The sequence below is a fragment of the Lygodium microphyllum genome, chromosome 8 (genome assembly GCF_053477565.2).
Source record: "Lygodium microphyllum isolate KBCC chromosome 8, Lygodium_microphyllum_v1.1.10, whole genome shotgun sequence".
Lineage (NCBI taxonomy): Eukaryota > Viridiplantae > Streptophyta > Polypodiopsida > Schizaeales > Lygodiaceae > Lygodium > Lygodium microphyllum.
In genome coordinates, this window is record NC_141142.1 from 1,819,733 (window position 1) to 1,963,911 (window position 144,179).

At 40.3% G+C, this 144,179-nt stretch overlaps 1 protein-coding gene across 1 annotated transcript; it reads left to right on the top strand.

Moving 5' to 3' along the window:
- The first annotated feature begins 6,191 nt into the window (after nucleotides 1-6,191).
- On the top strand, nucleotides 6,192-8,758 carry LOC148031895 (stem-specific protein TSJT1-like). Its single transcript, XM_087682468.1, has 4 exons — nucleotides 6,192-6,626; nucleotides 6,843-7,083; nucleotides 7,733-7,853; nucleotides 8,342-8,758. The coding sequence occupies exons 1-4, from the start codon at nucleotides 6,412-6,414 to the stop codon at nucleotides 8,494-8,496; spliced, it is 732 nt and encodes a 243-aa protein (XP_087538594.1). The 5' UTR covers nucleotides 6,192-6,411; the 3' UTR covers nucleotides 8,497-8,758.
- The last annotated feature ends 135,421 nt before the right edge of the window (nucleotides 8,759-144,179 follow it).

Below are 144,179 nucleotides of genomic sequence, written 5' to 3' on the forward strand. Positions count from 1 at the left end.
TTCTTAGAGGTCCAATTCTCAGAGTCCGATTATCAGAATCGAACGTTTGATTTTGGGTTGGTCTGTTGGGCCGATCGGACAGTCCGAGTCCGAGTGGTCCAATTATGAGTTGGTCTAATTATGGTGGTCCAATTATGGGTTGGTCTGATTATGGTGGTCCAATTATGGGTTAGTTCAATTTTGTGTGTTCAATTTTCGCGCATCCGATTGTCAGAATCGGACGAGTCCCATGTGTCCGATTGGATGAGTTTTTAGGGTATCCGAGTCCAAAAATGGACCCTCCGATTCTAGGGAATTAGGTCGTCCGATTTTGGGAATTGGATCGTTCGAGTTCAAGGAATTGGACTTTGATAACAATGTTCGATTCCTGTGGACAAGTTGATGAAAATCAACTCGATTCTAATGATTTTGGTGATGAGGGCTCACACAAACTTCTAGAATGCAAGAATAGACCCTAATGAAGTATATACTTGGAATAGCCAATAAACTCCAAAATACGATTCGTCAAACAAATCAAACCCTCTTGTCCTGTCTGCCCTTGCGCTTTTGGCAATTTCCCTTCCTGCTTCTTCTGTTGTGTTCAATTTTCTTTTGGGCCGCCTGTTTTAGCTCCCAACTTGCACTTCTTCACTTTTTCCGATTTCTTCTTGTTTTGAGGTTAACAGCTACATTCAAAGATGGCTATCTCACCTAGTGCTAAGGCCATGTGTAAAATGGTAATTCTTTGCATAGTAGATCCTAGCTTCGGCTACATGGCAAACCATATTGCTTGAGATCTATTTGGAGCCCACTTTGATTAGCTTGAAGTTGAGTTTGGTTATCCACTTTGGGGGTCATGAAAAGCATAAGAATAAGATTTTTGTCTTGGTTGAACATAATTTGTATTTTGAAACTAATGGAAATTGATTTTTGCCTTGGTTGAACTAAATATGGATTTTGAAACTAGTGGAAATTGATTGTAAGTGTCAACAATGAGATTGCCTACATATTGCTGCTCCACTTAAATGGGTTTGGAGTTGTCATTCACAAAAAATTGGGTGCAAAGCTACATGTTACCACCCATCCTTGTCTCGTGCTCTATTATCCTTAGCAAAGTGACAATCATAATGGAAAATAAGAGTGGCACCAATGGGCACCCCTATTATATAGATCTTTTCACTTGGAAAAGGTGGGACACCATGCCATTAACATAGACAATTTCTGAGATATTATTGAATAATGCATTGAACATTTTACATAATTGTAGTTGAAATCTTAGCTTCCTAATTACAACAAGGACATAGTCCATCCTTACATCATTACATGCCCTTTTCAAATCCATGTTTAGGATGAGGACAAATTCTCCATTCCTTTCAAATGCACATTCCATGGATGCATCAAGTTCAACATAACATAGAACCATATTGATCATGGTAAAGAATCTTTAAGAAATTAATCCTAAGTGCGGGAGCTCTAGCTACTGTGTTATAGCATTTGTTAAGAATAGTTAGTAGCCTCAATTAGACTAGTTTTCATCTCTGAATAGAGTTCGACAATAGTAACTTAATACATGCATATGCTAGGAGCTCCTTTGTGAGTTTGCACTCACATAAGTCCCTTGCACAAGAAACCCATATGACATCATATAATTGAATTTTCCCTATTTGGGCTTGGTCCTTTCCATTTTCCCATTTTTAAACCACAAAGGGAATTTCATCATTTGAAAATGGCCCAACGTGTAGAAGAATCTCTTCTTAGATGACCCAACTCAAAGGCCCTAGAAATTGGTTGAGGAGATCTTCATACTTGATGTCCTTTTTTGGCTCTACCCACACAATGGAGATAGGTGCCAAATGAATACCCCCCTAGAATGGAGTGATCATCCACTTTGGTGACTCCCTACTCATCATTTATTCTAGCAATCATCTCCCTTCTCTATTTGTATTGAAGCTCTAAAGAAGAGGTGGGTGGGGAATCACCCTCAGTTAACATTTCCCAACTAATTGAACCTTTGCACTTTCATCCCTACTCCTCTCATGAGCTAGAATGAAATCTTTAGTGTCCCACCACACAAGAGTATTATCATTAGGATTGTAAAAAATGGTGTTCATAATAAGTTCTCTACATATTGTAGTGACAACCATGACTCTCTTCCTACTATCAGCCTTAGCACCATATTATTTTGTTGTTTTGGATACAATTTTAATACACTCCTATATATTATCAAAGGGGTTTTGTTTCCTTCTACTAGAGATATCTTTGATATGTTTCATGCAGTGAGGATACTTGACAAAGGGGGTGTTCATCCTAAAGGGTGGTGGCCTATGATTAGGCTAAAAGGAGGTGATAACACATAGAACAACCTTCATAAGGTAGTTATTAGAAGTTGCCCAATCTATGATGACCTAGAATTTGGGCTATAGGGCTATCCACCAAGCCCTCTAGCTAGCATATACATGGTAATCACACCATGTGCCACATTGTGCTATGTGAACACTTGCATGATTAAAAAATATACATCATGCATCAAATCAATCAAATCATGCTTCAAAAAAAGATGAATCTCTCTCTCTCTCTCTCTTTTAGAATCATTGTGGAGGTATTGTGTAATCTCTCATTGCTCAAGTGTGCCACACACTAGTCAACTAAGAGGATAACACTTTCTCTACTACAGAGCTTCTATATGCAATTTCCTTCCACTTCTTGACCTAATTGGCTAAAACTAGGGGGCGCCCATAGACTAAGGCCATCAGAATTATCAATCATAATGGTGGATGTTGACAATTTTCCTTTTTTATGCTTCCACTTTAGCCTTAGACTCAAAGGTTCCTTGAATAGGATCATGAAGCCCCTTTTTCCTTTGCTTTTGAGAGAGAGAGAGAGAGAGAGAGAGAGAGAGAGAGAGAGAGAGAGAGAGAGAGAGAGAGAGAGAGAGAGAGAGAGAGAGAGAGAGAGAGAGAGAGAGAGAGAGAGAGAGAGAGAGAGAGAGAGAGAGAGAGAGAGAGAGAGAGAGAGAGAGAGAGAGAGAGAGAGAGAGAGAGAGAGAGAGAGAGCATATGTAGTGGGTTATCACCTCGGGTAAGTTACTCATGAATATATGTGTGCATCACGTGGGTTCAAAATAAGGTATTTTTAATATACCATTGTTATACATTTTTTACATATAGAAGGGTGTAATATGAAGGGATTATTTACAGATTGAATAGAAAAGGGTTATGTTTTATTTAGGAAAAATTCACAGATAAGGATATTTACAAATAGGCCTTGACCGCACGTGATGTAGAGGATATATATATATAGTAACTTCCCCAAGGTTATCACAAAGCCCTCATAATCAATAATAAGTTTAACATCCTATACTATTACACCATTAGGTTTCTTACTTTTCATGAACCACTTGTATTGGAGGTGAAGGATAAGCCTTATGGCTTTCTATTGTAGAGACTCCAAACTAGCTCCACCTTCACTTTTAGGAGAGGTCATGTTTTCCCAAGAAATTGGAGTCCAAGACTAGAATTAACATGTGACCACAAAAACCTTCTAAATAGGTTTTCAAGTTGGCATTGATTAGAATTTTAGAATGGGGACAATGAAATAGGAAAGTATTCCCTTAAGAAATAAGTTCACTAGAAAGTGAAGATTTCATGCCAACATCTTGTCTCAATTTTAGCTCAAACTTCTCATAGGGGCCACATGGACCTTTGATGCATACTAACTTCCAACCTTGTGAGGAAACCTAAATACCCAAAAAATGATTTGTTTTTCATTCTTTGAATCCAAAATCCTCCACCCATACTAGAGTGCTAGTCCATCCAATAAAGAGGATCTCAATTTTATGAGTGTTGTTTTGGGAAATTGGCAAGTAAGGAAATCCATCATATATGTTACAATATTTTGTAATAAAGAATGTTGCTCAATTGCAATGATATGTTTATAATCATTGGCAAAAATTTGGCCTTATAAGACTTCTTGTTTGGAAGGGGGATCCCTTTAATGAGACATTGTTGAACTTTTCTCTCCATTTTCCTTAAAAGAGAGGCCGAGTAAATGAGGAAAACATGAGCATCTTTGCCTCACTCACCTCTTGGGGTCAAAGGAATTAGTAAAATACCCATTGATGAAAAGAACCATAGAAGCATTGGAAAATAAAGCATCTATGTAGGAACCAAAAATAAAGAATTGCAATACATTAAGGATGAAATCCCAACCTTTCCTTTCATAGGCTTTATCCAAATCCATCTTTAGAAGTGAATAGTCTCGCTCATTTGCCAAGGCATTGTCCATTCCAAATAAAATATTCGAAGCAACATCCTTAATCCTCCTAATTCACAAATTTGGACATGGATCTAGTTTCAAGTAGCTTAATTGGCATCCAATAAGATCCTCTCCACATGTTCTCCAAAGTTTAATGTAGGATTCTAGTGGGAATCCATTAGAACTAGGAGCTCATCTTCTTCAAGGAAAATTCTACCTCTTCTAGATTGAAATGCCTTTGCATTAGCATTGCCACATCCTTGTCAAATTGCATGCATAAACCACTTAGAAACTGCAATAGCCTCTCTTGGTAATCCCTATTGACTTGAAAGTCCTTGCCACTAATTAATGCAGCAACCATCTTCTCCTTAGAGTCTTCATGGTTAGCAACTCCTTTTCTTCCAGTCGAAGGAGAGCAAAATAATGTTTATTGGGTGCTTCACCTTCCACATCCCATTTGACAATCAACATCATTTTAGCATTTGAATTTCTGGTATTCCCCACATTTTAAAGGTATACTTCAATGTCCTACAATGAATGAAGTAGAAATACATTGCTAGGACATCCACAAAGAGCATGTTATTTCTAGATGTTGAAACACTATATAGCCTTCCTTTGCCCCCCATGTGAGCTTTATGGCACCCATATTTCTTCGATATTGTTGTGATTTCTTGAAGGCAATGCTCCTAGTTCACAACAAGATTCTTAGTAGGCTTTGCAAGACCCTTCAAGCCACCTTAACTTGACTTATGAAATCTTGCAGCTCCAAAAAAGTAAGGTTGGGCTTAAAGGGTGAGGGCCCTTTATTAGCCCTCTTCACACTTTTCAATCTACATGTAATAGGCACACGATTAGAGTAAGAAACTACCTCCATAGCTTTGTATCTTGGATTGGGGAGGATCCACCATCCATCACCATATGCATTACAACACGCAAGTTGAGCATCCAAGTACTTATTATGCCAAGTGAACAAAGGATTATCTTTGCTCTCACCATCCAATCCTTTGGTTAACTTAGAAAACACAACCCTGTGACCTCAGATATCTACAACCTAAGTAGAGAAGAGGTCCACCAAGAGGTGTGAGTTTTGGTTCCTTTGACCACCATTGAAAATGATTCTAGTTTTTGATGCAAATAAAGACTTACATATTTGTTATTTGTCTCTAGATATCTCAAGCTTCATACGATTTTGCTATAGGTTTGAACAGGTCCTCCTTTTGAAAAGAAAATGATATCAAAATTTGAGTCTTTAAACCATAAAATATTGGCATAACTAGGCAATCTTAATCGGTCAATTTGGGCAGCTTGGAGGGCTCTCTTTCATCCCTCTATACAACACACACTAGCTTGTGTGTGTGTGTGTAGCTAGGTAGGGTCTAGCATGAATGGTTGTAACTTATAGGGGACCTTGGACTATTGTCTTATTATTGGAGAAAGAAAGAAAAGGATTGACAAAATGGGAATCTCCACCACTCACCATTTTATTATCTTCTCTCGCTCTTAAATTTCCAATGCGTTTCCGACATTTCCCTATTGGGGGGAATAGACGAGACGTTATATTAATATGCATATTCTATAACCTTAAAACCTTTATCGGAACCTTGCAAGTTGCCTTTGTCGTGTCACCAAGCACTTTCTGCGACAATCAGCATCTCCATCCAGAAACGATCCCATCAAAATGTGGACGACATTTAAAAAAAAAAAGGATAAAAGGAAAAGAAAAGAAAGGAGGGAAGTTGAAGGATATCGTATTATCTGGCAGAATAATATAAGGATATATAAATTATATTTCAAGAAATAAACTACAATTTCCAGGACATAATATATATGGATAAATAATGGGAAGCCATAATATTATCCGCAAATTAAAAGGCTTTTGGATGTCTGAAAGCTACTTCCAAGTCACTGGGAGCCGTCTGTACTCTTGAGATTTTTTTAAGGCGCCATTTTTTCAATCGATGCACTGTAATTTTAATGCCGGAGCTCCCATCTCGTCGTCGTCGTCGTCGTCGTCGTCTTCTTCTTCTTCTTAATCCTCCTTTCCTGTCCCTGCATGTTGTTTTCCTGCCTCGTCCATTATCGAGTTTGTATGCTCCCTTCTGTGTGGCGCTGCGCTCATAACTAACCTTCAAGCCCAAGCCTTTGATTAAGGCGCATATCAGGAGGAATCATTCCAACATGTTGGCGATCTTCCACAAGAAAATTGCCCACGGGCCTGCCAGTGTATTCATTGATCGCCATGATGCTTATACCATGCAATCCGGCTGCAAGAGCAACCATGATCTACTGCAGGAGTTCCTCTCCAGCTTCCCTCAAGCTGTCCACCTGCGATTTGATGAAGTCTCTTGCATGGCTTACAGCCACGAGAGAGAGAAAACCCTCCTTACGCCCAGGTAGACTAATTATGATCATTAATCATCCTGCTTTCGGCCATTAAGCTTCGATTAATTCAATACTTTCGGTTGACATCAAGATTTCAACAATTCACCCGAGATTATCCAGTTTCACAGTAATTTCACAAATTGATAAGATGACTAGGGACGTCCAATTTCACAAGTTGATATAATGAGAGATTACTTCAGATGATTCATTGGCCTTTTGCTTTACAGGTCTTTTGCGGCCTCGGATGATATATTTTGCCTTTTCCAAGGTGGGTTGGACAACTTGGGAGTGGTGAGGCAAAGATATGGGCTCTCCAAGGGTGTGAAGGAGCCCTTACTCGTGATTGAGGCTTATAGGGCTCTGCGTGACCGGGCGCCCTACCCTGCCCACCAGGTGGTGGGCGACCTTAGTGGCCCCTTTGCCTTCCTCCTCTATGATCTAAACACTCGCAAGATCTTCGTTGCCGTGGTAATTTCTTAAACATTTGCCAGAGCAATGGCTTCTAGTGGGCGGGGGCCCACTAGATGCCATGGGTAGGCCCTTCACATCACTTATAAGGACCATGCAATTAAAAAGAGTTTTATAATTCAAGAAGATGTTGTTGGAAAGTCTTCCAAGTCTAAAGCATCCATTAAACCTTGGGCTTCACTTATAAAAAACTCTTAATATATGTCTCATCTAGAGTAGGCACCCTCTTTAGAGAGCACTAGGGCAACTCTTCATCCCAACATAGTTCATAGAATCATAGTCGTCCCTTCATTCTTCTTTTTGGGCCCACTTTAAGAGGAGATATGTGCTTCATATTCATAAAGGGATAGTTGGACACCCTTCTTGAAACACGGTTAATGTGAATATTCACTCCTTTCATGCATCAATGAACATCAAAGTCTTGATCACTTTAAATAGATTAAAAAGGTCATAAGCAACACCCACATGGATGGCTACCCTTTCCTTTCTCCAAATCAATAAGCATTCAGCACATTGATGATACTATTGGCAAGCTACACGCACAACTAAGTTTCTCTTGCCTTGATTCAATTTAAGCTTCCTTTAGACATTGATTTACTAAATAACTTATTTTACTGATATTTGGTGGTAACTATGTTTGGAGGATTAGGATTCGCATGGTAAGGTGCCCTTGTTTTGGGGATCCACATCCAACGGCTCCATTGCATTTTCAGATGATGAAGAGCTCATCAAGGCTAGTTGTGGAACATCCTTTGCAATTTTCCCACAAGGTATCATCAATCAACATTTTAGCTAATCATGCATTGCTATGAGCTTAAGGGACATGGAAGGATTATGATCAAAAGTGTCTTTTGATGCAAAAAAATTCATCCTTTTGAATGTCCACATAAATAATTTCGAAGAGAAATGTGCTAAGTGCAAACATACAAATTCCTATTGAAAGAAAACCCCAAATCATACACTATTAAAGAAAATATGGTTCTAGTCATTTGCTCTAAGTCAAAAAATTCCCCTTTCATTTGAACCTAGTTTGTACAAACTAATCGAAGCCAAGAGAAGAGCTCAAATTATATACACCATACCCGAGCAATGCTTGCAAGCAAAGCTCACAGAGCTCAGAGTATGCATAGTAATCATTAAACTTATTTCCATTCAACTCTTGCAAGAGCATTCTTATCTTTGCTTTAGTAGGATTTTTTTTTGGGTTCATTCAAGCCATACAAACATAACATGCATGTGTGCTTGTGTGTTGGACTAGGGTGTTACTTCTCGAGTGATGAAGGCCTTCGAAGCTTTGAGCATCCCCTCAGGCCCTTGAAAGTAGTGCCCCATATTGACAAGGAAGGACAAGCTTATGGATCCATCTTCATTGTGGACCATACTCAACGAGTAGCCGGTACAAGAGTTGTTTAGTTACTCAATCAAAGTTGTCTTGTTACGCAATATTTTACATAATCGACATCTACAACATTTGGTCATAGCTACAAAGCATTTTTCACTTTTTGAACCTTGTAGTAGATAACAACATATCCCTTTGACATGAAATCATTGTTGGATAACCACAGTGTACACATAGCTTATATATAAGTACAAGTTGTAAATGCTCTATATGCTCTTGAACTAGACCAAGGCCAATTGTGCACATATATTATATGCTTTCAATGTCTCTATGATTTTTTTTTTGGGATGGTTATACTAGTATAAGAAACAAACCTAGAAGTGTACATGTGTTATGATTTTATACGAAAATGGCACTCCATTTCCCAATCATCACATGTGATGAATTGAATCTATCGACTTGTAACCTATGATCCATACCAATCCAATCAAAATTTCTAATGTTATGTACAAAAGGTCCCTCATTGAAGCTTATAATTGGGGGTAGATAATAAAGAAAAAGAACATAACAATATCAAATTTGTAAGTGAAGAAAGCGAGAAGGATGGATGTTTCAAGTTGTGAGGTGTCAATAGAGACTAGTTGGAAAAGTGACATGGCAAATAGAGCTAGTCCCGATGCGAGATAGAATTGTTGTGCCTTGAGACAAGGTGGCTGGAGAATTCAAAGCTTTTTGATAGTGATGTACTACAAAAGAATACATGGGTATGCATGATGCTCAAAATTTCTATCATGAGGTCAAACTTATGAAGAAATTGGGGAAATACCCATTTAACCAACACAATGTGATAAGGCTTACCCATAAAATTTTGGTGGGGCCTAATTGCCTTGTATACTTTTTTGGGGATGCCTTATCATGTTGTGTTGGTTAACATAGGTATTTTCTCAAATTCTTCATTTGACACTACCCACCCACGCGCCCCCCCCCCCCCCCCCCCCCCCCCCCCCCCCCCCCCCACCAACCCCCTGCCTCTAAGACATTTTAAGTGGTTTTGAACCCATATTGAGGGTAGACACATCACACCATCAAATTTCCCAGTTTCCACAAAAAAAGTGCACTTTGTTAATTTTTACACAATTTTATGCAATATTAAGGCACAACTAAGGTCTTCATTGGCAAGTTTTTAATTTATTAAGAATTTCATAATATGTAAAAGCTACCTCCAAGCAATGTAAAAACATTGGTACTAGTGGGTCCGCATTTGTAAGCCATTGCCTTCATTAAAATTTTTTGGAAAGGTTGAGAAACGATTCAATTCTTAATTTAATGAATACTTCTTCTAAGGTCAAAAGTGTGCTAATGTACTTCAAAAAGAACTTAATATTGAAAAAAGGGAGGAGAGGTGTGCGACTTGGGTGGTTGGGAGAGGTGGTTTTAAGTTCCTTTTTCTCCTTCTTTATTCTCTCTTACATGGCTCGTTGGTTTCCCTTTCTCCTCTTGGCATAGCTCTTACCTCTTCTCTCTTATGCTTTCCTTATTGCATCTATGGAGGAAGAAGAGGGAGAGTGTGAGGATGATGGTGAGGAAATATCTCTATAGCTTGTGTGTGAGGCAATGGTCCTTTGTGAGAGCATTTCTTGTAGGTTTTGAATTGCACATGCAATTTGTAGATGCCATCATGAGACCTATTCTTTTAGATGATTTGGTGTATTCCTTGGGCTCTTTAATCTAGATACCATCAATATTCATACTATAATAACTACAACACTTTGAATTAGTACAACATGATAAGAGAAGATCACATGAGCATCCCAAAATCACTCACCGCATTCTATTCTTCAAGGCACATGATAGATTGACATAATGTAGTTAGTCACCACAATCCAAAAATCCCTTATTTTGTTGTCTTGGTCTAGCCTCAACTTCAACCAACATAGTGTGATTAGGAGCCATGGGAACATCCCACACTCCATCATTGCATTGTATTGGTCTATGCTATGACTAGACAAGCAAAACATGATAAGAGATTGTGAGATATCCTCATGGTTACTTGGTTTAGGTTCACATCTTGGTTTAGGATTCAAACAACTTGATACGAAGGCCTTGTCACTCTTGAGAAACCCGAATTGCATTATTTTGACTCTAATATGGTTTAGGGTTGCTTCTCGATTTAGGACCAACAGAATGCAATATGGGGATATCATCACCATAAAAAAACCCTAATTGTATTGTGTTGGTTCTAGGTATGGCTTAGTCTTACAACTAATTTAGGGCTAATACAATGCAATGTGGGGGCCTCATCACTGTGAGTAATTTGTAATCACATTGTGTTGGATCTAGCCATGGTTTAGTATCACGAATGAATTTAGGACTAAAAAAATGTGAGATGGGAACATCCTCTCTATTAGGAACCTCTAATCTCTTTGTGCTTGGTTTAGGAGTAGCACAATATGATAAGGGCCCTTGGCTAATTGTGGGGAACCTTTATCACATTGTGTTGGCTTGGGATTTAAGTTTCTATGAAGACCACCATAATGTGATAAGAGATTTTAGGCATCATTAGTGACCCATTATCATGTTGTATTGGTCTCATGTTAAATACATTCGTGATTTGATTCCAAGGCTCTTGCATATGACATTTCATACAAGTATATGCAAGAATTAACTTGTTGAATGCATACACTACTCATCATCAATTTCATGAGATACATAATGATCACAATTGTAGTGTAGACATCAACAATACCATTTAACTTGTTGAATGCATACACTACTCATCATCAATTTCATGAGATACATAATGATCACAACTGTAGTGTAGACATCAACAATACCATTTAGAAGAAGAGAAGAGACCTAGTTGCTATAATATCTTGCAAGAACAAGACTAGCATAGGAGTTATATAAATAGATAAATTGAGAGGCACCATTGCCTTGGCCACACAATTACTAACCAAAAGCTTACTGAGAGGGGAAACCACCTCACCGGCCCTCACAAGTTCCAACTTCTCGCAACAAGTAGTAAGCACTCAATCCTCAAGCAAGTCACCTTTTCTCTATTAATGCAACTCATCACAGTAGCCCTCTTGTTTGATCTCCCTTTATCCACCTTGCTTGATTGAGCCTCTTCTTGTAGTTGCTCCAACTTTCTTGTTGTGCTTCCAAAAGGGAATGGCTTTGATATCACTCTTCCTCTTCTCAGCCATGAGCTCTTCTTGGCATAAATAGAATTTTCTTTTCCTTGATCCATCTTGCTTGCCTTAGCCTCTTCTTATAGTTGCTCCAACTTTCTTGCTGTGCATCCATGGAGTGGCTTTGATATCGCTGCTCTTGTTCTCAACCCCATGAGCTCTTCTTGGCATAAATAGAATTTTTTGATTATTTTAATCCACAAAAAAATATAAGACCTATTTTAATCCACATTAAGACCCCTCATTTATTTCTAACCACTTGATAATCCTAAAGTCTTACGTTCTAAACAATTCTAACTTCTTGGCATGCTCGCGCGATAAGTTTTAGCTTTTCTTTCAGATTGGGCATCGACTACTAGGGGTTTGATCTTTCCTCACACATCATAGCTATGATTGGAGGAGTGATGGAGTAGCCATTTGTATCTCTTTGGCATCACCAATTAGGTCAGATGTATGTGAAAAGATGAGTACCATTTCTCATTTGTAGTATGTCCCTTTGTTTTATTTTCAGATCTTACTATATGTGAGCATTGCATGTATGGTAAGTAGTCTAGATTGTCACATAAGAAGAACCTTGGTAAGAAGATGTCTGAACAATTGGACTTGATTCTTAGTGATATGTGTCAACCTATGCTTACCATGTTGGGAAGAGCATCATAGTTTATCACATTTATTGATGATGGTACACAGAAAGTATAGGTCTATCCAATTTGGAATAGGTAGGCTACCTTTGATGCAGTTCAAAAGCCCTCGACTTATGCAAAGAATCACTTGGGAAATAATCTATGTTGTTAATGGTGGAGAGTACATTTATCACACCTTTCAAAACTTTTGTGAAACACAAGGTATCAAGAGCAAGTTTACTACTCCAAATAACCCAACTTAAAAACCTAGTCCTAGAATCAATACACTACATTGAGCCTACAAGCAAGACACAATACAATACATTGATTCTAACACTTAGTCCTAGACTCAATGCTACATGACTAAGTCCTATACTCAACACGTTGACTCCAAGGCAGTACCAAGATTTTCCTACACTCAATGTATCATTGTAGAGTTTAGGACTAAGACAAAACTCACTACATTCTATCAAGGAAAATCCTAGACTTAATGTGTCACATTGAGCCTAGATTTAATATATTATCTGACATAAAGTCTAGGAGTTGGTCCTAGGACTTAGACTCAATATTGTACACAATCTCTCTCTATAATGACTCTCTCTCTCTCTCTCTCTCTCTCTCTCTCTCTCTCTCTCTCTCTCTCTCCCTCCACATACATCACATCTCTCTACCATATACATACACCGAGAGAAAGAAAGAGAGGGAGGGTGCTTACCTCAACCCTAAACCCACAATTGAAGAGAGTAACAACAAAGGTTGATGGATAGATTGATATTGGAAATTGTGCATCAAATTGGTAGTAACAAGGAACAAGCGAGGAAAAAATCTCATGAAGAGTTGGCAAGCTAGATGGAGGCAAACAACTTGCAAGAAATTTTGAACAATCATCCCTTAAGCCATATATATTGTTTAAGCAAACATCTCTTAAGCCAAATACATCACACTTCAATCACATTCATTTTGCCAATGTTGCTATGATTGTTGCACAATAGCATTGCTAAAAAGATGAATCTAGTAGTTCCTTAAAAATATTGCTTAAAATATAGTATTAATCCATGAAAATGACAATTATTTGTTTCCATAATTATTAGACAAACCCATAGCTTAATTGGTGGAGGCCTTCATCACATAAGCGATGCCTATTATTTTTCCTTAATGATTTTGTATCTAATGTCTTAGTAAATCAACAAACAAAACTTCTTGAATTATCATGTAGATGGTAGTATAGAAGAGCATAAATATAAATGTTAAGATGACACAAAAGATTTGTCTATGTTATTTCCTCTTTCATAGGAATATGAATACATAACAATGTATAAAATATTTACTTGTATTGATTTAGGGTTGTAGGAATTGAGCCCTAAGAATGCCAAAAAGTATAGATACACACACATAGGGAAATAATTCATCAAAGGGATGTAAATAATGAAGATAAATGAAAGTTGTGAGACGAGCCTTCTAAGAAACTCGATCTTAGCATAGAGAGAGTTAATACTTGAGTTTTAAAAATAGTATGAAATTGAATTTTTTGTTTCTCTCTTTTTCATTAAGTGCACATAGTGGCAGACTGCTATTTAACTTATTAATTACATCTAATCAAGAGTAGAGTGGCTAGAATACAAAATTTGATGGATCATATTTGTACTATAATCATTTTTTAAAATGAATGTTAAAAAAAAAAATCAAAGAGAAGGGTATACATAAAGTAAAGGAGATGGTTGGATCAACGTAAAAGAGGCATAGGAGGGATGTATAACACCTCTACATCAAGCTTATTCATGGGTATAAACCACCCTTAAATAGGAAAAATAAACATTATCTTTTGTTTTCTACTTCTAAATAAATATAAGAGGTTTGTAAACATAATAAAAAGCTTTCGGATGTGCATGATATGAAGTTGTGATGCAATGGTGTAAAGAAGAGAATACAAGTAGCCAAGTAAGATATTTTCTAAACATTGATTGGCATTCATTATTTCTCTATATGTAGGATATGAAGTTAGATGTGATGATATAAAGAAGAGAATACATGTATCCAATTAAGATATTTTCTAAACATCCCTTGCAATTCATTAAAAATTTTTAAATTCTAGCCTATCAAGAGGCGATCAAGATGACTTTTGTTTGAAACTCCTTAGAATAATTAGACTCTATAACCTAGAATTGCTTGATCCTACCTTGCAAGGGAACCTCTACCTCAACCCCACAAGTATCGACATAAAGCGGAGTCTAAATTACTGCTACTATCTCCTATAAGCATTATCTAGTGTCAGTTTGAGGTGACTACTTTGCTATCATCCTCAAATTGAAGTGGACCATTGTCACACTTGGTTCAAAGAGAGAGAAATAAGGGGGAGTGATATGTGCCAACCCCTCTATCAATAAGGTATAATCTTGATTTGAACTCCCTAAAATAACATGGTTTGAGGTCTAGGATGACACACAAGGATAGTCAACATTTAGCCCTTTTCGGACTTGTCCTAGTCTAGAGTTTCGATTTTTTTGTGAAAGCCGTTTGGCAAAATCGAAACCACCTTATTGTAGAAAAAATCTATCGAGGATATTACCTCTTGTTTCCCTTAAGGAGTAGTTTTAGTTTTCTAATTATCCTACACATTTTAGTTTGACATAGAAAACTAGCTTCATTAATTAGCCTATTAAACAATGTTACACAAGGGAAAATAGTCTTTTTGGAAAACAAAATATTTGTTCAAATTATTGTCTTTATTCTTATTACAATAATTGTTCTAGTCCTTATCAGGACTTTGCCAAAGGAAAAAAAAGAAGCCCCCACCAAGTTTGCCCTAGCATTGGGATCTTTAAGGAGATCCATCCTAAGCGAAATAGGGGGCAAGCTAGTCCTAAAACACTTAACGAATTGTAGCCAGAGCCCCCCTAGCTCCTTGGCACCTCCTAGCTAACAAAAAGTCCATATAGAGAGACCTCTCATATTCGATCCCGGTCCTAAAATTTGCAATGCTTATCTAGCTCCTTGGTTAAGAGTTACTGTAACTAACCTTGGGAGAGATCTAGTGTGCACATCCACGAGTTAACTTATGTTGGATAAATTATTTTTTAGAATCCAAAACTAGTTCATTAAATATTCCTTTCAATGTGACAATAAGTATAATAATAAGTATACTTGTAATGCATAAGTATTTTTAATACTTGTAATGCATATGCATTTTTTTCAAACCTAAACCTAGAAGCATAAGTTCTGCTTGATTTAAGTCATGGTTTTGATCTTGAGTCTTAGGCTTGCCAATGAGACACCTTTCTTTGGTCTATTTCATTTCCAATCTAAATAAGAATGAGATGATAATTCTATTCAAATAATTGAAGAAATTACTTTTTTGGAAGATCTAAGCATAACTAAATTAATCTTTTGCTTCAATTTCATAGTCTTTAATCAATATTTACTTTTCAATCCAAGAATGAAATTCTCATCAAGGCACTCTGTTAGATAACTTTCTAGCAAATAATTGCTAACCTCCTTACTAGTTAAATTTATGAGATAATTAGGATAATACCTAACCATCATCCCTAGTTATATTCACTTTCTTTGAGTTATTATCTTTCAAACAATAGAAAACTTCAATTTATTACACATCAACCATTTCATTATCACATTATAAAAATCCAATTTTTTAGAAAGTTCTAAGGATGGAGTAGGTACCATCACAAGAGGGGATTATATCCCTATTGGAATTTCCCTCTTAAATGTCTATGTTTTGTCTACCTACTTGACTTTTAAGGTGTCCACAAGGATCTTCAGACTCAAGTAGTTGTGATCTATATTGTTATCATTCTTCAACTAATAATTCTAATTTTTGTGTATCAAAATTACTTTTTAAAACACAAGAGGACACTTGGACTTGAGTTGGTATAACAAGACTATTATTTGTATGTGTTATTCCTCACCCACCTCCAATGTTCCTTTATTATGGGGCTATCTTGCATACTCAAATTATCCTAGCACATCCCTTGTCTCACTTTTTGTTTGGGTCTTTGTTGATACTTCTAGAGATCATGTATCCTCAAGTCAAGGCTTGCAAAGGCAAAATGATAAGTAGAAAGGAAGCAGAGAGTTTGGTTGAGCAAGAAGAAAGTATCAGCTTATGAAGAGTGAGTCTAAGTAGTGAGATAAAGAGGAGATATTACAGATTTGGAGGCTTTTGCTATATTCTTGGATAGGATTAGGAATGGAGAGTAGGAGATATGTTAAGAAGTAAAGATAGTAATAGATAGAATAGTGATAAGAAATGGAGAAGGGATTGATATTGATAGGTTGATTTGGAAGTAGATAGATGGAGCAAGGAGAGTGACTGGTAGAGGGTGAGGAGATTTGTGACGAGTGGCTTGATCTTACGAGACTTGGGTATGATCCTTTTCTCTTTCAATGTAAGAAGCTGGGAAGAAGATATAATTTACTGTAAAATTATTAATACTACCTTGTTACACGTTGACATAGGTATAAAAGGGGTGAGATATGTAAAATTTCATATCTTTTGAACATTAATACATTTATTGTCTACTATCTCACCTTGTTGTTCATGGATTCTATGGCTTCTCTCTCTTCTTTCCTAACTTTCTAGTCTTTCTGTCTCCTCGTGACTCTTTTCTCTCTCCTTTGCTTTTCTTTCTCTCATCTCTCCGTTCTCTCCTTGATAAGAACCTTTCTTGCCATTTATCTCTTACACAAGTCCCGTGAGTGGAGAATTGAAGTTTCAAGAACTCTCAAAGAATCAAGTATCTTGAAGATCAAAATAGGGTGAACCAGGATTTTTATAGGACATTGCATGGTATAAACAAGTCACTATAGGTATTAATTTCATCATTAGAGTACATGTGCAGGTATTATAGGTTTCCCATAGGTCCTATCTAGCTCCCCATAGGGTTTGTAAGCCCTTAGGTACAATCATTTTTCTCTCACAATAGGTGGAAACACGACACTTACAGGTCAAAACAAGATGCATGCTTGGTGGAAAGTTCAGCATTAGAGATTGGGTTACTGTTTTTTTCCTTTAACTTGTTATAATGTGCTATATCTCATATTAAAGAGGGCATCATTGGCTTCACTTTGAATATTTTTTTTTGGGAATCTGAGTTTCCTAGCTCAAGTTATAGCCAACTTTCTGACATGGATATTGCAGGATTGCACTACTATGGCAAGTCATAAAGGGAAGAGTAAGGCCCAGGATGAATTTGCCCAACAAATTAGAGATACTTTGTTGGAAAGTAAACCTCAAGAGAGCCCTGAAGTGCCTCAAATGCAAGGAAACTTAGTATCCTTAATAATACAATGTGTGAATATGAGAATAAACATATTGAAAGGCACATGGAGCTACTATCCAAAGTTGAACAGACGGTGTTGTCTAGTCATCAAACAAAGTCTTCTATTGAGAAGTTGGTGGTTTCCACTACCCAAATGAAGGCTTCGATTGAGAAATTAGTAGAATCCAATGCCCAAATAATGGCTTAATTCTTTCAATGAATGCAAATGCAAATGGGATCCAAGGATGCTAGGGAGAAAGCACAATCAAATAGTGATCTGTTAGTCCCACTTTAGCCACCTAATTGAAATGGTCAAAGTCAAGGAATTATTGGATGAAGGTGCATTCCCAATAGTCAATATGAAGTAGAAGAGACTTCACAAAGGTATGATGATTGTTTGGGTGAATAGTACTAATTCCCAAGTTTATGGACTGAATCCTTAAGTTTCTAGAGGTCCTCTACCATCAGAAAGGTTTCACACTAACTATCAACCACCTTATGGAAGAGTACCATCTCATTTTAGAGGTTTAATACTCATTAATCATGATTAGTCTATTTTGGGACAACAACCTTTTCGTAAAAGGGAATTGAAAGACAAAATCATTTTGGCAAAGTACAATGGGCAGTCATATTCACAATCTGACCTAGAGAAATGGATTTCAAAATTAGAGTCCTATTTTGATATATTTCGTAGAACTGATGATATGAAGATTCATTTTTCCTCAATACATTTGGAAGGTTTTGCACATATTTGGTGGAGATACATCAAGAAATAGAACATACTAGTAAAGAGTTGGGATGCATTCAAGACACTTATTGCTGAAGTCTTTGTCTCTCCTCTTGAAAAAGAAAAATTGGCATGAAGATGGTATGGATTAGAGAAAAGAGGCCTAAGTGTATGGGATTATACAAACCAATTCCTCAAACTCACTATGTATGTAAAGAGTATAAGTGATGAAGCCAAACTCCACAAGTATATGCATAGTTTACAACCTTCTTTATTAGTTGATGTTATGGTGCCAACTTACGCATCATTTAATGCTTCAAGAACTCAAGGCAATTTTAGGATAGCAAACAGTCCAAGAGTGGATTTTAAGCAATGGGACAACAAGTTTGGATCTACTTCACCAATGTTAATCCAAAGTCTATTATTATGGACCTCTACAAAGAAAGGAAAGAAAAAGGCTTATGTTTCAAATGTGGGGAGAAGTATACAACTGATCATGCAACAAAGTGTGTATACATGAATGAAAAAGCCAAGGTCCATAGTATGTTCATCTTTGAAGACTCAGATGATGATAATGATGAGGCCAATGAATTTGTGACTACCATTGAAAATGAGGATGTTGAAGAGGAAGCTAGGCAAGAATAGTTTTATGATCATGCCTTGATCATGTTGACACCTTCCCTTTTGATTCGGATGGTGGTAGTATTTCTTTTGATCTAGTAGGAATTCTTGATGAGCCACATGCTGCCACTAATTGTTCCATCACCATGGATGCTTGGACAGGTTCTAAGATCCCTAATATACTTTGTATGAAGGGTATCGTTCATGGAAAGGAAGTGTTTATCTTGATAAACACACAGTGGAAATACACATAATTTTGTCAATAAGTCATTTATAGACAAATTGAATTGTCTTTCCACTGATTTATAGCAGTCATAAGAGTCCAAGTAGCAAATGGTGAAGAAGAACTCAACATTCAAATATATCCATAGTTTTCTTTATAGTTGGTTGAAATTATGTAGCAAATGTAAACCTGATTACTTTGGAAATGGGACCCATAGATATTGTACTCGGATGTGATTGACTGATGACCTTAGGAAAGATTACTATGGATTTCTCAGAGTTGTATATGGATTTTATTTTTGATGGACAACTATTCATTTAGAGGGAATCTCTAGTAAATCTAATTTTTAGCTTATCACCATTCAAAAAATCAAGGAGTGCAAGAGGCTTTCACAAAATTTTGCCTTGCACACTTGAATAAAGAGGTTGAAGATCAGTCCAAAAATTCAGTACATCATCCAACTTTGCAACAAGCTCTTCTTGAGGATTACATGGATTTGTTTGAAGTACCTACTTCATTATCTCCTATTAAGAGAGCAATAGATCACTCTATCAATTTGGAGCCAAAATCAAAGCCAATCAATAAGCCACCCTATAGATTGTCTAAATGTGAGGACAAAGAAGTAGCCAAGCAAATCAAGGAGGTTCTAGAGATGGGGTTCATTGAACCTAGTTCTTCACCTTATGCATCTTTGGTCTTGTTAGTGAAGAAAGATGGATCCTTCAGGATGTGTATTAACTACAAGGGTCTAAACAAGATCACAATGAAAAATATGTATCCAATACCTAGAGTTGATGATTTTGTTGAGGAGATCAAGGGGGCTAGATTCTTTACTAAGATTGATTTGAGATCAGGATATCATCAAATTTGTATGTGAGAGGGTGATGTAATCTTTAGGACTAATTGTAGGCTATACCATTTTCTAATTATGCCATTTGGACTTACTAATGTTCTAGCTACTTTTCAAAGTTAGATGAATAAGATTTTGTAGCATATCCTCTTCAAGTTTGTCATAGCCTTCTTTGATGACATATTGATTTACAACAACAAGAGACTATAGCACTATTTATCACATATGAGGAAGGTTTTTGATGTATTGAGGCATCACAAACTCTTGCTAAGGAGAAGAAGTGCTATTTTATGAAGATTGAGGTGGAGTACTTGGACAATATTGTTAGTGAAAAAGGGATACATGCTGACCCTAAGAAGGTGCAGTGCATTAAAGATTGGCCAACACCTACTACCACTACTTTACTTAGAGGGTTTCTTGGTCTATCGTCATTTTATCATTGATTCATTAATGATTATGGGGCTATTTCAACTTCTTTCAGTGTGATGAGTTGAAGAAGGAAGATTTATTTTGGGATGCACTTGTAGATAGTAGCTTCAACCAGTTAAAGGAACTCCTCACTTCTACTCCTATTCTACTATGTCCTGATTTTTTGAAAGAGTTTACCATACAGTGTAATGCTAGTTGCCATGGCATAGAGGCTATTTTGTTAGGAGCATGGAGTTATTGCCTTTTTGAATTTTGTAAGCTTATAGATAAGGAAAGGGCTATGAATGTCTATGACCAAGAGATGTTGGCTATCTTACATGCTATAAAGAAATGGCACCATTACTTTTATGGCATCTGGTTTAGAGTTTAAAGTGATCATACAATCCTAAAGTATTTCCTCACTCAGTCCAATCTCACTTCTAAGCAGTAGAGAATAGGTGTATAGCTACTATGCAAAATTATGATTTTGACATCACTCATATGAGGGGCAAAGACAATGTGGTAGCTACTTCTCTTTCCCGCATGTGGGCATGTAAAGCTTTAGTTATGACTGAGTTACATAGTGATTGGATTGAAGAATTACATGAAGCCTATCTTTTGGATGATGAGCTCAACAATATTTTTAAAGAAATATAGCAAGGTCTCATGGAGAAAAACTCACATTATCAGTTAAAAAATGGCATAATATGGTTAAATGGCAACATTGTTATTTCCTCTACTTCTTTTTTCACATGAAAAATTATAGAGGAGTTGCATTCTTCGCCTTTAGCTAGATATTTTGGAGTTTTTAAAACCTATAATAAGATTAGCAGAAGATTTTATTGGAAAGGACTATGAAAAGATGTTCAGGATTTTCTTACGAAGTGTATACCTTGTTAGGAGAATAAGGACAACACCCATAAGCTAGGTGGTTTGTTGTAGCCACTACCTATTCCTAAGGGCACGTAGATGCACATTACCATGGACTTCATTATTGGTAAAATTACTACCAAAAGGGGATGTAATAGTATCTATGTGGTAGTGGATAGACTCACCAAGGCAGCCCACTTTATTTCTACCAAGACACAGTTGATTGCCTCACATGTGGTTACTAAGTTTATGGAGCATATCTTTAGATTACATGGATTATTTGAGGTGATTGTACATGATAGGGATTCAAAGTTTGTGAGTAACTTTTAGTAGGATATATTTAGCTCCATGCACTAAATTGGCTCCTTCTACAGCCTATCATCCACAAATTGATGGCCATATGTGGTTGGTGACTTACCTTTTCCATTTCTCTCATGATATGCATAATGCGTAGGATTCTTGTTGCATTTGGCTAAGTTTGCCTATAATAACTCCACTCATGCTAGTATTGGAGTTTCACCCTTTGAGGCTATGTATGGTTATAAGGTGCCCTTACGCACAATCATTTTCAATGAGAAAATCAATCCTCATGGAAAATAAAAATCAGAAAGAATGCAGATCCTTCTACAATAGTATAAGATGAATCTTAGGAAGGTCCAAGATCAGATGAAGATGTATGCAGATGAGAAGGGGTGACCTTTAGAGTTTCAAGAAGGATAATTAGTTTTGTTGAAAGTGGACAAATATCATTACTCTACCTTGAAGGATGGATCTAGTAACAAGCTTGCTCACAGGTTTTATGGACCCTACAGGATCTTGAATCGCATTGGAGACTTGGCATATAGATTGGAACTACCCTCTTCCACTAAGATTCATAAAGTATTCCATGTTAGTCAGCTCAAGCCCTTCTATGGTATTCTTGTGGATATAGTTGATGAGCTGCCACCTATAGATGAAGAAGATCTTATTCAATATATCCCTCAGATTATAGGGGTCAGTGTGAGAAGAAGCTTTACTCTCGTTCTATCATTGAATAGTTGATTATATGGAGAGGTTTACTACCTAAAGAAGCTTCTAGGAGGCTTGAATCTTTATTAGATGAGTTTTCTTATCTATGGGATGCATTAGTGGGCTGAAGCATGACTATAGTGGATGTAATTATGGAGTAGACAGGGTCCTAATAGTAGTATGTTTTAGAACAATTTTTATTTTTACAAATTTTTAAAAATATGTCACCTACATAAGATCAAATTAATATTCAAAAGCTACATTTTGATATGTAGTATGCTTCATTTGGATACTTCTATAAGAAGTTATGGTAGATTTTGTTCAACATGATTTGAGCAAGCTATCCTCTTATTTTTTAGTTTATTTCTTGAAGACTTAAAGGCTCCAAACTCTTTTGAAGACATCAGGATCATGTATACAATTGAGGCTTATCTTCACCTCATCATTTCAGCCAATATATATATTCAATCTTTCATTCATTTCCATACTTTGTATAGTTAAAAACAGACTAGTACTTTGTTTCATCCATCCTTTTCTAACTATTGTATGTCACATTGACATAGGTATAAAAGGGGTGAGACATGTAAATTTTCATATCTTTTGAACATTAATACATTTATTGTCTCTTACCTCACCTTCTTGTTCATAGCTTCTATGGCTTGTCTTTCTTATTTCCTAACTTTCTAGTATTTCTCTCTCCTCATCACTCATTTCTCTCTCCTTTTCTCTTCTTTCTCTCACCTCTCAGTTCTCTCCTTGACATTCAATCTCTCGCATCACCCTCTTCTTCTTTAGACGCTCTGTGTCTCTCTCTTCTCGCTTACTCTCTCTCTCCTTAGTGCAATAGAAAATTACATGTGTAGCCTCAAGCCTTAGTGGCTAAGGCTTATATAGACTTTCTAGCTCCCTCTCTCACTGTATTTTTAGACTATCGTGTCCCTACTTTGTGTAGTTAGACAACTGATCATAATCCTTAGCCCTTGCCTTTTTTGTATGGATGATCATGAGAGTTGGAGCTTTTTGTTGATGACATTGATAGTGATGATGGGGATGATGACAATGATGGGAGATGACTAAGTTGATGTCGAGAGCCAACTTTAAGCTTTTTTCTTTCAATTACTAAGACTAAGGTTCATGAATTTTGGGCTTAGCCCCCTTTCACATGTAGTTTTTGCTCTAAGATATTACATTACATAAGTTTATGTGCACATTGATTTGCTATCACAATGGGTGCTCTCTCATAGTGGTGGCTCCTTGTCTCCCCAAACTCAACCACGTGAGGTTTATATCAATTAACCATGTGAGGTTTGTATCACTCAACCATATTATTTTTGTGGTGCTTGCACACGTCCACCTTCATTATAGCCTCAAGTGGTGGTTTGACTTGCTTAGTTAGCAGCATTTTCTTTTTGCTTGATCATGTGGCCATCTTGTAGCCATTTGGTCACTTAATGCACAAGACCACATGATGGTTCAAGTTTCAATTATTTATTTTTGGATTTTGTAATCAAATCATATTATAGCATGTGATTGAGTGAGTCATTGTGCACTTAGATTGTCAACCTGTCTTGTGTGCTCATGTCATCAAGTCATCATCTCCATAATAGCCAATTAGACACCCTCCAAGAAATAAGAGTCATCAGCTAGTACTCGAGTTGCAGTCACTTTGATGAGTCATTGAGTCAACTCAAGATCATGATGGTGAGTACTCCCACTCCAATGTGACTAAATCATTACAGTTGTGGGTTGCCATGATCTCACATAGATGAGTCAAGAGGATTTATCTTCATCAACTCAATGTATTCAAATCACATGATTATTTTTTAGCCCAAGATATTGAATGGAATTTTAGATATTTCTTAGATATTAGAGATAGGGGAGTTGTTCACAAAAAGAGAGTAAAGCATGGATGCAATGTGCTATTTTGGGCACAAGATTAGCGAATTCTCTTTTGCTTGAAACAAGTATGAAGTATGTTCATTTTCGAGTGAAAGATAATTGGCATCTAGAGAATGTGGCCTCATCATGTTGGGGGTAAAGGCGCCTCCGCCGTGCCGCCCCGTGTATTACTACACTGACAGTACCCGCCACTGCACACTGCAGGTGGCGGGCGCCCGTCACGTCACTTTATTCTTTATTCGTTTAGTGACAGTTTGAATAAAGGAAGGCCCGGTCACACATTGTGACTGTTGGAGTTCCCATTTCTTGTCTCTCTCTTTCTTGCTCTTGCTCTCCCGCCATAGCTCGCGTGCAAGCTTCGATCCTTCTCACCTTTCAACTGGTATCAGAGCTTGGCATTCTCTTGCTCGAGCTCGACTCGGTGCTTCCCGACTTTCGCATCGACTCGCTTCACGCATTGGGTCTCCATCCCGGCAGCCATAGCCGACCTCTTGAGCTCCCGACTCTCCTCGGCTTCCCGAGCTCCATCCTGGCCTTCTTGAGCTTCATCAGGGCCTTGCCCTTGAGGTATTGCTTCAGCATTTGCAGGCATTTGAGTGTATTCTCAGATTGAAATAGGGCAGGAACAAAGGGCAGCCACTCTTCTTGAGCTCCATAGCTCATATCTTCCCTCCCCTTTGCATTGGGCCTTCATGGCTTGGTATGTGCCTACCTTGGGCCATCATTGAGCCCCCCATTACCCCCTTTTCAGCCCATGTGGAGCAGCAGCAAGTTCAGCACTAACAGGGCAGATTGCATCATTTTTTCCAGGCTGTGAGCACTCATCTACTTCAGCTCCACACTTGGCCATTGCTTCTTGCTCTCTACCTTGATCAAGAGGGCTATAGACTTCATGTTTGATGTCATTCAAGCTTTGGGTATTGGTCTTGATCTTTCGGGGCTGATTTCTTCAGATTTGGGACTGTCATAAACTGTCATAACAGGCTGAAAACAGGGTAGCACCATTGGCATTAGCATTTTTTGCTTATACTCCATTCCGGTTGTGCTATTTGATGCCCGTATGCGGTCTACATGATGCCTAGTGCCTTGGGAATGTATGCACATGATTATGCCATGATTTTGGCTTGAAATATTGGCTGATTTGGGACTGTTATTTACTGTTATACAGTGCTGGAAACAGGGCAGCCACACTTGGCATTGGCATTTGATGCTTATACCCTACTCCGGTTACCTTGTTTGATGCCCATATGCGGTCTATTTCCTACCCGGATGTATTGGGGATGTATGCATTTGGTTTGACCATGATTTTGGCTTGAATTTGGGGCTGAAATCTACTGTTTAGAACAGTAAATACATGCTGGAATAACAGTGGGCTGAAGGTACTTTACATGCTTTGGCACTTACCTACCGATACCGGATGTATGCTTTGAGCTTTGGCATGATATCTCTGACATTTGGGGACGACTTGGAGCATATGTATGAGATTATGGGATGCTTTTGAGCTTCGCATTAGCTCCGTCTTCACTGGCATTTGGACCGACTCGGCATGCTCGTGGACCGCCTATGCCTCATGTCTCTGCTTGACAGTTAGGCTTTTGCATTACATGCTTTGGTTCGTGACATATGCTATTTGGTTCGTGTATGCCATACCGACATTTGGAGCTTGGATTTGGATGTATTTGAGCATTCCCGGCTTACTTGATCACTGATCTTGGTTGCTATTTGGATGTCATTGAGTTGACCGAGAGCTTATTTGGGCTTATGTATTGCTTCATGGTTAATACGACCGGTGCTTCATGTATGTCATGCTCTCTCGGATGCGCTTGATGCATTGACAGGGTCACTTATCACTGGTGCTTTCTCTTGGGTTATTTGACCTTCTGAGCTCGCTTTGTACGCCTTTTGTGCCAGTGGGAGCATTTTACATGCTTTCTTGACCTTTGACAGTTGCATGCTATTGGAGCACTTACATGTATTTGAAGCAGTTTATGTCTTGAGCAGCTACATACACATTGAGACTTTGGGATCATACTCCGATCTTTATGGATATGCATTGATGTACTCTTGGTTCACAGGATGCTTATGAGCTGAGTCTCATATTTGGATCTTTCTCTTTGAGCAGATACCTATTTGTGTCAGGTTTTGGCAGTTACAGGAACACTTTGCCTAGAGTGTCTGGGGGTGTGCCTTTCACTGGCAGATGTTATTTTGACATGCTTGGTGTTGAGCTCATGTTCTTTTCACTGTCATTGGCCTTGCTTATGTCCATTTCATGCCGGCTTTGGACCTAGCATTGTTTGCTTGACATTGGATCCTATTTTGGGACAGTTTGCTCTCTAGACTGCATACCTGCAATTTATTACAGCAAGCAGTTATTGGTGAACTGAGGTGTACTTTTCATGCTGAAATATCCTGATTTGGTGTACCGCACCTAGTACTAAGTGGGCAGCCACTTTTGGCACACTTTGCTCGCCCTTTGGACCCCGTTTTGGTCATTTTTGGGCAGTTTCTGCAGTAAAACAGCAAGCAGTTTTGGACTGTTTGGGCATTTCCAGCCTGCATAATGGCGTCATCTTCGCATGATAGTGCCATCTTTAACATTACAAAGTTGGATGGTACCAACTACTCTTACTGGAAGAGTCAAATATGGCAAGTTTTGGTGCAGAAATCTTAGATTAAGCCACTTCGGTTGAGTGGGGAGCAGCCTGAAACTATGGACAATGACGACTGGCTTGAACTTGATGAGCTATGCAAGTCCACGATTGTATTGTCTCTCACTGAACAGGTACATTATAATGTATTTGAGGAAGCACAGAGTGCATGGGATCTATGGAATAAGATCAAGAATCTTTATGATAAGAAAAGTCCGGCGAGTCAGATGTACTGGTTGAAGCAGCTTATGGATCTGCGCATGAAGGATAATGCGACTATGTCTGCTCACTTGAGCCAGTTCCATGCTATACTGAAGAACCTGACTTCGCAGGATATCACCTTTGGAGAGGAAGTAACTCCTCTTTTCTTGCTTGGAACTCTGAATGAGTCATGGGATGTATTCCGCACTGCTCTTTGTGCCTCTAGTGCTACTCTAAAATTGGCAGATGTTGAGAGTGCTCTTCTTCAGGAAGAGGTGAATCGCAAAAACTTGGATGCCTCTCGTGGTAGTCATGCTTTGACAGTTAGAGGCAGGAATGACAGGTATGACCGTGGTAATGGCCGAGGCCGTGACTCGCAGAAGGGTCGGTCTAAATCTCGTGGTGGCAAGTCGCGTAGTAAGTTGCGTGGACGCAATGCAAATGTCACTTGTCATCATTGTGGGAAAAAGGGCCATATTAGACCACAGTGTCATGAGTTGCGCAATGAGAAGCGCAAGGATAAGGGGAAAGATAAAGTGCAGGAGAAGTCCTCTGATCGCAGCATAGTACCTGCGAAGTCCAACGTCAAGATTGAGGAAATTAATGTCACGCAGAATGAAGAGTCCGATGGTGGTGATGAGTTTATACTTGCAGCTAGTTCTTCTGATGCTTCACACTTGACTGAGACACCTAGTATGTATGCACAGTGCTGGTTATTGGATTCAGGTGCGTCCTTCCATGTGACACCTTACCGTGAGTGGTTTCACTCTTACCGTACTGTATCTGGATCAGTCAAACTTGGAGATGACAGGTCTCTTGATATTGTGGGCTGTGGAGATATTCAGTTGCAGTTTTCCACTGGCAGTTCCTTTTTGCTCAGAAATGTACGTCATGTACCTGCGCTTACGCGTAGTCTTATGTCTGCAGGACAGTTGGATGATGCAGGATTTCATGTCTGTTTTGGGGATTCTACCTGGAAGATTACCAAAGGCAGACTTGTGCTTGCTAGAGGTGCCAAGGCTGGCAGCCTCTATCCTCTTGTTGTATCTGGGTCTTCTGTAGACCATGTTTTGGCAGTGGGCTCTATCCCACATGTATCACTTTGGCATGCCCGTTTGGGGCATATGTCTTTGAAAGGAATGAAAATGTTATCTGGTTTGCAGTATCTTCCGCCTTTGGATTATGCATGTTTTGACTTGTGTGATCATTGTCTTTATGGTAAGCAGAATAGGTCTACGCATAAGAAATCGGGTAGGCCACGCATGAGTGAGCCCTTGGCATTGGTGCGTTCCGATGTTTGTGGGCCTATGCCTTGCATGTCTATGGGTGGCGCGAAGTACTTCGTTACCTTCATTGATGATTTTTCTAGGAAAGTGTGGGCTTATCCCATAAAGCAGAAGTCCGATGTCTTGGCAGTTTTTCAGAGATGGCTTGCTCTTGTTGAGAACCAGACTGGGTATAGGCTGAAATGCCTTAGGACAGATAATGGGGGAGAATATGTCTCGCATGCTTTTGAGCAGTTTTGTGATGATAGGGGTATTAAGCGTCAGTTGACCGCCCCTTACACCCCACCCCAGAATGGTTTGGCTGAGCGCATGAACAGGACTATTCAGGAGCGTGTGCGCTCTATGCTTAGCCATGCAGGCCTACCCCCGAGTTTTTGGGCTGAGGCAGTTAGTACGTCAGTGCATGTCATAAACCGATCGCCTTCCAGTGGATTGGATTTCCAGGTTGCAGAGGAAGTTTGGGCTGGTAAGCCACCCTCTTATGCGCATCTCCGTGTCTTTGGATGTGAGGCATTCTGCCATGTGCCCAAGGACAAGAGGAGTAAATTGGATCCAAAGAGCATTAAATGCATATTCCTTGGCTATGGTGAGTCAGGAGAGATGGGCTATCGCCTATGGGATCCGCAGGCGCGGAAAATAGTACGCAGCCATGATGTCGTCTTCCATGAAGACAAAATGCACAGGCAGCCTGAGAAGGTGGTTGAGATCCGCAGAGTGATCTTTCAGGAGGAGCCTAAAGCTCCAGCACAGCCAGTAGTACAGCCTGCAGCAGTTCCTCCACAGGGCCAGGATGTTGGACAGGTAGTTAGACAGGCAGTAGAGCCTGCGGTGAGACGGTCTGCTAGAGATAGACGTCCACCTGACAGATTTCAGCCCTCTATGCATTATGTTTTGGTTACAGATGCAGGAGAGCCTTTCACTTATGATGAGGCTATGCGCAGGGGTGACAGTCACTCCTGGGAGAGGGCTATGCAGTCTGAGATAGACTCCCTGCATAAGAATGAGACTTGGGATTTGGTTGCCTTGCCTAAGGGCAAGAAGGCTTTGCCATGCAAGTGGGTGTACAAGCTGAAAAGTACCCCTGGACACCCCAAGCCGGCATACAAGGCTAGATTGGTAGCAAAGGGTTTTAAGCAGGAACATGGTGTGGACTTTGATGAGGTCTTCTCTCCTGTGGTTAAGATGACCACCCTGCGCTTAGTCTTGGCTTTGGTTGCACAGCTTGACTTAGATCTATATCAGATGGATGTCAAGACGGCTTTTCTACATGGGGACTTGCATGATGAGATCTATATGGATTAGCCTAAGGGCTTTGCAGAACCTGGCAGGGAGCACCTAGTGTGCAAGTTGAAGAAGAGCTTGTATGGCTTGAAGCAGGCACCTAGGGAATGGTATCATAAGTTTGATGCCTTTATGCAGTCACAGGGCTACAGCAGGAGTACTATGGATCCGTGTCTTTACACGAAGAAAGCCCGTGATGGCAGTTTGCTTATCTTGGTACTCTATGTTGATGATATGCTGATAGTAGGGAAAGCTCATGATGAGCTAGATGCTCTTAAATCTCAGCTAAAGAAGAGCTTTGAGATGAAGGATTTGGGACAGGCCTCACATATACTTGGGATGCGCATTAAGCGCGATAGGCATCAGGGACTTTTGTATCTCTCACAGCGGGAGTACATTCATAAAGTCCTTGAGCGCTTCCGCATGCAGGACGTAAAGCCTATTGGCTGTCCATTACCTTCTTATGTGAAGGTATCACAGGCCGATTGTCCGCAGACAGATGAGCAGAGGGCCGAGATGGCCAAGATCCCTTATGCATCAGCCGTGGGCAGTTTGATGTATGCCATGATAGCCACTCGTCCAGATATTGCACATGCAGTTGGTGTTGTGGCACGCTATATGGCTACACCTGGCAGCAGACATTGGGATGCCGTGAAGGGTATCATGAGGTACCTGAAGGGCACAACAGATATGTGTATTTGCTATGGCAGCCAGGATACAGGGGTCGTGGGGTACACTGACTCCGATTATGCAGGACATGCAGATAGTAGGAAGTCCACTTCTGGCTATGTATTCACCTATGCTGGAGGGGCTATCTCTTGGATGTCCAGGGTTCAGAAGTGTACGGCTTTGTCTACCACTGAGGCCGAGTATGTTGCAACCACTGAGGCTTGCAAGGAGGCCATATGGCTAGGCCGTCTAGTTGCTGACCTTGGGATTGATGCTACACCTACACTGCATTCGGATTCTATGAGTGCCATTCAGTTGGCTAAGAATCCGGTCTTCCATGCGAAGACGAAACACATTGAGGTGAGGTATCACTTCATACGTGGTGTCGTGGAGGACAAGTCTATTGACCTTGTCAAGATCTCCACTGACGAGAATCCTGCAGATTTGCTCACGAAGAGCCTCACTACTGAGCGCTTTGCCTTCCTCAGGAGGTTGATGGGCGTTGGATGAGATGTCACCTTTCCTCATCCCTTGTACCTATGTACATTTGTACTGTCTTTTCTTTTTCTTTTCTCTCTCACTAGGGTAGATTCGCCTTTAAGTGGGAGGTTGTTGGGGGTAAAGGCGCCTCCGCCGTGCCGCCCCGTGTATTACTACACTGACAGTACCCGCCACTGCACACTGCAGGTGGCGGGCGCCCGTCACGTCACTTTATTCTTTATTCGTTTAGTGACAGTTTGAATAAAGGAAGGCCCGGTCACACATTGTGACTGTTGGAGTTCCCATTTCTTGTCTCTCTCTTTCTTGCTCTTGCTCTCCCGCCATAGCTCGCGTGCAAGCTTCGATCCTTCTCACCTTTCACATCATGTAAATTTTTTCATTAGAATCCACATAGTTGAATGGTTCGACATGATCTAGCATCATCATCACTATTCCAAGCATGATTGTGGAAAGCAAGATGTTCAGACTCAAAAGAGCTTGGTGGATCATAGTTCAATTTTTTACGAGTAGGGCATTCCATTGTGCGAGGATGATATGGAATATAGTCAAGAACATACTCTTTGACATTAGTCATGACATTATGAGCGAGGCATCCCATTGTGCGAGGTGATATGGGATATAGTCACTCGAGAACATACTCTTTGACCTTAGTCATGTTGAGGATAGTTTTTTAAAATTTACTTATTTGATTATAATATGGATTATATGGATATTGATATTGATATTCATCATCATCATGGTAATCCCACCAAACTAATTATTCCATTGATCCTATTGAATGATTTTACAACTTGCACAATCATTAACAAGCATATTCTTCTTCAATTTGAAACCATTCGGAGTTTGGTGGCTATCCATCACTGGGATCCATTCATGGACTTTTCTTTGTTGATAGTGTAGCACTAATCGAGGTTAGAGATTTATGGATCTGATTGGGCCTAAGGGGGATCACCTCTATTGGTATATTCTTGAAAATTTTCCCAATCTATATGTTGCCAATGGAGAATATCTATTTTATGTACTTCCTCTTGACTGTTAGTCTAATCTTCATAGAAAAATCCTTTTGCATCCTCTCTTAAAGTGGGTTTTCTAACCCAAATTGGATGTAAGGGATTTGAATAAGGAAAGTAAGGATGGGATAGGATCTCATCATCTATTCTTGATATTTCATAGTGATATATTTTCTTCTTTCCTTCTTTGGTTTGGCCTTTAAGGACTGGTTCATCTATGTGGAGAGAGTCCAAAGTTACTTTGATATAGTCTTCAATCCCAGGCACAGAGTCGTCTAGTTTGTAGGCTTTGAGATATTGATACTAGGTTGTGGATAGATGTGCTCCCATGGGCATGCTTCATCATCATCTTCATATAACGTCTCTTTAGTTTTTGGATCAGGTAGGAGACCATTGACCTATCAATTAGCAAATTGGCCTTGGCCTCTTCCTCCTTGAGATACAAAAACTTCATGACATGCTTCTTAAGAGTCCATTTGCTCTAGGATGTTGAGGCCCTTCCTCGAGCTAGCTCATAGACTTCTTTGTGAGGGAGACTCAAGAGTCCTTAGGACAATTACAACCCCATTCCACATAGAAGACTCTCTTACTACCATAGTTTACACACCATGGGATATTGATTGATCAAGCCATTCATCTTAGCTGATCCAAATAGCCTAGGCCTCGATATAAATGTCAATGACATCTTCATAGGTAGATACATGAGATTATTGCTTAGGCTAGAACTAGACCCTCCATATCCACATGAGCTTGGATTATGGAGCTTAGTATTACTAGACAGAGTTCTATGTGTTTTATACATAGTCTTAGTTAGTTTCCTTCTTATTTGCTTTGTGCTACATGTTTTTCTCAGATAGTTGTACCATCATACACATGATTATAAATCATTGCCTCATAGGTCATTTTGGCCTTTTGCATATGTTAATATATCATTTCATATTTGGTAGAAAATCCCACAATTTCTAGAACCTCTATTCTACCATCGATCTCTTCCTCTAGAGCTCCCCCTACCTCTAGAATTACCATGGTCTCCCAAAATCCACATGTCATTAAACTATTAATTTAACATGTTTTGCTAGTTACCACTAGCACAACCCATACCATGACCTCTTGAAGAGCATCTGCCACATTCCCTTTCTGAACTTGAGCAAAATGCTTAGACATATTTACCACTTCTTTCAAATGATTCACCCTACATGTTGATCTCTCCAATGATTATGCGAGAGAGAGACCAACTCATCAAAATCTGAAAACGGCTTCCAAAGATATACATAATTCATAAAAGATTTCTAGGATTTGTCATTGCCACACAAAGTAGATGAGATCAAATTATCATCAATCATCATACATTGCAATAATAGCTGCTAAGACACCTTCAATGTTTATCACCTTCAAAACATACTCATTTATAGAATATTCCTTTCTTCAAGGTATTTAACTTTTGCTTGAGTTGAATCTTCATTGCCTTTGTATTTATTAAAAACATACTCTCAAAGGTTTTCTAAGCTACATGTGAAGTTTTCACATTTTTGGTATGCCCCAACATAGTGTTATTAATAATAGAAGGAGAAAAAATTTCACTATTGCAAATAGGTAGATTGTTATATTAAAGAATACAAAAAAGTCTTGCGAAAAAAAGAAAGAGGACTATGGCATAGCTGTCTAAGAAATGTTAGCTACTTGCATGATTGATGGGTGATATTTTAGCTAACCTCAAGGACTATGCTTTTCTTACATGGATTTATGATTCTTATCTGGGTGGGTTAGTCTTTAATGTAAGAGAAACTTGGCACATTTGGTATTTTGATAGTGATGTATCACATCATATCACTTCTAGAAAGTGTGTCACTAAATTGATTGCTTATTACGCATTCTCTATTTAATAAATTCATGTCAATAAATTAATGACTCACTTTTTTTTAAGTGTTGATGATGATCTAGCATGGCCATGAGACCATTTAGAGACTAGTATTCCTAGTGCATCACTTAATGGGGTGATCAGAGCACTGTGATGGGGATATCTGGTACAAGTAGTACAAGTTATGAAGGGGGAAAGAAGTGTCTGCCAAGTGTAAGAGTGTACACAAGAACCAAGGTGTTACACATAAATGAAGATGGATTGAGTTCTAAGAAGAGGAAGTGCATTAGCATTGTGTATAGGTATTTATGTGTGCATCCAAGGATGCCTCGAAATGTTTACTTGTGTGTAATGAGCATTGCATTCATTTGGGGTCATCCTCTCCCCTACAAGTCAACGTTTAAGGTCTTTTCTTTCATTAAGAAAGACGAGAGAGGGAATTCTCTCACTAAGAAAGACACGAGACGTGATCCTTTGGAAGTGAGGAGAGAAGCGATTTTCTCTTTCTAAGGTCTAAAATGATACAAGCTTTTGTGTGGAATTCAATCTTAAGATTGAGGCCCAAGGCAATCTAATGAACTCTCCTTATCTATGACTCAAGGTGGTTGCATGGACCACAAGTTAAGAGTACAGTTTAAAAAGCCATTTTTTGGAAAATCCATTTTTAAAATATCTCGCAATATAAAAGTGATCTCTAAAAACGGACCATGAGGGTTATCAAAAGCAACGAGATCTACAACTTTCATATTGGACGTTTTTTCATCCAAACAATACACAAAGAGATATCTTGAAATTAGCGATGCAGAGTGGAACAACCACATCTTGGATGAAGATCAACTCAACTCTCTCTCCAAGAAGAGAAGCTCTTGAAAGCCTATAAAAGAGGAGGCTCTCCTTGGGTGTAAGAGAGAGGTGAAGGAAGCATCACTTTGCATGTATCCAAGAGGAGAAGAGAAGGTGCAATCAAGTGCTGCGGAAGCTCTGCTGAAATCAAGTTCTAAGAGAAGAAGAGAAGGTGCAAGTGCTGCGGAAGCTCTATTGAAATCAAGTTCTAAGAGGAGAAGAGAAGGTGCAAGTGCTGTGGAAGCTCTGCTGAAATCAAGCGCCAAGAGGAGAGCCCTACACATATTGTGTAGGAGAGAAGGAGACTCAAGAAGGATCAAAAGGTGCCAACTTCCAAGTTGCGTAAGTGTTAGCTGGTTGTATACCGTGCAAGGAACCATGATCTTGTTTCCAAGATCTATAAGTAAGAATTGACTTATGTGTAATGGAGGAACTTGCTCCTTGTCAATAATATAACTTCACAAGGGGGGGGACTGGCCCATCTTCCAGTCCCTAGTGTATTGCCAATTTCTCTACCTCTCTCTCTTTCTTTTCTCTCATCTATTCTCCCTCTGTGCCAACATAATATTCACCATATATGTTTTAAGTATATAAGAAAGTCGAGAGTGTATCTCGGATTTTATAACAGTGGTATCATAGCAGGTCTCTTTGCTTTTCTCAAAGTAAAGGCGATCCTTGCAAGAAGAAGGTAAAGATGGCAACTGACGAAGCACCTACAAGTGAGAAATTACAGGCTCAATTGACAGAGTATCGTAGCTTGTTGGAGATTCCCGAAGTACGTCAATTGATTGACAGCTTAAGGGCAAGGGAAGAAGCTACTTATGAAGGACCGAATCCTCCAAAAGATGGTGATATTGGAGGAAACACCATTGCACCAATTGATGGTGAAGATGCAAAGCATCCAATTGCTGAGAAGCTTCCTAGAAGAAAGAAGGATTCTTGAGTCAAGGAGAGTAAAAAGACCTCACCTCGAGTGAGGCGGATAAGGAGGGAGTCATCTCCCTTAGAACCAACTACTCCCCTGATTACTCAAGTTCCTCCTCCTTCTCCTCCTCATCTTGTAGTTTCTACTCTCTTGGTTCTAAGTCTCGTGCAATCCGCAAACGGACAAGGAGGGACCATAAGAGGAGCAAGCTTAAGAAGACTAAGACTTTCAAGTCTGGGAATAAGGACATAAAGTTTGACTCTTACTTCGGTAAGAGAGATCTTACTAAGGCGTTAGCCTTTGTCGGGAAATTTGAAGTTTGTTTTTTTAATGGTAATTTCTCAAAAAAGTCCAAGCTAAGGCATGTAGGCATGCACTTGAAAGATACCGCTAGCAATTGGTGGTTGACTCTCATTTTGGAGGGAAGGAAACCTACGACTTGGGAAAAGTTGAAGAAGAAGTTTTATGCTCAGTTCTTGCCTCCTGATTTTGAGAATGATGTCAAGAAGGAGTGGGATTGGCTAGGCCAGAAAGAGCATGAAAAGGTCACTAGTTATGTGGACAAGTTTTGGTCTACTCTTCTCAAGGTTACTCCTTTCATGGAGATTAGAGATGAAGAGAAGAAAAGGAAGTTTGAAGCTGGCCTACTCCCTCATTTACACAGAACCATGAAGATGTATCCACATGAAACCCTATCTCACATGATGGAGTCTACCATCATAGCTGAAAGTTTGCATACACCTGGTACATCTCAAAAGTTGGAGATGAGTTCTTATAGAGCTAGATAGGAGCAGCTCTATGATCAACCAAGAGACATGACTAATCGAAGAAGACCTACCTTTACCCATGTCCAATATTCAAAGCGAGAGGGTAACAAGAAGAAGTGCAAGTATCTCTCACCCTCTGAGATACAAAAGTACAAAGAGGAAGGAAGGTGCTTTCTTTGTGGTCAGTTAGGGCATATGAAGCCTGTCTGTCCTCACAAAAGGAAGGAAGAAAATGTGGTTAAAGATCCTTCTCCGCCATCCTCAAATTCTATTCCGGATGTGCAAGCTAACACTCATTCAAATGAGAAGAAAAGACAATTCTTAAAGGGTTGGGGGACACTCAACAATCAATGAGTTTTGATAATCTTTGATTTAGGGTCCACATGTAATTTTATGTCAGCAGATACTGTTGAAAGGCTACAAATTCCACCGGATTGATTGGGAACACTAATTGGATCATGTTTGGCATTTGAAGGACTTATAATGAATTCTACTCCCATTCAAAGGAAGTTGAATCTTAGAATTGGGGATTACCGTGACCAAGAATCTTTTCTACTTACACCCATAGGTAACTGTGATGTACTCTTAGGCATGCCTTGGCATTACAAGATTAGACCTCTTCCCGATTTTGTTAAGAAGACCCTTGCATTTCAATTCAAGGGTCGGAACATAGTATGCATTGCTGATGCTGGAGATTGGCCTATGCTAATGGTTAGTCATGTCAGCATTTCTAAAGAAATGAAGAAAGCTATTTCTGCGTACATGATTTTTGTGAGAGAGTAAAAAGAAACTAATGATTCAAGGGCACTTGGTGCCTCTAATGAACACACAATACCAACTAATGCTTCAAAGTCTCAGACTTTAAAAGAACCCCTCTCTTTAATTGATCAAGCTAGACATGATTTTGTTAAACAATACGAAGATTGTTTTAGTGATTCACTCCTAGGAGAGTTACCTCCTAAGCACCGGGAAGATTGCACAATTGATCTTATCTGAGGCAGTTCACCACCTAACCAACCGCCTTATCGAGTAAGTGCAAGTCAACAAGAAGAGATCCTAACACAAGTAAACGAATTGTTAGAAAAATGGTTAGTTCAACCTAGCTCTTCTCCATACTGCTCTCCAGTCTTACTTGTTCAAAAGAAAGATAGTTCTTTCCGTATGTGCATAAACTACAGATCTTTGAAGAAGATCACAATCAAGAATCGTTTTCCTATCCCAAGGATAGATGATATCTTGGATAAGTTGCAAGGGGCTAGTATCTTTAGTCACATTGATCTCAAGAGCGGCTATCTCTAGATACACATAGCACTTGAATATGTTCATAAAACAGCTTTTTGTATGACATTTGGACTATAGGAGTTCTTAGTCATGCCATTTGGTTTGACTAATGCACTCGCCACATTCAATCGAATGATGGAGAGAATTTTTAGACCTTACCCAAAGTTCACATGTGTCTTCTTTGATGATATTCTAATATTTTTACAATTTGAAGAGAGCATAGAAAACATATATCTATTGTTTTTAAAGAGCTTCGCAAGCATAGACCACATGTCAATGCTAAGAAGAGTGAATTTTTCCTTTTGGAAATTCATTACTTAGGCCGTATTGTTTCTCACAATTTGGTGAGAATGGATCATGAGAAGATTCAAGCCATTGTTGAATGGCCTACACCTACTTCTGTACATGAAATTAGAAGTTTCTTGGGTGTATGTTCATACTATAGGAGGTTCATACGAGGTTTTGCGTATGTTGCATCTCCTCTACATGACCTTACTAAGAAACGAATTCCTTTTTGTTGGGGGTCAAGGCAACTAAAAGTCTTTGAAATAATTAAGTTTCTTGTGACTCAAGAACCAATTCTCATAGTTCCGGATCTTCAAGAACCTTTTGAAGTTCACTGCGATGCTTTTGGGGATTGCATTGGAGCTGTGCTTAACGAAGAGCATCATGCAATAGCATTTGAGAGCCGATGCCTCAAGGACCATGAGCTACATGCTCCAGTATATGAGAAAGAGCTTATGGCGGTAGTACATGCTCTTCAAGTATAGAAACACTATTTACTTGGTGCAGATTTTGTTATTAAAACAGATCACCAAAGTCTAAGATACTTCCTCACTCAGAAGAAGCTCTCAGAGAAACAAATGCGTTGGGAAAATTTCTTATCTATGTTTCATTTTCAAATAGGTTTAATATGGTTGATGCTAATCCTCTTGGTGTGCCTTTACTGCCACATACAAAGCATAGCAAAGCTTATTGTCCTTCACACATCTGGAACTAAGAATGTGATAGCAGAAGCTCTATCACGGTGACCTCGAGTGAATGCAATCACAACTATTTACCATAACGAGTTCATGGATTTACCCAAAATGTATGCAACTAATTCCGACTTCTCAACCGTATGGGATCAGCTTAACTCATGTCAGTCGATTGCACCTTACTCGATTTCGAGATGGTTATTTGTATCATCATCAAGCAATTTGTGTAGCATTACCATTGCGACACAAGGTAATGGATGAAGCACATGCATCTCCATATGTTGGACATAGGGGTATTCTACCCATCACTCAAGTATTGGAAAGATATTTCTTTTAGCCCACTCTTAGAGCTGACATTGAAAGATATGTCCGTGAGTGCAAGATATGCCAAAAAGTAAAGTATGACAGGCATAAACCACCTGGTCTCCTGAAACCATTACCTATTCCCAATGAGCCTTGGAAAAGTATAGCCATGGACTTTATCATGGAGCTTCCTCGTACACAAGCAGGCAATGATGCAATCTGGACTATCATTGATAAATTCAGTAAGCAAGCTCACTTTATACATGTGCAAAAGACAATCAAAGCCGATCATATGGCTAAGCTATTCATTGCTCATATTTTCAAGCATCATGGGATGCCTAAGTCCATTATAAGTGATCGAGATCCCTGCATGACCAGCCTCTTTTGGCAAGCTCTCTTGGAGAATCTTGGGACAAAGTTAAAGTTTTAATCCTCTTATCATCCTCAAATGGATGGGCAGAGTGAAAGCGCTAATTCTACTATTTTGGACCTTTTGAAATCCTATGTCTCTGATAATCAAAGAGAATGGGAAAAGTATTTACCTTTAGTAGAGTTTGCATACAATAATACGGTGCACTCTAGTACTGGTAAGGAAACCTTTGAGATCATCTATGGTAAGCCTCATTTACCACCCATTCTTCTTACGAAGGATAAGATCTTTGCAGCAGATGAGTTTGTTAGAGACATTGATACAGCTTTCACTCAAGTAAAAGCTGCTATCCAAAGGACATAAGAGAAGCATAAATGCAAAGCAGATAAGCATCGTCGTAAGTTAGATCTCAAGTTGGGACAATATATTCTGCTTAAGTTTGAGAAGGCTCGCTTGAAGAAGCAGAAATGTCAAAAGGGTAAAGTGGTTAAGCTTTCTAATTGCTATTATGGCCCTTTCAAGATCACAAATAAGATAAACGATGTGACTTTTTGTTTGGATCTACCAAGTCATTGGAGCATTCATAATGCTTTCCATATAAGTTTGTTACGTCCCTATATTGGAGAACCTCCAATGGAACTAATCGAGGAAGATTTACTTGACATAGAAGAAACAGAAGAGTTCCTTGTGCCTGAAAGAATTTTGCACCATCAAGACAATACTCTAAAGTCAGGTAAGGTATTACGGAAATATCTTTCTAAGGTCTAAAATGACACAAGATTTTGTGTGGAATTCAATCTTAAGGTTGAGGTCCAAGGCAATCTAATGAACTCTCCTTATCTATGACTCAAGGTGGTTGCATGGACCACAAGTTAAGAGTATAGTTTAAAAAGCCATTTTTTGGAAAATTCATTTTTAAAATATCTCGCAATAGAAAAATGATATCTGAAAATGGGCCACGAGGATTATCGGAAACAATGAGATCTACAACTTTTGTGATGGACATTTTTTCATCCAAACAACGCACAACGAGATATCTCGAAATTAGCTCTGTAGAGTGGAACAACCACATCTTGCATGAAGATCAACTCAACTCTCTCTCCAAGAAGAGAAGCTCTTGAAAGCCTATAAAAGAGGAGGCTCTCCTTGGGTGTAAGGGAGAGATGAAGGAAGCATCACTTTGCATGTATCCAAGAGGAGAAGAGAAGGTGCAAGTGCTGCGGAAGCCCTGCTGAAATCAAGTGCTACGGAAGCTCTGCTGAAATCAAGTTCCAAGAGAAGAAGAGAAGGTGCAAGTGTTGCGGAAGCTCTACTGAAATCAAGTTCCAAGAGGAGAAGAGAAGGTGCAAGTGCTGCGGAAGCTCTACTAAAATCAAGCGCCAAGAGGAGAGCCCTACACATATTGTGTAGGAGAGAAGGAGGCTCAAGGAGGATCAAAAGGTGCCAACTTCCAAGTTGTGCAAGTGTTAGCCGGTTGTATACCATGCAAGGAACTGTGATCTTGTTTCCAAGATCTACAAGTAAGAACTGGCTTATGTGTAATGGAGGAGCTTGCTCCTTATCAATAATATAACTCCACAAGGGGAGGGACTGGCCCATCTTCCAATCCCTAGTGTGTTGCCAATTTCTCTACCTCTCTCTCTACATCTTTCTTTTCTCTCATCTATTCTCCCTCTATGCCAACATTCTATTCGCCATATACATTTTAAGTATATAAGAAAGTCGAGCGTGTATCTTGGATTTTATAATAAAGTATTTGTTCTTCTATGAATTCAACCCCTTCTTATAAGAAGATATATTGTGCCAACAATACCTCATGTAGTTTGGGCTACTAGAAATGTTAATTATAGTTGAGGATGGCACACCTTTTCATCTTTTGAATGCTTTTTATGTTCCTGGAATTACTAAGAACTTTCTTTCAATGTTTGCTTTTAACAAGATTGGATTTCACGTCATCTTTGAGGATGACAAATGCATTGTTTGTGACAAAAAGCATGATTATGTAGCCTTTTGAGACTTTATATGTCTATCTCTTTTGGATGAATATGTGAAGAGATCTGACAGTGCATCTTTAGATGATAAATTCACTCTTGCATTGAAAAATGTAGAGTTATGGCATGATAGATATGGGCACATGAATTTTGATAGTCTCATGACTCTTTAGAGGTTAGCTAGTTGATGATTTGCCTACTTTCGATACTCCTAGTTAATATTTTGCCTACTTTGAATACTCCACCTTCTCATGCTTATGAGGGTTCCATTCTTGGAAAAATACATAGGTTTTCCTTTAAGAAGGATGGTGTAGTGCATGCTATTCAGAAGTCACCTTACACACAATCATCTATATGGTCCATGTGAACTTGTGCCTTGAGGGTCATCTTTATTTTATCACACTTATCAATGACTAGTCTAGGTACAATTGGATGGATGGTTTGAAGGTTAAATCAGATGTATTTATGTACTTCAAAAAATTTGGTTTCAAAATCGAAAATTGAAACTAGTTTGAAAGTGCAAATATAGAGGGGGAGAGTACATGTCTAAAGCCTTTGGGACTCATTTGTTAGACCATGGCATTGCATGTCAATTAATAGTGAGGATGACTTCTCAATAGAACATAATGACAGAACACAGGATGCATGTTGAAGAGCAAAGGTGTACCTCATTGATTTTGGCTTTAAGGCCTTATGTATGTAAATCATGTTTTGAATCGTGCTCCTACAAAAGGATTGAAGACCATTACGCCATATCAGGCATGATATGGCATGACACTGTAACATTTTCGAATAAAAAACACGTATTCCACATACGAATCTCCTCTGAGGAGGCTAAAAGGTAAAAAAAGGAAAAAATTTTTAATTTATTATCCCCATTTCCTCCAGCCAACTGTCGTGCTGGAGGAAGAGGGGAATAGCATGTATGAGCAAGCTCCTTGCTAGAGCTTACTGAGGGAAGGAGGCCATGCACTATGGCCGTGTGGGGGTGGGAAGAATCCCCTCCCTTAGTTATAAAGGCATGAGAGGGGCTGACGAGGGAGGGGGATATATACATAGATACTGTTGTTGATGAGTGAGGGAGGGAGAATTGAGAATTCTAAACGCTGCGTTGATCGCTGCTGTGGAGTGAGAGGGTTGATGCTGGCCGTCGAGAGGGAGGAGACAAGGCGTCGGGCTGCCGTGGAGCCAGAAGAGGTTGCCGCTAGACTACTGAGAGGAAGAGGAGGAGTGGAGGCACTGATCGCTATCGTGAAGGAGGAGAATCTGTCACTACCGTGGAGAAGAAGGGGAGGTGCTACCGTGAAGTCGCCGAACTACCGTCTGTCGTCGCTACCAGCTCATAGTCAAACCCCACGTGCTTCTTTAGAAGCTTTAGAAGCTTCTAAGGGGGGGGGATTTATAAGCCCCCCCCCCCCCCCCCCCCCCCAAAATTCTTTTTTTGGGCTCCCTCTTAGCCCGGGTTCATGTGCCTCTTTTAAGCCTTTTTTTCCCCCCCACCTAAAACCCCCTCTTCAAGGTTATACACCCTTCCTTTTCCCCCTTTTTTCCCCTTCATTTTTCATGTTTGTATATATAGGGGCCCAGAGCAACCAGCAAGGTCATCCTAAAAACTACCCCCGGGATCAAATGAAAAAGCCCATTTCCGTGGCTTTAATAAGCCTTACCGTCATCGAAGGACTTTAAACCCCCCTCCCCGGGATCTAAAGGCCTTTTCGTGAGCCTTCTTATTGCCCTCACAAGTGGGGTTTAAAAGCCAAGTTACCCTGTTGAAATCAAGCCTTTTGCCCACTTTAGGCCAGGGTTTAAAAACCCTTTCCATGGGCATTCCCCACTCATATTCATAGGAGGAAACCTTCTACAAAAACCGTTTTCGAAAGACAGTGCAAGCTCTCACAAAGGGGGGTACGCGTGCAAAAGGAGACGGCTAAGGTCATAAATCTGCATCCAAGATGGAAAGGCCGCATTCACGATGGCTCCTAAGAAAGCCCAAGGCGCAACCGCAGGAGGATCGTCTCCTAGCATCCACGTGGACATCTCACCACAAGTCCAGGTTTTCTTCCCTAATTTTTATTTTACGTCGTTATAATTCAATCGTGCGTGGATGATTTTTTTGAGATAAGATGCATTTTTGTCGTAAATACTTTGGTTAATTTAAAAGAATTAGCTCACAATGGAAGAGTTCGGCCATTACTATTTTTTTTTAAAGCAAACAAAATAAAGGGAGCATAAATGCATTTCTAGCAAATAGTTTTTATGCATTGCAATGAATGAAAATTAGATTAATGTCCATTTTTACAAAACAGAATTAAGATAGTGCATTTCATTTAGGCATGGGAGTATAAATTGCATGTCGCATTATTAGGACATATCTTCTTCGCAATGAGTCATTATGGAAAGTGCTAACAGTCCATAGGAAATTGCTAGGATTACATGAAGAAGATTTAACTAGGCAAGTGGTCTAAAAACTTAATTTAATGGAAGGGTGTGTAAGTTCTGCATACGAAAAATTCATTCGAAAATGAAATTAGTAAAAGACTGCATGTTTTAGCATGAATCTTGTTTGCATGTTATAAAATGATTAATTGGAATTAGGCTATAACCTAACCTATGCTTGATCTTAAACCGAAAAGTTAGGATTTGAAAATCAACTTACGCGTAGACAATAAGTCATGTGGTTATGGAAATGATAGCGTAATTATCTTCAAGAATAGATAGGTTAAATTGGCATAAATCTAAACACCTAAAACCGCGGAGTACTCGTTTAGAAAAAGGGTTAATTCAATGCAAAGTATCCCAAGGAACTGACTAGGGTTAGAACGGTAAAGACATTTACTTAGTCGCAAGTATTGCCAAAAATGAAACCCCTATACCCTAAATACTTGCCCACATTCACCGAATGTAGGGACAATAGGACATACTTGCGAGAAAAGATCTAGGATTTTCCTAAGGATCTCTCGCTAAAAAGATGAAACTCGGAACCCTAGGGCCGATAATGTCGGCCTAATGCAGTCAGAAACGGATTGTTATATCTAATCATGACACCGTGATTAGAAGACACCGTTGATGGATAGAATAGTTCCATAGTTTGATGTGACACTTGTGCAACAAGTTGCAGAGTCGCATGATCTTGTGATTAGATCACAAGGGAATGGCCAATTCCTCCGAATGAGATTGGCAGATTCTTACGCAAGTTATCTTGCGGGAGGATGAATAATCATCATAAAATAGTATCTTTCTTGGGTAAAGATAATTGCTTGGAAGCAAAAGACCAACCAATAAATTGGAATAACATATGAACTTAAGGTATTAATCAAGTCGGGTTAATAGGGTACGCCCTAAACCAGGATATAGGGTTAACAAACAAACCCTTGGGGATCTTGCCAAGTCGCAATTGATGGCGGATCGAGTGCTGGATGCATTCGGAAAGAAGGATTCACTCCTTAGCAGTTGGCCAACAATAACGACCAATGGAAATGATTGTGCTTGTTACAGATTTAAGAGCACTGTTTTGCTTTGTTTGATCAAAGAATTAAAGGATAAATGGATATCTAATGCTTTAGGTTGAAGGCCTGAAGGGAGAGGTAGCTTCAGTTACCCCCGACTACCTGCCTGACCCTAACCAAGGGGGTTGTTAATCGCGCTGGGAAAGTGAACCGAACCCACCGCGAGAGGTCTCTCCATTGAGCGCTACTTGGAGCAGGAGGACGCTTCGGTGCGAGGGGGGCTCTGGCCGTAAATCCCTCGCCTTCTGAGCCCTGCACAAGAGGCTAACGTGACTCGGGATTGGATCTTGAGGCCCGCATACTAGTCTATGGGCAGAATCTTGGATTAGTAATCCTTATGGATTGCTCGATAGCCTTCGGGCAGATTGTGGATAAGCCTACGGGCTGGACTTTATGTATTTCAAAGATAAATATGATAACCTGTTAACAAGGAACTTGTTTGACATTGCTTTTCTATGTCAAGTGCTATGATTACGTGAAGGAACCCGTGCCTAACGAGCTAATTAAGGAAGCTGATTGATACATGTCCAACTAAATGTGTTAGGTAATTAAATAACTAAAACAACCAGAGGAAAGTGCGGTGGATGTGGCCATAGGTCCATCCTATGGATGGGTGGTCCCGGTTGGCCGGGAACTTTTCTCAAATCATGATGGACAGCAGGAAGGTCGTTCAAAGGATTCGAATAGCAAGAGCGTTGACCTAGAGTCTAAGTTATAAATGATCTCGATTTACGTTGTTTTAGGGGAACAGAATGGGACTATGCTTTATGGCAGAGAGGTTGAGCTTCGCATCCCTCTCGTTTCCCATTCTCCTTGAACCAAGTGCAACATGAATCGGCTTCGGACCTGGCGTTTCTGCGTAAAGTAGTTCGCTCGGGTTCGACACTAGTTTCCATTAGGAAATGACCAATAGGGAAAACCCTAATTCAGGTCGGTCCTAAGTGGGAATGGTCGGAATACTTTCACTATGTGGCAGACGCGGAAAGTCCTAGATCGCAAACCCTAGAGCAAATCTATAATCCATTGCCTTTGTACATGTAACGAAGATGGACGGGTGCCTTAGGAATCTACTATATAGTTGCCCACCGGTTTGCATATCTACAAACCAACCTAAAGAGGATCAAGTGGTTGGAAGACCTGAAAGTCGTGAAGCTGTTCATTTTTGTGGAGGCTCACGTAAACTCAACTTTACATATTCGAGGTCGAAAAGTTAAGTGGTTAGATTGCTTGATTGATAGCTAAAACCGAAATGAAATATAAATCGTAACGATTATCGATTAATAAAGAAACCTTTGTCCAAGCACAACCCCAGGTATAGAATCCCAGTTCGCCTCCCACATCAAGTACTGCTGTAATCCAGAAGAAGAAGTTTCTTCTCAAGCAGATTAAGCTGCCCAAATTTGACGGGAGAGGTAGGTCCGTCCAAGTAGATGCTGAAATTTGGATTGAATCCATGGAGGATTACTTTGAAGCAGCCAGGACTGCACCCGCCAATCAGGCTATGCTCGCTAAGCTGAAGCTCACCGGACAAACCAAGCTTTGGTGGAAGAAATGGTGCAGAGATCAAGGGATCGCGGAAGGATCCGTTACCTGGGAGAAGCTGTAGAAAGCCGTGTAGGGAAGATACTTACCACCTGTGTATCGCATGCAAAAAATGAATGAGTTCTACGAGCTAAAACAGCTGGGACTCACTCTTGATGCATACTACTCCAAATTTGTCTCACTTCTTAAGTATGCGCCACAGATGGACATGACAGAGCAGGTGTCAAAATTTTGTGCTGGTTTAAATCCACCAATAAAAACCGTCTCGAATCGATGCGCCCATTAGATCTTCAGGACGCACTCATTCGAGCTGCCCCTATACTTCAGGAGGTGCAGGCTAGACCAAGAGGTAACAAAACTTGGTCTTATAATGACCCGAACAGAGGAGCATTCAGGCCTCAGATGAAGAGAGTTCAAGGTCAGAATCAGGGACAAAGAAAGAAAGCAAGAACTAACAACGAGCCCAGTCATTTCAAGAGGCAATGTCCCAAGCTTGGAGGAGGACATCGCCAAGCACCTTTCCAAGGAACGGGCCGTGGTCAGGGAGCCGCTACCCGAGGCAGAGGAAGAACCGCTTGCATTGCCAATAGGCAAAGGTGCAAAGAAGAAGAAGATCCGACCATGGAAGCAGAATTTGAAAGGGCGACAGTCCATGCCGCTCTACACAAGAAAGACCCGAATCACCAGTTCTCGATGATTTAGACACCGTCAAACTATCAAGGTAAAAGTTTCAAGACCTTGATTGATTGTGGCAGTACACATTCCTTTATCTCACCAAGTTATGCAAAAAGACTAGGAATAGCCATAGTAGATGCACCTATCTTACTTGTGGAATTGGCAAATGGTCACGAGGTTACCTGTACCAGGCAAACTGCTAAGGTGGAATTCTTTCTGGGAGGAAAGACGACTTCGGTCAAATTCAGAGTCATGAATTTAGGTATCCATGAGTGTCTACTCGGAATGGATTGGCTTAAGCCTAATGACACCCACATTCATTGTGGGAAGGGCCGAATTTCCTTTCGAAACTTTGAAGGGGAATTAGTCACAACTCAAGGAGAAGCAGGGAAGCCAAAAATTCAATTGGTCAAAGCATATCAGATTATAAAGGGAGTCAGAAAAGGAATATCTCTCTACTTAATTAAGCTCAACAAGTTAGATAAGAAGCAAGAGTCTAGTGAAGGACCTTCTTGGCTAAAGGAATACATGGATGTATTTCCTGAAGAGTTGACAGAACTCCCGCCTCAAAGAGAAGTGGATCATGAGATCAAGTTAGTACCAGGAGTTGCGCCAATTGCAAAGAGACCTTATAGAATGTCCATACTAGAAGCAATTGAGCTGAAGGAACAACTCAAGAAACTGCTAGATCAAGGCTACATCCGTCCTAGCAGTTCACCATGGGGAGCTCCAGTACTGTTCCAGAAAAAGAAAGATGGAACACTTTGACTATGTATTGATTACATAGGGTTGAATCAATCAACTGTCAAAAACAAGTACCCTATTCCTAGAATAGATGAGCTTCTTGATCGTCTTCAGGGTGCAAAGATCTTCTCCAAGATTAATCTAAGGTCTGGTTACTATCAGATAAGGATCAAGGAAGAAGAAATCCCAAAGACGGCCCTCAACATAAGATATGGGCACTTTGAGTTCCTAGTTATGTCATTCGGGCTTACGAATGCACCTGCCACCTTCAACAGGTTAATGCAAGATATCTTTAGGCCATATCTTGATGATTTCATGCTCGTCTTCTTCGATGACACTCTAGTTTATTCTAAACAGGAAGAAGATCATGAACCCCAACTTCGGATTGTCCTTGAGACAATGAGGTCACATAAGCTGTATGCTAAGATGAAGAAGTGTGCATTCTTCAGATGTCAGATTGAATATCTGGGATTTATAGTATCAGCGGAAGGAATCTTAGTGGACCCAGCCAAGGTCAGAGATGTGCTAGAATGGCCACTACCAACAATTGTCAAAGAAATACACAGCCTTCTTGGATTGACAGGATGGTATAGAGTCTTCATCAAAAACTATGCTTTGATTGCAACACCTCTGATGGACTTACCGAAGAAGCAAACATCCATTGCATGGTCAACACCCGAACAAACCAGCTTTGATAGACTGAAGCAAAGTTTGGTATTAGCACCTATCCTAAAACTTCCAGACCTCAGTAAGGAGTTTGAGGTAGTAACTGATGCTAGCGCACTTGCCTTAGGATGTGTGCTCATGCAGGAAAGTCATCCTGTAGCATACTCTTCAAGGAAGCTGAAGAGTCATGAGAAGAATTATGCTACCCATGATCTAGAATTATTAGCTGTCATCCATGCTCTAAGCTTTGGAGACACTATCTGTTGGGTAACAAGTTTACTCTAGTGAGACTGATCATAATAATCTCAAGTGGATCTTTACTCAGAACGAGCTCAACATGAGACAACGCCGGTGGATTGAAGTGCTGGAGGAGTATGACTTTGAAATCAAGTATCGACCTGGAAAAGAGAATGTAGTTGCCGATGCACTCAGTCGCAAGGCATTCCTAAATTCTCTAATCTTGCAAAATCCATCAACAGCTAGATTTCTAGCTACAAAGGTATCTAGGCCAAACAATCCAATACTTGAGTTAGCTAGAGAGGAAGCATGCCATAATCCAGCCTATCAAAAGATGCTAAGGGAAATCTCTATCAAGGATCAGGACCAAAAGCTGCATGCTAAGTATCATGAATTCTCTATCAATAGTGGATTTGTCTACTATAGAACGAGGTTGTGTATGCCAACAAGTCAGTCACTTAAGCAGAAGATATTGTGGGAAGCTCATGATTCCCCTTTCTTAGGACATCCTGGCAATGACAAGACTCTCAATGCAGTTAGGAAGAGCTACCATTGGGAGAGGCTTACCGAGTGTTTGTCTTGTCAACGTATCAAAGCCGAACATGTCAAAATGCCAGGGAAGTTGAAACTGCTTGACATTCCCAAAATGAAATGGGAATTCATCAGTATGGATTTTGTTGTTGGCCTACCTCAAGTCCAGGGAGGATACAACTCCATCATGGTTGTGGTTGACATGCTTACTAAGGTTGCACACCTTATTCCAATAAAGACAAACTATAGAGTATCAGGCATTGCAAGATTGTTTATCAAGGAGATATTCAAGCTACATGGGCTACCCAGAAGAATCATTAGTGATCATGATTCTCTCTTCACATCGCACTTCTGGAGAGCTATCTTTGAAGCCATTGGCACTCAACTCTATTTTAGCACAGCTTACCATCCCCAAACAGATGGCCAAACGGAGTGAGTCAATCAGATAATTGAGGATATGCTTAGGGCATACTGCGGTCGTGAACCAAAAAGGTGGATTCAATACTTACCTTTGGTTGAATTTGCCTACAACGCTTCTTACCAACAAAGCATTCAGATGACCCCTTTCCAAGCATTGTACGGTCATGACTGTCGAAGTCCCCTAAACTTCTCAGATCCAACCTTGAGGGTTGAAGCTTCAAGGCAGATGTTGGAAGCGATGGATGACCAAATAAAGTCAATAAGACAGGACATCCAAGCCGCCAAGGATAGACAGAAGGCATAAGCAGATTTGAAGCGTCAAGATAGAATCTTCGAGGAGGGAGACATGGTCTTCATTTGCGTATGCCCACAGAAGAGTTCCCTATCCTTAGGAGATTGCAAGAAGCTAAGTCCAAGGTATTGTGGACCATACAAGATCCTCAAGTGCCTAGGACCTAATGCTTATAGACTGCAACTCCTGGAGAACCTAAAGGTTCATAATGTATTCCATATCAGCCTATTGAAGAAGTATGTACCTAATCCTAACCATGTACTTGATGACCAACAAATTGTAATGCCTAGTCAGGGAGTCCTTGAACTAAGGCCTGACAGGATCTTAGATGTTAGGGAGAGACAATTGAGATCTAGAACCTTGAGAGAATGCCTTGTCTAGTGGAAAGATTATCCCGATGAGGATGCCACTTGGATAGATGAAATCACTCTCAACCATCAATATCCCCAGTTTATCTCGAGATGAGGACATCTCGATTCCTCCAAGGGGGAGAGAATGTAACATTTTTGAATAAAAAAACACGTATTCCGCATATGAATCTCCTCTTAGGAGGCTAAAAGGTTAGAAAAAGGGCAAAATTTTTAATTTATTATCCCCCTCTCCTCCAGCCGACTGTCGTGCTGGAGGAAGAGGGGAATAGCATGTATGAGCAAGCTCCTTGCTGGAGCTTGCTGAGGGAAGGAGGCCATGCACTATGGCCGCATGGGGGCGGGAAGAATCCCCTCCCTCAGCTATAAAGCCATGAGAGGGGCCGGCGAGGGAGGGGGATATATACATAGATACTGCTGTTGATGAGTGAGGGAGGGAGAATCAAGAATTCTAAATGCTGCGTTGATCGCTGCCGTGGAGTGAGAGGGTTGATGCTGGCCGTCGAGAGGGAGGAGACAAGGCACTGGGCTGCCGTGGACCCAGAAGAGGTCGCCGATAGACTGCTGAGAGGGAGAGGAGGAGTGGAGGCGGTGATCGTTGTCGTGAAGGAGGAGAATCTGTCGTGCTGCTGTGGAGAAGAAGGGGAGGCGCTGCCGTGAAGCCACCGAACTGCCGTCTGTCACCGCCACTCGCTCATAGTCAAACCCCACGTGCTTCTTTAGAAGCTTTAGAAGCCTCTAGGGGGGGGGGGGGGGGGGGGCGCTCTATAAGCCCCCTCCCCCCCTCACGCCCCCCAAATTCTTTTTTTGGGCTCCCTCCTAGCCTGGGTTCATGTGCCTCTTTTAAGCCTTCTCCCCCCCCCCCCCCCCCCTAAAATGCCCTCTTCAAGGTTATATACCCTTCCTTTTTCCCCTTTTTCCCCCTTCATTTTTCACCCCTAGGTCCTCCTAGAAACTACCCCCAGGATCAAATGAAAAAGCCCATTTCCGTGGCTTTAATAAGCCTTACCCTCGAAGGACTTTAAACCCCCCTCCCCGGGATCTAAAGGCCTTTTTGTCAGCCTTCTTATTGCCCTCACAAGTGGGGTTTAAAAGCCCAGTTACCTTGTTGAAATCAAGCCTTTTGCCCACTTTAGGCTGGGGTTTAAAAACCCTTTCCGTGGGCATTCCCCACTCAAATTCATAGGAGGAAACCTTCTACAAAAACCATTTTTGAAAGACGGTGCAAGCTCTCACAAAGGGGAGCTAGGCGTGCAAAAGGAGACGGCTAAGGTCATAAATCTGCATCCAAGACGGAAAGGCTACATTTGCGATGGCTCCTAAGAAAGCCCAAGGTGCAACCACAGGAGGATCGTCTCCTAGCATCCACGTGGACATCTCACCACAAATCCAGGTTTTCTTCCCTAATTTTTATTTTACGTCGTTATAATTCAATCGTGCGTGGATGATTTTTTTGAGATAAGATGCATTTTCGTTGTAAATATTTTGGTTAATTTAAAGGAATTAGCTCACGACGGAAGAGTTCGGCCATTAGTATTTTTTTTGTAAAATGAAAAAAATAAAGGGAGCATAAATGCATTTCTAGCAAATAGTTTTTATGCATTGCAATGAATTAAAATTAGATTAATGTCCATTTTTACAAAACGGAATTAAGATAGTGTATTACGTTTAGGCATGGGAGTATAAATTGCATGTCGCATTATTAGGGCATATCTTCTTCGCAATGAGTCATTATGGAAAGTGCTAACAGTCCATAGGAAATTGCTAGGATTACATGAAGAAGATTTAACTAGGCAAGTGGTCTAAAAACTTAATTTAACGGAAGGGTGTGTAAGTTTTGCATATGACAAATTCATTCGAAAATGAAATTAGTAAAAGACTACATGTTTTAGCATGAATCTTGTTCGCATGTTATAAAATGATTAATTGAAATTAGGCTATAACCTAACCTATGCTTGATCTTAAATTGAAAAGTTAGGATTTGAAAATCAATTTACGTGTAGACAATAAGTCATGTGGTTATGGAAATGATAGCGTAATTGTCTTCAAGAATAGATAGGTTAAATTGGCATAAATCTAAACACCTAAAACCACAGAGTACTCATTTAGAAAAAGGGTTAATTCAATGCAACGTATCCCAAGGAACTGACTAGGGTTAGAACGGTAAAGACATTTACCTAGTCGCACGTATTGCCAAAAATGAAACCCCTATACCCTAAATACTTGCCCACATTCACGGAATGTAGGGACAGTAGGACATACTTGCGAGAAAAGATCTAGGATTTCCCTAAGGATCTCTTGCTAAAAAGATGAAACTCAGAACCCTAGGGCCGACAATGTCGACCTAATGCAGTCAGGAACGGATTGTTATATCTAATCATGACACCGTGATTAGAAGACACTGTTGATGGATAGAATAGTCCCATAGTTTGATGTGACACTTGTGCAACAAGTTGCAGAGTCGCATAATCTTGTGATTAGATCACAAGGGAATGGCCAATTCCTCGGAATGAGATTGGCAGATTCTTACGCAAGTTATCTTGCGGGAGGATGAATAATCGTCCTAAAATAGTATCTTTCTTGGGTAAAGATAATTGCTTGGAAGCAAAAGACCAACCAATAAATTGGAATAACATATGAACTTAAGGTATTAATCAAGTCGGGTTAATAGGGTACGCCCTAAACCAGGATATAGGGTTAACAAACAAACCCTTAGGGATCTTGCCAAGTCGCAATTGATGGCGGATCGAGTGCTGGATGCATTCGGAAAGAAGGATTCACTCCTTAGCAGTTGGCCAACAATAACGACCAATGGAAATGATTGTGTTTGTTACAGATTTAAGAGCACTGTTTTGCTTTGTTTGATCAAAGAATTAAAGCATAAATGGATATCTAATGCTTTAGGTTGAAGGCCTGAAGGGAGAGGTAGCTTCAGTTACCCCCAACTACCTGCTTGACCCTATCCAAGGGGGTTGTTAACCGCGCTGGGAAAGTGGACCGAACTCACCGTGAGAGGTCTCTCTGTTGAGCGCTACTTGGAGCAGGAGGATGCTTGGGTGCGAGTGGGGCTCTGGCCGTAAATCCCTCACCTTCTGGGCCCTGCACAAGAGGCTAACGTGACTCGGGATTGGATCTCAAGGCCTGCATACTAGTCTACGGGCGAAATCTTGGATTAGTAATCCTTGTGTATTGCTGGATAGCCTTTGAGCGGATTGTGGATAAGCCTACGGGATGGAATTTATGTATTTCAAAGATAAATATGATAACCTGTTAACAAGGAACTTGTTTGACATTGCTTTTCTATGTCAAGTGCTATGATTACGTGAAGGAACCCGTGCCTAACGGGCTAATTAAGGAAGCTGATTGATACATGTCCAACTAAATGTGTTAGGTAATTAAATAACTAAAACAACCAGAGGAAAGTGCAGTGGATGTGGCCATAGGTCCGTCCTATGGATGGGTGGTCCCAGTTGGCCGGGAACTTTTCTCAAATCATGATGGACAGTAGGAAGGTCGTTCAAAGGATTGGAACAACAAGAGCGTTGACCTAGAGTTTAAGTTATAAATGATCTCGATTTAGATTGTTTTAGGGGAATGGAATGGGACTATGCTTTATGGCAGAGAGGTTGAGCTTCGCATCCCTCTCGTTTCCCATTCTCCTTGAACCAAGTGCAACATGAATCCGCTTTCTATGTAAAGTAGTTTGCTCAGGTTCGACGCTAGTTGCTGTTAGGAAATGATCAATAGGGAAAACCCTAATTCAGGTCGGTCCTAAGTGGGAACGGCCGGAATACTTCCGCTATGTGGCAGACACGAAAAGTCCTAGATCGCAAATCCTGTAACATTCCATGGGAGTGCCAGGCAGAGCTTTCTAGATATCCTTTTCGATGGACTGCTAAGAGGTGTCCTGAAGATAACAGGTGGACACGTTATAGACACCTAGTGTGGATTACTTTTGTATTTTTGGTTGTGTTGCATATCCAAATGTACCCAAAGAGCTTCATGGAAAGTGTGATGACATGGTAGTAAAACACATTTTCATTGGGTATAGTATGGAAAGCATTTTTGTTGGGTATAACATGGAAAGTAAATGGTGTAGGCTATATGACCCTTCCATAGGCAAGGTTTTTGTGAGTAGAGATATCATACTGTCTAAAAATTCATCACATACACATGTTGAATTTAAAATGCTAACCACATCACACTCTTTGGATTTATTTGAGGGTCTCCTTCCATATGCATTTTGGGGGATGATTTTGATGTAGAGAATTAACTATTATAACATCTTGAACATGCTCCACTTACCCCAAATCAACCTCTAATCGATCTAGTTTCTCCTAGGGTAGTGGATGATACTGTTGTGCAAGAAAGGGCTACTATATATATGGCCAAAACAATCCCTAGATGGCTATTACAGAGTCTTTAAGAGAGTCATATGGATCCTCCTTTGCCTCAACTTACATATTTGTATGCTAGAAATGCAAGAGGAGCATATTTTGTTCATACATGCCATCTTATTAATGAGAAGGAAGCATAGCACCTTATTGTGGCAATCTCATCTTGTGAAGCTGAGTCATAATAGCTTTCACAATGACAACTGAATGTGTTAGTTTACGCCATGTACAGGGATGATCTTTATATTCATTTGGAGGGATTCGACACATGAGGATATGAACTTTTGATGTTTTGCTTATGATTGGATTAAAAGCTCATCAAATGTGCAAATGTGACCTGCACATGTGAGGTCTAAGTTAATTATTTTGCAACGTGGAACTTAGGGCCCTAAGATATCAATTGGTGCCAAAAGAAAAAGTTATAATGAGTTATGTTTGACATGTATTCAGTGTTAGAACTTGGCTTAGAACATTTAATTAGCCATTTGTGTCAATGGTGATGCTAGGAAATTGGCATTAATTAATTAATTAAAGCTTGTTCTTGGTTGATAAGTATTGAGGATCACTTTGATGATAAATTAGCCTAGCCAATTTAATTGTTGGCCAATCACATTATTTTTCTTAGCCATAAATAGTAATTAAATTATATTTATGAGTTAATATTATAAAAATTACTTTAATAAAGCTAGATAATACTGAGAATTGTTTTGCAAGGTTGCTACTTGGCAAAAATTGCCCATGCAAGTGGGAAAAACGTTTTAGAGAGAGAGAGAGAGAGAGAGAGAGAGAGAGAGAGAGAGAGAGAGAGAGAGAGAGAGAGAGAGAGAGAGAGAGAGAGAGAGAGAGAGTCAGTCGTTCTAGCCTTATACAAGCTATGAGAGAGAGAGAGAAGGTAGCCATTGTTGCCGTAATAGTTGACATGTCATTTCTAGCTAGCAAGAGACCATCTAAGAGCTAGTGGCATACCCATAAGAGACTATAGTAGTAGGTGATAGCAATTTGAGGATTATTCAGCCAAGCAACATCATATTTGTTTACTACAACACCAGTAATAGGAAAAAAGCGGGAAAATAGAAAAATCTGAGAAGCAAGAAAAGGCGTAGGGCAGGCATGGAGAAGGCACCCTGAAGAATAATGAGTCCTAAAAAATTCAAAGCATGGGAACAACCGCCAAAAGTCCAAGGTGCAACCGCCGAAGCCTGGAGGAGTTAAAAGTAAGAAAGCACACCTTTAAATGCAAATGCGCTCTCAAATCCTTGTAAAAGAGCGCCAGGCTCCCTCCTGTGAAAATTGTAAACTTAGAAGGGTGGTAGGACTAGCTAGGAAGTGAAAGAATGGAGAAAAAGGGCCTAGGCCATGGCTGGCCATGTAAAAATTGAGGATGACTGCTCGTGGAAAGTAGGGCATGTATATAAACTTGAAAAGTGAATGAGAAGCTCATTCTTGTGTGTGGCAAAAAGCTTCTTCTTCTTCTTCTCTTCTTCTTGCCTTCTTGCTTGTGCTTGAGAGAGGGAGAGAGGGAGTGAGTGTGAGGGAGTGAGGGAGTGAGTGTGTGAGAGTGAGGGATCAAGGAGAAGAAGCTCCCCATCTCCTCTCTTCATCTTCTTCTCTTCTATACTCTTCTCTTGTCTCGCGCGGCTATGGAGGATGGAGCTTGTTGGAGAGGGATTGAGGTTGCTTGAGCTTGCCTCAAGGATCATGGAGCTACTAGTGTGCACGAGCGAGGAGGGTACTCGATCGGGCATCAAGATAAGCTCACTACACCCCATAGGTAGGGAGGGTGCATCATCTATGTGAGAGGTAGCCATGGCCGCTCGACTTGAAATGCCTGACCAATAAGCGGTCCGTAGGTCTCGGGGGTTGAGCTTGTAGCTCCCTTAAATATTTAGGGTGGTCCATTAATGGAGATATCTTTCATGGCTCTCTAGATAGGGCACCAATTAATCTCTCCCATTTTCTCATGATGAAAGTTTGAAATTTCTCTCTCCTCAGCATTCTCTCATCCTCCAGCCTATTCTCATCCTTTAAAATCAACCACTAAAGGTCGAGATTTTGATTAGCAATTGATGTAAATCTTGATTTTCACGAAAAATTAGGGTTTAAAGTCATCTCAAGAAGTGCACTAAAAAGGTTGAAGGCCTAGAGACTTGAATTTTAGTTCTTGAAATTGGGGTGATTTTGGGAGATTCAAGTGGCCATTTAGCCAACAAACATTTGGGTTGAATTTGTTACCCAAGTGAAAGGTGAGAAGGATCAAAGCTTTCTTGGAAGCGAGCTATGGCGGAGAGCAAGAGCAAGAAGAGAGAGAGACACAAATGGGAACTCCAACAATCACAATGTGTGACCGGGCCTTCCTTTATTCAAACTGTCACTAAAATAATAAAGAATAAAGTGATGGTGATGGCCCCCCGCCATCTGCAGTGTGTGGTGGCAGGTACTGTCAGTGTCGTAATACACAGGCGGCTAGGCAGAGGTGCCTTTACCCCCATAACCTCCCACTTAAAGGAGAATCCGCCCCAGTGAGGAGTTAAAAAAAAAAGAAAAGACGATACAATGTACACATGTACAAGAGGATGAGGAAAAATGTCATCTCATCCAACGCCCATCAATCTTGTGAGGAAGAACAAGCGCTCAGTACTGAGGCTTTTCGTGAGTAGATTTATAGGATTTTCATCAGTGGAGATCTTGCCAAGGTCAACAGACTTGTCCTCCATGACCCTACGTATGAAGTGATACCTCATCTCAATGTGTCTTGTCTTCGCGGTAGGAGTGGAACCACTCACGGCATAGTGTAACATGAAATGAAGCACCAGAATCCAAAAGCCAGCACTGCGCATACATAGAGTTAATATTGGTCAATGACATAGCATCACAAGAACTAGCTGCAGGTATGTACTCCCCATCGGAGTCATAAGTCTGCATGATATTTATCTCCTCTATTTTCACACTAGATTTCCCAGGCATAATATTGCGATTAGAGGATTTTTCTTATACTTTGTCTATCCCCTTCTCTTTGTGCTTCTCATGACACTATGGGCATATATGACCCTTCTTGCCGCAATGATGACATGTCACATTAGCATTTCTCCCACGAGACTTGCTACGTGACTTACCATGCAACTTAGACCTAGACTTCTACGAGTCTTTGCCACGGCCATTCCCATGGTCATTCTTTCCATTACCATCTCTGCCTCTAATAGTCAAAGCATGTGACACAAGAGAGGCATCCAAGTTCTTACAGTTGATCTCTTCTTGCAGAAGAGCACTCTCTACATCAGGCAAGTTCAAAATAGTAGCAGGAGCACATAAGGTAGTGCGAAATACATCCCACGACTCACTTAGAGTCCCAAGAAAAACCAATGGAGTAATCTCATCATTAAAGGTAATAGCTTGCGAAGTCAAGTTCTTGAGAATAGCATGGAACTAGCTCAAATGAGCAAACATTGTCATATTCTCATTCATGCGCAGGTCCATAAACTAATTCAGCCAATACATCTGACTTGCTAGACTTTTCTTGTTATAGAGGTCCTTAATTTTATCCCAAAGGTGCCAAGCACTCTGTGCTTCCTCAACCACATTGTAATGCACATATTCAGTGAGAGACAAGAAGGGGGTGGACTTGCATAACTCATCAAGATCATCCCATTCGTCATCAGTCATAGTTTCAGGTTGCTCGCCATGCATCCTTAGTGGCTTTATCTGTGATTTTTGCACCAATACCTGCCAAACTTGTCTTTTCCAATAGGCAAAATTCATACCATCAAGCTTAGTGATGTTGAAGATAGCACTGTCAGTGGAAGAAGATGCCATACTACAATCCAAAATGGTGCAGACAGTTCAAAATTGCTTGTTTTTTTCTTTTGTAAACAACCAAAATACCACCAAAACCAAGGCAAAATGACCACGAATTGATAGCTAATGATGTTGCCCACCAAGTACCATCAAAAGTACATAAAATTAGGATGATTCAACATGAAAATTCCACATCAGTCCATGAATAACTGCTTGCTATAATAAATTAGAGCTAGGTACAATGAGAGCAAACTGTAGGAAAAATAAATGCACCAAGGCAACCACTAACTGTCAAAGCATAACTAGCATCAAGCGGGCATAAATTAGCATGTGACAGTCATACAAACATTGAGCAAACATTCAAGCATGTCAAACAAATCTGTCAGTAAGCTGGCACACCCCCTGTGTAATAGGGCAAAGTGTACACAACATTGGCAAGACCTGACACAAGGAGGTGTATACTCAGGGAGTGCAAAGCCCAAATTAGCCCAAGCACATGTATGCGGACCATGGCATATCAACCATGCAACATCCAAGTGAAGAATATCCCAGTCTTAGAAGACTCAAAGCTCAATAGCATAAACCACCTGCTCAATGTCTGTCAAGCATCCAATGATGCTTCCACTGGCACAAAAGCTCTATGGATCAAGCCAAGAAGCTCAAGAAAGGCGTATGATAGCACCGGTGATGAAAGATCCAAGACCAAGCACCAATAAGACATCATGAGCATATAGGCTCTGTACCCTCCAATTATAATATCCATAGACATCAACTGTATCCCAAATACAACTTTAGCAAGCCAAGAAATATCCCAAGTAAGTTTTGGGAATCCAAACATAAGCCAAGACAAGGCTCTAGTAGCAATCTGCTCCAAACAATGTAACTAGCATGTAGTAGTGGCATAGGCCAAGCATGTCAAGACCGGTTAGACATAGGTAACATATATGCCATATGTACATCCAAGACGGTGCATCAAATGCATTCCAAAACTGAGATCAAGCTCAAATGAAGATCTAGAACCGAAGACAAGCTCAATCTCGTACCTTGAAGGTCAATACTTCATTGCATATCCCAAAGACATAGCTCGAAACCAAGAGACATAACCAAAAGCATGCAGGATAGCTTCAGCTCACTCTATTACAACAAAGATTTACTGTTAAAACAGAGTATTGGAAAATCAATAGGCATACATTCCCCAAACTTTTGGGAACCACTCGGGATCAATTGGGCATAATCGGGCATTAAATGACCATGTAGCATAAGTATAAAGTGTAATGATAGGGGGATACACTATTTTGGGCTACCTATGGACTCTGTAAAACAGTCAATGACTGAGAAAATTCAGCCCCAAAATCATCTCACATCATAGGCATACATTTCCGTAGCATCCGGGGAGCATTCAGGAACCAGCCGATCATCAAATGTCAATGTCAAAGTGATCCATACATAAAATACTAATGTACCACTACTGTGGGCTGCCTGTAAAGTGTGTATAACGATCCCAAACCTGAAGTAAATCACATCAATTCTCAATGCCAAGGCTCTGGATCAAATGCCAAAGCATAAACTAAGTGTATAGTGCCCAAATGAGGCTACGAATGAGTGCCAAGGGAGGGCTGAAGTAAAAAACTCTTTTTTAATGCAGTCCCTTCCTGTTATACCCTGCAAATTGAAATAAACACTCAAAATAATACTTCAATACCTTTGAAGGAATGCCTTAAGGGTGCCCAAATGGACTGGGTAGGTGCTTAGGAAGCCGGGGAGTGACGAGAGCTCGAGAGAGTTGGCTATGGCTACCGGGAAGGAGACCCAATTAGTGTAGGTAATCAATAGGAAGCTGAAGGAGTCATGGACCAAGATCGAATGCTGAAGAAACCATGCTCTGATACCAGTTGAAAGGTAAGAAGGATCGAAGGTTGCTTGGAAGTGAGCTATGGAGAGCAAGAACAAGAAGAGAGAGAGACACATATGGGAACTCCAACAGTCACAATGTGTGACTGGGCCTTCCTTTATTCAAATTGTCACTAAAAGAATAAAGAATAAAGTGTTGGTGACAGGCGCCTACTACCTACAGTGTGTAGTGGTGGGTACTGTCAGTGTAGTAATACATGGGTGGCTATACAGAGGCACCTTTACCCCCAACACCAAGAAGCACGATTGAAGGCCAATCCTTGAGCAAATCCTTGAGAAAACTGAGGCATTTGCAAGTAAAAAATAAAGAATTACTGTGAGGGGTGCCAATTTTTTGGGCCAACATACTATCCATTGTCCAAGATTAAGTGGTAAATTGTGCATTTTAGTTTTTTAAGATTGTTTACTTGTTTTAGTTGATTAATTGGGTCATTAACACCCTCTCTAAGAAGGAAGGTTGGTTATATGGTTACGTCACTACGATCCCATCAACTCCCTTGGATTGTTGGGCTTGATTGAAGGTCAAAAGCTTTGCTTTAGTGCTAACATTGTGTCCATTTAAGCATTAACTACAAGAATGTCTTTAGAACGTGAGATGGGATCAAGCAAGGATGATGCCTCTCAATCTAAAAAAATTCGTTGTGCCATGTATAGAAGAGCTGGAATATTGATCGGCCTATGAACACTCGAGTCATAAAGATGCATAAAATACTTAAACCATGTTGGTAGAACATCACATAGAATTGATGTTAGTGCCACTCTTTATGATGGCCCTTGCCTTAGCACCTACAGCTTTCTAGGGCTATTCTACTCCAATGGATAGGTTTGCATTATGCAGGATTCTTAGTCCTAGTGGTAGCCATGTTTTCTTAATTATGTAGACACAAATTTGACCATCTTCAAAGAATTATTAAAGAGCCTGATATGGCAAAGGACAACTCTACATCAATTTCTATCCGATCTCCATAATGGCCTCTTTGCTGCATTGTTTTGAAGAAGCAAGGTGTAGATGCTAGAGGAAGATGAGTGACTCTGAGTGCCGGTCACTTTAGGATGATGAGAATTGTAATTATAACACAATAGATTACAACACTGATGGCGGGACCATTGTGAAAATCTATATGGACCCCAAGCCCTCTTAGATTGAGAGCTTTCTCATTGATGTGAACATTGTGAGATTGAACTCATAATTGGAATGGCTCGAATATCTCAAGGTACTTGACTACAAAAAAATGGCGAACCATCTCAATGATTGATGTCTAAACCTTGAGGTATTCACAATTGAAGATTAGGAGAATACTACAAGTTCTGACTCTAATACAAATGGAAGTTGTGATTCTGACCCAAAAATTCCCCAACCAATCCAATATGCTAAGTCAAGGACCAAACTTTCATTCCACTTAAGGTGAAAACACTTAGAAAAACATAATATTTAATCCAATATGGTAAGTCTAAGACCAAACTTCCATTCCACTTAAGGCAAAAAAACTTAAAACATAATACTTAAAGTAGTGAAAAAAAGTTAGAAAAAACCACAAGACCTTCCACCACGATTTATAAAGGTCAAAAAGAGTGATTAGGTAATTGTATTACTTGATACAAAATGTGAAGGTGCACATAATGAGCCCATTGAGGGACCAGCAAAGATCAAAGAAGTAAACATTGCTATTGAGGAAATCTCCTAAGCTTGTGTACATTAATGTGGACCTCAATATAGAGGATAAGGAATAATTGATTCACTTGCTACAAGAATACTAAGACTTTTTTGCTTAGAACTACTCTAATCTTAAGGGTAGAATACCACAAGTTCACCGACATGATTCCTATTCAAGATGTGCCTTTGCATCTATTGCTTGGTGCAAAATGCAAAGTCACATCTATTGAACCCCTTGAGGGACTAGCAAAGATCAAAGAAGTAAAGATTACTGTCGAGGGAATATCCTAAGCCTGTGCACATTAATGTGTACCTCAATGCAAAGGATAATGAATAATTGATTAAATTTTTGAAAGAATAGTGGTACCTTTTTGTCTAGAACTACTCTAATCTTAAGGGTAACCCACACAATTCTTGTTAAAGATGATGCCAAGCCTATTAAGCAATGACCCTATCCTACGAATTCTCAATATACAAATCATATTAGAGAAGAAATTCATAAGTTACAAAAAATGGGATTCATCTACTACGAAATTGAGCATACCAATTGGGTATCACTGATCATTGTGGTACTCAAGAAGAACATGAAAATTCATATATGCATCGATCACAAGAAATTGAATGTTGTAACTAAGAGAGATTGCTACTCATTGTCATACACTGATCATATGATCAAATAGGTAGCAAGGAAGGAATCTTACAACTTCTTAGATTGGTTTTTAGGATATAATCAAGTCAACTTCACCTAGATGACAGACTAAAAATTACCTTCGCCACCACTGAATAGGGGGTATTAGCTTATATTGTCATGCCATTTGGGTTGACTAATGAATCACCAACCTTCCAGATGCCCATTATTGCACAATCTTTAAGGACATGTTGCGAAAGTGACTTGAGGTGTCTGTCGATGAATTATGTGTCTACTCTAACTAGGAAGAACATCTTAACAAACTCTCCCTAGTCCTTAAGAGATGTATATAGTTCAACCTCTCCTTGAATCCTCTCAAAAAGCGCTAGTTCTGGGTTAAGTAATATGTAACCTTGGGCCATGCCATGTCTAAAAATGGGATTGCAATTAACACTACAAAAACTAAAGTTATTATGAATTTCTCTCCACTTACCAACCTAAAGGGGATGCAATGCTTCCTTAGCCATAGCAGGTATTACAATCGTTTTGTGCTAAACTACACTGGTATCGCACAACCACTCTATGAGCTACTAGTCACCTGTGCTTAGATAGAGGAATACCAAACTTTCTACAAAGTGTTGAAAAAAGCCATCATGATTGCTCCTATCTTAAGAGCCTTGGATTGGATGATAATGTTCCATCTATGTGTCGATGCCTCCAAAATTACAATTGGAGCCATGTTATGCTAGCATGATGAGCATAATATGGATTTTCTAGTTGTTGGGGGTAAAGGCGCCTCTACCTAGCCGCCCGTGTATTACTACATTGACAGCACCCACCACTACCCACTGGAGGTGGTGGGCACCCGTCACAATCACTTATTCTTTATTCTTTTAGTGACAGTTTGAATAAAGGCCCAGCCACACATTGTGGTTGTTGGAGTTTCCATTTCTTTTCTCTCCCTTTCTTGCTCTTGCTCTCCCGCCATAGCTCTCATGTACAAGCTTCGATCCTTCTCACCTTTCAACTGGTATCAAAGCAGGTCCTTTGCGAGTGCTTCTCGGCCTTCCCCGACATCCACGTGAGGTATGAGAGCTTGCTTCTCACTCAATTCTCAACCATTCTTTGACATGAACAACAGGGTTTCATGAAGAGGCAGCCATAACTTCCATCATTGAAGCTTGTTCTCTTCACCTCTTGCTTGGACTTGCCCTAGGCTTGCGTAGGCCTATTGTAGGCCTTCATTGGGCTCTTGCTTATCCCCTACCCACCCTGATCCTCAAGTACAATAGCATGCTCACGTTTTATTTGTGCCTATTTGCAAAAATGGCTCAAAAATCACTCTTTTTGTCATATCTCGGGCATTCAGAACCCGATTCAAGCAAGGTAAGAGCCTAAGTTGGGGTTTTGGCACGCTTCGGATGCTATGGTAATGTCAGATTTGCCAAATTCTGATGATAAAATATTCTACAACAGATTTCAGGTCTGAGACATCATGTATTTGTATGCCTATGGCTTATGTGATGCTTTTACTGATGTCTATTGATACCGGATCACTTGTGGATGTTATGCCTCTTATGTGAGATGGATTTGGAGCTGATTTAGCTCAACCATTGACTATTTTGAATAGTTCTAAATCTAGCCAAAATAGGGCAGCACTTATCTCTTGAAGTCTATGCTTACCAGGATTGATCACTTGATGCATATTGATGCTTAGATGATGTCTACATGTATGGAGATGCTATGTTAATGGATTGCCATCATTTTGGTACTGATTTGAGGCCCAAAATACTCAGTCTGGAGCAGGTGAATGTTTGCTATAAACAATTGGGCTGAAGCTATTCTACTCATGTATGCTTATGCCTATGCTATTCGGGTCATGTCTTGGAGATGTACATTGATGTATTGACTATCGAGGATTGGAAAAGAGTTTGACATTGCTTCTTAATAATTGCTTGAGCTTGAGCTCCACTTTCCATAGCATTTGGATATTTATCTTGGATGTATCTTGGCACTTATCGGTCTATGCTTGACCGCTTTGGACACACACTTATGGTCATGTCACCTACCTATGTCAGTTACATTGTTTGAGCTTTGATGCTATTGGAGCTTTACTTGGGCTTGACATTCGATTGTCTGGAGCATATTTTGGCTTGCCAGAGTCTATTTTGGGATATTGATGTCTATGGATGCTACATATGGATGTCACACCACCTCCATGTTTGGGATGTCTCATTGATACTTGATATTGGACACTTGTCATTGGTGCTTGTACATGATTTGTTCGAGCTTTGCTGCTTGATATTTACGGCCTTTGTGCCAGTGGGAGTGTCTTTGGATGCTTGACAGACATTGAGCAGGCGGTCTATGCTATTTGAGCTTTTGAGACTATTTGGGATTTCTTACCCTTTGGGATGATGCATGGTTCATATGTCTTGGTTCATTTTTGATGCTTATGAGCTGACTCTCTAACTTGGATCTCTCTCTTTGTGAGCTGACACCTACTTGTGTCAAGTCTTGGCAGTCTGGCAGGAACATTTTGCTTCGTCAACTGGGGGGTGTGTCTACCCCCACTGGCAGATATTTCATGACATGTTTGAGTGTTGGATTCATGCTTATCGACTATCATATGTCTATGTTATGCCCGCATGATGCTGGTTATGGTCTTGGCCAGTATATGATTGACTTGGGATCTGCTTCTGGCACAGTTAGCTCTCATTTACTGAAATCTATCATTTATTACAACAAGCTGAAATCTGCAGATTTTGAGCACTTCTCTTAGGGTAATTCTTACTATTTGATGTTATCCTGGTCATATTTGGTGGATAGGTGCTTCTCTTGGTAAAATCCACTCTTTCAACCAATTATAACAGTGGTTTTAGTGCATTTTTTGCTAATTACAGCAACTTACAATTTTTCCTTTTTGCATTGATTTGGGACAGTATGGCTAGTCATATGAAAGACACAACTCTCTTTAACATTGCCAAGTTGGATGGTACCAACTATGGGTATTGGAAGTCCCAAATATGGCAGGTTTTGGTGCAAAAGTTGCAGATTAAACCCTTGCGTTTCAAGGGTATCAAACCTGAGGATATGGATGATGTTTTTTGGATGGAATTTGATGAGCTATGTAAGTCTACCATTATTTTGTCACTCTCAAAAGAGGTCCATCATAATGTTGTTGAAGATGAGAGTTAGAGTACATGGGACTTATGGGAGAAAATTCAGGAGCTTTATGCACAGCAGAGTCCTCCGTCTCACAGATGTATAGGCTTAAGCAGTTAATGGACCTTCGCATGAAGGAGGGGTCATCCCTATCATCTCATTTCAATCAGTTTCATGCTATCATGAAGAATCTGTTGTCACAGAGTATTGATTTCAATGATAACTTGCACCCGTTATTTCTGCTTGGCACCCTTCCTAAATCATGGGATGTCTTCCGTACTGCCATATGCACGAACAAGCCTAATGGGCTGAAAATCAAAGATGTTGAGAGTGCTCTTTTGATTGAGGAAATCAATAGGAGAAACAATGATGCTTCCCGCTCTTCACATGCATTGACCGTTAGAGGTGGTAGAAATGGGAGGCCTAATAATGATCATAAGGGCAAGGACTCTTAGAAGTCCAGGTCCAAGTCACGTGGTCGCAATAAGTCTCGTGGACGGAAGTCTGATCTTACCTCTCATTATTATGGAAAAGAAAGACATATTAGGCTGTAGTGCCATAAAATGCGCGATGATAAGTGCAAGGAAAAGGGAAAAGATAAAGTGCAGGAAAAGTCCTCTAAGCACATCATAGTACCTGCAAAGTCTAGTGTGAAGATAGAAGAGGTTAATATCACGCATGCCACTAATTCAGATGATGATTATATACTTGTAACTTCTTCATTTGATGCCTCACAGAATTCTAAGATACACTCTATGTATGGACGGTGCTGGCTCTTGGATTTGGGTGCGTCATTTCATGTGACACCCTGTAGAGATTGGTTTCATACCTATCGTACTATGTTTGGTTCTATGCGCCTTGGTGATGACAGGTCTCTTGACATTGTGGGCATTGGAGATGTTAGGCTACAATTTGCTTCCGACAGCTCTTTTCTTTTGCATGATATATGCCATGTACCTGCGTTGACTCACAGCCTTATGTTAGCTGGACAGCTTGATGATGCAGGTTATTTTGTGTATTTTGGAGAATCTGCATGGAAGAATACTCATGGTAGGCTTGTACTTGCAAGAGGTGCCAAGTCTGGCAGTCTCTATCCCTTACTTGTATCTGGAGCTACATTGGATCATGTTTTGTTTGTGGGTTCTATTCCCCATGTATCCCTTTGGCATGCTCATTTGGGGCATATGTCTCTTAAAGGAATGAAAATGCTCCGTGCTTTGTAGTATCTTTCGGCTTTTGGCTCTTCGCATTTTGATTCTTACTATCATTGTTTGTATGGCAGGCAGACTAGAAATATGCATAAAAAGTATGATAAGAAATGGATGGGTGAGCCCTTGGCTCTTGTGCACTCAGAAGTATGTGGGTCCATGCCCTATCAGTCACTTGGTGGGGCAAAGTACTTTGTTACTTTCATAGATGATTACTCACGTAAGGTTTTGGGCTTATCCCATAAAGAGAAAATCCGATGTCTTAGACACATTTCAGCGTTGGCTTGCATTGGTAGAGAACCGGTCTAGGAAAAGGCTCAAATGCCTAAGGTCAGATAATGGGGGTGAGTATGTATCACGTGCTTTTGAGCAGTTTTGTGATGAGCGGGGTATTAAGCGTCAGTTGACCGCCCCTAACACCCCACCCCAGAATGGTATGGCTAAACGCATGAATAGGACATTCAGGAAAGGGTCCGTAGCATGCTTAGCCAGGCTAGCTTACCGCATCACTTTTGGGCTGAGGCAATTACTACTGTAGTGCATCTCATTAATAGGTCACATGGCAATGGCATTGACTTTCAAGTTGCAGAGGAGGTATGGGGAGGCGAACCCCTCTCTTATGATCATTTGCGTGTCTTTGGCTGTGAGGCATTCTGCCATGTGCCCAAGGATAAACACAATAAGCTGGATCCTAAGAGTGTCAAATGCATTTTCATTGGCTATGGAGATGCAAGAGAGATGGATTACCATCTATGGGATCCGCAGATGCGAAAAGTGATCCATAGCCATGATGTCATCTTTCATGAGGACAAAATGCATATGCAGCCTGAGAAAGTGGTTGAGGTATGCAGAGTTATCTTCAGGAGGAGCCACTTGCTCCCATTCAGCCCTCCGCTCCACGGCTAGCTAGACACCGCGCAGCATCACCTGATGCTCATAGCCCAGATGTTAGACAGGCTGATGCTAGACAGGATGTTGGACAGGCAACAGAGCCTGGCTTGAGGCATTCTACTAGAGATAGATGACCTTCTAACCGTTTTGCGTCCTCTATGGATTATGTACTGGTTATAGATGCAGGAGAGCCTCTTACTTATGATGAGGCTATGCATAGGGGTGATTGTCACTCTTGGGAGAGGGCTATGTAGTCCGAGCTTGACTCATTGCATAAGAATAAGACTTGGGATTTGGTTTCCTTGCCTCAGGGTAAGAAGGATTTTCCATGCAAGTGGGTGTACAAGCTGAAAAGTACCCCTGGACACCCCAAGTCGGCATACAAGGCTTGATTAGTTGCTAAGGGTTTTAAGTAGGAGCATGGTGTTAACTTTGATGAAAATTTTTCTCCTATGGTCAAGATGACCACCCTACGCTTAGTCTTGGCCTTGGCTGCACAGCTTGACCTGGACTTGTACAAGATGGATGTTAAGACGACTTTTTTACATGGAGACTTGGATGATGAGATTTACATGGAGCAGCCTAAGGGCTTTGCAGACCTTGGCAGGGAACACCTAGTGTGCAAGCTAAAGAAGAGTCTATATGGCTTGAAGCAAGCACCTAGGGAATGGTACCATAAGTTTGATGCATTCATGCAGTCATAGGGCTACAGTCGCAGTGCTATGGATCCATGCTTGTACATGAAGAAAGCCCGTGACAGTTCTTTACTGATTTTGGTACTCTATGTGGATGACATGCTTTTAGCAGGGACAGCTCATGAGGAGCTCGATGCTCTTAAGGCTCACCTCAAGAAGAGCTTTGAGATGAAAGATCTGGGACATGCCTCTCATATACTTGGTCTGAGCATCATGCACGATAGATCTCAGGGACTCCTCTATCTATCACAGAGGGAGTACGTACATAAAGTCCTTGAGCGCTTCCACATGCAGGATGTTAAGCCTATTGGTTGTCCATTACCTTCTTATGTGAAGGTTTCATAGGTCGATTGTCCACAAACAGATAAGCAGGGGTAGTCTTATGTATGCCATGATAGCCACCCGTCTAGATATTGCTTTTGCAGTTGGGGTTGTGGCACGTTATATGGCTACACTTGGCAAGAAACATTGGGATGCCGTGAAGGGTATCATGAGGTACCTGAAAGGCACATAAGATATGTATCTTTGTTATGGCAACCAGGATACATGAGTCGTGGGGTACACTGACTCTGATTATGTAGGACATGCGGATAGTAGGAAGTCCACTTCTGGCTATGTGTTCACTTATGCTGGAGGGGCTATCTCTTGGATGTCCAGGGCGCAGAAGTGTACGGCCCTTTCTACTACAGAGGCCAAGTATATTGCAGCCACAAAGGCTTGCAAGGAGGCTATTTGGTTAGGCCGTTTGATCAGACCTTGGTATGACAGATGCTATGTCTACACTACATTCAGATTCTATGAGTGCCATTCACTTGGCCAAGAATCTGGTCTTCCATGCGAAGACGAAACATATTGAGGTGAGGTATCACTTCATTCGTGAGGTCTTGAGGACAAGTTTGTTGACCTTGTCAAGATTCCGACTTAGCAAAATCCTGCAGACTTGCACATGAAAAAGCCTCACTACCGAGCGCTTTGCCTTCCTCAGGAGATTGATGGGCATTGGATGAGATGATGTCTTTTTCCTCATCTTGTTGTACATGTATACATGTTGTACTGTCTTTTCTTTTTTCTCCCTCACTGGGGTAGATTTTCCTTTAAGTGGGAGTTTGTTGGGGGTAAAGGTGCCTCCACCTAGCCGCCCGTGTATTACTACACTAACAGTACCCACCACTGCACACTGTAGGTGGCGGGCGCCCGTCACAGTCCCTTATTCTTTATTATTTTAGTGAGAGTTTGAATAAAGGAAGGCCCGGCCACACATTGTGTTTGTTGGAGTTCCCATTTCTTGTCTCTCCCTTTCTTGCTCTTGCTCTCCCGCCATAGCTCTCACGTGCAAGCTTCAATCCTTCTCACCTTTCACTAGTCAACTTTGTTAATTAGTTGCTCACTAATGCAAAAATGAACTATTCTAATACTAAAAGGGAGGGCTTTGCAATGGTTTATGCTATGAAAAAATTTCAACATATCTCCTCACTGTGCCTTTCAAATCCTTTGTTGACCATGAAGCTTTGTTGTACCTTGTAAATAAGTTTTGTGCCATGTGATGCATAACTAGATGGCTCTTTCTACTATTGGAATTTGATTTTTTGTCTGTGTGTGCAAAGGGAAGCATCATCTCATTGCTGATCACTTATCATGAGTAACCAGTGGTGAAAAGGTTATAGGAGTTGATGACCAACTCCCTAATGCTTCACATTAAACTAGGAAGCTTAGATCTTTTAAGTTAGTCTCACACCTCATTGGGTAGATGTGCACATTCTTGAGCAAGGCCTACCAAAATGACTAAATGAAAGAGCTTAATTAACACACCTCCTGATCAAGACCTACCCCTAGCTATTTATTTCTAATCAATTGTATCACCTAGAGTATTTTGAGTTTTGACAAAGTTTTAATGAGATAATTAAGGTTTAATGAGAAATCCTCCCTTTTTACCCCCCAAACCAGTTAGGACATCAATCAATGGGTGCACATGGCTGCCCAAGAACCTAACAAGACTACATAGGAAATGATTATCTTATCCTAGGGTACAAAGGGCCACCTCAAAGTGGCCAAGGGATTATACAAAGAGCGATCTCGTTGGTTTCCGAATGGCCTACTAGGACATGTAAAGGCACTGTATAATAATTTTGAACTTTTTTCTCTCTCTCTTTTTTGCCATGGGAGGAAATAAAGATATGGTCACATCCAATATTACAAAATAGAAGACTTGAAGTGACCCTTGGAATATGTGACAATGTATCATATTAAGAGAATGGATATCCTTACATTTGAGAGGCCAAAGAAATGTGTGGTAGAAATCCATAAGGAGGGGATGGATATTTCTATGTCAAAATACTTGGAGGTCTATGACCAAGGGGAGTGAAAAGGATATCAACAAACCATCCCAAGATAGATAGATAAGCTCACTTCCATGTGTAGGTAAGGTATATGGGATTAGGGGTGGGATTTCCAATAATGGTGTACCAAGGTGTAGAGTGGTAAGATATATGGTTTTATGGGTGAGAGGGGGATACACAACAAACCATACCAAGATAGATGTGCTCACTTGTATGTGTGGGTAAGGTATATGGGTTTATGGGTGGAATTTCCAACAATTGTGTACTAGGGTGTAGAGTGACATTCGCCTATGATGAACTTATGTATGGAAAAGAGAATATGTCATCATATCAAGGCTACATTTTCAACATTCAAATGCAAGTGAGAAGATTGCATATCAAGAAAGTTTGGAATGAGCAAAGACACATGCAAAAGGAGACTAGTTTTTTGTTCTTTGTGTGCTAGTCTAGTCTCAAAGTAGTAGAGGTATTGCATTTTGATCCTTTTGGTGTAAATTTGACTAATTGACTTTGAAAATTCAACTTCTTAGTGGATGGGAAAAGAAAGGCCTTGATCAAAGTCAGCCTGTCTAGTTCATGCAAAACTATCCAAAGGAAAAAAAAGATGCCTTCTGAAGCAAATATGGAATTTTAGGCCGTGATGGACTTTGAGGTCCTTGCCCTACCTCTTTCTTAGGATTAGAAAATTGATGGAGAAAAGTACAACATTTGGTGATTGATGGAAGCGATTTTAGAGTCTACGATATAATAAATATTGCTGTTGAGGCCATTGATTGTTCAGTGAAGCAAGAAGTCTTACAAACCTTTTTAAAATCTATACATTGTAGTTGGAGAAGGCTTAGGCATATTGAGACAAGTTGAATTCCCACATTCACTAGTTCTTCTTCCTCTCATGCACACTAGCCATCATTGTTGATATTAAGCATTTAATAGGTGCTTATGAGATATGGATGGAATTGGCTCAACTATATAACTGGATGATGCTTATGAAGTGGGTCTCTTTTGAAGTGTAGATGTGAAATTTGGACCTAAACAATTTCCCTCCATGAGAGATTACATCAATAAACTTTGGCAATTGTAGAGAGAGATTTTGAATGGTGAATAGAGGATTTGTTTTGAGGATATGGTACTGACCTTGTTGTCATAGTTGCCTCTGTGGTATGGTGGTTTCTAGTCTTCTTTGTGCACCTTAGGGCAACTTGACACTATGAAGTGGAAAGAGCTTGCTCCTATGGTGTTGGATCAAGAGAAGAAACTCAAGATACACAACCCTTCAAAGTCACAGTTGAAGGCTCTTATAGGTTAAAGCTCATAGAAGAAGGGGAAGGATAAGAAGAAGAAGGTTGACAAGACCAAGAAAGAGAAGGAATCTACTTGCCATGTTTGTAGTAAGAAAGTTTATTGGAAGAATGATTGTCTTAAAAAAGATAAGAAGGGTATGCAGGAATCTAGTTTGACATGAGTAGTAGTGCTCCCTCATTGCCAATGTTTTGTCATCTAGAAGTTATTGAGTCTTCTACACTCAATGCACTGCTTATGGCCCCCTCAATCATAGGAGTGAATCATGGACAATGGTGCTTTTTCCTGCCACATGACTCCCTCTTTAAACAATCTTTTCCATTCATGTTTGATGCATGGGTTTCTTTTGATTGGTGATAGTTCTTTAGTGCCTATTTGGGGCCTTGGTCATATGTAGCTTATTTCAAATGGACGTGGTAGTGTTTCTATATTGCAGGTGCTCTATGTATAGGGACTTGGCTACAACCTCCCATTAGGGCAAAAAATGCTTCAAAAAAGGCACTTGCATGTAATATTTCCGCAACGAAATATTGAAGATCCTAAATCTCATGCAAAAGCGGTTCAAAATAATCTCCCACAACGAAAAAACCCTTGGCTAAGTGCTTACCCTGCGTGCTTCAATAAACACCAGCCCACGTCGTGTATGGAAGACCGTGGCTAAAGACCGCAAGCCCATGTGGGAACACCCTTCACGGGAAAAAAAGGGATAATAGATAAATTTTTGGCAAATTTTTTATGGATAAACTCCCTCCCCTTCAGCCATTGCATGTCGGGTGAGAGGAGTGTGAGAGGGATGCTTGATTTAAGTGGTGGAGGGGCATGGGGGAGGGAATCATGCGCCTGCCACTTGGGTGGCTACCCCCCCCCCCCCCACCTTAGCCTATAAGAACCTCCTCCTTAAGCTTAAGGGAGGAGGGAGGAAGAAGCTGTCGTGCTGTTGTCGCGAGGAGCGCCGCCTGCCCCACGCCGCCTCTACTGCTACGCTACGCCATCGCCATCCTCACCACCATCATCATCATAATCATCATCATCGTCAACATCGTCGTCGTTATCCTCACCTCCATCCTCATCTTCTCTCTCCACGTCATTCTGTCTTGACAGAAGCTTGGAAGCTTCTTTGGAAGTTTCCATTAAAGGCCTCCATAAGCCCTATTCATCCGTGCTTTTCAGGTTCTTCTTAAAACTGTATCTACAAGGGCCAAGTCCTGCGCGGAGGAGAAGACCTCGGATAGAGAGGATTCGAACGTGGAAGTAACCCAAGGGGGGAGCTGCTGCGATGAAATTTACTGCATAAATGGCTCCTCAGCAAAAGTCACGAGGCGCACACGCGGGAGCTTCCACCCCGAGTACACGTGTGGACAATGCTCCCATCCTTAATGCCCAGGTTCTTAAAATTAATTCCGCTTGAAAAGAATGCATTTAAGATTGTCTTTAATTCTCGTAGGCAAGTTTGAATACATTGGAAAATTCATATACTCGCATCGAATTACCAAGTTAAATTTCATGACGAGTACTTGCATGGTCATGGTAGTTGCATTCTTAAACACATATTGCATAAGTTAAAAGGTGGATTTGTCTAAAGGCATCCTTGTTGCCTCATGAAAAGAACAACGCATATAACACATAATACACTTAGGTAATAATTTCCTAGTTGTAACTCGTGCATGAGATAATCTTAGATGCCTATTGAATGTTGTCCAAAATAGTCGCAATGCATGGAAAGGAAATTATGAACTTTGCAAATTGCATGATAGTTCATTTTGGGTTGGGTTAAGTGGTCAAGTGCTAAAAGAAGGATTAAATCAATAATGGTCTCATGGCATTCGCTCATGCATGGAGATCTCTTGTCAAAATTTGAGTGCATCTCCATAAAAAATATTAAAGCTTTGATTTCGTGGCATCAACGTAGGGTTTATACGAGTTAGCTCTGAATTGTCAAATCATTATAGTTTAGGCAAGGAAAAGTAATGATCATTGTAGATCTTATAGCTGCATAGAAGGGAAAAGTCTATGGACTTGAAATCGCATATTTGCATGTAATGTTATATCTTGCAATTATTTACATCTTTTAGGGAAAGAATTTGCATCTCTAAGCAAAGATCATCTCTTGTCGCAAGACAATTAGATCAATTAGGTAAATCGCTTGTAATGGTGTAACTCAAATGATGATCACCTCAATGTGCTAGGTAGAGTTAAACCGCAATAAGATTCTGCCTAGTATCATACTTGGGAAACTGACTTAATATTTCTGACCTCAAAGGTCCTACCCACATTCATGGAATGTTAGGGTTATCTAAATGCCCATGCAAGAATGATTTAGGGTTCTCACCCTAAGGATCAATTGACCAAATACTAGACTTCCGTATGAATTTAGGAACCCTAGGGCCAACATGCCTAGTACGGTTAGGGTTGGATTGGGTCAAGAGGACTCGCAAACCCTACATCTTGACTAAAGGTATTCTTGACCAAGGAATACCGTGTGATGGGAGATATAATCCCACAAGTTAGGTGCGACACTTGTCTCGTGCAACAAGTTGCAATGTCGCATGGTTTTGTGTCTAAATCACAAAATAGTATTGCTGCTCCTTAAAACAATGTTGGCAAGTTCTAAGTACAAGTCTAATTTGCAAGAGGATGAGTAGTCATCCTGCTACATCACCCTTCTTTGAGGCTGATTTTCCAAGTTAGGGTAATTATGAATTGCCTAGCAAGCAATTGACCAATCAAGTTAGGGCGACGAGGTTGTCCAAGATTTATTAACCTTAATATAAGGAAACCTAAGGTATCAATAATTTGGGTTAACAGGATATAAACCCTAACCCAAGGAAAGAGGGTGAACAAGCAACTCAGCTTACAAAACCCTTGGGATCTTGCCAAGTCGCAATTGATCCCGGATCGAATGCTGGATGTATTCGGAGGAAAGGATTCACACCTTAGCAGTTGGCCGTATAAATGACCACTGGAGTGCTTGTGTTTGTATAGTTAGTATCACTGTTTGTTCTTCTTTGCTCAAGGAACTAATGCTTTAGGTTGAAAGCCTGGAGGGAGAGGCAGCATCAATTAGCCCCGAATGTCTGCCTAACCCTATCGAAGGGGGTTGTTAGCTGCGCCAGGTATGTGGACCAAACCCACCACGAGATGTCTCTCCGTGGGTGCTACTTGGAGTAGAAGGATGCTTGGGTGCCAAGGGGGGCTCTGGCCATAAATTCCTTGCCTCCGGGTCCTGCACAAGAGGCTGACGTGACTCGAGATTGGATCTCGAGGCCCGCATACTAGTTAACGGGCGGAAACTTGGAATAGCAATCCTTGAGGATTGCTGGAATAGCCTTCGGGCCGATTATGGATTAGCCTTCGGGCAGATTGTGGAATAGCCTTCGGGCTGGATAATATAATGTATTCCAAAGACTGATAAATAAGATCAAATGTTGAAAAGAAACTTGCTTGACATTGTTTTTCTATGTCAGTGCCTAAGTTACGTGAAGGAATCAGTGATTAATTGGCTAATTAAGAAAGCTATTTTTGCTTGTCAAATTAAATGTGGTAGGTAATTAGATAACTAAAGCAACCTGAGGAAAGTGCGGTGGATGTGAGCATGGGTCCGTCCTACGGAAGGGTGGTCCCAATTGGCTGGGAACTTTTCTCAAAAGAATTGGCAGCAAGGTAAACGATGATCTAGAATCTTTAGAGCTAGAGTCTCGATTTATACTGTTTTAGGGGAGCGGAATGGGACTATGCCTTACAGGCAGAGAGGTCGAGTTTCGCATCCCTCTCAATTCCCATTCTCCTTGAACCAAGTGGAGTATAAATCTGCTTCGACCTTGATGTTTTTGCGAAAAGTAGTTCATCTAGGGTTCGACGCTAGCTACCATTCTAGGAACTTGACCAATAGGAGAACCCTGATTCAGGTTGGTGCTAAGTGGGAACGGCCGGAATGCTTCCGCTTCGTGGCAGACTAGGGAAGACCTAGATCGCAAACCTCGTGACATTCCTTGGGAGTGCAAGGCGGCGCTTTCTAGACTCTCTTTCCGATGGGTTGCTAAGACGTGTCCTGCAAAAGTGGACAGGGGGACACGTTACATTGCAAGATATGATTATGTTGCTATTTAGTTGAGATTCAGGAAGAATGAAACCCCCAAATTTGATTGCTCAAATGTGATTAATGAGAGAATATTTGCTTTGTTGAAGGGGTTTGGCCATTAATTGTCCTCATATTTTAATTTATGTTAGGGTCACCTTTTTTATCGTTTTCATCTTGGAACCTCAGAGATTTTGTATTTTTGAGATATTTACACCAAAATCACATTTGTTTGCTCATGTGTTTTCTTTTCATGTACCATTCTCTTCTTTGCACTTACTTTCTAATATTGTGAGATTCATTTGTGGTTAATTTGCTAAAATGTTTAGCAACATCTCTTTAAGTAATAGAGGCACATGCAAATGCAAGTACAAACGTACCATTTAGTGCTAGATTCGATTTATACATCTTGGAGAAGCATACATCATCGAGTATTGATAGATGAGATGAAGGCTAATAGATTGTGAATACAAGGAAAGAAGCATATAGATTTATGGGTAAATGGAAATATTTATCCCAAGGACCCTTCAATAGGTAAACCTCCTCCTTTTTTCAATATTCATGACTACTTAAGGTATGTTAGAGAACATTACGATGCGATGCTTGGCTATTGTATAAGGTTATACTTTGCATCTTACACACACATGGCTCAAATGCACGAAATAAAAGAAGTGTTATTATCTGCACAAATAAGTATTTTCGAGCTAACAAATAATATTGGAATTTTAAAAAATGCTAATAAGTCATTACAAGAAAATCTAATATGCTTGAAGGAAACTCCAATAAGATATAGAGAGAGGAAGAGACCACTAAAAAATATAACTAACTTTTGTAAGAGAATAAAGGAAAGGAGACTAAATCTTGCAAAGAAATATGGCACTAATATATTAGGCATTAATATCCAAGAAAGTGAGAAGAGAATCAATCTTTTAAAGGAAACTATGAATAAGAAAGATATTTTGAGGATTCTTAAGTCACCTAAAAATATGGATTTGAGAGGCCTAACCCTCAAAGATTTGGTAAAGGACTTAAAAGGCATGGTAAAACCAAATGAAATTGTAGAGACATGTGATACTGTGGGTATTAGCCAAAAAGGTTATGTGCTATCTCTAGATTATGGTTTAAAAGTATTGAATGTAATAGAATAAGTGTATTTGGGTTGTCTTGAGCTCTTGTAGTATTGGTTGCAAGGAATGCTATGAATCATAAGATTTCACATGTTTTTGGGGACTACATTCATATTGAAGGTTCAATGCCATATGAGAAACCAAAAAGAAAATCTATTTTTGAATACAATGTCTTTAACAATATATGGGTTGATATAAGATTGGAATATACAATGGAGTAAATGAAAAATATTCTTGTGTTTATTGCATGGAAAGTATTGGGTCTAAAGATTGGAGTAGTTTGTGCCCAACAAGAAGAGCCCCAACTAGAGACTCTATATATTTAAGTAAAATTAAAAACCTAGAAGACATATGGGATCCCATTCTTTCAATTCCTCTTAGAAATGTTCATATTTGTACTTTGAAGGTAGATATTAGAATAATTGACAAACTTCTCATGTTGCATCTTGACTAGGCATACTTGATTGAGCCATTGTCTTTATCAGATGTGTATTGACAAATGTGACACATTACTCTCAAAAATGGGTTTTCATGGGGTTAGGCTTACTTAAAAAAAGATAATTTTTTTAAAGGAAAAAAAAGAGATGCCTTGGTTGATGTCTCTATGGGAGACTCAAAAGCCAAATGCTTTCTAAGGAACCATACAGAAAAACAAGTGACCATTACTTGGGAGTATTGGAGAGAGCTGTGTGGGATTACGTCAAATATTGCAAGCACATTATTGTGACATGCATTTCTAAGAATGGAGGTTTAGAGACACCTTAATGTCTTTCTAAAGCTCCTCAAGTAACAAAAGACAACATACACATATCTAGAAGAGTTCAAATATTTAATTATAAATCTTATTTAAGCAATAAAGGAGGCATGGAGAGAAAATGATATCATTTATTTGATAAGACAAGTAGTATTTAATGTAAGATTTCTTTGATAAATATTCCAATGGTGTAAAATATTTGTTAGTCTCTTGTATTGAAGCACATCCTTCATATCCATGGGCCTTACTTTGTGGAGGAGCAAGGCCACCTAATAGCTTATCGTGGCCAAGGTTTAGAAAATGTCACTATCAAGCACATACAAGTTTTTTTTGAAGTACAAGACATGGGGGAGGAAACCAATGCTCTACAATGATTATTAAAAAATAATCCTATTTGAGATTAAAGAGCCTTTGTATGTCTGATAGTAGTATACATTCCTTATCCTCGATAGAAAAAGTTCAAAGAAAAGGAACATTATAGCAAGAAGGGAAGTCAAATATAGTATCTACATTTGCATGGCTTTCTTCAATAATGGTCTCAGATTTGAATTGGGCAACATCTAGTTTGTTAGCAATAGATGCTTCTTGTTGAGGGTCCATACATTCTTGTGTATCCTTCTTGTCTACCACCTCATCTAGTAGGCAAAAGCTAGAAGACTTTGCTACCTCCAATTATTATTCATCAGATTTAATAGGGTATTTAATAAGAGCATATCACAAAACACATATGTTGCACAAAACCTATCAAATGAATGAGATCCATACTTCCTTATGAATAGTGACTTCTCTAAATATAAGGTCCCAATAGGTAAATGAACATATTCCTTGGCAACCTTTTCAGCCACATGCAATGCTAGACTTTCACATTTAGCAAAGTCCTCCATACAAATTTTTTTGCAAGAGTTTACCACATGATTAAGATCCCAATCAAGGTTGAAAATATCCTTTGCAATTGCATAATAAAATAAACTCCATGCTATTTTGAAGAAGAAAGTCTAGGAGCCTTTTTAAAGAAGAAACCTCTATGATTTGAGACAATCCAGGAACCCTCAATGGTGACTTACCTTTGCTTGGAGATTTCTTAGGCATTCCCACACTTGCTATTGAGCATGGAGAAGAAGTTAAAGGAATTTCAAGAGCAACCCCTTGATCCTGTAGACAACCTTCTTCTTTTTCTCTTCTATGTGTTAATATCTGGGGAGCATTGAATACTTTTGGAATCAGATATCTCAAGATCCACGATATGGCATGAATAATGATACTTGACCATAAGAAAGTCTGCCCTCACTTTATATCTTCACAAAAAGATATAGCAAATAAAAAACACTACAACAAAATAACAAAAGTAGGGGAGTACATGGTACATTGCAAATATGGTACAAAAACAAATATCCAAGCTTGACAAATGACTCTCCTCACTTCGTACATTGGAATAAAGAGATGAAGGGCCTGAGATAGAGAAACAATGTGAGAAAAGGTAGGAAAACATGAAAATAACACTAAGAGCACATAACAATCAAGATGTAAGATCAGGTTAAAAAGGTATATGAGAAACTTGCAATGGATTTTTGTACACAAATGGGCCGACCTGATACATGGATGACCATAAAAAGCCCTAGCCAATGATAGGATGCCATGTGTCATGGACTATCCCAACTATATAAGATGAGCCTTGTCTTACGTGGATCATTTTAGTTATCATGAAATGGCATGAATGACATTTTTGGCTTCAACCTCCTCCTTCAAATCCTATTATTTCATTCACTTAGTTGCCAAAAGACAAGGAAAAATTGGTTAATTGCTAAAAGATCGATTGTGTATCCTTGCCATATCATTTTTTCCTTGTACTTTGCCTCAAAGTGCCTTCTATATTTAATAATATGGTGCATTGTTTGATTGTGAAGGGATCCATTGTGTGTCCTCACACCATATCATTTTGCCCTCACTCTTTGCTTAAAGTGCCTTTCGTATCTTACAATGGGACATGATTGTTTGATTGTGAAGGGATCCACTATGTGCCCTCGTGCCATATGGTTTTGCCCTCACTTTCTACCTTGAAGCATGTTTTATATCTAACAATATGGTGCGATTCTTTGATCACAAAGGATCCACTATGTGTCCTTGCATTGTATTGCGCTTTATTGCCTTATTGTAATGCATTTTTGTTTTTGAATCAGCTCAAAGTGCTTTCAAGTTAGAGATTTCTGTTTGTGCGGGCTTGTATCTATTGTGCCATATCTTCACTCACTACTTAGACACTCAGACATTCCTTGTTTCTTTGTGCAATCATTTTTTGTCAAGCCAATGGCAAGGACAAAGCAGACAACAAGGAAAGTTTATTTAGATTACAAGAATTGTGAACTAGAGGCTAGGCCATCAGAGGTTCTAGAGGCTTTCACCCCTTGAGATCCATCCTACTCCTAGCTTTGTGAAGTCTCTAGCTATGTAGTCAAAGCAATCTAGTGCAGAGATTGTGTCTTCTCCTCTTGCTCAAGGCAAGATAACAACACCTCCTATGGCTTATGGCCAAACCTTTGATCTTGGTGGATAGTCCTCTTCTCCAATTGGAAAGGTTCCAACCTCCCCCAAGACACCTCATCAGCAAGATGATCAAGCTTGACCCTCTTCAACTCAAGCTAGTGAGCAGTCCAAGCCAATAAAGAGAAAGAGGAAATCTAGGTTCTGTTATATGTAGAAGTGTTTTAATGAGATAAGGAAGGCCCAGAGAGCCACATAGCATGTTATTCCAAAGACTACTTTTATTAGAGTTGTCAAGGATAGACAAATTGTCAAGAGTGTCCATTGAATCTAGCCTTCATAAGAAATGGTAGCTTGCAGCAACGCTTTGTCTTGAGGCAACTGAATATTTTATTATTGACATTATTAATGATACTTACATTGCTGCTGCTCATGCTCATAGGATCACCTTGATGAATAAAGATTTCAACATAGTAAAACAGAATCAGGTATAGATTCGATAAGGTATTGAGGCCCTTATCCACTACTCAACAAAAAGCACATGAGATCCTTAAAATTCACCCAAAATTTTCCAAGAAAGTTAGAGAGCCAAAGGTCAAAGTTGTGACTCACCTATACTCAACAAGGGATGCATCTCAGTAAGATTTTGTCCAAGAAGAAAAATGCAAGAGGTCATAGAAACCAAGGACGAGATTCGCAAAAGCAAAATTGCTTTGCTTGGACCTCTTAATTATGAGAGGATGGGTAGAGTGTATGGTCAAGTGGTCAGTGTTTCTTGCGATTTTGAAGAAGAGGGCTATCTTAGCATATCTCCTGAAGACAAGTCCATGCTAGAGAAAAAAGATATTAAATTATATGATTCTATAGTTTATTATTGCACAAGGTAAGGCATTTTGGTTCTAAAAAATGATCAATATTTAGAATGATTATGCTGTTGATTGCAAATAACTTTCCTTGTTTTTGCCATGGGGGTTATAGGGTGTTGGTTGCTTCTCTTAGCCAAGATATCTCTAAGAGTATATCTATTGTTGATCCATTGCTATCGGTGGAATTGTTTTTGAGATGTGGTTCAAACATAATAGTATACTTAAAATATTTTGATTGCATCATAAACTACTATATTTATTTTCCTTACATCAAAAGATATGCAATTTCTTAAAATGGTTAACTTATATTTCTTTGTTGTCGTATTTATTTCTTACTACTATTTCTTTGGAGAGGGCATTGAAATCTTATATATATCGATGTACTTGCTAGAGAAATTATCCTCATGAACTCTCTAGAGAAATTATCCTCATGAACACTCTAAGTGGTATTCATGGTCGAGCAAAAATGTGAGTTGAATGGAAAGATACTTGCTTTTTTGTTAAGGGTTTATTCTATTTGTTTTTGCTTTTTAGTTACAAGTTTTAATTTGTAGTGTTGACAGGCTCATGACTACCTTTTAGAACACCACCTATGAGGATATTGCTGATACTGGTAAACCATATACCTTTCTCCAACAAGAATATAATTACAAAGTGATGCACACACTTGTGGGTGGAGAGTGATTTCAAATGTCTATAGGTCAATAGATTTAAAGCTATTGAAGATAGATGGGGTGAATGTGAGTCTCCTTCATATTGTTCATTTTTTGAGGGACCCTTATTAGTTCACTGACTTGTTACATTCATCCTTGCAATGTCGGGATTGCCCTGATTCATATATGTGGTGGATAAGAAAGTGATGCATTGAGTTGATTTTGGATATGGCAATCACACTAGTCAATCGTGACTCCCCTCCACAAAAATATTCAGCTAAGGGCAAGGGAAAGGGCAATGGCAATGGCAATGGCAAGGATAAGGGCAAGTCAACCACAAAGACCCATAAGACAAACACCAAAAAGAAAGGAATGCCAACGCTTTCTTCTATGAAGTTTGATCCATCTCCTCTTAAGCTTGAAGAGAAGAGAGTACATGTCATAGTCAAATTCTTCTAGAAACTAAAGAAAAAAAGCCCATGTGAGAAGACTAGAGATCTTTCCAAAAAGTGATGAAGAAGCTACAATGCCAAAGAACGAGAAGATGCCCGAGATATGAGAAACATAGAAGCAAACACAAACTTAGGAGAATGCCTTATTATTTTTCATCCTTGTATATTTGCACTTCAATTTTGTAACTCATGATGTAATGAAAAGCTTTTTATCTTATGTAAATTTGATAATGTCATTTTAAAGAGTCAAAAGGTAACTTGCTTCATAATGGCTTATAAGTTTGTATTAAACAATATCTTTTTAACAATATCACTCAACTAAGATGAGATCTTGCAAAGTTTTCATATTTATGGCTCAAAACTTACAATTGTGGGAGGCAAACAACTCATGTAAGAGAAAGAGCATTTCAACTCTTTTTCCAATTGTTGTACCATTGACTTTGAACTTATATCTAAGAGACGTATTGTCTAGTAGCTCCAAGGTATCCCTTACATACTTTAGACTCCGATTGGAAGTAACATTTACCTTCTTTGCTTCTTCATGTGCTATAACTTGCACCTTAAGTTTAAAAGGCATGCAATCCGTATTAGAATCCAAGCGAACCCAAATACCCAATCTAAGTTTGCATCTCCTAGAATCAAAGCCCAAAGCAAGTGTTTGTTGAGTGATGTTTTAAGACAAAGCCAAGGATTAGGGGCATACATTACACCTCATGACATTTTCCTTATGGTCGTACTCTCTAAATTTTCAAAGTCTTCCTATAATGTTATTCAAATCTTCTTCTGTAACATTTCTACTTAGCCTAGATACCTTTATCATTTGTAAATATACTATTTTGAAGTAAGTCATAAAGATATGTAAGGGTATAAACCATGACAAGCATATTCTTCTTGAGGTCCTTCTAGCTATCATGGACTTTTGAATATCCTGTGATGTTTTGAATTTAAAACTTTGCACCATTGCCTTGTCAGAAATCTCTCAATTTAGAGATGAAAGACTTGGCAATGGCAAATCCCCGATATTTCCATATGTACCCACTCTAGAGGGAACCACATATTGTGTATAATAAACAAAAATCCTATCCTCACTAAAAAAAAACCCACAGTTTAATTAACATAGATAATGTTTGTGAACACCTTAAATGAATTGCATAGAAGGTTTCACTTAGGCTTTCCATAGGTTGCCATTCAATACTTATTAACAAAAATATATTTGTAACCAAGAATTCATTATTAGTACTTGCTTAAATGAGAAAAATATTATATAAGTTATCAACCAAAGACTTACAAAGTGATTGTTGGAAAACACATTCGTTTGGAGGCAACTTCGTATCCTTGGCTATGTAAACATATTGTACTTTGACAAATCACCCTTTAAGCATAATTTTGAAGGTAATGATACATCTCTTCCAATGATATTTTATATCCTCTCATTTTCTTCTTTTCACCTTGTGAGAGTCCTTGTTGCAAAAGGACATCATGGTAACCCAATCATTTATGCTAAAGTTTTTGGGCTCCCAATTTTTGTTTGCTCCTTGGCTATAAACAATGCAAGAGCTTATTCAATGAGAACGGTGCCTTGTGGATACCATAAAAAGAATGAACTCTTAGAGAAAGAAGCTCAAAGAGAAAGGTGAATGAACTAAAAAGAAACATCAAGAAGACTAATGAAAATATATTGGGTACCAAAAAGAATATTGAAAGATCTCTCGACTTTCAAAAAAGTCATTATTAACTTTACCCCATCTTTATCATATCTTTTGTTAGACTTTATAAGTAAATAAAGACTTTGGGACTACCAAAACATGTCATACTTTTGGAGATTTCAGCTAAAAAAGAGGAGAGAATCATGAAATGGACTCTTCTATATCCAAAAGAAGAAGACAAGAATACCATATTCTTGCATATATGGAAAACTCTCTTTGGTCCTTTTCTTAATTCCATGATTAACAAAAGTGCATTTTTAGAAGCGGTTTTGCCCTAATGCTTTCAGCTAGAAGAAATTATAGCTTCACAATGAGATTATATGTTAACTCTTTTCAAGTTCTTGATGACAAAACAAGGTAGATGTTGTGTTGTGCAGGAGGAGAATGATGTTTAGGTGTGGATCCTCCCAAAGTTTGGGTGTTTGCTAATAATGGGACATAGAAACTTTGGTAAAATTTGAGATTTGGGACTATTTTGAGAAGCTAATTAAGATTGAATGAGAAAATCTTCTTTTTTATCTTGAGACTAACATTGTTCACTTGGGATAAGCCCTTGAACCACTAGCTTGCCTAGCAAGACCTATCTATGATAGCCTGCCCACCACAAGCCACTTTAAAGCAATGATAAATGATAGTCTCCTAAGCCACCTTAGGAGGAGAGTCCCTGGATCCATTCTCAATGTCTAGCTTGATCCATTGGATCTTGGCTCGATTGTCCATTGCTTTGCACACAAGCTAGAAGAGTCTGGCTAATTGATTGAAGTATAAACTTCATCACTTCTATCACGGGTACCAATACTGTACTGTAACGAGTGGGATACATGGGAAGTAGGGGTTAGATACCCAATCACATAGATCGGGGTATACAAGGTGTAAGAGACCCAATTTAGGGCATCTAGACATAATCAAGAACTAACTCTTTACCTTCTCCTTCAGCTTCCATGGCTTCCTCTCTCCTCCCCTCTTTCCTATCTTTCTCTCTCCTCATCTAGTCTTTCTCTCTCTTCTTCTTCCTCTCTTTTTCTCTCTTCCGCTATGTCTTCTCTCTCCTCTTAGCCTCATTCATTACAAGTGGTATCAAAGCTTTAGGCTTTTGTCATTTTTAACTTTTCTCTTTCTCTATCTCGTCCTCTTTTCAAATCTCAAAACCCTAGTTGTGTAGGAAGCAAGTACATGTACAACAAGAGGACTACAATTAATGGCAGCTTTCTTGAAGACCACATTGTCTATGGCTAGAGTCTTGCATAAATTTAGGGGCAAAAGGAAAAAATAGATGGTCGTTTTATACTCGTAGTCAAATTTTTGGAGATGAATTACTGAGAAAGACCTCAAAAACTTAGTGAACATTTTGTTTGTGATTACTTTTTCAAGTGATTCTTATTTTTCTCTTTCCAAGCTCCTTTTGGAGAGTTGCCATTGGCTGCTATGCCCAATGATCCTTCCAAATCTTGCTTCCCCTTCCCTTAGATATCAGAGGCTTCAAGCATGGGATGTGAAGTAGTGGGATGGCCAAGGTTGCTAATTTGTAGCTCTAGGACAGCATCTAAAAATTTTGATGCATTTTGGCTTTTGTCCCTAGCCTTCCTACTCCATCCCCAACACTAGTCACCCCCTTTGGTGCTTCCACAAGGCTCTTGCAATCATCCTTCACCTTCTTGACTAGATCTTGGCCCTTGTTCCCCAACATTTGAGCTCTCGTCTCCTGCAAACCCTAGTTCATTGCTATATTTTGTTTTGATTAGCCATTAAAGCTCAATTTAAGCTCCCCAATGTAACGTGTCCACTAGTATCATCCAGGACATGTCTTAGCAGTCCATCGGAAAGGATGTCTAAAAATCTCTGCCCAGCACTCCCATGGAATGTTACGGGGTTTGCGATCTAGGGATTTTCGCGTCTGCCACGTAGCGGAAGTATTCCGGCCGTTCCCACTTAGGATCAACCTAAATTAGGGTTTTCCTAATTGGTCATTTCCTAACAGCAACTAGAGTCGAACCCAAGCGAACTACTTTACACAGAAACGCCAGGTCCGAAGCGGATTCACACTGCACTTGGTTCAAGGAGAATGGAAAACGAGAGGGATGCAAAGCTCAACCTCTCTACCATAAGGCATAGTCCCATTCTGTTCCCCTAAAACAACGTAAATCCGATTAAATCATAACTCTAGGTCAACACTTTTGTTGTTCGTGTCCTTTGACGAGATCATCCCGCTGTTCCTCGTGATTTGAGAAAAGTTCCCGGCCAACCGGGACCACCCATCCGTAGGACAGACCTATGGCCCATCCTCCGCACTTTTCGGGGTTAGTTATTTAATTATGTAACACATTAGTTGGATGTAACAACCAACTTCTTTAATTAACCCATTAGGCATTGGTTCCTTCACGTAATCTTATCACTTGACATAAAAAAACAATATCAGACAAGTTTCTTATTAACAGGTCATCATATTTATCTTTGAAATACAAAGATTCCAGCCCGTAGGCTTATCCACAATCCGCTCGAAGGCTATCCAGTAATCCACAGGGATCACTAATCCAAGTTTCCGCCCGTAGACTAGTATGCGGGCCTCGAGATCCAATCCCGAGTCACGTTAGCCTCTTGTGCAGGACCCAGAAGGCAAGGAATTTACGGCCAGAGCCCCCCTAGCACCCAAACGTCCTCCTGCTCCAAGTAGCGCTCAACGGAGAGACCTCTCACGGCGGGTTCGGTCCACGTTCCTAGCGCGGTCAACAACCCCCTTGGTTAGGGTCAGGCAGGCAGTCGGGGGTAACTGAAGCTGCCTCTCCCTTCAGGCCTTCAACCTGAAGTATAGATATTCATTTATCTTTTAATTCATTGGTCAAACAAAGCCAAACAGTGCTCTAAAATTTGTAGCAAGCACAAACATTTCCATTGATCGTTTTATTGGCAAACTGCTAAGGAATGAATCCTTCCTTTCGAATGCATCCAGCATTCGATCCGGGATGACTTGCAACTTGGCAAGATCCCCTATATCCTGGGTTAGGGCGTACCCTATTAACCCAACTTGGTCAAACCTTAAAGTTCATTGGGTACTTCAGTTTCTGGTTTTTAATCTTCAATTAATCTTCCTTACTCAAGAAGGATATCAAAGTATACATCCTCTTGCAAGATAACTTGCATAAGGATCTGCCATCCTCGTTGCAAGAATTTGGCCTTTCTTCTTGTGATCCAATCACAAGACCATATGACTTCGTACTTGTTGCGCAAGTGCCACATCGTACTATGTGATAATGGAGTCACGAAACAATCTGTTTCAGGTTCTTTAAGCTGACGTCATGAGACCTAGGGTTTCCTAGCTTCATTTTTGTAAGATTCTCAGGGACAACCCTAGATCCTTTTACGATTACAATTCACTGTCCCTACATTCAGTGAATGTGGGCAAGTATTTAAGGTATAGAAGTTTCTTGGAATTTAACTTATTCCCAGCGATTATTTTACAGCATAGGTGCTTTAAGTTTATATCAATTTGGTTAACTCCTAAAGATAATTTCGAGATTACTTCCACATGATTCGTTGACTGTGCGTAAATTGATTTTTCAATCCTAAACTTTATCGATTTGAGGTTAAGTTAATTTCAAATAATCCTCCTACACTTTGCGAACAGAATTCAAGCTAAACAAGCAACATTTTACTTGATAATTTATGCTATTGACAATGATAATTTCATAGAGTTTATGCACCGTAAGAATCGTTTCATGCTTTGCACTTTCCATAATGATTTATTGTGATATGTGTTAATAGTGCGAGACACAGTTTATACTTCAAGGCTTAACCAAAGTATACTATATTAATGGATAATAATCTAGTCTTATAATTTATTTCAATGCATAAGCTATTTACTAGAAATACGTTTATGCTTTCTTCATTTTCATGTTTCATTTAAAAGTATTGATGACTAAGTTCCTTTGTCGTGAACAACTAGGACGAAATATATCCTATTTTTAATAATTAACAATATCAAATAAAAATTAAGAAGGAAAACCTAGGTTTGGGGTGAGATATCCACATGGATACCGGAAGATGACCCTCCCACGACTGCGCCTTGGACTTTCTTAGGAGGCATCACAATTGTAGTTTTTCGAACGTAGAAGCAGCTTTACAACTCCTCATAGGAATTCCACGGTCGCTCCCTTGCACCGCCCGTCGATAGTTTTTTTTTTTTTTGGAAGGCTCCCTCCTTGGAAGTCGGGGAAATTCGAAAGGGTGTTTCAGAGTCTTCTACGACTAAGACCCATTGAAGCCATGGGGAAGGCTTAATGGCCTTTTAATGACTCGTTCAAACGAGGAATGAAAAGGAATGGAAAAAACACAAGGTGCGGAAGAGAACTCTAAGGGGATATAGTAACCATAAAGGTTATAAGTAAGGTCGAAGGACCCTTAAGTCAAACTTGGAGGAAAGGGGGTTTCAATACGCCACAAGGGGAGGGCTAGGGAAGGTTTAAATACAGAGGAAAGGGGTGGTTCCAAAGCCAAGGGATAGGGGTTTAAGGGTTAATACATTGGGGGTGTGGTTGAGGATTTATAAAATATGAAAAAGGGCTTAAGGAAAGGGGGCTAAATGACTTTTAAAAGACACGGGCGGTGTAATAATAGGACCTTTAAGCCCACTCTTCATAGGGGAAAACGGGGCTTATGATCCTTTAAAACACGGGGCGGGGGGGGGGGGGGGGGGGAGGGGAGGGGGGAGTAGGGAGAATTTGGTGAGGCACAAGAAGGGGGGTGAAAGGGGGCTTGAGGGGTTTTAAAAACCGAGGGGGGGGGGGTGAGGGGACCGTCAGACGGCGGAAGGGCAGCGACTTCTCCCTCCCTCAATGGCATCATGATCCTCCGCCCAATCGGCCAGCGCGGCGAGTGCGTCCCCCTCTCCTTCCTTCACAAGCGAAATTCCTCCCTCTCACGGCGATAGGCTGCTCCCCTCATCCTTGTCAAGATTGTGGGAGAGAAGGAAGGAGTCTCACTTGTAGCTTTCTCACTTACACAATGGGGGAATACACACAAAGGTGGAGGCTGAAAACAATTTTCATCTTCTTAGTTGTGTAAGCCAAAAAGAACTCTAGTACAAAGAAATAGAAGAACCCTATATATGGGTCTCAAACCAAACTTAACTAACTAAGGTGGCATACTAACTGAGCCACGAACTAGAGTAGATAAGGATAGCTGTCATCTAGCTATTATTCATGGGCGGTGTACCAATCGCATCTGCAGCTAACAAGTCGGTGACATAAATGCACAACGGTCACCCTGGTATATCACGAGTGGAGCTCAATATCTCAACACTCCCCCTCGAGCTCAATCTCAATCCCTCCACACCAAGTAGGTCTCTGAACTTGTGGAGCTTCTTTATGCCCAATGCCTTCGTGAATATGTCAGCTACCTGATCCTCTGTGCTGACATAAACTAGATCAATAAGACCTAGTAAAACCCTCTCCCGCACATAGTGATAATGCACCTCAATGTGCTTTGTTCTGGCATGATAGACTGGGTTATTTGCCAAGTGTATACTACTCATGTTATCACAATAAATGACAACTGGCCCATCTATAGGTTGATGCATATCATAAAGTAGCTTATGCAACCAAGCTACCTCACATGCAGCCATTGTTGCACCCCTGTACTCAGCCTCTGTGCTCGATAAGGCAACTGTAGGCTGTTTCTTGTTGCTCCAAGTAACTGCAGCACTCCCAAAAGAGAACACATATCCACTGGTAGATCGTCTATCAGAAATACTACCAGCCCAATCAGCATCAGTGTATCCATGCAATTGTATCTGAACCCCAGTCTCATAAAATAGTCCATACTGCAATGTGGACTTCACATACCTGAGTATGCGTCTAGCCGCATCCAAATGCGGTTTCCTTGGAGCTTGCATAAATTGACTTAGCAATCCAACAACATAGCTCAAATCTGGCCTGGTAATAGTCATATAAATCAAACTTCCTACTATGCGTCTGTACATAGTAGGGTCTTCGAGAAGCTCACATGCATCTGAGCTCAGCTTCACATTCTGCTCCAAAGGGACTGAAATAGGCTTACAGCCTATCATCCTATATTTGGACAGTATGTCCAATCCATACTGCCTCTGCAAGAGCCATATCCCACTTGGTGATCTAATCACCTCAATGCCCAAGAAATAACGCAGCTCTCCTAAATCCTTCATCTCAAACTTTTGCTTCAATAGCATTTTCACATGAAGGATATCTTCATCACTATCACATGTCATAATCAAATCATCAACATAAATGACAAGTAGCATAATACATTTCTCTGTTTTTCTCACATAAAGTGAGAAATCTACCCTGGAAATCTGAAAGCCAATAGTGACAAGATATTGTCCTATCTTGTGAGACCATGCTCTAGGTGCTTGCTTCAAGCCATACAAGGCTTTCTTCAACCTGCAAACAAACTCAGGATGAAGAGTATGCACATAACCTGGTGGCTACTCCATATAGACCTCTTCTTGCAAATCACCATGCAAGAAGGCATTCTTTACACCCATCTGATGTAAAGACCATCCCTTTGATGCAGCCATAGCAATGACTGCTCTTACAGTTGCCATCCTTGCAACCGGACTGAATGTTTCTTCATAATCAATGACATATGTTTGTGCATATCCGTTGACTACTAATCTTGCCTTATATCTATTCACAGAACCATCTGCATTGTGTTTCACCTTATAAACCCACTTACAACCAATTGCATTCTTATTTTTAGGCAAAGGTACCAATTCCCATGTAGCATTTTCTTCCAAGGCATCCATTTCTTCATCCATGGCTTTCTCCCATTTTTCTTTTCCCATGGCTTGCTCAAAAGAAGTGGGTTCTGGTTCGTGTATCACTTTGACCATATAGGCATAGTGAATGGCTGTAAATCCATCATATTTCAGCCTACCCATAGGATACCTAGCTCTGGTAGACCTGCGCAAAGTAGATTCACTCCCAGGTGCTCTCAAGACATCCCTGGTCTTCCTGACTCCAGGTGTAACAATAGAAGGAATACCCAACTCATCATCAATGCTCTGTTCTGAGCCACTGGATTCACCATCCACATAAGAGTGACCTGCATTCACATCAAACATGGGCTGATCTACCTTCTCTTTTCCTTTTCATGAAACTTGCATACCACTATCTGCATTGTTTTGAGGAGATTCTCCTGATCTCAATCTGCATGTCCATGGCGAAGAATATGAACCACTGCTAGAGGACACCCCAGGTCCACTAATATTTTGTGATTGCTGCTGTGAATTCTGTGCAACATTACCATTTTGTGCATCTACATCATCAATCACATTTACTGGTTTATACCAGCTACTCATCTCATAAAAAACAACATCTCTGCTCACTGTAAACTTATGAGTAGAAGGGTTATAGCATTTATACCCTTCTGCAGAGAGTAACCAATAAATATGCACTTCTCAGCTTTTGGATCCAACTTGGATCTCAACTCATATGGCACATGAACATAGGCAATGTAATAAAAAATCTTCAAATGAGAAATATCTGGTTTCCTACCAGTATACCTCTCCTTTGGAGTCATCCCATGTATTGATGCACTGGGAGTCCTGTTCATTATGTAGATTGTTGTAGCAACTGCTTCAGCCCAAGTAAAAATCTGGCAAGATTTTTTCGTTGAGCATGGCACGAGATATCTCTCCAATATGCTTGTTTTTCCTTTCTGCAATTCCATTTTGTTGTGGGGTATGACTGCATGAATATTGCTGCTTTATGCCATGCTCCTGCAGGAACCTTGAAAACTCATTTGAGAGGTACTCTCCCCCTCCATCTGACCTTAGGCATTTTATTTGCAAGCCTATTTCTTTTTCAACCATAGCTTTAAAAGTTTTGAAATGCCCAAACACTTCACTTTTCTTTTTCATAAAATACACCCAAACTTTTATGCTATAGTCATCAATAAAAGTGACAAAATAATGACAACCTCCAATAGATGCAGCTTTAGTAGTCCACACATCAGAGTGGATTAATTCCAATAGCTTCTTACTCTCTTGAACATGTCTAGGAAGTGGTTTTCTTGCCTGCTTCCAAATTGACAGGCTTCACATACCTTATGAATTTCTGCAACCTTGAATTTAGGCAATCCTGCAACAATATTTTGGGCTTGCATTGATTTAAGTCACTGTACATTAACATGACCAATGCATTTATGCCAGATATCAATATCTGCAACTACACTGGTCCCATGTGCAAACATTGCTGCACTCAATTCAGGCATGTCTGCATCCAACGTAAACATTCTGTCCTTCTTCTTTCCTTTTGCTATCAAGCGACCTTTAATTTTCATATCCTCAACAAAGCATCCATGAGAATTAAATCTGACCTGCAAGACCTACTCAACCATTTGACTAACAAAAACCAGGTTCTTGGTGATATTCGGGACATGAAATACATCCGACAGGTATTTCTTTTTCCCATCCTGCATAGACAAAGGAATTTTTCCAATCTGCACAATAAGATGTGCAGTATCATTACCAGTCTCCACAAATCCTGATTTTTTCATTTTCCTTGCATCCTGCATCCATTCTGCATGACCTGTCATGTGGTTTGATGCACCTGAGTCAACATACCACACATCATTGCTTTCTTCTGCACTTGTCACAGAATTGGTCATGTGCTGCACCATAAACAAATACTCATTTCTGTCATCACCCTGTCTACTAGAAGATGCATAATTCCCTTGTTGCAATTTTCCATTCATGATGTCATTTTGCTTTTTATAGCAGTCTTTAGCCATATGACCCATTTTACCACAGTAGTAGCATTCAACATTGTTGTTTGCATTTTAGCCTCTTTTCCATCCACCACGACCTCTTTGGCTCCCCCTTTCTCTAGAGTTACCACGTCCTCCTCTATACGACTGGTTTTCTTGAGTTTGCTGCATATTTTGATTTCTACCACAGCCTTCAGATCGGCCTCCTCTACCTCTGCCTCTACCTCTTCCAGCGTTTGAGTAGAAGACAACTTCTTTTGAAGTTCCTCCTGAAGAAGATGCACCACCATTTCTCTGCTCCTCAGAAATTAGAAGAGCAATCAACTCCTCAAAATCAGAAAATCTTTCACGAACGGAAATCGATGTTCGCAACTGTGCATAATCCTTTCCTAGACCATTCAAGGTCACAGAAACTAAATCATCATCTTCCACTGGCAACACAATGGAAGAAAGCGCATTTGTAATCTTCTTCACCTTCATATGGTAGTCATTGATGCTCATACTTTCTCTTTGCATATTGTGCAACTCTTGCTTGAGCTGCATTTTTCTGGCTTGCGTATTTGTGCTATACATTTTTGACAAAGTATCCCATGCCTCCTTTGGTGTACTTGCATCCTGAATATACACAATCATAGAGTCTGAAATACTGATAGACAACCAGTACATAACTTTTCTGGCTCTCTCATGCCATCCTTTAAATGCCTGCATTTATTGTTGATTGGGAACATCAAGAAGAACTGGTTCTTCTTCGTTTCCTGCAAGGAATTCCCAATACCCTTTTCCCATAAGGAAATTCGTCATTCTAAACTTTCATGCTTGGAAGTTGTTCTTGTCAAGCTTTTCAGTGACAATCTGTGAAAGAGAATCAGACGCCATTACAAAACACTGCAAAAAATTCTGTCACTGTAGAACAGTGGTCGCACAGCAAAAAAGTAGGCCTTTTCCTGAGTGCGTGCGGAAAACTTTCGTCTCTAAAACAGGCCCCGAAATAGCCTCAAATCAAAAAAACAAGGCAACCGAGGGCTAAAGCCCTCGCCCACAGCATGTACTGCCCTCTTGCTACACCGTGAAGGACGTCTCAATCTGAGACAATGCACTCTTGCACTTTTCGGCTGTGCTACCTGCAGAGACTTGCTCCCAAAATAGAAAAATGAAAGCAACACTAGTCCTGTTACTAGAACACCGTGAACTTGGTTTGCTTTCTGGAGCTCCTTACCATGAACAAGGCTCTGATACCATGTCAAGATTGTGGGAGAGAAGAAAGGAGTCTCACTTGTAGCTTGCTCACTTACACAATGGGAAAATACACACAAAGGTGGAGGCTGAAAACAGTTTTCCTCTTCTTAGTTATGTAAGCAAAAAAGAACTCTAATACAAAGAAATAGAAGAACCCTATATATGGGTCTCAAACCAAACTCAACTAACTAAGGTGGCATACTAACTAAGCCACGAACTAGAGTAGATAAGGATAGCTGTCATCTAGCTATTATTCATGGGCGGTGTACCAACCGCATCTGCAGCTAACAAGTCAGTGACATAAATGCACAACGGTCACCCTGGCATATCACGAATGGAGCTCGATATCTCAACAGTCCTCATGTATATCAGCCCTCCCTCCTTCCTTATTTTTTATACTCTAGCCTGTGCCCCCCTCTCCTCAATTTTATAGGGAAGGGGATAAGGTTCCTCCTCACCTTACGTGTCAATTGGCATGGCCATGAGGCCAAGCAAGCTCCAGCAATGAGCTTGTTGGCCTTCTATTTCCCTCTCCCCTTCCAGCATGACCGTCACCGAAGGTGAGAAGAGAAAAAAAAAATTCCCATGAATTTTGATATATTACATTCTCTCCCCCTTAAAGGAATCGAGATGTCCTCATCTCAAGATAAAATGGGGATATTGATGGTTGAGTGTGCCTTCATTTATCCAAGTGACATCCTCTTCGGGATAATCTTTCCACTGGAGGAGGCATTCTCTCAGGATTCTGAATCTTAATTGTCTCTCCCTAACATCTAAGATCCTATCAGGCCTTAGTTCAAGGACTCCTTGACTAGGCATTACAACTTGTTGGTCATCAAGTATATGGTTAGGATTAGGTACATATTTCTTCAATAGGTTGATATGGAATACATTGTGAATCTTTAGGTTCTCAGGAAGTTGCAATTTATAAGCATTAGGTCCTAGGCATTTGAGGATCTTGTATGTATTGAGATATTGAGCTCCACTCGTGATACGCCAGGGTGACCATTGTGCATTTATGTCACTGACATGTTAGCTGCAGATGCGGTTGGTACACCGCCCATGAATAATAGCTAGATGACAGCTATCCTTATCTACTCTAGTTTGTGGCTCAATTAGTATGCCACCTTAGTTAGTTGAGTTTGGTTTGAGACCCACTTATAGGGTTCTTCTATTTCTTTTGTACTAGAGTTCTTTTTGGCTTACACAACTAAGAAGAGGAAAACTGTTTTCAGCCTCCACCTGTGTGTGTATTCCCCCGTTGTGCAAGCAAGAAAGCTACAAGTGAGACTCCTTCCTTCTCTCCCACAATCTTGACATGGTATCAGAGCCTTGTTCGTGGTAAGGAGCTCAAGAAATCAAACCAAGTTCGCAGTGTTCTGGTAAGAGGACCAGTGTTGCTTTCATTTTTCTGTTTGGGAGCAAGTCTCTACAGGTAGCACAGCCGGGAAGTGCAAGAGTGCATTGTCTCAGATTGAGACACCCTTCGCGGTGTAGCAAGAGGGCAGTATATGCTGCGCACAAGGGCTTTAGCCCTTAGTTGCCCTGTTTTTTTTTATTTGAGGCCATTTAAGGACCTGTTTTGGAGGCGGAAGTCTTCCGCACGCACTTAGGAAAAGGCCCTGTTTTTTGCTATGCGACCACTAATCTACAGGTCAGTGAAAAGTTACTATAGAAATTGCATCGTATGCCTGTGCGCAGAGACATTGGGTGTTACAGAATCATCCTTGTTGCTTGTTGATGCAAAATCGACACTAGGAAGTGACTGTGTGGTCAAATACCACTTTTGTCAGTTTTGCAGATTTGCCCTTGTGAGGCTGAAGCTATGTTTTTTGCAGTGACAGAATTTTTTGTAGTGTTCTGTAATGGCGTTTGATTCTCTTTCATAGATTGTCACTGAAAAGCTTGACAAGAACAACTTCCAAGCATGGAAGTTTAGAATGACGAATTTCCTTATGGGAAAAGGATATTGGAAATTTGTTACAGGAAATGAAGAAGAACCAGTTCTTCCTGATGTTCCCAATCAATAGCAAATGCAGGCATTTAAAGGATGGTATGAGAGAGCCAAAAAAGTTATGTACTGGCTATCTATCAGTATTTCAAACTCTATGATTGTGCATATTTAGGATGCAAGTACGCCAAAGGAGGCATGGGATACTTTGTCAAAAATGTATAGCACAAATATGCAAGCCAGAAAAATGCAGCTCAAGCAAGAGTTGCACAATGTACAAAGAGAAAGTATAAGCATCAATGACTACCACATGAAGGTGAAGAAGATTGCAGATGCACTTGCTTCTATTGGGTCACCAGTGGAAGATGATGATTTAGTTTCTGTGACCTTGAATGGTCTAGGAAAGGATTATGCACAGTTCCGAATATCAATTTCCGTCCGTGAAAGATTTTCTGATTTTGAGGAGTTGATTGCTCTTCTAATTTCTGAGGAGCAGAGAAATGGTGGTGCATCTTTTTCAGGAGGAACTTCAAAAGAAGCTGTCTTCTACTCAAATGCTAGAAGAGGTAGAGGCAGAGGTAGAGGAGGCCGATCTGGAGGTCGTGGTAGAAATCAGAATATGCAGCAAACTCAAGAAAACCAGTCGTATGGAGGAGGACGTGGTAACTCTAGAGGCAGGGGGAGCCAAAGAGGTCGTGGTGGATGGCAAAGAGGCCAAAATACAAACATCAATGTTGAATGCTACTACTGTGGTAAAATGGGTCATATGGCTAAAGACTGCTATAAAAAGCAGAATGACATCATGAATGAAAAATTGCAACAAGGGAATTATGCATCTTCTAGTAGACAGGGTGATGACGGAAATGAGCATTTGTTTATGGTGCAGCACATGACCAATTCTGTGACAAGTGTAGAAGAAAGCAACGATGTGTGGTATGTTGACTCAGGTGCATCAAACCACGACAGGTCATGCAGAATGGATGCAGGATGCAAGGAAAATGGAAAAACCAGGATTTGTGGAGACTGGTGATGATACTGCACATCCTATTGTGCAGATTGGAAAAATTCCTTTGTCTATGCAGGATGGGAAAAAGAAATACCTGTTGGATGTATTTCATGTCCCGAATATCACCAAGAACCCGGTTTCTGTTAGTCAAATGGTTGAGCAGGTCTTGCAGGTCAGATTTAATTCTCATGGATGCTTTGTTGAGGATATGAAAAATAAAGGTCGCTTGATAGCAAAAGGAAAGATGAAGGGCAGAATGTTTACGTTGGATGCAGACATGCTTGAATTGAGTGCAACAATGTTTGCACATGGGACCGATGTAGTTGCAGATATTGATATCTGGCATAAACACATTGGTCATGTTAATGTACAGCGACTTAAATCAATGCAAGCCCAAAATATTGTTGTAGGATTGCCTAAATTCAAGGTTGCAGAAATGCATAAGGTATGTGAAGCTTGTCACTTTGGAAAACAAGCAAGGAAACCATTTCCTAGACATGCTCAAGAGAGTAAGAAGCTATTGGAATTAATCCACTCTGATGTGTGGACTACTAAAGCTGCATCTCTTGGAGGCTGTCATTATTTTGTCACTTTTATTAATGACTATAGCATAAAAGTTTGGGTGTATTTTATGAAAAAGAAAAGTGAAGTGTTTGGGTATTTCAAAACTCTTAAAGCTATGGTTGAAAAAGAAACAGGCCTGCAAATAAAATGCCTAAGGTCAGATAGAGGGGGAGAGTACCTCTCAAATGAGTTTGCAAGGTTCTTGTAGGAGCATGGCATAAAGCAGCAATATTCATATAGCCATACTCCATAGCAAAATGGAATTGCAGAAAGAAAAAACATGCATATTGGAGAGGTATCTCGTGCCATGCTCAATGAAAAAGACTTGCCAGATTTTTACTAGGCTGAAGCAGTTGCTACAACAGTCTACATAATGAACAGGACTCCCACTGTAGCAATACATGGCATGACTCCAGAGAAGAGGTATATTGGTAGGAAACCAGATATTTCTCATTTGAAAATTTTTGGTTGCATTGCCTATGTTCATGTGCCAGATGAGTTGAGATCCAAGTTGGATCCAAAAGTTGAGAAGTGTATCTTTATTGGTTACTCTATGCAACAAAAAGGGTATAGATGCTATAACCCTTCTACTCGTAAGTTTACAGTGAGTAGAGATGTTGTTTTTTATGAGATGAGTAGATGGTATAAACAAGTAAATGTGATTGATAATGTAGATGCACAAAATGGTAATGCTGGACAGAATTCACAGCAGCAGTCACAAGATATTAGTGGACCTGGAGCGTCCTCTAGCAGTGGTTCACATTCTTCGCCATGGACAGGCAAATTGAGATCAGGAGAATCTTCTCAAAGCAATGCAGATAGTGGTATGTAGGTATCACGAAAAGGAAAAGAGAAGGTAGATCAGTCCATGTTTGATGTGAATGCAGGTCACTCTTATGTGGATGGTGAATCCAGTGGCTCAAAACAGAGCATTGATGATGAGTTGGGTATTCCTTCTATTGTTACACCTAGAGTAAGAAAGACCAGGGATATTTTGAGAGCACTTGGGAGTGAACCTACTTTGCGCAGGTCTACCAGAGCTAGGTATCCTGTGGATAGGCTAAAATATGATGGATTTACAGCCATTCACTATGCATATATGGTCAAAGTGATACAGGAACCAGAACCCACTTCTTTTGAGCAAGCCATGGGAAAGGAAAAATAGGAGAAAGCCATGGATGAAGAAATGGATGCCTTGGAAGCAAATGCTACATGGGAATTGGTACCTTTACCTAAAAATAAGAATGCAATTGGTTGTAAGTGGGTTTATAAGGTGAAGCACAATGCAGATGGTTCTGTGAATAGATACAAGGCAAGATTAGTAGTCAAGGGGTATGCACAAACATATGGCATTGATTATGAAGAAACATTTAATCCGGTTGCAAGGATGGCAACCGTAAGAGCAGTCATTGCTATGGCTGCATCAAAGGGATGGTCTTTACATCAGATGGATGTAAAGAATGCCTTCTTGCATGGTGATTTGTAAGAAGAGGTCTATATGGAGTAGCCACCAGGTTATGTGCATGTTGTTCATCTTGAGTTTGTTTGCAGGTTGAAGAAAGCCTTGTATGGCTTGAAGCAAGCACCTAGAGCATGGTCTGACAAGATAGGACAGTATCTTGTCACTATTGGCTTTCAGATTTTCAAGGCAGATTTCTCACTTTATGTGAGAAAAACAGAGAAATATATTATGCTACTTGTCATTTATGTTGATGATTTGATTATGACAGGTGATAGTGATGAAGATATCCTTCATGTGAAAATGCTATTGAAGCAGAAGTTTGAGATGAAGGATTTGGGAGAGCTACGTTATTTCTTGGGCATTGAAGAGATTAGATCACCAAGTGGGATACGGCTCTTGCAGAGGCAGTATGGATTGGACATGCTATCCAAATATGGGATGACAGGCTGTAAGCGTATTTCAGTCCCTTTGGAGCAGAATGTGAAGCTGACCGCAGATGCAGGTGAGCTTCTCGAAGACCCTACTATGTACAGACGCATAGTAGGAAGTTTGATTTATATGACTATTACCAGGCCAGATTTGAGCTATGCTGTTGGATTGCTAAGTCAATTTATGCAGGCTCCAAGGAAATCGCATTTGGATGCGGCTAGACACATACTCAGGTATGTGAAATCCACATTGCAGTATGGATTATTTTATGAGACTGGGGTTCAGATACAATTGCATGGATACACTGATGTTGATTGGGCTAGTAGTATTTCTGATAGATGATCTACCAGTGGATATGTGTTCTCTTTTGGGATTGTTGCAGTCACTTGGAGCAGCAAGAAACAACCTACAGTTGCCTTGTCGAGCACAAAGGCTGAGTACAGGGGCGCAGCAATGGCTGCATGTGAGGTAGCTTGGTTGCATAAGCTACTTTATGATATGCATCAGCCTATAGATGGGCCAGTTGTCATTTATTGTGACAACATGAGTAGTATACACTTGGCAAATAACCCAGTCTATCATGCTAGAACAAAGCACATTGAGGTGCATTATCACTATGTGCGGGAGAGGGTTTTACTAGGTCTTATTGATCTAGTTTATGTCAGCATAGAGGATCAGGTAGCTGACATATTCACAAAGGCATTGGGCGTAGAGAAGCTGCGCAAGTTCAGAGACCTGCTTGGTGTGCAGGAATTGGGATTGAGCTCGAGGGGGAGTGTTGAGATATCGAGCTCCACTCGTGATACGCCAGGGTGACCGTTGTGCATTTATGTCACCGACATGTTAGCTGCAAATGCGATTGGTACACCGCCCATGAATAATAGCTAGATGACAGCTATCCTTATCTACTCTAGTTCGTGGCTTAGTTAGTATGCCACCTTAGTTAGTTGAGTTTGGTTTGAGACCCACTTATAGGGTTCTTCTATTTCTTTTGTACTAGAGTTCTTTTTGGCTTACACAACTAAGAAGAGGAAAACTGTTTTCAGCCTCCACATGTGTGTGTATTTCCCCATTGTGCAAGTAAGAAAGCTACAAGTGAGACTCCTTCCTTCTCTCCCACAATCTTGACAGTATGGCCCACAATACCTTGGACTTAGCTTCTTGCAATCTCCTAAGGATAGAGAACTCTTTTTAGGGTGTACGCGAATGAAGACCATGTCTCCTTCTTCGAAGACTCTTTCTTGACGCTTCAAATCCGCATATGCCTTCTGTCTATCCTTGGCCGCTTGTATGTCCTGTCTTATTGACTTTATTTGGTCATCCATGTCTTCCAACATTTACCTTGAAGCTTCAACCCTTAGGGTTGGATCAGAAAAGTTTAGGGGACTTCTGCAGTCATGACCATATAATGCTTGGAAAGGGGTCATCTGAATGCTTTGCTGGTAAGAAGCATTATAGGCGAATTCAATCAAAGGCAAGTATTGAATCCACCTCTTTGGCTCTCAACAGTAGTATGCCCTAAGCATATCCTCGATGACTTGATTTACTCGCTCTGTCTGGCCATCCGTTTGGGGATGGTAAGCGATGCTAAAGTAGAGTTGAGTCCCAATAGCTTCAAAGATAGCTCTCCAGAAGTGTGATGTGAAGAGAGAATCACGATCACTAATGATTCTTCTAGGTAAACCATGTAGCTTGAATATCTCCTTGATAAACAATCTTGCAATGTCTTAGGCTTTATAGTTTGTCTTTACTAGAATAAGGTGTGCAACCTTAGTAAGCATGTCAACCACAACCATGATGGAGTTGTATCCTCCATGGACTTGGGGTAGGCCTACAACAAAATCCATACCGATGAATTTTCATTTCATTTGGGGGATGTCAAGCGGTTGCAGTTTCCCTGGCATCATGACATGTTCGGCTTTGATACGTTAGCAAGACAAATACTCGATGACATATTTGAGAACGTCACCTTTGAGCCTCTCCCAATGGTACCTCTTCCTAACTGCATTAAGAGTCTTAGCATAGCCAAGATGTCTTGCAAAAGGAGAATCATGAGCTTCCCACAATATCTTCTGCTTAAGTGACTGGCTTGCTGGTATACACAGCCTTGTTCTATAGTAGACAAGTCCATTATTGATAGAAAATTCATGATACTTAGCATGCAGCTTTTGATTCTGATCCTTGATAGAGATTTCCCTTAGCATTGTTTGGTAGGCCGGATCGTGGCATGCTTCCTCTCTAGCTAACTCAAGTATAGGGTTATTTGGCATCGATACGTTTGTAGCTAGAGATCTAGCTATTGATGGATTCTGCAGGATTAGAGAATTAAGGAATGCCTTGCGACTGAGTGCATCGGCAACTACATTCTCTTTTCCTGGTCAGTACTTGATTTCAAAGTCATACTCCTCCAACACTTCAATCCACCGACGTTGCCTCATGTTGAGCTCGTTCTGGGTAAAGATCCATTTGAGACTCTTATGGTCAGTTACTAGAGTAAACTTATTACCCAACATATAGTGTCTCCAAAGCTTTAGAGCATGGATGACAGCTAGCAATTCCAGATCATGCGTAGCATAATTCTTTTCACGACTCTTCAATTTCCTTGAAGAGTATGCTACTGGATGACCTTCCTGCATAAGTACACACCCCAAGGCAAGAATGCTAGCATCAGTTACCTCGAACTCCTTATTGAGGTCTGGAAGTTTTAGAATAGGTGCTGATACCAAACTTTGCTTCAATCTGTTGAAGCTATTTTGTTCGGGAGTTGACCATGCAATGGAAGTTTGCTTCTTCAATAAGTCCGTTAGAGGTGCTGCAATCAAAGCATAGTTTTTTATGAAGACCCTATACCATCCTGTCAATCCAAGAAAGCTGCGTATCTCTTTGACGGATGTTGGTATTGGCCACTCAAGCATATCTCTGACCTTGGTTGGGTCCACTGAGATTCCTTCTGCTGATACTATGAATCCCAGATATTCAATCTGACGCTTGAAGAATGCACACTTCTTCATTTTAGCATACAGCTTATGTGAACTCATTGTCTCAAGGACAATCCGAAGTTGGGTTTCATGATCTTTTTCCTGTTTAGAATAGACTAAAGTGTCATCGAAGAAGACAAGCACAAAATCATCAAGATATAGCCTAAAGATATCCTACATTAACCTATTGAAGGTGGCAGGTGCATTCGTAAGCCCGAATGACATAACTAGAAACTCAAAGTGCCCATATCTTGTATTGAAGGCTATCTTTGGAATATCTTCTTCCTTGATCCTTATCTGATAGTAACCTGACCTGAGATCAATCTTGGAGAAGATCTTCGCACCCTGAAGACGATCAAGAAGCTCATCTATTCTAGGAATAGGATACTTGTTCTTGACTGTTGATTGATTCAACCCTTGGTAATCAATACATAGTCGAAGTGTCCCATCTTTCTTTTTTTGGAATAGTACTGGAGCTCCCCACGGTGAACTGCTAGGCCGGATGTAGCCCTTCTGATCTAGTAGTTTCTTGAGTTGTTCCTTCAGCTCAATTGCTTCTGGTATGGACATTCTATAAGGTCTCTTTGCAATTGGCGCAGCTCCTGATACTAATTTAATCTCATGATCCACTTCTCTTTGAGGTGGGAGTTCAGTTAACTCTTCAGGGAATACGTCCGCATATTCCTTTAGCCAAGAAGGTCCTTCATTAGACTCTTGCTTCTGATCTAACTTGTTGAGTTTGATCAAGTAAACATGTAATCCTTTTTTGACTCATTTTATGATCCGAGATACTTTGGGCAATTGGATTCTTGGCACTCCAGCCTCACCTTGAGTTGTGACTAATTCCCTTTCAGAGTTTCGAAAGGAAACTTGACCCTTTCCACAGTGAATGTGGGTGTCATTAGGCTTAAGCCAATCCATTCCGAGTAGACACTCATGGATACCTAAATTCATGACTCTGAATTTGAGCGAAGTCTTCTTTCCTCCCAGAAAGAATTCCACCTTAGCAGTTTGCCTGGTACAAGTAACCTCACGATCATTTGCCAATTCCACAAGCAGGGTAGGTGCTTCTATTGTGGCTATTCCTAATCTTTTTGCACATGTTGGTGAGATGAAGGAATGTGTACTACCACAATCAATCAAGGTCTTGAAACTTTTACCTTGATAGTCTGAATCACCGAGAACTGGCGATTCGGTCCTTTCTTGTGAAGAGCGGTATGGACTGTCGCCCTTTCAAACTCTGCTTCCATGGTCGGATCTTCTTCTTCTTCTTCTTTGCACATTTGTTTATTGGCAATGCAGGCAGTTCTTCCTCTGCCTCGGGAAGCGGCTCCTTGACCACGGCCTGTTCCTTGGAAAGGCGCTTGGTGATGTCCTCCACCAAGCTTGGGACATTGCCTTTTGAAGTGATCGGGCTCCTTGCAGTGGAAACAACGGAGGTTTCGACCATTGCTTTAAGTAGGAACAAAGTTGTTGACATTGTTAGTCCTTGCTTTCTTTCTTTGCCCCTGATTATGACCTTGAACTCTCTTCATTTGAGGTCTGAATGCTCCTCTGTTCGGGTCATTATAAGACCAAGTTTTGTTACCCCTTGGTCTATCCTGCACCTCCTGAATTATAGGCGATGCTCGAATGAGTGCGTCCTGAAGATTTGATGGATGCATAGATTCGAGATGGGTATTGACTGGTGGATTTAAACCCGCAAAAAATTTGGACACCTGCTGTGTCATGTCCATCTGCGGTGCATACTTAAGAAGTGAGACAAATCTAGAATAGTATGCACCAAGAGTGAGCCCCAGCTGTTTTAGCTCGTAGAACTCATTCATTTTTTGCGTGCGATAAGTAGGTGGTAAATATCTTCCTTGCACAGCTTTCTTTAGCTTCTCCCACGTAACGGATCCCTCTATGATCCCTTGATCCCTGCACCATTGCTTCCACCAAAGCATGGCTTCACCGGTGAGCTTTAGCTTGGCGAGCATAGCCTAATTGGCAGGTGTAGTACGGGCTGCTTCGAAGTAATCCTCCATGGATTCAATCCAAATTTCAGCATCAGCTTGGATGAATCTGCCTCTCTCGTCAAACTCGGGTGGCTTAATCTGCTTGAGAAGGAACTTCTTCTCCTAGATCACAGTAGTACTTGATGTAGGAGGCAAATTAGGAACCTGTACCTGGGGTTCTGCCTAAATAAAGGTTTTCTTAACGTTATTATACGATAATCGTCGTTGATTTATATTACATCTTTAGTTCAGCTCTCATGTAAACAATGCAGCTACTTAACTTTTTATCAACTCTTATGCACAATTAGACATTGATAAAAAGAAGTCTTTATTTGTATTTATATGGCCATAGCTCTTTTCGAATACAACATTTCTTGCAATGATAAGCCAACTATTACATTTAGTTTGGGGAGAACAACATTGTATTACATATATCTACAGGAACTGTATAATAATAAGGTTTCGGGTCATGGATCTTCAGGAATCGGTAAGCCATTGGAAGTTCAGGATATCCTTTCCGTTCGAATCCATACTTCTCATGGCGGACCAACACTTTAATCCTATCGGTGGGGATTATATGGGTTACTTCCTCATATACATATGAGTTCATCTCAACCCTCCGACCTCGAATATGTAAAGTTGAGTTTACGTGAGCTTCTACAAAAATGAACAGCTTCACCACTTTTAGGTCTTCCAACCACTTGATCCTCTTTAGGTTGGTTTGTAGATAAGCAAACCGGTGGGTGGCTATATAGTAGATTCCTGAAGCACCTGTCCACCTTCATTCCATGTACAAAGGTGATGGATTATAGATCTACTCCAGGATGTTCATCATCCCAACCCTTTGTCTATAAAGCGGAGAATGCATTGCAGTCATAAACATGACTCGAAATACCAAGAACTTGTTCCACGCTTCGTAATTCTGCAAGACAGCATTGAAGGTAAGGAAATGTTTCGACAGTAATATTTGCTTTACTTCATGTTATTAAGATTCAATAAAACAATTCCGTTGTTGGTCGGCTTTGATACCAACTGTAACGTGTCCACTAGTATCATCCATGACACGTCTTAGCAGTCCATCGGAAAGGATGTCTAGAAAGCTCCGCCCGGCACTCCCATGGAATGTTACGAGGTTTGTGATCTAGGGCTTTCCGCATCTGCCATGTAGTGGAAGTATTCCGGCCATTCCCACTTAGGAAGTATTCCGGCCGTTCCCACTTAGGAAGTATTCCGGCCGTTCTCAAATCACGAGGAACACCGAACTACTTTATGCAGAAATGCCAGGTCCAAAGCAGATTCACACTGCACTTGGTTCAAGGAGAATGGGAAACGAGAGGGATGAAAAGCTCAACCTCTCTGCCATAAGGCATAGTCCCATTCCGTTCCCCTAAAATAACGTAAATCGGGTTAAATCATAACTCTAGGTCAACGCTTTTGTTGTTCGTGTCCTTTGACGATCATCCCGTTGTTCCTTGTGATTTGAGAAAAGTTCCCGGCCAACCGGGACCACCCATCCGTAGGACGGACCTATGGCCCATCCTCTGCACTTTCCTCGGGTTGTTTTAGTTATTTAATTATCTAACACATTAGTTGGACATGTAACAACTAGCTTCTTTAATTAACCCGTTAGGCACTGGTTCCTTCACGTAATCTTATCACTTGACATAAAAAAACAATATCAGACAAGTTCCTGATTAACAGGTCATCATATTTATCTTTGAAATATAAATAGTCCAGCCCGTAGACTTATCCACAATCCGCCCGAAGGCTATCCAGTAATCCACAGGGATCACTAATCCAAGTTTTCGCCCGTAGACTAGTATGCGGGCCTCGAGATCCAATCCTGAGTCACGTTAGCCTTTTGTGCAGGACCCGAAAGGTGAGGGATTTACGGCCAGAGCCCCCCTGGAACCCAAGCGTCCTACTCCAAGTAGCGATCAACGGAGAGACCTCTCGTGGCGGGTTCGGTCCACGTTCCCAACGCGGTCAACAACCCCCTTGGTTAGAGTCAGGCAGGCAGTCGGGGGTAACTGAAGCTGCCTCTCCCTTCAGGCCTTCAACCTGAAGTATAGGTATTCATTTATCTTTTAATTCATTGGTCAAACAAAGCCAAACAGTGCTCTAAAATTTATAGCAAGCATAAACATTTCCATTGATCTTTTTATTGGCAAACTGCTAAGGAATGAATCCTTCCTTTCGAATGCATCCAACATTCGATCCAGGATGACTTGCAACTTGGAAAGATCCCCTATATCCTAGGTTAGGGAGTACCCTATTAACCCAACTTGGTCAAACCTTAAAGTTCATTGGGTACTTCAGTTTCTGGTCTTTAATCTTCCTTACTCAAGAAGGATATCAAAGTATACATCCTCTTGCAAGATAACTTGCGTAAGGATCTGCCATCCTTGTTGCGAGAATTTGGCCTTTCTTCTTGTGATCCAATCACAAGACCATATGACTCCATACTTGTTGCACAAGTGCCACATCGTACTATGCGATAATGGAGTCACGAAACAATCTGTTTCAAGTTCTTTAAGCTGACGTTGTTAGACCTAGGGTTTCCTAGCTTCATTTTTGTAAGATTCTCAGGGACAACCCTAGATCCTTTTATGATTACAATTCACTGTCCCTACATTTAGTGAATGTGGGCAAGTATTTAAGGTATAGACGTTTCTTGGAATTTAACTTATTCCCAGCGAGTATTTTACAGCATAGGTGTTTTAAGTTTATATCAATTTGGTTCTCCTGAAGATAATTTCGAGATTACTTCCACATGATTCATTGACTATGCGTAAATTGATTTTTCAATCCTAAACTTTATCGATTTGAGGTTAAGTTAATTCTAAATAATCCTCCTACACTTTGCAAATAGAATTCATGCTAAACAAGCAACCTTTTACTTGATAATTTATGCTATTGACAACGATAATTTCATAGAGTTTATGCACCGTAAGAATCGTTTCATGCTTTGCACTTTCCATAATGATTTATTGCGATAAGTGTTAATAGTGCGAGACACAGTTTATACTTCAAGGCTTAACTGAAGTATACTATATTAATGGATAATAATCTAGTCTTATAATTTATTTCAATGCATAAGCTATTTACTGGAAATGTGTTTATGCTTTCTTCATTTGCATGTTTCATTTAAAAGTATTGATGACTAAGTTCCTTTGTCGTGAACAACTAGGACGAAATATATCCTATTTTTAATAATTAACAATATCAAATAAAAATTAAGAAGGAAAACCTAGGTTTGGGGTGAGATATCCACATGGATACCGGGAGATGACCCTCCCGCAGCTGCGTGTTGGACTTTCTTAGGAGGCATCGCAATTGTAGTTTTTCGGACGTGGAAGCAGCTTTACAACTCCTCCTAGGAATTCCACCGTCGCTCCCTTGCATCGCCCGTCGATAGTAGTTTTTTTTTTTTTTGGAAGGCTCCCTCCTTGGAAGTCGGGGAAATTTGAAAGGGTGTTTCAGAGTCTTCTACGACTAAGACCCATTGAAGCCATGGGGAAGGCTTAATGGCCTTTTAATGACTCGTTCAAATGAGGAACGAAAAGGGATGGAAAAAACACAAGGTGTGGAAGAGAACTCTAAGGGGATATAGTAACCGTAAAGGTTATAAGTAGGGTCGAAGGATCCTTAAGTCAAACTTGTAGGAAAGGGGGTTTCAATAGGACCTTTAAGCCCACTCTTCATAGGGGAAAACGAGGCTTATGATCCTTTAAAACACGGGGGGGGGGGGGGGGGGGGGGGAGTAGGGAGAATTTGGTGAGGCACAAGAAGGGGGGTGAAAGGGGGCTTAAGGGGTTTTAAAACCCAGAGGGTGAAAGGGGGCTTAAGGGGTTTTAAAACCCAAGGGGGGCGTGATAAGAGGTTTAAAGGCCAAGGGGAATGGGGGCTAAGATGACCCCCCCTTTGGAAGCTTCCAAGCTTCCAAAAAGTCAAAGGGGGGGGGATCATCAGTCGACGGGGCGGAACGGCAGCAGCTCCTCCCTCCCTCAATGGCATCGTGATCCTCCGCCCAGTCGGCCAGCGCGGCGAGTGCATCCCCCTCTCCTTCCTTCACAGGCGAAATTCCTCCCTCTCACGGTGGCAGCCTACTCCCCTCGTCCTCACGTATATCAGCCCTCCCTCCTTCCTTATTTTTTATACTCTAGCCTACACCCCCCTCTCCTCAAATTTGTAGGGGAGGGGATAAGGTCCCTCCTCACCTTACGTGTCAATTGGCATGGCCATGAGGCCGAGCAAGCTCTAGCAAGGAGCTTGCTGGCCTTCTATTTCCCTCTCCCCTTCCAGCATGATCGTCGTCAATGGTGAGAAGAGAAAAAAAAATTCCCATGAATTTTGATATTTTACACCCAACCTTTGAGATCTCAATGTTTAAGAGCTCCTTCAACCGTTATTGGCCACACTTACCCGAATTGAAGACATGGAGCTTAGCATGCAAGGATTTCTTATGGGTAGCCACGAAAGCTCCACTTCAAGCTTTTAGTTCTTCAAGAGCAAGCTCAAGATTCATTATTGAAGGCACCACCATCAAAGGAAGCACCAAGCTCATGAATATTGTACCCATTAGAGTGCTTTGCTTACTTAGGCTAACTCAATGGAGAACTTGGATCATTGGATAATGCTTCATCCATCTATTTCAAGCACTAAAGAGGTATATTAATTCTATCTTAATCTCTCATTTTAATCCACTTGTTGAGCTTAGACCTTTTTTTGGAGAGATTAAGCATGTATATTTCATGTTAGATATGTTAAATACCCCACCCTCGTAAGGTGCACCACCAATGATCCATGGTGTTCTAAGTTGTGTGAGGCCCCTAGTAGCATGAGGAGAAGTCATGTGTGAGCACACTCCTGACTTGTATGTCAACAAATGAGGTCTATGTGACTAGATGGCAAAAAGGTGATCTTTGTGGATCAAGCCTTTGGGTTAGATAGAGTAGTTATACTGGTAGCAACTCGAGGCACAATGTGTTGAGTTGCAGGATGTGGGAGTTATTAGGAGCCCCAATTTGGGAATCTGGGGGTCATGGAAGCGACCCTTGGCTGGGGGATTTCAGGGGGTTAGTGGCCCCCTTGTTGAGGGTTTGGGGATAGTACCCCCAATCCAATGGTAAAGTAATATTCCTTGGATGACTAGGGAAGGTTTATAATATGGTTAGACTTGCTGACCAGACTACTTCTCGGGCTATAAAAGGAACACCCCTCTAAAACCGTCAAAAGTCTATCTTTCAGCTACTCAGAGTTCTTTTAGTTACCCTAAGCTCTTTTGGAGCCCCAAGAGAAACACCAAGGAAAAGAGGATTCTACTGCAAGAAAATCTATCTTGTAACATCAATAAGCTTTTATTTCATTCTTTTGATGACCAAAACAAAGAAAACAACAATTCTTCACGCAGTATCATAGTAGATATCTCCCACGGATTTGATAGAATTAACCATAATCTTCAACATCTTCATAGAATCCTTCAATAGAACAAGGAATATAAAATAATACACCATCTTTGAATGGAAATCAATCTCATAGTATTCATCTTCAATGTCTTCATAGTTCTCTCTCAATATCTCATATACAGTTACACTGTTTTGATAGAATTGGCTATCTATGGCTCTCTCTCTCTCTCTCTCTCTCTCTCTCTCTCTCTCTCTCTCTCTCTCTCTCTCTCTCTCTCTCTCTCTCTCTCTCTCTCTCTCTCTCTCTCTCTCTCTCTCTCTCTCTCTCTCTCTCTCTCTCTCTATCAATAGTACATCATCTCCTCACTACAATACTCTCATAATGACTCTCAATAATCCTTCTTAGGCCGTGGATACACCTCCCAAGAGGTATGTCTGATATGAAGAGTCACCAGAGCCACTACAGTGTCTCTTCATAGCTCACTACTGTCAATGTCACTCAGTCTTCAGCAACTATTTCATCCATTTGTTTTAGCTCTTTTGAACTTAGATTAATCATTTCCAAAAGCTAGAAAACTTTTCCAAAGTCACACATACTTTCTACAGAACACTTACATAAGATCTACAGAACAGTACAGTACAGGACCAGAGCAGATACAAAACAGTTAACAGAGCAGAGACAAAGGCTTTATAGAAGGTTTACAAAGGGTTACAGAAGGTCATCAGAACCTCATAACTCATATAAAACCATTCCAAACTATAAAAAACTATTCAATAAGCTTCCAAAATATCTCAATCTTCATCAATCATCAATCCATGCTTCATACAGAAGAAAATCAGAATAAAACAGAAGCTATATAGAAGGTATACATAACCAATCAGAACCTCAACAGAACCTATCAGAACATCACAGAGCTTCATATTTCCATTGAGAATAATCATGAGCTTCCAAAACATAATCAATATCATCCAAAACACTCTCAAACACTTCCTTTAACAACCATACATCACTCTAAATCCATAAAAAATCAATCATTCAGACCTCAAAAACAAAAAAAATCAGTCAAAATTTCAGTCTTTTTCCACTCTCAATATATCTCCACACTTAGAAAGGAAGCGTCCTCGCAACCTAAGGAAAAGAAGAATATAAGTTCACTAAAGAACTTAATACCTCTAATGTGAACTCCAAACCGAGCTTCTTGAGCAGCACCGAAACACCTTCTTTCTTGAGCTTCTTCACCTTGTACACAACATTGGATGTTGGCTTGAAAATTTGGAATAGAGACAGGAGTGTACAAGGAGAAGAATGAGGTGGAATGGGTTTAGAATATGCAAGGAAGAAGGGAATGTTAAGAAGCTATGCTCACTAGCTATCTAGCTCATCCATGGCCTTGATACCATGTTAAGAAAACATGGATCTAGAGCTAGTTAGCCATGGTGGACGCAAATCAAACACACAATATATATCAAAATGAGAGATTGTAACTAAAGTGAATTAGGTTCCAAGATAGATTAGCTTGGACTCATAGAGATAGTCTTGAGTAACTCAAACTGATAGTTCCATGCATTGAAATGAGTGTCAAGTACATGCCTTTATAGTTTTTTGGATAGTACTGCTTTTCTTCACTGTGCTTATGGGATTCTGGGCATCTCTCATAGAGCTTCTAGATCATACATCTTTTCTCTATCTTCCATATAAAGCCTCTTGTGTTGAGAAATGTGCAATCACATCCACCATAGCCTCTTTGTATGGGACAAACAAGGCAAATAAACATATAGAAAATAAAGCCTTAGACTAGGTCATATATACACAATTTATTAAAACCATAGTTGTTGAATACCATGGTCCCTTTCCACCTATCTCCACCTACCAATACCACCTACTGTAAGCCTATAAAAGGCACTCATCCCCACACTCATTCCATCAGACATTATCAATCAGTTGTACTTGCATTATGTTTGAATAATATTAGTTGTTCTTCGTTATCGATGCTTCTGCCTCATTATAATTGTTTATTTGCTCATCAATGAGGCATGCATTCTCAATATTTTAACATGATATCAGAGCAGGTTTTAAGTCAGTGAGTCATCAAGATACTAATTGAGTCATTCCAGTTTGAATTTCTGACTCCCTCCACTTTTCCATGAATCTCTCCCCTACCTCTGTAGCTACCCACCTTCAGTGGAGGGCTTGAATCTCTCAAACCGGGCCATTTCAGCTCTTACTTTCTTCTAGAGAACTCTTTCTTTTCTCTAGGAGCTCCTCCCTATCACTTCAAAGCCCAACATTGCTGCCTCTCTACTCCAGCATTGTGCTTGCAACAACACACTGTCCAGATTGTGCCTTCTGTTGTTCATACGTTGAATTCTGCATGTATATGTCGCGATGATGACAAGCATCATAGGGCTTTGATAGCCTACTTCCTAATCTTCATTTCTATCAAGAAAGTTTTGGAAATGATCAAGTATTCAGTTCACAAGAGGTGAAAAACTAGGTTGCCCCCAGAAACCCTAATGCAGACTCCATAGCCATCAACTTCAAAGCTCGATTTTTTCTTCATTTTGCTACTTCCTTTGGCTCAATAATGTCACTGACCCTTTGATCTACTACAACACTAATTTCCCAACTAAGTCACCACTTTGAATTAGCAACAAGAAGAAGATTCAACATCAAGTGCCAACTACATTGTATCTCTTAATACTAGTGTTGATTAACACTAATCCTCTTGTGTCCTTTGACACACTCAAATTTAACACTTTTGCTAGACCATTCTTAGTTTTTTTTTGCAACTCCAGCATCAAATCAAGGAGGGGAAGACTCAAACTTACAAGATCTTGAAGATTCCAAATTCAAGGGCATCATAGTCACCAAATCACCTAGTATCTCTTGATACTAATCGCCTAGTGCTTCTTAGCACTTGTGTTCAACTAAAATTTCAATTGTTTACTATTCATCTTGCAATCTCAAAATGGGAAAGGACTCACTGACATCCCGATTCAATGGTGTTGGATTCCATACATTGGCAAACTAGGATCAAAATGATCCTAATGAAGAAAGGCTTGTGGTCAATCACAAGTGGTCAAGAGAAGAAACCAAGTGAAGTTGCACTTTTAGTCATACGAAATAAAAATGGTGATAAGGCTCAAGCTATTATCGAACTCGAACTTGATGATAGCTACATTCATCATGTTGATGATTGTGAAACCTCTTACGCGACATGGGATTGATTAGAAACCCTATTTGGAGCTCATTCCAAATCCTCAAAATATGGTTTACTAATTGAATTTTTTAGGCTTGACATGCCAAGTAATATCTCACTTGCAACTCATTTGAATTATATGGAAAGCTTGTTGACACAACTTGCAAGAATCAACTTGAAAATGCATGAAGACATTTGCATTGAAGTGCTTCTTAAAAGTCTGCCACCTAAGTTTGATCATGTGTCTACCACATTAATCAACATGCCAAATCCAAAACTTGTGGACATCAAAGCCTCTCTCCTGGAAGAGGAAAAGAAGATCAAGAACAAAGGAGAAACAAGAATCCCAAGAGGAGACCAACAACTCCTCTATGTGAAAGGGAAGAAGAGCGTAGTCTGTGACTTTTGTAAGAAATCTGGACATATTGAGAAATTTTGCTATGCTAAGAAAAAATCTCAAAGAGCATATCTTGCTATAGTCAAAGAAGATGAAGACAACATTGAAGAAGAAGGAGAAGAAGAACCCCAAGAACAAAAGGATAGGACTCACCAATCCCTCTTTTGTAGCTCATTTTTTTATGATAGACTTTTTTAAAGTTTAACATGTGGACTTGCCTTATGTTCCCACCATAAGCTCCTAAACTCCTCATGTAGCCTCTACACACGCTGCAACCTCTACACACTTAGTGAGGCCTTATAACAGCCTCTAGCTTTGTATGGTTGTTTCTTCTTACATGTCTACACTTAGCAAGGTTCTACTTATGATAGCCTCTATATACTCATTTTTTGGTTGTGATTAAGGAGGGGTGTGAACATAGTAACGGGTGAGGCATGAAGATTGAGACAGTCAATAGTTACGCACAGTGAGGAATAGAGAGAGTGAGAGAGAGCAGAGCAGAGAGTGAGCACATTTTTAGGTACAATGATGAGTGTACCACTTTAGGTTTTTAGATAGATACGTAAGTACAAGTGCTAAGGGTGTGTTCACACCCGAGCACATTTAAAGGCACGAGGCCTTTATTCCCAAAACCCTCCCATCTAAAGGCAATGTGCCTTAAGAGGAGAAAAGAATCAGCTAAGTCTAGGTATGTCATATAAAGCGGAAATACATATATCTATCCAACTCCCATCATCTGTCGACAATGAGAAAACCCCTCTACTGGAAGACCCTTCGTGAGAAGGTCTATAGGGTTATCATCTGTATGCACTTTGAAAACCTCAATGCTCTTAGTGTCAAGTACATCTCTAATGAAGTGATACTTCACCTGTATGTGCTTTGTCTTTGCATGAAAGACAGGATTCTGTGCTAGCATGATAGCACTCTGACTATCACAGTGGAGAACAGTTAACTCTGTGATGCCAAGCTCTCCCACCAGATGTGAAAGCCATAAAGCTTCCTTTCATGCCTCAGGCAGCTCCATACTCTGCCTCTATCGTAGACAATGCAACACACTTTTGTAGTCTAGAGATCCAAGAGACTGCTCCTCCTATGAAAGTAAACACATACCCAGAAGTGGACTTCCTACAATCCGCATGACCAGCATATTTTGCATCCGTAAAGCCAACAACAGATGCCTTCTGCTTCCCAAAGTAGATGCACAACTCCTTTGTGCCTTTGAGGTATCTCATAATACCTTTCACTGCATCTCAATGCTTCTTGCCAAGGGTTGCCATGTATCTGCTAACCACTCCCATTGCAAAGGCAATGTCAGGATGTGTAGCAACCATAGCATACATCAAACTACAAATAGTTGAAGCATAGGGTATCTTGGTCATTTCAGCCTTCTCATCATCAGATGTAGGGTTGTCCTCTGTACTAAGTTTCACATATGGAGGCAATGGAACCCCAATCATTTTCCCCCCCTCCATATTGAAACAATGCAAAACCTTGGAGATATACTCCTGCTAAGATAAATAGAGTAAGCCTTTTGATCTATCTCTAAGTATTCATATTCCAAGAATGCCATTTGCATCACCAAGATCTTTCATGTCAAAGCTGCCATGAAGAATTTGCTTCAGTGAATCCAAGGCATGAGTATCCCTGCTAGCAATCAGCATGTCATAAACATACAAAACTAAGATAATCCGGCTACCATCTATTGCCTTCTTGGTGTACAAGCAGTGATCCACTTGACTTCTATGAAAGCCTTGAGACTGCATGAATGTACCAAACTTATGATTCCATTCTCTTAGTGCTTGTTTCAGCCCATACAAACTACTTTTGAGTTTACATACCATCTTCTCTTTCCCTTTTTCCACAAACCCTTCAGGTTGTTGCATATCTATGTCTTCATGCAGATCACCATGTAAAAATGAAGTCTTTACATCCATCTGTAAGAGTTCCATATCCTCAACTACAACCAAGACCAAAATGGTTCTCAATGTAGTCATCTTGACTACATGAGAGAAAATTTCATCAAAGGCAATTCCATGCTCCTATTGTACCCCTTTGCAACCAATCTTTCTTTGTACTTTGGTGAGGAACTAGAAGTGACCTTCATCTTGTAAATCCATTTGCATGGAAGGGTTTTCTACCCTTTAGGCAATTGCACCAAGTCCCAAGTGCCATTTTTCTCAAGAGATTCCATCTCTGACAACATGGCTTTATACCATTTCTTGTTGTCCTATCTGTCCATTGCTTCCTTGAAGAAAGACGGTTCACCACAGTCTGTCAACATAACATAATCAGCCACATTATTTGCATCAAGAACAAATCTGTCAGGTTTTCTAGTAGCCCTAGATGATCTCCTAGCCCAATGATCATTGTTTGCTAGCTATTCTTGCAAATTTCCATTTTCAGCATGCTGTCCTAGAATTTTAGCCTGCAAATCAGCATTAATAGCTTGTTGTCCAGGCTGTTCCTGCACACATGTAGTGGCTTTATCATGGGAAATAGCTGGCTGATCATTTCCAGCACCATTTTCTGCATTTACAGGTTCATTTACAGCAGGTATTTGCTGATGTACAGTGGGCACATTTTGGTGTCCAAAAGGTATTTCTTCCCACAATACAATCCTACGGACCTCCTCAGTCTTTTCGGGCTATTTATGCATGCGATCTTCCCAGAAGATAATGTCATTGCTGCGTACTAATTTCCTTTCTTGGGATCCCACAATTTATACCCCATTTCACCCTCATCACCATATCCTAGGAAAATGCATTTACAGGACTTTGGCTCAAGTTTTTTGCGTTCTTCTCTACAAATGTGTACAAAATCCACACATCCAAACACTTTCAGGTGAGCATGTGAAGGTGGCTTGCCCAACCACGCTTCTTGGAGAACTCCCCCCACCAAAGACCTATTTGGTGACCGATTAATTAAGTGAACGGTTGTCATAACAACCTCTGCCCAAAAACCATGGGGTAACGTAGTATAAGACAGCATACTATGGACGTTATCCTATATGGTCCGATTCATACGCTCTACAACTCCATTTTGGGATGGATTATGAGGGGCAGTGAGCTTCCTCTTTATCCCTTTCCTATCACAAAATGCCTAAAAGGCATTGGACACATATTCCCCACCATTGTCACAGCGAAGACACTTAAGTGTCTTATCAATCTGATTTTCAACCAATGCCAAGAATATTTTGAACTTGTCAAGCACTTCATCCTTGCTACGAATAGGATAAACCCATACCTTTCGTGTAGCATCATCGACAAAGGTGACAAAATATTTCTTTCCCCCTAAAGTTAATCCTAGCATCTGACATAAATCTTAATGTACTAACTCTAGAGGAGAAGATTTCAAAGAAAGAGACTTTTTATGAGGCGTTTGTGCATGTTTACCATAAAATTAGTATAACAAAGACAAGGCAAGTAACCCAAACGAGAAAGCACTTTCATTCCTGTTTGACTCATGTGTCCCAACCGGCCACGCCACAAAGAAACACTTGGTTGCTCGATCGCGGCAACAACATGGTCACGCACACTAGATACATGAAGTGGATGCAAAGTATCACTCTTGCAACCTTTGGAAATCACCCTAGATCCCTTACAGATCTTCCATTTTCCATCACCAAAGGTGATATGAAAACCATCATCATCTAGCTGCCCTGTGCTATTCAAGTTCTTCTTGAGATGAGGTACATATTATATATGTTGAAGTGTAAAGAGAGAGCCATGCAAACTGTAACTGCACACTGTCAATACGTGCAACCTCACATCCATAGTTGTCCCCAACATGAACAACACCATGCCAACCCCCTGTATAGGTGGAGAACCACTCACAATGAGGGGTGACATGAAAGGAAGTACCTGAATCGAGAATCCAAGTATGCATGTCATCATCTGTATCTGCAAGTAAAGCATGTGCACCAAAGTGTGAAGAGACAAAGAGTACATTCACCTCTTCAATTTTTACACTGCTCCTCTTAGGCTGACTATCCTTCTTCACTTCCTTGCTATCATCTATATTCTTGCCTTTTTCTTTCTCTTTCTTCCATTTGTAGCAGTCATGTTAAAAGTGACCCTTCTTGTCACAATGATGGCATTCAACATCTTTGCCATGTGATTTACTACGTCCCTTACTATCATATTTGTCTTTCTGCTATGATCTACCCCTACTATGCAAAGCACTGGAAGACTTACTGGATGCATTGTTATGTTGATTCATTTCTTCCATGAGTAGTGCAATTTCTACATCAGCATACAAAAGGATCGCATTAGAACTACTCATAGCAGTCCTGAATGTATCCCAACTATCTAATAGAGTGCAAAGCAAGAAAGTAGCCTTAAATTCCTCATCAATCATGAATTTCAAGGCAACCAGCTGGATGAAAATGGAGTTAAACTCACTCAAGTGAGTGGACATTGATGTACCATCTTTCATATGCAAATCCATAAGCTTTTTCAGCCAATAAACTTTGCTTGCAGTACTCTTTTGTGCATACAGTTCTTCCAGTCTAGTCCATAGAGCATATGCAAAATCCAAACCTTCAATGTTGAATAGCAAGGCATCAGAAATCGATAGCTCTATGGTTGAGCATGCAAGCTCATTTAACTCATTCCAATCATCATGTTCCACGTCTGCGGGCTTTGCCCCTTTGGTTTTGATCGGCTTTGCTTGCTTCTTTTGCAACAGGATATTATAGCACTGCTTTTGCCAAACTGCAAAGTTATGTGCACCTTCAAGCTTCTTTATGTGCATCAGATTATTGTGTCATTGTTGCCAGCCATGATTTTTAGTCCAAATGTGACAAAAAAACAATAAATATATGCCCAAAACTGTCACCCAAGTGACCAAGGTACAAACAAGTACCAACCATCAATAAATAACCACGTAGAAGCACAGATTTCAGATCTGTAAATAAATTTTCAGAAGCACCAAATCATGTGCTACAACATTCCACAACTAATTACAGCTGTTCCAAGGGCATATGCATCACATTACATGAGAAATCCCAAATTTTAGCTACAATTTCTGTTGTACATGTACCCACGGGCATAAAATTTGACACACACGATCAAAAGCCCCAAAATTTTTGTGCTCAAATCATCAACCACACATCTACATTTTCTCTGTCATGCATAGGACATGCCAATTTTGCCAAAATAGAGTAATTTCAGCAAAACCCCCAAATATTACCAAGTGCTAATGTCCAAATTGCATGGAATTTAACCTGCATGTACATACACTGACCAAATGCTGCATAAATTTTGCCCAAACTGCAAAAGCCTCAAATTACAAGGGGTCCAATGTGCATCAATGTTGAGAAATTGGGTAAATTTCAGCCCAATTTGTGCATGTACATAAAAAGCCCCAAATATTGGGGACAAAATGTCACAAATTTCTGCAATTTCTAAGACATGTCACTATTGCATCTTGCCCGCACCAAATCCCCAAATTTTCCAAGTCCTTGTGCACTAATTTCAGTAAAATTAAAAGAATTTCACTAAAATGTGAAAAGCCCCAAAATTTTTGAGCAAATGTGCACCGACTTTGCAATTTCTGAGTCAGATTGTCCGATTCTGCATTGAGATCTTCAAATTCAGTAAAAGCCCCAAATTTCTGGCTCAATTTTGCATAGATCTGAGATTTTGTGCTTGGGTGTGCGAACCTTAGTTAGAGGGGGGAAATTTCAAAAGATTTTGAAGAGAAAAAAAAATTGATGACGGGTCCGTTGACTCATCAGTCATGCACCGTGAACCCTGCTGCAATTCCAATCCGTCGCGTATCCGTCGTCCCGTGTTGTCAACGCCCACTCATCCTGCCGCATTGGTCATCAGTTGCTTCCCGTCAGGCACCAGCTGCTGCCTCCGTCGACCCGCGTGGTGGTCGCCAACGACTGTTGTTGGCACTGTTAGTCTTCTACTCGACCTACTCACTTGGCACCGCTTGTCCTCTACACAACTACCTGTTGGTCTTCTGCACGACCTATGCTACACATGTCATTTGCACGTGACCCACTCTGCCTCACTTGTTGTGTGGACTTCTGTCAGTCTTGCGACTTGACACTCCTTGGAAATGTGAACCTTGTAACCACTGCTATGATACTAGTTTGTAGTGATGGGGAAAGGCATGAAGATCGAGATAGTTAGTAGTTACGCACAGCGAGAGACAGAGAGAGTGAGAGAGAGTAGAGGAGAGAGTGAGCACGTTTTTAGGTACAATGACGAGTGTACCACTTTAGGTTTTTAGATAGATATATATGTATAAGTACAAGTGCTAAGGGTGTGTTCACACCTGAGTACATTTAAAGGCACAAGGTCTTTATTCCCAATAGTTGAGAAATGTGCAATCACATCCACCATAGCCTCTTTGTATGGGACAAACAAGGCAAAGAAACATACAGCAAATAAATCCTTAGACTAGGTCATATATGCACGATTCATTAAAACCACGGTTGTTGAATACCATGGTCCCTTTCCACCTATCTCCACCTACCAATACCACCTATTGTAAGCCTATAAAAGGCACTCATCCCCACACTCATTCCATCCAAAATTATCAATCAGTTGTACTTGCATTATGCTTGGATAATATTAGTTGTTCTTCTTTATCAATGCTTCTGCCTCATCATGATTGTCTATTTGCTCATCAGTGATCCTGCATAGCATGCATTCTCAATATTTTAACATCTTGTGGGCAAGCCTCTTTTGGGCACAATCTAGTCTCTACGGGCATTCATGTTAAGCATCGTTTGCTATTCTCAACATAGTTATCGTCAGACTCAGGATGCACTATATTTCTCTATTCATTCTTCACACTAGACTTACTAGGAATGTTGAAACAAATTATCTACTCTCCAAAAGAATGCTGAAAATTGTAAGCATAGTAATGTTGAAACAAAGGCAGTAATATATGTCAATCCAACTATGGAAAAATAGTCATGAATGCAAGCTTGCGCTGCTAGGGATACTTGAGTAGCTTTCTGAGATATATAGAATGCAACTAGTAGTGTAAAAATAGCATGCAAAAGAGCATATACATGAACCAAGAGTCCCACTGTCTCAAAGAACCAAGCTCTATCAAGTACAAGCATGTCCCACTGAAAGCAAATCCAAAATGCAAAGTGAGAAAGAAAAGCTCCAAATATATACATCAAAGCATCTGGGAAGCCCAAGCACATCACAAATGCATCCGCGAGTATAAGTGTCCAGTGAAGCTTCAATATCCATAAATGAGTAAGCATATCAAATTTATCTTAAGTATATCAAATTTATCTTAAGTATACCAAATCCCAAGCATATCAAATTTATCTTAAGTATACCAAATCCCAAGCATATCAAATTTATCTTAAATACAAGTGCCAAAGCATGTCATAATCATTTTTTAGGTCATACATCAATGCTAGACATCAACATAGATATATAACATACCTGAAATACTATGTGAGCATAATAGGCATTCAAAGAATAAAGCTCACTGTTGTATGCTTACTATCAAAACTATTATTACAACAATAAACACTTTGATGAAAGAGCTTATGAATCTCTAATCATCCCAAAAGCCTTTTCAAAGCATCAATGCATCATCTGGGTATTGCAAATATTTCCCCCATAAGCATCAATAGAGCATAACTAATCAAATGTTTGTTATCCAAACCAAAACTATTTTGTTCTATGTAAAATAGAGAACCAAAAATGCATGGAATCAAATCTATGAGTATTTAAATCTATAGCTCTCATTACGCTATTTGTTTCTAGCTATAGAACACCTGAATCTGATATCGTATGCAAAAGTTATTGCCAAAATTAAAATTGCTGTCAAGCTATCATAGTTGTCCTCCACGACTTCTACAACATATTTTGTATCCACCCAAAATGGATAGAATGGCTAGTTGTCAACTCAATAAGCACTCAACAAGGCTTAACTAAGTAGCGGAAAGCTCCTTCACAAGCGAGGAGCAAGTGGGAACAAGTCGAGAGAAGGAAAGACTCAATGCATACCTCGAGAGGAAGAAACAATGGATGCCATAAAACCTTGAGCTAAAACTTTTTCACAAGTTGAAGCAAATGATGGATGAAGTTCCTTGAATTGCCTCTTTGATACTAGTTGAAAGATAGAGCTCGAGTGGAAGCACGCAAGTGGAAGTAAGAGCAAAGCAAGAGCTACTACAAATGGAACAAGAGAGCAAGAAAGAGAGACATCGTATGTGGAAACTCGAACAGTCACAATGTGTGATTGGCCTTCCCTTATGCAATAGTCATTGAAAGAATAAAGAATAAAGTGACAGTGATGGGTACCCACAAATGGCAATGTATAGGTGTAGAGATACAATGTATAATGAACGAGAATAGGTAGGAACATGTACTACCCAAAATGGCTCCCTCCTAGCATGGGTTCATGTGCCTCTTTTAAGCCTTTCCCCCCCCCCCCCCCCCCCCCACCTAAAACCCCCTCTTCAAGGTTATACACCCTTCCTTTTTCCCATTTTTTCCCCTTCATTTTTCACACCTAGGTCATCCTAAAAAGTACCCCCATGATCAAATGAAAAAGCCCATTTTCGTGGCTTTAATAAGCCTTACCCTCGAAGGACTTTAAACCCCCCTCCCCGGGATCTAAAGGCCTTTTTATCAGCCTTCTTATTGCCCTCACAAGTGGGGTTTAAAAGCCCAATTACCTTGTTGAAATCAAGCCTTTTGCCCACTTTAGGCTGGGGTTTAAAAACCCTTTCCGTGGGCATTCCCCACTCAAATTCATAGGAGGAAACCTTCTACAAAAACCATTTTTGAAAGACGGTGCAAGCTCTCACAAAGGGAAGCTAGGCGTGCAAAAGGAGACGGCTAAGGTCATAAATCTGCATCCAAGATGGAAAGGCTGCATTTGCGATGGCTCCTAAGAAAGCCCAAGGTGCAACCGCAGGAGAATCGTCTCCTAGCATCCACGTGGACATCTCACCACAAGTCCAGGTTTTCTTCTTTAATTTTTATTTTACGTCGTTATAATTCAATCGTGCGTGGATGATTTTTTTGAGATAAGATGCATTTTCGTTGTAAATACTTTGGTTAATTTAAAAGAATTAGCTCACGACGGAAGAGTTAGGCCATTAGTTTTTTTTTTTGTAAAATGAAAAAAATAAAGGGAGCATAAATGCATTTCTAGCAAATAGTTTTTATGCATTGCAATGAATTAAAATTAGATCAATGTCCATTTTTACAAAACGGAATTAAGATAGTGCATTTTGTTTAGGCATGGGAGTATAAATTGCATGTCGCATTATTAGGACATATCTTCTTCGCAATGAGTCATTATGGAAAGTGCTAACAGTCCATAGGAAATTGCTAGGATTACATGAAGAAGATTTAACTAGGCAAGTGGTCTAAAAACTTAATTTAACGGAAGGGTGTGTAAGTTTTGCATACGACAAATTCATTTGGAAATGAAATTAGTAAAAGACTGCATGTTTTAGCATGAATCTTGTTCGCATGTTATAAAATGATTAATTGAAATTAGGCTATAACCTAACCTATGCTTGATCTTAAATCGAAAAGTTAGGATTTGAAAATCAACTTACGTGTAGACAATAAGTCATGTGGTTATGGAAATGATAGCGTAATTGTCTTCAAGAATAGATAGGTTAAATTGGCATAAATCTAAACACCTAAAACCGTGGAGTACTCATTTAGAAAAAGGGTTAATTCAATGCAACGTATCCCAAGGAACTGACTAGGGTTAGAACGGTAAAGACATTTACCTAGTCACACGTATTGCCAAAACTGAAACCCCTATACCCTAAATACTTGCCCACATTCACGGAATGTAGGGACAGTAGGACATACTTGCGAGAAAAGATCTAGGATTTCCCTAAGGATCTCTCACTAAAAAGATGAAACTCAGAACCCTAGGGCCGACAATGTCGGCCTAATACAGTCAGGAACGGATTGTTATATCTAATCATGACACCGTGATTAGAAGACACCGTTGATGGATAAAATAGTCCCATAGTTTGATGTGACACTTGTGCAACAAGTTGCAGAGTCGCATGATCTTGTGATTAGATCACAAGGGAATGGCCAATTCTTTGGAATGAGATTGGCAGATTCTTACGCAAGTAATCATGCAGGAGGATGAATAATCGTCCTAAAATAGTATCTTTCTTGGGTAAAGATAATTGCTTGGAAGCAAAAGACCAACCAATAAATTGGAATAACATATGAACTTAAGGTATTAATCAAGTCGGGTTAATAGGGTACGCCCTAAACCAGGATATAGGGTTAACAAACAAACCCTTGGGGATCTTGCCAAGTCGCAATTGATCCCGGATCGAGTGCTGGATGCATTCGAAAAGAAGGATTCACTCCTTAGCAGTTGGCCAACAATAACGACCAATGGAAATGATTGTGCTTGTTACAAATTTAAGAGCATTGTTTTGCTTTGTTTGATCAAAGAATTAAAGGAAAAATGGATATCTAATGCTTTAGGTTGAAGGCCTGAAGGGAGAGGTAGCTTCAGTTACCCCCAACTACCTGCTTGACCCTATCCAAGGGGGTTGTTAACCGCGCTGGGAAAGTGGACCGAACTCGCTGCGAGAGGTCTCTCCGTTGAGTGCTACTTGGAGCAGGAGGACGCTTGGGTGCGAGGGGGGGCTCTGGCCGTAATTCCCTCGCCTTCTGGGCCCTGCACAAGAGGCTAACGTGACTCGGGATTGGATCTTAAGGCCTGCATACTAGTCTACGGGTGAAATCTTGGATTAGTAATCCTTGTGTATTGTTGGATAGCCTTCGGGCGGATTGTGGATAAGCCTACGTGCTGAACTTTTTGTATTTCAAAGATAAATATGATAACCTATTAACAAGGAACTTGTTTGACATTGCTTTTCTATGTCAAGTGCTATGATTACGTGAAGGAACCCGTGCCTAACGGGCTAATTAAGGAAGCTGATTGATACATGTCCAACTAAATGTGTTAGGTAATTAAATAACTAAAACAACCTGAGGAAAGTGCGGTGGATGTGGCCATAGGTCCGTCCTATGGATGGGTGGTCCCGGTTGGCCGGGAACTTTTCTCAAATCATGATGGACAGCAGGAAGGTCGTTCAAAGGATTCGAACAGCAAGAGCGTTGACCTAGAGTCTAAGTTATAAATGATCTCGATTTACGTTGTTTTAGGGGAACGGAATGGGACTATGCTTTATGGCAGAGAGGTTGAGCTTCGCATCCCTCTCGTTTCCCATTCTCCTTGAACCAAGTGTAATGTGAATCCGCTTCGGACTTGGCGTTTCTGTGTAAAGTAGTTCGCTCGGGTTCGACGCTAGTTGCCGTTAGGAAATGACCAATAGGGAAAACCCTAATTCAGGTCGGTCCTAAGTGGGAACGGCCGGAATACTTCCACTACGTGGCAGATGCGAAAAGTCCTAGATCGCAAATCCTGTAACATTCCATGGGAGTGCTAGGCAGGGCTTTCTAGATATCCTTTTCGATGGACTACTAAGAGGTGTCCTGAAGATAACAGGTGGACACGTTATAAACACCTAGTGTGGATTACTTTTGTATTTTTGGTTGTGTTGCATATCCAAATGTACCCAAAGAGCTTCATGGAAAGTGTGATGACATGGCAGGAAAATGCATTTTCATTGGGTATAGTATGGAAAGCATTTTTGTTGGGTATAACATGGAAAGTAAATGGTGTAGGCTATATAACCCTTCCATAGGCAAGGTTTTTATGAGTAGAGATGTCATACTATCTAAAAATTCATCACATACACATGTTGAATTTAAAATGCTAACCACATCACACTCTTTGGATTTTGGGGGATGATTTTGATGTAGAGAATTAACTATTGTAACATCTTGAACATGCTCCACTTACCCCAAATCAACCTCTAATCGATCTAGTTTCTCCTAGGGTAGTGGATGATACTGTTGTGCAAGAAAGGGCTGCTATATATATGGCCAAAACAATCCCTAGATGGCTATTACAGAGTCTTTAAGAGAGTCATATGGATCCTCCTTTGTCTCAACTTACATATTTGTATGCTAGAAATGCAAGAGGAGCATATTTTGTTGATACATGCCATCTTATTAATGAGAAGGAAGCATAGCACCTTATTGTGGCAATCTCATCTTGTGAAGCTAAGTCATAATAGCTTTCACAGTGACGGCTGAATGTGTTTGATTACGCCATGTACAGGGATGATCTTTATATTCATTTGGAGGGATTCGACACATGAGGATATGAACTTTTGATGTTTTGCTTATGATTGGATTAAAAGCTCATCAAATGTGCAAATGTGACCTGCACATGTGAGGTCTAAGTTAATTATTTTGCAACGTGGGACTTAGGGCCCTAACATATCAATTGGTGCCAAAAGAAAAAGTTATGATGAGTTATGTTTGACATGTACTCAGTGTTAGAACTTGGCTTAGAACATTTAATTAGCCATTTGTGTCAATGGTGATGCTAGGAAATTGGCATTAATTAATTAATTAAAGCTTGTTCTTGGTTGATAAGTATTGAGGATCACTTTGATGATAAATTGGCCTAGCCAATTTAATTGTTGGCCAATCACATTATTTTTCTTAGCCATAAATAATAATTAAATTATATTTATGAGTTAATATTATTAAAATTACTTTAATAAAGCTAGATAATACTGATAATTGTTTTGCAAGGTTGCCACTTGGCAAAAATTGCCCATGCAAGTGGGAAAAACGTTTTAGAGAGAGAGAGAGAGAGAGAGAGAGAGAGTCAGTCGTTCTAGCCTTATACAAGCTATGAGAGAGAGAGAGAAGGTAGCCATTGTTGCCGTAATAGTTGACATGTCATTTCTAGCTAGCAAGAGACCATCTAAGAGCTAGTGGCATACCCATAAGAGACTATAGTAGTAGGTGATAGCAATTTGAGGATTATTCAGCCAAGAAACATCATATTTGTTTACTACAACACCAGCAACAGGAAAAAAGCGAGAAAATAGAAAAATCTGAGAAGCAAGAAAAGGCATAGGGCAGGCATGGAGAAGGCACCCAGAAGAATAATGAGTCCTAAAAAATTCAAAGCATGGGAACAACCGCCAAAAGTCCAAGGCGCAACCGCCGAAGCCTGGAGGAGTTAAAAGTAAGAAAGCACACCTTTAAATGCAAATGCGCTCTCAAATCCTTGTAAAAGAGCGCCAGGCTCCCTCCTGTGAAAATTGTAAACTTAGAAGGGTGGTAGGACTAGCTAGGAAGTGAAAGAATGGAGAAAAAGGGCCTGGGCCATGGCCGGCCATGTAAAAATTGAGGATGACCGCTCGTGGAAAGTAGGCCATGTATATAAACTTGAAAAGTGAATGAGAAGCTCATTCTTGTGTGTGGCAAAAAGCTTCTTCTTCTTCTTCTCTTCTTCTTGCATTCTTGCTTGTGCTTGAGAGAGGGAGAGAGGGAGTGAGTGTGAGGGAGTGAGGGAGTGAGTGTGTGAGAGTGAGGGATCAAGGAGAAGAAGCTCCCCATCTCCTCTCTTCATCTTCTTCTCTTCTCTACTCTTCTCTTGTCTTGCGCGGCTATGGAGGATGGAGCTTGTTGGAGAGGGATTGAGGTTGCTTGAGCTTGCCTCAAGGATCATGGAGCTACTAGTCTGCACGAGCGAGGAGGGTACTCGATCGGGCATCAAGATAAGCTCACTACACCCCATAGGTAGGGAGGGTGCATCATCTATGTGAGAGGTAGCCATGGCCGCTCGACTTGAAATGCCTGACCAATAAGCGGTCCGTAGGTCTCGGGGGTTGAGCTTGTAGCTCCCTTAAATATTTAGGGTGGTCCATTAATGGAGATATCTTTCATGGCTCTCTAGATAGGGCATCAATTAATCTCTCCCATTTTCTCATTATGAATGTTTGAAATTTCTCTCTCCTCAACATTCTCTCATCCTCCAGCCTATTCTCATCCTTTAAAATCAACCACTAAAGGTCGAGATTTTGATTAGAAATTGATGTAAATCTTGATTTTCAGCAAAAAATAGGGTTTAAAGTCATCTCAAGAAGTGCACTAAAAAGGTTGAAGGCCTAGAGACTTGAATTTTAGTTCCTGAAATTGGGGTGATTTTGGGAGATTCAAGTGGCCATTTAGTCAACAAACATTTGGGTTGAATTTGTTACCCGAGTGAAAGGTGAGAAGGATCGAAGCTTTCTTGGAAGCGAGCTATGGCGGAGAGCAAGAGCAAGAAGAGAGAGAGACACAAATGGGAACTCCAACAATCACAATGTGTGATCGGGCCTTCCTTTATTCAAACTGTCACTAAAATAATAAAAAATAAAGTGACGGTGACGGCCCCCCGCCATCTGCAGTGTGTGGTGGCGGGTACTGTCAGTGTAGTAATACACAGGCGGCTAGGCATAGGTGCCTTTACCCCCATAACCTCCCACTTAAAGGCGAATCCTCCCCAGTGAGGAGTTAAAAAAAAAAGAAAAGATGACACAATGTACACATGTACAAGAGGATGAGGAAAAATGTCATCTCATCCAATGCCCATCAATCTTGTGAGGAAGGACAAGCGCTCAGTACTGAGGCTTTTTGTGAGCAGATTTATAGGATTTTCATCAGTGGAGATCTTGACAAGGTCAACAGACTTGTCCTCCATGACCCCACGTATGAAGTGATACCTCATCTCAATGTGTTTTATCTTCGCTGCCAGTAGAGAACTGTAGCCATGCATCCCCAATGCCAACAATAGCAAGTGACCTATCATCATCCAAGTGAACTGAACCAGAGACAGTGCGGTAGGAGTGGAACCACTCACGGCATGGTGTAACATGAAATGAAGCACCAAAATCCAAAAGCCAGCATTGCGCATACATAGAGTTAATATTGGTCAATGACATAGCATCACAAGAACTAGCTGCAAGTATGTACCCCCCATCGGAGTCATCAGTCTGCATGACATTTATCTCCTCGATTTTCACACTAGATTTCGCAGGCATAATATTGCGATTAGAGGAATTTTCTTGTACTTTGTCTATCCCCTTCTCTTTGTGCTTCTCATGACACTATGGGCATATATGACCCTTCTTGCCGCAATGATGACATGTCACATTAGCATTTCTCCCACGAGACTTGCTACGTGACTTACCATGCAACTTAGACCTAGACTTCTATGAGTCTTTGCCATGGCCATTCCCACGGTCATTCTTTCCATTACCATCTCTGCCTCTAATAGTCAAAGCATGTGACACAAGAGAGGCATCCAAGTTCTTACGGTTGATCTCTTCTTGCAGAAGAGCACTCTCTACATCAGGCAAGTTCAAAATAGTAGCAGGAGCACTTAAGGTAGTGCGAAATACATCCCACGACTCACTTAGAGTCCCAAGAAAAAACAATGGAGTAATCTCATCATTAAAGGTAATAGCTTGCGAAGTCAAGTTCTTGAGAATAGCATGGAACTAGCTCAAATGAGCAAACATTGTCATATTCTCATTCATGCGCAGGTCCATAAACTAATTCAGCCAATACATCTGACTTGCTAGACTTTTCTTGTTATAGAGGTTCTTAATTTTATCCCAAAGGTGCCAAGCACTCTGTGCTTCCTCAACCGCATTGTAATGCACATATTCAGTGAGAGACAAGAAGGGGGTGGACTTGTATAACTCATCAAGATCATCCCATTCGTCATCAGTCATAGTTTCAGGCTGCTCGCCATGCATCCTTAGTGGCTTTATCTGTGATTTTTGTACCAATACCTGCCAAACTTGGCTTTTCCAATAGGCAAAATTCATACCATCAAGCTTAGTGATATTGAAGATAGCACTGTCAGTGGAAGAAGATGCCATACTACAATCCAAAATGGTGCAGACAGTTCAAAACTGCTTGTTTTTTTCTTTTGTAGACAACCAAAATACCACCAAAACCAAGGCAAAATGACCAGGAATTGATAGCTAATAATGTTGCCCACCAAGTACCATCAAAAGTACATAAAATCAGGATGATTCAGGATGAAAATTCCACATCAGTCCATGAATAACTGCTTGCTATAATAAATTAGAGCTAGGTACAATGAGAGCAAGCTGTAGGAAAAATAAATGCACCAAGGCAACCACTAACTGTCAAAGCATAACTAGCATCAAGCGGGCATAAATTAGCATGTGACAGTCATACAAACATTGAGCAAACATTCAAGCATGTCAAACAAATCTGTCAGTGAGCCGCACACCCCCTGTGTAATAGGGCAAAGTGTACACAACATTGGCAAGACCTGACACAAGGAGGTGTATGCTCAGGGAGTGCAAAGCCCAAATTAGCCCAAGTACATGTATGCGGACCATGGCATATCAACCATGCAACATCCAAGTGAAGAATATCCCAGTCTTAGAAGACTCAAAGCTCAATAGCATAAACCACCTGCTCAATGTCTGTCAAGCATCCAATGATGCTTCCACTGGCACAAAAGCTGTATGGATCAAGCCAAGAAGCTCAAGAAAGGCATATGATAGCACCGGTGATGAAAGATCCAAGACCAAGCACCAATAAGACATCATGAGCATATAGGCTCTGTACCCTCCAATTATAATATCCATAGGCATCAACTGTATCCCAAATACAACTTTAGCAACCAAGAAATATCCCAAGTAAGTTTTGGGAATCCAAACATAAGCCAAGACAAGGCTCTAGTAGCAATCTGCTCCAAACAATGTAACTAGCATGTAGTAGTGGCATAGGCCAAGCATGTCAAGACCGGTTAGACATAGGTAACATATATGCCATATGTACATCCAAGATGGTGCATCAAATGCATTCCAAAACTGAGATCAAGCTCAAATGAAGATCTAGAACCAAAGACAAGCTCAATCTCGTACCTTGAAGGTCAATACTTCATTGCATATCCCAAAGACATAGCTCGAAACCAAGAGACATAACCAAAGGCATGCAGGATAGCTTCAACTCACTCTATTACAACAAAGATTTACTGTTAAAACAGAGTATTGGAAAATCAATAGGCATACATTCCCCAAACTTTTGGGAACCACTCGGGATCAATTGGGCATAATCGGGCATTAAATGACCATGTAGCATAAGTATAAAGTGCAATGATAGGGGGATACACTATTTTGGGCTACTTATGGACGCTGTAAAACAGTCAATGACTGAGAAAATTCAGCCCCAAAATCATCTCACATCATAGGCATACATTTCTGTAGCATGCGGGGAGCATTCAGGAACCAGCCGATCATCAAATGTCAATGTCAAAGTGATCCAGACATAAAATACTAATGTACCACTGCTGTGGGCTGCCTGTAAAGTGTGTATAACGATCCCAAACCTGAAGTAAATCACATCAATTCTCAATGCCAAGGCTCGGGATCAAATGCCAAAGCATAAACCAAGTGTATAGTGCCCAAATGAGGCTACCAATGAGTGCCAAGGGAGGGTTGAAGTAAAAAACTTTTTTTTAAATGCAGTCCCTTCCTATTATACCCTGCAAATTGAAATAAGCACTCAAAATAATACTTCAATACCTTTGAAGGAATGCCTTAAGGGTGCCCAAATGGACTGGGTAGGTGCTTAGAAAGCCGGGGAGTGACGAGAGCTCGAGAGAGTTGGCTATGGCTACCGGGAAGGAGACCCAATTAGTGTAGGTAATCAATAGGAAGCTAAAGGAGTCATGGACCAAGATCGAATGCTCAACAAACCATGCTCTAATACCAGTTGAAAGGTAAGAAGGATCGAAGGTTGCTTGGAAGTGAGCTATGGAGAGCAAGAACAAGAAGAGAGAGAGGCACAAATGGGAACTCCAACAGTCACAATGTGTGACTGGGCCTTCCTTTATTCAAATTGTCACTAAAAGAATAAAGAATAAAGTGACGGTGATAGGCGCCTGCTACCTATAGTGTGTAGTGGTGGGTACTGTCAGTGTAGTAATACATGGGTGGCTATACAAAGGCGCCTTTACCCCCAACACCAAGAAGCACGATTGAAGGCCAATCCTTAAGCAAATCCTTGAGAAAACTGAGGCATTTGCAAGTAAAAAATAAAGAATTACTGTGAGGGGTGCCAATTTTTTGGGCCAACATACTATCCATTGTCCAAGATTAAGTGGTAAATTGTGCATTTTAGTTTTCTAAGATTGTTTACTTGTTTTAGTTGATTAATTGGGTCATTAACACCCTCTCTGAGAAGGAAGGTTGGTTATATGGTTACATCACTACGATCCCATCAATTCCCTTGGATTGTTGGGCTTGATTGAAGGTCAAAAGCTTTGCTTTAGTGCTAACATTGTGTCCATTTAAGCATTAACTACAAGAATGTCTTTAGAACGTGAGATGGGATCAAGCAAGGATGATGCCTCTCAATCTAAAAAAATTCGTTGTGCCATGTATAGAAGAGCTGGAATATTGATCGGCCTATGAACACTCGAGTCATAAAGATGCATAAAATACTTAAACCATGTTGGTAGAACATCACATAGAATTGATGTTAGTGCCACTCTTTATGATGGCCCTTGCCTTAGCACCTACAACTTTCTAGGGCTATTCTACTCCAATGGATAGGTTTGCATTATGCAGGATTCTTAGTCCCAGTGGTAGCCATGTTTTCTTAATTATGTAGACACAAATTTGACCATCTTCAAATAATTATTAAAGAGCCCCATATGGCAAAGGACAACTCTACATCAATTTCTATCCGATCTCCATAATGGCCTCTTTGCTGCATTGTTTTGAAGAAGCAAGGTGTAGATGCTAGAGGAAGATGAGTGACTCTGAGTGCCGGTCACTTTAGGATGATGAGAATTGTAATTATAACACAATAGATTACAACACTGATGGCGGGACCATTGTGAAAATCTATATGGACCCCAAGCCCTCTTAGATTGAGAGCTTTCTCATTGATGTGAACATTGTGAGATTGAACTCATAATTGGAATGGCTTGAATATCTCAAGGTACTTGACTACAAAAAAATGGCGAACCAGCTCAATGATTGATGTCTAAACCTTGAGGTATTCACAATTGAAGATTAGGAGAATACTACAAGTTCTGACTCTAATACAAATGGAAGTTGTGATTCTGACCCAAAAATTCCCCAACCAATCCAATATGCTAAGTCAAGGACCAAACTTTCATTCCAGTTAAGGTGAAAACACTTAGAAAAACATAATATTTAATCCAATATGGTAAGTCTAAGACCAAACTTCCATTCCACTTAAGGCAAAAAAACTTAAAACATAATACTTAAAATAGTGAAAAAAAGTTAGAAAAAACCACAAGACCTTCCACCACGATTCATCAAGGTCAAAAAGAGTGATTAGGTAATTGTATTACTTGATACAAAATGTGAAGGCGCACCTAATTAGCCCATTGAGGGACCAGCAAAGATCAAAGAAGTAAACATTGCTGTTGAGGAAATCTCCTAAGCTTGTGTACATTAATGTGGACCTCAATATAGAGGATAAGGAATAATTGATTCACTTGCTACAAGAATACTAAGACTTTTTTTCTTAGAACTACTCTAATCTTAAGGGTAGAACACCACAAGTTCACCGACATGATTCCTATTCAAGATGTGCCTTTGCATCTATTGCTTGGTGCAAAATGCAAAGGCACATCTACTGAACCCCTTGAGGGACTAGCAAAGATCAAAGAAGTAAAGATTACTGTCGAGGGAATATCCTAAGCCTGTGCACATTAATGTGTACCTCAATGCAAAGGATAATGAATAATTGATTAAATTTTTGAAAGAATAGTGGTACCTTTTCGTCTAGAACTATTCTAATCTTAAGGGTAACCCACACAATTCTTGTTAAAGATGATGCCAAGCCTATTAAGCAATGACCCTGTCCTATGAATTCTCAATATACAAATCATATTAGAGAAGAAATTCATAAGTTACAAAAAATGGGATTCATCTACTACGAAATTGAGCATACCAATTGGGTATCACTGATCATTGTGGTACTCAAGAAGAACATGAAAATTCATATATGCATCGATCACAAGAAATTGAATGTTGTAACTAAGAGAGATTGCTACTCATTGTCATACACTGATCATATGATCAAATAGGTAGCAAGGAAGGAATCTTACAACTTCTTAGATTGGTTTTTAGGATATAATCAAGTCAACTTCACCTAGATGACAGACTAAAAATAACCTTCGCCACCACTGAATAGGGGGTATTAGCTTATATTGTCATGCCATTTGGGTTGACTAATGAACCACCAACATTCTAGAGGCCCATTATTGCACAATCTTTAAGGACATGTTGCGAAAGTGACTTGAGGTGTCTGCCGATGAATTGTGTGTCTACTCTAACTAGGAAGAACATCTTAACAAACTCTCCCTAGTCCTTAAGAGATGTATATAGTTCAACCTCTCCTTGAATCCTCTCAAAAAGCGCTAGTTCTGGGTTAAGTAATATGTAACCTTGGGCCATGCCATGTCTAAAAATGGGATTGCAATTAACACTGCAAAAATTAAAGTTATTATGAATTTCTCTCCACTTACCAACCTAAAGGGGATGCAATGCTTCCTTAGCCATAGCAGGTATTACAATCGTTTTGTGCTAAACTACACTGCTATCGCACAACCACTCTATGAGCTACTAATCACCTGGGCTTAGATAGAGGAATACCAAACTTTCTACAAAGTGTTTAAAAAAGCCATCATGATTGCTCCTATCTTAAGAGCCTTGGATTGGATGATAATGTTCCATCTATGTGTCGATGCCTCCAAAATTACAATTGGAGCCATGTTATGGTAGCATGATGAGCATAATATGGATTTTCTAGTTGTTGGGGGTAAAGGCCCCTCTACCTAGCCGCCCGTGTATTACTATATTGACAGCACCCACCACTACCCACTACAGGTGGTGGACACCCGCCGTCACAATCACTTATTCTTTATTCTTTTAGTGACAGTTTGAATAAAGGCCCGGCCACACATTGTGGTTGTTGGAGTTCCCATTTCTTTTCTCTCCCTTTCTTGCTCTTGCTCTCCCGCCATAGCTCTCACGTACAAGCTTCGATCCTTCTCACCTTTCAACTGGTATCAGAGTAGGTCCTTTGCGAGTGCTTCTCGGCCTTCCCCGGCATCTACATGAGGTATGAGAGCTTGCTTCTCACTCAGTTCTCAGCCATTCTTTGACATGAACAACAGGGTTTCATGGAGGCAGCCATAGCTTCCATCATTGAAGCTTGTTCTCTTCACCTCTTGCTTGGACTTGCCCTAGGCTTGCGTAGGCCTATTGTAGGCCTTCATTGGGCTCTTGCTTATCCCCTACCCACCCTGATCCTCAAGTACAATAGCATGCTCACATTTTATTTGTGCCTATTTGCAAAAATGGCTCAAAAATCACTCTTTTTGTCATATCTCGAGCATTCAGAACCCGATTCAAGCAAGGTAAGAGCCTAAGTTGGGGTTTTGGCACGCTTCAGATGCTATGGTAATGTCGGATTTGCCAAATTCTGATGACAAAATATTCTACAATAGATTTCAGGTTTGAGACATCATGTATTTGTATGCCTATGGCTTATGTGATGCTTTTACTGATGTCTATTGATACCGGATCACTTGTGGATGTTGTGCCTCTTATGTGAGATGGATTTGGAGCTGATTTAGCTCAGCCATTGACTATTTTGAATAGTCCCAGATTTGGCCAAAATAGGGCAGCACTTATCTCTTGAAGTCTATGCTTACCGGGATTGATCACTTGATGCATATTGATGCTCGGATGATGTCTACATGTATGGAGATGCTATGTTAATGGATTGCCATCATTTTGTTACTGATTTGAGGCCCGAAATACTCAGTTTGGAGCAGGTGAATGTTTGATGTAAACAGTTGGGCTGAAGCTATTCTACTCATGTATGCTTATGCCTATGCTATTCGAGTCATGTCTTGGAGATGTACATTGATGTATTGAATATCGAGGTTTGGAAAAGAGTTTGACATTGCTTCTTAATAATTGCTTGAGCTTGAGCTCCACTTTCCATAGCATTTGGATATTTATCTTGGATGTATCTTGGCACTTATCGGTCTATGCTTTGTAAGTAGGAGCATGGTGTTGGCTTTGATGAAAATTTTTCTCCTATGGTCAAGATGACCACCCTACGCTTAGTCTTGGCCTTGGTTGCACAGCTTGACCTGGACTTGTACAAGATGGATGCTAAGACGGCTTTTTTACATGGAGACTTGCATGATGAGATTTACATGGAGCAGCCTAAGGGCTTTGCAGACCCTGGCAGGGAACACCTAGTGTGCAAGCTAAAGAAGAGTCTATATGGCTTGAAGCAAGCACCTAGGGAATGGTACCATAAGTTTGATGCAGTCATGCAGTCATAGGGCTACAGTCACAGTGCTATGGATCCATGCTTGTACATGAAGAAAGCCCGTGACAGTTATTTACTGATTTTGGTACTCTATGTGGATGGCATGCTTTTAGCAGGGACAGCTCATGAGGAGCTCGATGCTCTTAAGGCTCAGCTCAAGAAGAGCTTTGAGATGAAATATCTGGGACATGCCTCTCATATACTTGGTCTGAGCATCACGCACGATAGATCTCAGGGACTCCTCTATCTATCACAGAGGAGTACGTACATAAAGTCCTTGAGCGCTTCCGCATACAGGATGTTAAGCCTATTGGTTGTCCATTACCTTCTCATGTGAAGGTTTCATAGGTTGATTGTCCGCAAACAGATAAGCAGGGGTAGTCTTATGTATGCCATGATAGCCACCCGTCTAGATATTGCTTTTGCAGTTGGGGTTGTGGCACCTTATATGGCTACACCTGGGAAGAAACATTGGGATGCCGTGAAGGGTATCATGAGGTACCTGAAAGGCACATAAGATATGTATCTTTGTTATGGCAACCAGGATACATGAGTCGTGGGGTACACTAACTCTGATTATGTAGGACATGCGGATAGTAGGAAGTCCACTTCTGGCTATGTGTTCACTTATGCTGGAGGGGCTATCTCTTGGATGTCCAGGGCGCAGAAGTGTACGGCCCTTTCTACTACAGAGGCCAAGTATATTGCAGCCACAGAGGCTTGCAAGGAGGCTATTTGGTTAGGCCGTTTGATTGCAAACCTTGGTATGACAGATGCTATGTCTACACTACATTCAGATTCTATGAGTGCCATTCAGTTGGCCAAGAATCCGGTCTTCCATGCGAAGACGAAACATATTGAGGTGAGGTATGACTTCATTCGTGAGGTCTTGAGGACAAGTTTGTTGACCTTGTCAAGATTCCGACTTAGCAAAATCCTGCAGACTTGCACATGAAAAGTTTCACTACCGAGCGCTTTGCCTTCCTCAGGAGATTGATGGGCATTGGATGAGATGACGTCTTTTTCATCATCTTGTTGTACATGTATACATGTTGTACTATCTTTTCTTTTTTCTCTCTCACTGGGGTAGATTTTCCTTTAAGTTGGAGTTTGTTGGGGGTAAAGGTGCCTCCGCCTAGCCGTCCGTGTATTACTACACTAACAGTACCCACCACTGCGCACTGTAGGTGGCGGGCGCTCGTCACAGTCACTTATTCTTTATTATTTTAGTGAGAGTTTGAATAAAGGAAGGCCCGACCACACATTGTGGTTGTTGGAGTTCCCATTTCTTGTCTCTCCCTTTCTTGCTCTTGCTCTCCCGCCATAGCTCTCACGTGCAAGCTTCAATCCTTCTCACCTTTCACTAGTCAACTTTGTTAATCAGTTGCTCACTAATGCAAAAATGAACTATTCTAATACTAAAAGGGAGGGCTTTGCAATGGTTTATGCTATGAAAAAATTTCAACATATCTCCTCACTGTGCCTTTCAAATCCTTTGTTGACCATGAAGCTTTGTTGTACCTTGTAAATAAGTTTTGTGCCATGTGATGCATAACTAGATGGCTCTTTCTACTATTGGAATTTGATTTTTTGTCTGTGTGTGCAAAGGGAAGCATCATCTCATTGCTGATCACTTATCATGAGTAACCAGTGGTGAAAAGGTTATAGGAGTTGATGACCAACTCCCTAATGCTTCACATTAAACTAGGAAGCTCAAATCTTTTAGGTTAGTCTCACACCTCATTGGGCAGATGTGCACATTCTTGAGCAAGGCCTACTAAAATGACTAAATGAAAGAGCTTAATTAACACACCTCCTGATCAAGACCTTCCCCTAGCAATTTATTTCTAATCAATTGTATCACCTAGGGTATTTTGAGTTTTGAGAAAGTTTTAACGAGATAATTAAGGTTTAATGAGAAATCCTCCCTTTCTACCCCCCAAACCAGTTAGGACATCAATCAATGGGTGCACATGGCTGCCCAAGAACCTAACAAGACTACATAGGAAATGATTATCTTATCCTAGGCTACAAAGGGCCACCTCAAAGTGGCCAAGGGATTATACAAAGAGTGATCTCGTCGGTTTCCCAATGGCCTACTAGGACATGTAAAGGCACTGTATAACAATTTTGAACTTTTTTCTCTCTCTCTTTTTTGCCATGGGAGGAAATAAAGATATGGTCACATCCAATATTACAAAATAGAAGACTTGAAGTGACCCTTGGAATATGTGACAATGTATCATATTAAGAGAATGGATATCCTTACATTTGAGAGGCCAAAGAAATGTGTGGTAGCAATCCATAAGGAGGGGATGGATATTTCTATGTCAAAGTACTTGGAGGTCTATGACCAAGGGGAGTGAGAAGGATATCAACAAACCATCCCAAGATAGATAGATAAGCTCACTTCCATGTGTAGGTAAGGTATATGGGATTATGGGTGGGATTTCCAATAATGGTGTACCAAGGTGTCGAGTGGTAATATATATGGTTTTATGGGTGAGAGGGGGATACCCAACAAACCATACCAAGATAGATGTGCTCACTTGTATGTGTGGATAAGGTATATGGGTTTACGGGTGGAATTTCCAACAATTGTGTACTAGGGTGTAGAGTGACATTCGCCTATGATGAACTTATGTATGGAAAAGAGAATATGTCATCATATCAAGGCTACATTTTCAACATTCAAATGCAAGTGAGAATATTGCATATCAAGAAAGTTTGGAATGAGCAAAGACACATGAAAAAGGAGACTAGTTTTTTGTTCTTTGTGTGCTAGTCTAGTCTCAAAGTAGTAGAGGTATTGCATTTTGATCCTTTTGGTGTAAATTTGACTAATTGACTTTGACAATTCAGCTTCTTAGTGGATGGGAAAAGAAAGGCCTTGATCAAAGTCAGCCTGTCTAGTTCATGCAAAGCTATCCAAAGGCAAAAAAAGATGCCTTCTGAAGCAAATATGGAATTTTAGGCCGTGATGGACTTTGAGGTCCTTGCCCTACCTCTTTCTTAGGATTAGAAAATTGATGGAGAAAAGTACAACATTTGGTGATTGATGGAAGCGATTTTAGATTCTACGATATAATAAATATTGATGTTGAGGCCATTGATTGTTCAGTGAATCAAGAAGTCTTACAAACCTTTTTTAAATCTATACATTGTAGTTGGAGAAGGCTTAGGCATATTGAGACAAGTTGAATTCCCACATTCACTAGTTCTTCTTCCTCTCATGCACACTAGCCATCATTGTTGATATTAAGCATTTAATAGGTGCTTATGAGATATGGATGGAATTGGCTCAACTATATAATTGGATGATGCTTATGAAGTGGGTCTCTTTTGAAGTGTAGATGTGAAATTTGGACCTAAACAATTTCCCTCCATGAGAGATTATATCAATAAACTTTGACAATTGTAGAGAGAGATTTTGAATGGTGAATAGAGGATTTGCTTTGAGGATATGGTACTGACCTTGTTGTCATAGCTGCCTTTGTGGTATGGTGGTTTCTAGTCTTCTTTGTGCACCTTAGGGAAACTTGACACTATGAAGTGGAAAGAGATTGCTCCTATGGTGTTGGATCAAGAGAAGAAACTCAAGATACACAACCCTTCAAAGTCACAATTGAAGGCTCATAGAAGAAGGGGAAGGATAAGAAGAAGAAGATTGACAAGACCAAGAAAGAGAAGGAATCTACTTGCCATGTTTGTAGTAAGAAAGTTTATTGGAAGAATGATTGTCTTAAAAAAGATAAGAAGGGTATGAAGGAATCTAGTTTGACATGAGTAGTAGTGCTCCCTCATTGCCAATGTTTTGTCATCTAGAAGTTAATGAGTCTTCTACACTCAATGCACTACTTATAGCCCCCTCAATCATAGGAGTGAATCATGGACAATGGTGCTTTTTTCTGCCACATGACTCCCTCTTTAAACAATCTTTTCCATTCATGTTTGATGCATGGGTTTCTTTTGATTGGTGATAGTTCTTTAGTGCCTATTTGGGGCCTTGGTCATATGTAGCTTATTTCAAATGGACGTGGTAGTGTTTCTATTTTGTAGGTGCTCTATGTATAGGGCCTTGGCTACAACCTCCCATTAGGGCCAAAAATGCTTCAAAAAAGGCACTTGCATGTAATATTTCCGCAACGAAATATTGAAGATCCTCAATCTCATGCAAAAGCGGTTCAAAATAATCTCCCACAACGAAAAAACCCTTGGCTAAGTGCTTACCCCGCATGCTTCAATAAACACCAGCCCACGTCATGTATGGAAGACCGTGGCTAAAGACCGCAAGCCCATGTGGGAACACCCTTCACGAGAAAAAAAGGGATAATAGATAAATTTTTGGCAATTTTTTTATGGATAAACTCCCTCCCCTTCAGCCATTGCATGGCGGGTGAGAGGGAGTGTGAGAGGGATGCTTGATTTAAGTGGTGGAGGGGCATGGGGGAGGGAATCATGCGCCTGCCACTTGGGTGGCTACCCCCCCCCCCCCTCCCCCACCTTAGCCTATAAGAACCTCCCCCTTAAGCTTAAGGGAGGAGGGAGGAAGAATCTGTCGTTCTACTGTCGTGAGGAGCGCCACCTGTGCCACGCCGCCTCTACTGCTACGCTACACCATCGCCATCCTCACCACCATCATCATCATAATCATCATCATCGTCAACATCGTCATCATTATCCTCACCTCCATCCTCATCTTCTCTCTCCACGTCATTCTGTCCTGACAGAAGCTTGGAAGCTTCTTTGGAAGTTTCCATTAAAGGCCTCCATAAGCCCTTCCACCCCGAGTACACGTGTGGACAATGCTCCCATCCTTAATGCCCAGGTTCATAAAAATTAATTCCGCTTGAAAAGAATGCATTTAAGATTGTCTTTAATTCTCGTAGGCAAGTTTGAATACATTGAAAAATTCATATACTCGCATCAAACTACCAAGTTAAATTTCATGACGAGTACTTGCATGGTCATGGTAGTTGCATTCTTAAACACATATTGCATAAGTTAAAAGGTGGATTTGTCTAAAGGCATCCTTGTTGCCTCGCGAAAAGAACAGTGCATATAACGCATAATACACTTAGGTAATAATTTCCTAGTTGTGACTCGTGCATGAGATAATCTTAGACGCCTATTGAATGTTGTCCAAAATAGTCGCAATGCATGGAAAGGAAATTATGAACTTTGCAAATTACATGATAGTTCATTTTGGGCTGGGTTAAGTGGTTAAGTGCTAAAAGAAGGATCAAATCAATAATGGTCTCATGGCATTCGCTCATGCATGGAGATCTCTTGTCAAAATTTGAATGCATCTCCATAAAGAATATTAAAGCTTTGATTTCGTTGCATCAATGTAGGGTTTATACGAGTTAGCTCTGAATTGTCAAATCATTATAGTTTAGGCAAGGAAAAGTAATGATCATTGTAGATCTTATAGTTGCATAGAAGGGAAAAGTCTATGGACTTGAAATCGCATATTTGCATGTAATGTTATATCTTGCAATTATTTACATCTTTTAGGGAAAGCATTTGCATCTCTAAGGAAAGATCATATCTTGTCGCAAGACAATTAGATCAATTAGGTAAATCGATTGTAATGGTGTAACTCAAATGATGATCACATCAATGCGCTAGGTAGAGTTAAGCCGTGATAAAATTCTGCCTAGTATCGCACTCGAGAAACTGACTTAATATTTCCAACCTCAAAGGTCCTACCCACATTCACGGAATGTTAGGTTATCTAAATGCCCATGCAAGAATAATCTAGGGGTCTCACCCTAAGGATCAATAGACCAAATACTAGACTTCCGTATGAATTTAGGAACCCTAGGGCCAAAGCGTTATTAGGCCTAGTACGGTTAGGGTTGGATTGGGTCAAGAGGACTCGCAAACCCTACATCTTGACCAAAGGTATTCTTGACCAAGGAATACCGTGTGATGGGAGATATAATCCCACAAGTTAGGCACGACACTTGTCTCGTGCAACAAGTTGCAACGTCGCATGGTTTTGTGTCTAAATCACAAAATAGTATTGCCGAGGTAAAACAATGTTGGCAAGTTCTAAGTACAAGTCTAATTTGGAAGAGGATGAGTAGTCATCCTGCTACATCACCCTTCTTTGAGGTTGATTTTCCAAGTTAGGGTAATTATGAATTACCTAGCAAGAAATTGACCAATCAAGTTAGGGCAATGAGGTTGTCTAGGATTTATTGACCTTGATATAAGGAAACCTAAGGTATCAATAATTTGGGTTAACAGGGTATAAACCCTAACTCGAGGAAAGAGGGTGAACAAGCAACTCAGCTACAAAACCCTTGGGATCTTGCCAAGTCACAATTGATCCCGGATCAAATGCTGGATGTATTCGGAGAAAAGGATTCACACCTTAGCAGTTGGCCGTATAAACGACCACTGGAGTGCTTGTGTTTGTATAGTTAGGAGCACTGTTTGTTCTTCTTTGCTCAAGGAACTAATGCTGGAAAATAACTAATGCTTCAGGTTGAAAGCCTGGAGGGAGAGGCAGCATCAATTAGCCCCGAATGTCTGCCTGACCCTATCGAAGGGGGATGTTAGCCGCGCCAGGTACGTGGACCGAACCCTCCGCGAGAGGTCTCTCCATGGGTGCTACTTGGAGAAGGAGGACGCTTGGGTGCCAAGGGGGGGGGGTCTGGCCGTAAATCCCTTGCCTTCGGGTCCTGCACAAGAGGCCGACATGACTCGAGATTGGATCTCGAGGCCCGCATACTAGTTAACGGGCGGAAACTTGGAATAGCGATCCTTGAGGATTGCTGGAATAGCCTTCGGGCTGGATTATATGATATATTTCAAAGACTGATAAATAAGATCAAATGTTGAAAAGGAACTTACTTGACATTGTTTTCTATGTCAGTGCCTAAGTTACATTAAGGAACTGGTGATTAATTGGCTAATTAAGGAAGCTGTTTTTGCTTGTCAAATTAAATGTGATAGGTAATTAGATAACTAAAGCAACCTGAGGAAAGTTCGGTGGATGTGACCATGGGTCCGTCCTTCGGAAGGATGGTCTCGGTTGGCCGGGAACTTTCCTCAAAGGAATTGACAGCAAGGTAGACGATGACCTAGAATCTTTAGAGCTAGAGTCCCGATTTATACTGTTTTAGGGGAATAGAATGGGACTATGCCTTACAGGCAGAGAGGTCGAGCTTCGCATCCCTCTCGTTTCCCATTCTCCTTGAACCAAGTGCAGTATAAATCCGCTTCGACCCTAATGTTTCTGCGAAAAGTAGTTCGTCTGGGATTTGACGCTAGCTACCATTCTAGGAACTTGACCAATAGGAGAACCCTGATTCAGGTCGGTGCTAAGTGGGAACGGCCGGAATGCTTCCGCTTTGTGGCAGACTTGAGAAGACCTAGGGAGTGCCGAGTGGCGCTTTCTAGACTCTCTTTCTGATGGGCTGCTAAGACGTGTCCTGCAAGTGGATAGGGGACACGTTACAGTTGGTATCAGAGCGAACCAACGAGGATCTAATATTTACAAGGAAACTTAATGAAGGGATACAGAGCAAATGTTGATGTTAAGAAAATTTCCTTACTGAAAGTGCAACCACTTGACGTTCCCCAAATGAAATGGGAACTCATTAGTATGGATTTTGTTGTTGGCCTGCCCCAAGTTCAGGGAGGATACAACTCCATTATGGTTGTGGTGGATATGCTCATCAAGGTTGCACATCTCATCCCTGTTAAGACAACCTATAAAGCCTCAGACATCGCAAGGTTAATCATCAAGGAAATATTCAAACTACATGGGTTACCCAGAAGAATCATTAGTGATCGCGACTCTCTCTTCACATCACACTTCTGGAGGGCTATCTTCGAGGCCATTGGGATTCAGCTCTATTTCAGTACAGCTTACCATCCCCAAACCAATGGTCAAACAGAATGGTAAGGGCACATTGTTGCCGCGAACCCAAAAAGTGGATTCAATATTTGCCATTGGTTGAGTTTGCCTACAATGCTTCTTATCAACAAAGCATACAGATGTCCCCTTTTCAAGCATTGTATGGACACAATTGTGGCACTCCTTTAAGATTTTCGGATCCAACCTTGAGGGTTGAAGCTTCAAAGCAGATGCTGGAAGACATGGATGACCAAATCAAGTCAATAAAATAGGACATCCAAGCTGTCAAGGATAGAAAGAAGGCTTACGCGGACTTGAAACGTCAAGACAGCTCCTTCATTGAAGGAGATATGGTCTTTATTCACGTATGTCTAAAGAAGAGTTCCCTATCCTTGGGTGAATGCAAAAAGCTAAGTCCAAGGTATTATAGACCCTACAAGATTCTCAAGTGCCTAGGGCCTAATGCTTATAGACTTCAACTCCTTGAGAACCTAAAAGTTCATAATGTATTCCATATCATCCTATTGAAGAAGTATGTACCTAACCCTAGTCACGTACTTAATGATCA

What these genes read in the sequence shown, in the direction of transcription:
- LOC148031895 (XM_087682468.1), top strand. Translation starts at nt 6,412, where the DNA reads ATGTTGGCGATCTTCCACAAGAAAATTGCCCACGGGCCTGCCAGTGTA. An exon ending in AAAACCCTCCTTACGCCCAG is followed by an intron (nt 6,627 to 6,842) that starts GTAGACTAATTA and finishes TTTGCTTTACAG; the next exon opens with GTCTTTTGCGGCCTCGGATG. An exon ending in GCAAGATCTTCGTTGCCGTG is followed by an intron (nt 7,084 to 7,732) that starts GTAATTTCTTAA and finishes TTGGAGGATTAG; the next exon opens with GATTCGCATGGTAAGGTGCC.